Raw genomic sequence first — 120349 nt, 5'->3', positions numbered from 1 at the left:
AGCTGCCTGCGCTGCCAGCGCAGACACGGAGCAGCTCGTTGGGTGCTTGGATGCAGGGGAGGCATACCGGGGTAGTTAGGGTTGTCAGAGACTGTATTTGGGGTTGCTGCTATGGTGTTTGCAGCTGCCAAAGTATCCTTCATGGTCATCTGGCTAAACTCAAGCAGGTCCTGGTTGGTGGCTATCAGATAGCCTGTCCCAGTCAGGAGCTGTCCATGGGGCACGAAGCCCGTGATGCCCGCGAGGCTGGAAGGCACGCAGCAATGAGTGTGGGGCTGCTGTGGCTGGGTGGTTCTGCTGGTGGCATGGTACTGGAGGGTCAGCTGCAGGATGCTGATGGGGACATGGGGCTGTGAGTACTGAGCGGGGCGAGGAGCTGCTGGGTGCTGCTGTGTCCTGGGGCTTACCCTGGTCTGGGGAGGGCAGCTCAGCCAGCCCTCGACAAAGGGAGCTTAGCACCTCTTGGCACCCCTTCAGCTAGGACATGGCAGCAGAAAGGCAGGTGCTGTGGGGTGCAGGTGGTGAGGGAGAGGGGAATGGATGCTGGCCCACAGCCTTGTGAGCACCTCCAGAGGAGCTGGGAGCAGGTAAGGAGGTCATGCTGTATGCATGACCCCTCCTGAGCACTTCCCTGAAGCCAAACACAGCAACCCTTCACTAGCAAACCATGCAGGTCCCTGGCCTCATTACTGCACCAGCTGAAGTCCCTTCACAACCTCCCAGTGTCAGGTCACCTACCAAGGCCAGCCCCATGTCCCCCTGCCCTGTGTAGGACTCTGTGCAGGACTCTGAGCAGTCGCCATACCCAGCACCAGTGTTCCCCCAGCACCAGTGCCATCCCAGCACTGGTACCCACCTCACATGCCAGGAGATGCAGTGCAAGGCCAGGGACAGCTCTGGACCAGCAGCAAGATCCGTGGTCAGTCCTGCCCATCTCGTGCCAGCAGCAGTGTCCTCCATGACTGCTCCTTGCCAGCAGCTCTCAGCCACTGCTTGGTGAAGTTGGTCCTGGACTCCTTGCATGTCCCAGTGCAGGTCTTATCAAAGAAAGGGGGTGACAACCCAGCATGTGGGAAGCAGAGGAGCCCAGCTTCATGGTGTTGGGGTCTGCTTTGGTGTGGGGGTCTGTGGGGAAGGTAAATGCGTGGGGTGACAGCATGGTGGGGGTGGATTAAGGGTGCGGTGGGAGTCCAGATGCACATAACACCCCGAGGTACAAGTGCCAGCTGAGAGACAAAGACCTGATGGTGCCAGGTGCTAAGGGGTCCTGGTAGGTCCCCTTGGTCTTGAGGACCTAGCTCATCTTCAGGGTAAAGGCTGTGACCATGGCACCAGGAAGCCTGCCAGGGCTGCAGCAATGATGGCAGTTCTCAGAAGCTGCTGGGGGAGACTGGGAAGGGAGGAGGCACCTGAGCACCAGCAAACTGCCAAGCTGCCTTGCGGGCAGGCTGGGAGAGCTGAGATGGGAGTGTACATTTAGGCAGGACAGGCAGGGAGAGGTGGAACAGGGATGCACATAGAGTCAGGACAAGCAGGGAGGGGTGGGATGAGGATGCACAGGGAGTCAGGACAGGCAGGAAAAAGTGGGACAGGGGTGCACACAGGGCAGGACAGGCAGGGAGAGGTGAGACGGGGATTTACATGGAGTCAGGACGGGCAGGGAGAGTTGTATAAAGATGCACCTGGGTCAGGACAGGCAGCCCCAGGGTGAGCACAAGACCTTGGGGGTCTGCAGTCACAGCAACTGATGTCATGAACAGCTGCTAAGGACAGACCTACAAGCCATGCCAGCCAGCAAGACTCACAGCAGAGCAGAGGGTGTCTCGTAGAACAGACTCGGTGGCAGCCAGTATCAGGCCTGGCAGAGGAGCGTGACTGTCACGTCGCCACGACTGTGTGGCATCTGACAGAGAACAAAGAAGACGCTGCATTAACATGGCGGCTTTTCAAGGCACTAAGAGCTGAGCAAGCAGGAAACATCAGTGTGGTGGGAAATGGGCTCATGCTCTTCTGGGACCCTTCTTGTGCAAGGGCTGCAGGCAGCACCAAGCTTGAGGGCAGCACAGGGGCAAACATTTGCTCAAGTGAGCATGGGGCGCAGGCAGGAACACATGTGTCCCAAGGAAAGGCCCATGTATGGCGGGGAGGAATGCCCTGAGTCACAGGAGCTGCTTCCCAGGTCTCTGGTCCCTGGCTGATGTGACCTCGCTGGTGACAGGAGTCTAGGAGGGCTGAGGCTGGACCAGATGCTGGAGTGCAGCACAGTCCCCTTTCAGCTGGAGGAAGGACAGTCCTGCAGTTGTGGCACGTTCCCAGGACTCAGCACTGAAATCGGCATCTGCCATGCAGACTTCCTTCCTCGGCCCCTTTGGTGACTCCCTCTCTGCCTCAGTGCCTCCATTTGTACAATTAAACCCACAAGGTTTCCTCTGAATGAACTTCAGCGGCACATTACCCATGAGTGGCTTTCACAGCCCAGCCCAGAGCCCCTGTTTCCCCTTGCCGCGATGCTCATGGGGCAAGGGCGAGTCTCTGCACACCAGCAGCCACAGACAGTCCTTGGGCGATGGCGTGAGGGAGATTTAGGTGAGGTCTGGCAAGCCAGGTGCTGCTCCTGGAGAGCATCATGTAGGGGAGCATATGGGGGTGCAAGCACCGACTTCCAGATGCAGGCAGGAGGCCAGGAGCAGGCAGGAGCCCTTTCTCCAAGTTGTGGCCCTAGCAATGGGGTCTCCACTTTAAAAGAGGGGTGCAGACCCCTTTGCACCACAGATAGACCTTTGGGAACAGGAATCCCAACCGAAAGGAAGAAGCAAGGTGTAGCACTACTGCTGCTGGTCTTCAAGCATCCTGATTGCTGGCTTGCAGTAATGGCCGGAGGCAAGCAAGGTGTCCGTGGGTGGCTCCTCCATATGTGCCACAAGGCCGGGGGGAAGATGGGGAACAGAGCTCTGTGCAGGACTGGACTGAACGTGTTGCCAGGAAAGGGCTGCTCACTGGTGACAACCACAACATGCTTCGTTGTCATAACCCTGCATAATCACCAAAGACTGAAACGTCCAGTGATATCCTGTTCAGTTTCAGAAAGGGGAAATGCGTGAAATGAAACTTGGATAAAACGAAGCTAAAAGAAGCTACGTGGTCACACAGTGTCCAGCAAGCTTCCAAAGATTCAAGGCAGCCTTTCAGGGCTCCTAGTGTCAAAAGGTAAAGAGCAACCAGCAGGGCTAACCACCAGGGCCAGGGGTTGTTCGAAACAGAGAGGCTCCTTCAAAGATCTAAAGTCATGTCTAGATGAGAAAAATAGCATCAGGCAGCTAAGATGTAAAAGCTCAATAAGACGAACAAAAAAGAGAGCAAAGAACAGCCTGTAGAAGCATCCAGCAGCCCTTTTTGCAAACACTTACAGAGCTCCAAACCTGCCACAAAGTCTCGCAACAGAGGAGTGACGTCCTGTGGGGTGGCAAGATTGCTGCGAAACATGGCTCAGATGCCAGCACACTGCAAGGTTTGTGGCAAAACGGGACACATGCGCGGCAGCGTGCCTGGACCCTGGTGTGGCAGCAGGACACGGCTCCCTGCCTACTCCCTGCTGAAATACACCGTACCCATCCTCCCGGCTGTGCCGGATCTGCCAAGTGCACTCCATGACAGGGTGACACGGGGACCTGCCAAACCAAGAAGCCCAGGGACACCTGTCGTGTTATAAACCAACCAAAGCTCTCTCTGTGGCTTTGGGTTTGCCTTGTGCCACCAGAGCACATAGCTGCTGGACCCACGCGGGAAGGCGGCGCCGGCTTGCAGCACCCCTCCGTCCTCTGTGCAAGAGCCCGCGGCTGGATTTTTCCGATGTGGAGCAAGAGGAAGTGTGAAGAACGAGGGAGAGAGAGGGCTTCCTGGCAGCTGCTTGGGCCGTGCTTCCTCCATGGCTTTTGAGGTTTCGGATGGGGTAATGAAGGGCTTTTGGAGATGCGATGTGCTGTCAACATAGGAGCTGACAACCCTTGTGCTGGGAGTGGTGCACAGAAGGACGGGGGAAGTGATTTTTTTTTAGTCTTTTTTAATTTATGGAATTTCCCTACGCATTTTCCAAAGATCTGCCAGATGAAGACCTATTCCTACTCACACAGTTTGCTTTTGCAGCCCTTTAATTATTCCTTGAAAGGCCCAGAAGCACCAAGGGGCAGGCAGAGGTGATGTTTGCGTTGCTGCTGTTGCTGGAGGTGGAAGATCAGTTGCTTTCCCCAACCCCACAACACAAACCTCCCACCTGAGACGGAGCACAGCTACCTCCCATGCTGTGCCCTGCTGCAATGCCAGGGTCCTGGCTGTGCACCTGCAACGCCAGGGCACTTCTGCCAGGGCAGACATGTTTGAGTATGGTAAGGTCTCTATGGGTCAGCTTCATATCTGAGTAAAGGAAATAAAAAGGCAGGTTCGCGGGGGGGTCGGGAGGGGGCTAGGGGCTCTGTTGCAGGAAAAGATGAAACACAGGGAGAAAAGGCTGAGACTGCCTTTCTGAGCACAGGAGGGCACAAGGAAAGTGGCCGGGCAGGCTCCAGCTCTGTCCCTGAGAGGTAAAACATTGCTGGAGTGTCTACTCTCAATCACCATCACTGCAGAAAAAAAAAAATAAAACAATACTTCTACCACGTTTTGCTCAGGGTCACATTTTTGGGGTGTCTGGGGAGTGTGTACCTGGGGAGAGCCACCCCACACTGGTCTGCCTGATGCTGCTGAATGAAGGTGTTGCAGGGTGTGCAAATCAAGCGAAGGGTGTGCACCAGCAGAAAGCAGAGCCTGACCCCAGGCTTGGGAGTACTGGGCCTTCCTGAAGAGCACAGTAAAGAGGAAGGCCATAACAAGGGGCTCCAGCCCTGCTGTGAAGCCTCAGAAAAGACTTCAGGGCTTGTTTTTCTCCCAGCTGCATGTTTCAGCTGGGAAACAGGTCAAGCATATCCAGTAAGGGCTGCTGGGCAGCTGGGGAGGCTGGAGCACAAATTCATTGACCGCTGCACCAGACCACATCGGACGGTCAGGTCTGCTGCCGCGGCCAGTGCCACCAGCCTCCACCCACACATAGACTGGCAGCCCCTTTCCCGCCCACTGCCATGCTTGTGCTGCCTTCTCACCCCATCATGGTCATGCCTGCTCCCAGCGTGTGTCAGCAACACAACCTGCCATGGCACTTGGGCTCCAGGTCCCCAGGGCTCTTACCTGCTTGTTCCGGAGCATCTGTTCTCAGCCCAGTCTTGAGCACCCAGCCACTCCTGCCAAAACCTCAGCTTTCCTGCCTAAGGCAGGCACTGCTAGGTAATTAAGATCATCAGTGCTCTTCAGAAGTCCTTTTTAACACAGTCCTTATCAGAAAGTAACCAGGTGAGGGTTGTCCCCCGATGTCATCTCTGCTTGCTTACACCGTATGGAAGCTAGATCTTCCTGCAAAACCCCAGTCATGAACCAGCATAGCTCACAAGTCCTTCTGGGACCACCAAGGTCTGTGCTGGGAGGGGAGGCAATGCAGCCATTGTGACTAGTAGCTGATGCTGCCAGAAAATTTGAAACCTATGGTTCTCAGACCTAAGACATCAGAAAGCAGCAAGGTTGCAAAAGGGGCGTGAAGCTGCCCCGGTGCACAGCAGAGAAGAACAGAAGCGGTGCTGACGCTGATTCCTTCTCCAATGAGGAAGCCTCTTGCACCATGTGTGATTTCTCTGTTTCCTTTCTGTGTTTGTATCTCTTGCAATCAAACGGGTGCTGCGTGGCAGCCAGCGGTTCTGAGGACTCAGTCCTGCCCTGGGAGCATAACCAAACATGGTCCTGCGCTGGGCAGTTCTCCTGCTCCTCATAGCTCTGCTGGCAGCACAGGAGCAGGAAGACCCAGACCCCAACATCTCCGGCGAACCCCAGGAAACAGGTAAGAAGTGCTTGCTCCTCTCCCCACCAGAGAAGGTTTCGCTGCTCTCCTGCTGCAAGGTTGCTGTGTATCTTTACCACATGCAGAAGTAGCTGTATCAGAAAGGATTGGAGCTGATGTCCATGTCAGGGTCCAAGACACTTAGTCATCAGCTGAGTTTTGACGGAGTGAAGCTCTGTTTGGGGATGGAGGGCAGCAAACTCCCGCATGCTGGGAAAGCCTCTGCAGGGGCCATATCATTCCTCCATGGAGCACGAGGTGGCACAGTGTGCAGATGCCATGTCCTCACTGCAGTGGAGATGGGTGCTTGTGCCCAGCAAAGCCCAGGGGAGCAGTGAGCTGAGCCCCTGCATGTCCAGGAGACCCTGGGGGACAGGAGTTATGATGTGCTGGGTTTCCTCCTCAAAGGGCTTCCGTGGTGTTGGAAAGCCAGGGCACCCCCAGGGCTCTGCTGGGCTCTCCCCACACAGGCTGCATGCTTCCCACCCAGCAGAGTCAGTTGGTGGGTGTCTCCAGGCTCACATGTTATCTGACCTCCTGAGACACTGGCGAATCAGTCCAGCATGGCACTGTCTGGGGTTTGAGCCGGGGTCCAGGTACTGTGACCTTTCGTTGCTCTGCATCTGTCCGAATTGGAGTATTTCCCTAAACTAATCTTGCTGGAGCTAGGTGATGAAAATCACTACCCTAGCACCTACTTGTGTTGTCCCAGCCTGCTGCAGGGATGTGTCTGGGCTGACACAGGTTGGAGAAACCTGCTGATTTAGGACCTGGCTATGGCAGAGGCCAAGGATTGTGACCAGGATCTTCAGTTGATGATGTGAAGTGGTGGCAGGGTCTGTACTGTGTGATATGGGCCATAGCAGCCCATTCCCAGGGGAAATGTGTCCCTGTGGTTGCAGGAAGCATGGGGACAGCACACTGCCACTCAAAAAGCAAGGGCTAAGCCTGTGGCAGAAGATATCCTCCAGCCCAGAGTGGCTTGTCCTTGCCCAGAGATCCCCCCTGAAGCTGTCTTAACGGGCTGGCATGTGCAACTACGTCCAAGTATTGCAAGGTTCTCCAGCTTGTTTGCACATGCACACCAAGGCTCGGACCTGGCCATACCATGTGCGGTGGGACGCAGCGGGGTCCCAGCAGCCAGTCGACCCTTTGACTCTCTGCACACCTCGGTCACCCAGCTGTCCCTGGAAGGGCCTGGGGCTGCCTGCAACAGAGACGGCAGTGCTGAGTTTGCACCTTGGTGTTTGTGAAAAAAGGAACCAAGTCAAAAACATTCGGCAGCCGCACCCAGCAGTGCAGACAGCCCTGCCTGCATCTTCAGCACGTGGGCTTGTCCCATCCCAGGACCTGTGCTGAGGTCCCCACCAGACGGATTGAGGGCCTTCTCTCTCTGAGGGGCAGGACAAGGGGGATGGCCAGGACGGGGCAGGGGGGTCTCTCCCATCCCTGCTGGGGTAGAATAGGACTCCATGGGGCCGAGAGTGGCAGTGGGGCAGGGTAAAGCCATCGGGAAGAGATGAGGGACATGAGAACAGAAAGTGACCCAAGGGTGCCCATTCCTAGGCATCCCTGGGCATCTCCCATGACTCTGGCAGATGTGGGGTACAATCAGGGACGGGAAGCAGCCCAGTGGGGACAGGGGACAAGCTGCTCCCGCTGCAATTGCTGTTCCCTTCCAGGCACCCCCAAAGTCCCCCCCAGGGGGGACCAGGGTGCCAGGCAGTGAGGGGCTGTCCCCCTTCAACACAGCCCCCACACGCCAAAGTTCCTGGGCCAGCTTCCCCCCCTCACCCTGTCCCCCCACCCCAGCACTGAGCGCCAGCAGCACCGGTTCCTGAGAAGCCTCCGGCACGGCAATAATTCTGATGCAGGGCCGTGGTTCCACGGGCTGGCAATCACCGAGGAAAGGAGTCCGGATAGCAGAGCCATGTCCCAGCGCTGGGCGGGAGGTGAGGGCACACGCCGTGCCGCTGGGAGCCCCGGGCGAGAGCTGAGCAGCTGCAAGCAGAGGATGTGGTCGGTGCGTGGGGCACGGGTGTGAGGCAGCACTGCTGTTCCCCTCACCCCGTCACGGGGCCACCCTGCACGGAGCAGGGCGCATTGTCTCCGTGTCCTATTGTCACTTTATTGTCTTGCCGTGCTGTTCTTGCAGGGGTTTTTTTCTCCCCTGAGGTGCCTCGCCTGTACGAAAGCCTCATCCTCTCGCAGTCCCAGCGCACCTCAGAGGCAGGGGGAGAAGATTCTGGGGGATGCTTTCCCTGCAGAGGCAGAGTCTGTGATCCAGATGGGCCCTGGCCCCTCTCTCCTCAGCCTTGCTCGGCATTACGCAGTGACTCGGCAGCAGCTGCCGAGGAGCCCTAACTAGGAGCGTAGCTGCAGTGTCCGGTGGGTGGGAGGGTGCGAGGCGAAATAACGCCACACTCAGTCTGAAAGCTTTTGTGTTAGTGGTACTCGAATTTCAAACAGTGCCTAGAGTAAATCCTGCAGGGAACACAAACACCAAGAGATGCTGTGGAGGAGAACCCTGGGGCTGGACTCTCCCAGGGCTGTGAACTGTGTGGTCCACCACGCTTCCACTTCCTAATGGGAAGTGAGTACAGTAGAGTGCAAATAGAGTACAGATTCAGGAAACACATATTTCACCTCCTGTCCTCAAAATCCTGTCAGATGCCCTTTTGCATGGCAGAGCAGTACAGGTTACAGTGCTGCCATTTCCCTGCCCTTCAAGCAGTGCCTTGCTCAGTGACCTTAGCTTCACCACCTCCTTTCTCTGGCACTGCTCCCAAGCAGCCCCAAGGTCCCTCTGGCCCTTCCTCACCCTCACACTGCCCATCACTCTTAAAGACCCACTGGGCAGGTTTGGTTGCTAGCAGTGGGTACAGAGATGTTTTAGGACCTGTGCATGTCTTCTCAGTGGCTTGCAATAACACTTTCCACTGTGGAAACAGTGGTTGCTTTTCTTAGCTCCTCTCACCAAACGCAGCAAGACTCCAGTCTGCTTTGCTGTCACCTCCGTTAGCCGCTGAGCTGCCCTGGGAAAAGGGTTGAACTTTGTCTGCTGCTTCTTAGATTTCGCCTTGTCTTTTATTCTTCACATGTGAGATAACACAATGTAAGAAAGTACATCCTTTGCTGGTAAGCAAAGGGCTGAACCCAGGAGCCTGACCTGAATTATCATCACAGCTATTTCTCCTTTCTCCTGATGCTCCCTGACATCTACTTCTGGGGCATGCTGGGTCTTTGTTTTGCCTGCCTGACTCATAACTCCTTTGCAGCAGGGACAGGCAGTCTAGATATTTCTGTAAAATGCTTACTATATTCATGGGTATTAAACAACATTAACAAGGAGGGTATTCATTTAATAGCAGCAACTGAAGAAAACCAGAACAGTTAATCTCTGACTATATGAGGCAAGTAGACTACCCTTTTGTTACCACCCCTGCCTAGGCGTTCAGTATTCTCCATTTTGCAGTGAGCATACATTGCACGTTACAAGACGTGCCTGTTTGGTCACGTCTACATCATATTTTCCATGCTGAAATTTCACTTACAGCAGCCTTTTTCCCATAGTTGGGGGTGGAGGGCCTGTGGGTGGCTGTCTGCATACCACAGTGCAGGGTGAAAAACAGTGCCTTATGACTGTTTCTTTACTCTCCCGGATGCTGTTAGTCCCTGGCAGGCAAGAAGCTGGGTGGTTTTTTCCCTTTTCTCTCTGAGCACCCTCCCTTCTCCAGCAGTGCCCCGTCCCTCCATGCACAGGCGTGTGCATAGGTCCCTTCACACAGGTGGTGAGCTCCAGCCCCCAGAAACTGGGGCAGATCTGACACCCTCTGGCTCACGTGTGCAACCCAGCTTCACATGGCCACCACAGAAGCACGCAAACAGCCAGCCTTCATTAGAGGAAAGGCTCCTTCACTCCAAGGAGCTCTTGAACCACAGCAAATGTTGTGGAATGATTGGGGAAGGAGTGTAAGAAAGACAGTGAGGACAGAGATGTCCCCCCCAACCTGTGCATCCCTACTGCGCCCAGCAGTCATGGACTAGCTTCTCCCAGTGGGTCTCAAGCGGTAATCACATGCCTGCTAGGACTGAGCTTGTTGGAGCAGTGAAGTTGAATTGGGTTGTATTCAGTGATGTTCTTGAGACAGAAACAGACAATGTGTCTTCTCCTCCCCCTTCTGTGGCGAAGAAGAGACTTTAGGCTTTACCTTCAAGCAGTCATCACAAATGCCACCAGGAGGGGCTCTGAGTGGCTGTGGATGACTGAATGCAGATGGTGTTGGTGCTGTGACACCCTGCATGTCTTCAACTCCTCCGCAGCACCAAGGGTGCGGGTAGGAGCAAGCCCTGGAGAGGCTATGATGGCACAGGCGCTGCTGCCAGCATGCTCTGTGCACAGGAGGTAAATCAGCTTTGGCAGCCTCCCAGGTTGTCTCGCTGGTGTACACTACCCCTTTGAGAGGCAAGCAAGCCCATTTTGTCATACACATCCGCCTGTCAGACAGTGTTAATTCCCAGGCTAATTTCTGAGGCTGCTGCTCTCCTAACAGCAGCAGTCTCCAGGCCCTGGCTCCTCTGAGGATGGGGATGAGCTGTGGGCTCTGCCCATCTTTTCTGATCTCTCCCACCCAGACCTCAGGCTCTGCCTAGCGTGGTGCATGTCCAGCCTGGGTCTGGGTGCTGCATCAGACACTGCTGCCCCACGCATGAGTACAACAGAGTCATATTTGGCAGGCCGAAGCACACAGGGCATCCTGCAGGCAAGAAAAAGGGGGGTCAAATGACCTCCCCCTCCCCTCAGCTCAGAGGGCTTGGAAAGGACAGGACGAGTTGGAGAGGACAGGTATCCAGCTGGTGCTTGAAAAGGGCTCTGCGGGCACAGCCAGGTCCAAGAGGAATTGGTTGCGGAACTGCTCACCAGCACAGTCCTTGTGCCCAAAGCACAGACATGGCCACAGACACACTGACGCGTGGTCTTCGCAGAAGCACTGGAAACCATGCTGGATCGCAGCAGCATCTCACCACTCCTGCCTAGCAGATGCCAATGGGAGGTCTAAGGAAGCACTGGAGCAAAACTGTGCCTCTACCAGGACCTTTTCAGCTGAAAAAAGGGAAAGGGAAAAGACGCTGACGTCTGCGGCAAAGGATTAGGCCAATAAATGCCCAGGTTTAAGAGACGTGATTCACTGGGGTCCTGACAAAGGTGTCCAGCCTAGTCAGAAATGTGTGGCCGTTGTGCCAGCTCAGCTCAAGGGATCCCTTCACACCTGCTTCCAGCCTGGGAGCCTTACCCATCACCTATTTAGCTGCACTTTAGTGAACGACCCATAACCAAGGGAAAGGCACAACCAGTCCTAAGTGCTTGTCAACAATAATTAGTGTAATGCTGAATATGTCTAATTTCAGAGTGCAGACGCTTCACCTTTTAGGAAAAACAATCATAATCTTTAAACAAAGACTCATTCTCCTTTCTACTACATGAAGTCTGCACTGTATTACAGCTGTAAAGCAGCAGCCATGAGATGTGGCCTTTTTAAATGTTGTGTTACTGCTGGCCTCTGTAAGGAAGCACTGTACAAGGCCAAAAACCTCTAGAGAGGTTCCTTCATGGTTGTAATGGCAACCAATGCTTTGCTACATGAAGGGCACTGTAAGTTTTGGTGCAGGGCTCAGGGAGGGCTGGGAGCAAGGCAGAGCTCTGGCATACAGCTGCAAACACCCCTGCCAGCAGAGAATCAGTGTCTGCAGGAAGACGATGTTCCAGATATCTCTCGAAATCTGCACCTGTGTCAGCAAGTTGCACATGAACGAGAATTTCTCTTTCCCTCCTAGTTTCCTGCCTGGCAGGTTGGCACGTCCTGTGCTGCCGGCGGGTTTTGTGTCACTGAGGGCACTGCAACAGCTACCAGGAGCTATGGAAGGAAACAGTTCAGAAAGGAAAAGCCCAGACTGGGACAGTGCGGGAGAGGCCAGCCATGCCTGTGAGCACTCACAGCCCCCTCGGCTTCTGGGGCTGTCTCCACCAGAGGGGTTTCTTTCCCTCAAACTGCTTCTTGCTTGAGGTCAGGCCGCACAAACCTCTTTTCAAGCAACAATCTTTCGTTTTGCTGCTGTGACTCTAAGCTGGAAGAATCTCCATCAATGAATAAACTTTGTACAGGTGCCATTTGGGGCCCTGAAATGCAAGATGAAATGCTAAAAGTGCCTTCACAAGCAGCTCTCTCCTGCCTGAAATAATCGCTGCTCAATTTGCCAGTCTGGTGGGATTTGATTCCATTTGGCAGTGGCTTTATTGTGGCTGAGGTGGTGCAGCTGTTGTGCTCTGTTGGCCTGCTGCATGACAAGGGCAGAGCAGTCATGCTTTCATTGTGAGTCCTAATGACATTTAGGTGTGTTGGGAGGCAGAGTAAACTCACTGTGTCTGCCTGGAACCTTGGGACCACCCTGGCAAATTTTGGACAACATTTCAGTAGTTACAGCTGATTTTGTGGGACGAAGAGAGCTCACAGAGCGGTAACATTTCTTCTTGCGTAAAAACTGGTATCAGGTCAGCAGGGAGAGACCCAAATTAGTGCCATGCAGAGAGATAGCAGCACTCCTGTCTAGAAACTAATGGAAGATGAATATGAAGATTTACTTCCATCAGTTGCCCAATCTAGATGTTACAAAATGCAACTAAACATACAGCTGGTTAAACAGATGCCTGCAGTCCCTGTTGAGTCATTTCTGCTGACCCAGATGTGGGAGTGTTGCCCGTCCTGGGTGAGGATGGGAGGGATGAGGGACAGGAGGTACCCAGCTCTAGGAGCCAGTGGATATTTTGGGCAAGGGGTGCAGAGGGGAAAATAACAAGCACAACCTGCAGAGCAAAAGTGAATTGGCAACCTGAGCAGGCTTTTTGCTGCAGATGAATGTGCATGTGGTTGCGAGCAGGCAGTGCCAAGCAGGATGGCGGGAATGCAAGTTAGTGGTGCCTGTGGAGACTCACTGGGGCCGGTGCCCTCCCACAGCCTGTGTCTTCAGGGGAGAGAGCGCTGGACGGAGCAGCACCCACCGGGCTGCTGGACCCCGCTGGCTGGGACTCTTCCGCAGCACATGGGTGGGCAGCAGGGCCTGTGGGTAACCCTCCTGTGCTGCACCTGGGGCTGCAAGGAAGGAGATGCCCCTGGGGTCTGGGGCCTTGTCATGGCAGATGCTCATCTCTGCCACTCCTCCAAAGCGAGAGGGACCTCAACCCCAAGGATGCTGCTGGAGCCCGGTGATCCTCAGGGCTCTCCCTCCTGGCCTTTGCACACAGGGAGATGTCGGGCTCCCTCCGACTGGGACCTCCGGCTGCGGTTCACCCCGAAGCAGAGCAGCTACGCCCTGAACGACGTGGTGCAGCTGCGCTGTGCTGGGGAGTACGTGCCGTCGGTCGCCCAGATCAGATGCATTTCCAGCGGGACCCAGACCCTGTGGAACGGGACTGCCACCTGCAAGGGTAAGCACAGCCCTCCGTCACCCTGACCACAGGGTCCCAAGCTGGTGGCAGACCCCCTGTGACGTGGCCTTCCCTCAGCCCCATCTGGGTTACAGTCCAGGACCCAGGGATCTGGACGCCTCGGCTTTGCCCCTATCCCGGCAGTGCCGGGGCACGTTTTGTCTCAACACCTTGCCGCAGGCAGCTGGTGGGGTCTGTGCTCACGAGGAAGGGTTCAAAGGCAGGAACAAGGGTCCAGGCACTGGGGGCTACTGTAAGCCCCATGCCTTCAAACAGTGCCTGGGCGTATGGCCAAGGTGTGGGAGTGGGAGGATCTCTGTGTGAAGGCTGGGGAGGAGCCCAGTCCCTGGTCAGCCTTGCCCACATGGAGTCTGAGTGAGGAAGCCTACACAGCTGTAGGGATGCATGGGACTGCTCTCAGGGTGGTGTGCTGCCACCCTTAACTCTCCTCTAGGCTGCAGGAGAGGGATCTGGAGTTCAATGGAGCTCAACAGTGTCAAAATCAGGACAATAGACCCCACGGCAGGCCCCTTCCCACACTGCTTACACTTGCTTCTTCTCCTCTGTGCAGAGAGATGCCAGAAGCCCCACTGGGACTCGAGGCTTCACTTTACCCCAAAGCAGGAGTTTTATGGGCTCAATGAAGAGGTGACACTGAGCTGCTTTATGGAGGACACTCCTCCCCTTGCTGTGATCAGATGTACAAAAGAAACCTCTCAAGACTGGAAGGATGTTTGGGAGGTGAAGGACATTCAGGGAACATGGCATCCAGTGGCAGAGAGCCTGATGTGCCCCAAGGGTAAGTGAGGGAGCAGTAGATCTCCCCTGCTACATGCGCTTCTTCCCAAGGAGGGACCCTTAACATTCTGACGTGTCCATGAGACTCTTTGGCCACAGCTCAAAGAGGGCCTTCATTTAGGAGTAGTCTCTGAGATGCAGAGGGACAGTAGCCTTCAGTGTGTGATAGGTTTCTTCACTATCCCTCCTACTCCTCCCTATGTATATGCAGGCAACGGGGAAGCTGGAGGAGGCCAGATCCTGCCCCTCATTCCACCACTCTCCCAGTGTCCTATATCACTACCTGGCCCAGACACACACTCCTTTCCTGCACATGGGGGCCCTTGGGTTTTCTCCTGGTGTTAAATGCTGACACCACAGTCAGTCACGGCAAAGCCTCGGCCTCCTCCTGCCTGACCATTCCCTGCCCCGAGAAGGACTCTCACTTTCTTCCTGACAGAAAAGTGCACAAAGCCCCAGTGGGATGAGAGACTTCAGTTTTCATCAGACAGAAAAAAGTACCGACTGAATGAAGAACTGACGCTGGCTTGCCCTGGAGATCTCAAGCCATCCTTCCCCAAGGTCAAATGCGCAAAGAAATTTTTAAAAGTGAGTTTTGGAACACTAGTCTATGAAGATGCCTGGTGGGGCAGGAGCAGCAAAGGTGCCTGGATGCACATTGAGAGGGCCGTATGGTGCAACGGTAAGTGAGGTAGTAGCAGCTCTACCATGTTCCCTTTCTACCATCACCACTGATAAGCTGGTTGTGATGTTGCCTGGCTGATCGGCAGGCACGCCACAGTGCCTCCTTGATGCTGTGTTGCCCGTGTAAGCTGTTGAATCGGACAGCCCAGCTAGGAGACAAGAGACAAGTTGGTGCCAGCCAGGCAAGCATGCAACTCCTGCAGAGTTTCCTGAGCAGTACAGAAACAGACCCTCATCCCAACAAGCCCTGCCGCGAGGGTCATCTCCTGGTAGATGGATGTGTCGCCTTGACTCTCCCTCCAGGGACTGGAGGCATTGCTGGGGATTGCTGATACCCTACCACATACCCTTGCCCTCCCTCAAAACCTCCCACCCCAACTAACACCCACTTTCACCTCTGCCAGAAATGTGCCAAAGGCCTCGTTGGGGCCGAGGACTCAAGCTGTCACCAGTCCAGGAGAATTACAAGAAGAACGAAGAACTGACACTGAGCTGTCCCGAAGGTTTCCAGCCATCCTTCACCCATGTCAAATGTGCAGGGAGAGCTCAGCCATTGAATTATTATGGATCTTTAAACAGAGATGTGTGGCTGGGGAGGAAAAACAGTGATGCCTGGATCCAGATTGAGGGGAACATAGAGTGCATCGGTAAGCAAGGTGTCAGGAGGTGTCTCTTATGGACAAATATGTGGTCAAATACAGCCCCAGTCATCCATCTCTGAGCTTCTGCCATCACCACTGGGGCCAGGGATGCGCTTCTGATGCCTGATCAGGTGACTCAGATCTCCCTGTTTTTGATGTCCAAGACCATTCCCCCACTGAATGCTGGTCCATCCTTGCCCATCACCTGCCCGGGCAGGCTCCAGCCCTGGCTGACACTCACCCACAAGGAGACCCCCATCCCAACAAGCCTTGCTGGTGTGTCACCTCCCAGCAGATGGATGTGTCCCCTTGACTCTCCCTCCAGGGACTGAAGGCATTGCTGGGGATTGCTGACACCTCACCATATATCCTTGACCCTCCTCAAAACCTTCTATCCCAACTAATGCCCACTTTCACCCCTGCCAGAAACATGCCAAAGGCCTCGCTGGGGCCGAGGACTCCAGCTGTCACCAGACCAGGAGAATTACAAGAAGAACGAAGAAGTGATGCTGACTTGTCCTGCGGGTCTCCAGCCACCCTTCACCCATGTCAGATGCGCAGGAAAAGTCCTGTCAAATGTCTACAGGAAACCTACATACAGAGAAGTTTGGCATGGAAGGGACCACAGAGGCCGATGGATCAACATTCAGCTGACATCCAGCGTGGAGTGCGTCGGTAAGGGAGGCACCAGGAGCTCTCCTGGCTGCCCCGCTCTGCCCTTCCCGAGCAGGGCAAGGCAGGCTGGGTGTGCACAGGAGGTCTCAGGCTCTCTGCCTGCCTGGGGAAATGGTAGGTGCTGCTGATGGCAGTGCCAAGGCAGCCCCTGAGCCTGCCCTGAGCCCAGCCTGCCGTTCAGCAGCGGGTGGGAGGTTCTTGCCGAAGGTGTGGGTGATGAGACCCTCCCTTAGCCCTTCTGGCAAGAGCACATGCACAAAGGAGAGGGCCCCGGGGACAGTTCCATGCATGCCCAAAGGCTTCAGGGCCTCCAACCTCGTCCCCTTGGGTGCTTTGCTGACTTCATGTGGCAGGTTCCTAAGGCATGAAATAGCCCTGCCTTCTTAGATGATGCCACAAGGCACCAGGGTCAAATGCTGGCCCACGAGCCTCTGTGCAGGCTTTGTGCATAGTGTGAGCTGCTCATGGGTGCCCCAGTCCCTGCAGCCCCTGTTCCTCCTGGCCATTCCTGCAAGGCCAGGGCAAAGCAGCGTGGGGCCCATCTTGCCCCCATCCCCTTGCTGGGGATGTGGTGTATTTGGAGCTACTCTGGTTTCCTAGAGCTCCATCTCTCACTACACTGCCAGGGAAAAGGAGCCTTTCTCTTGGGGTCTATGCAGAGCAGGAAAGGAGTAGGACTTTCTAAGAGCTGCAGCTGTTGGAGTGTAGAGATGCTGGGACCCACAGACACCGGAGTTGTGACTCAGCAGGGAAAACCACCTTGAGCAACAGCAGTCCACATGTTCACCCGCATTCATTGCTGCCTGGACTCTTGCTGATCCTCTACCAGAGAGCTGGAGTGAGCCATTTCAGCCTCTTGCTTTCCCTCTGTCATGGATGGGTGGGGATCAGGGCTTTCTGGCGGCAGCACCGTGTAAAGGCTGGGAGAGGAAGGGAAGGAAGTAAACCTTTTGCAATGTTTCCTTCACAGAGGTCCTCCAGGTTGTCTCCCAGGCCTTGGAGATCTCCAGCACCAGCATCAAACTGAACTGGACCTGTAGGGTCCCTGAAGTCTGCCAGCGCATGCGGGCCACGTGCCGTCTGTCAGGGCCTTCCTCCCCTCCCTGTGATGCCGAGGAGGTGACGGGAGAGGAGGTGCTAAGTGGTCAGGAGGGGACATTTGCCTGTTCTGCTCTGCAGCCCTTCACTGACTACAGTGTCACCATCACTCTGCCGCCCAGCACGGTCCTTTTCACGTGGCTGGTCAGGACAGAGGAAACAGGTATGTGCGCAAGAGCGCAGGAGAGAAGGGACAGTCCTGAGCTGTGTCACAGGTAGGGAAGGTGGATGAAGGTGCCCTTTGCCCAGCAGCTCGGCCTGATGCCCTGCTCCCTGCAGTGATGGCCCTGGGTTTGGGGCTGCTCGGATCCTGTGGGGCTCTGGGGAAGGGGCCGTGCAGGGCCCCGCAGCACGGCACATCCCCTCCTCACTCTCCCCCTGCTCACCCCACCGTGCTGTAGGGGACAAGCCCAGCTTGGGGCTCCCTTTGCAGCCTGTACCTGGGCCAGGTGCTGCCTGCCCCCTGCTCTGGGCTCAGCCCCTCCTCACTGTGCCCACTCATGACCCGTCCTCCTGTACTTCCAGTGCCGGACAAACCCGAGCAGCTGTGGCTGGATCCCAGCACAGGGTCCCTCAGGTGGAAGGCGCTGCCCTCCTGCAAAGGGGAGATCGTCGGATACCAGGTACCAGGGCACCACGGGCTGCCCGTGCTCCGCCTCACCTTGCCAGGCACCTCCCTGCCTGGAGCTCTGTGCAGAGCGGGGAAGGGAAGTCCGTGATGACCCGACTTCCCAGTCACTCTGGGTGAATACCTGGCTGTGCTGAGCACGAGCGCTTTCTGCTGTACCCTCGACGCGCCTTGTGCTGTGGTGTTGCCCAGAGAGGTGGTGGGTGCTCCCTCCCCTCGGGGCTTCCTCCCCGGGTCCGCTCAGCCTGGGCTTTGGCAGACTTTGCGGCTCGGTGTGCAGCTCTTGGTGACGTGTCCGCTGGGGTGGCCTGCCCGCATTTCCTGTGTCTGTTGCGTGCTTCTTTCTGGTTCTGCCACAGGGAAGCCAGTGGTTTGAGTCGCCCTCTGAAAAACCCCTCTTCTTCATGGACAGTCACACCGTTCCTTGCAGTGTTCCTCGGTGTGTGGCTAGAAGCACCCCTGAGGCTGTTGCTGCGGGACTCTTCCCGCAGGGCGGCACTGCTTTCTAGTGCTGACCGGGGCTGAGACCCTTACCCATGTGCCCTCCGCCCTCTCTGAGGACAGAGTTCTCCATGGGGTGACAGGGACCCAGGTTCTTTGTGGCCCTCTCAGCTCTTGACTGCAGAAACCAGCAAACAGGCACCCTGCGGCACTGCTTCTGGCTCTGTTCCAGCTCATTCCCTGCTCCCAGCCACCTCTGTATGGGAAATGAACCCTTTGTTTTGGTTTTGGTTAGCTCCTGTTATGCATATTCCCAAGATGCCAATTCCATAAGGGCCCTGCCAGCAGCAAGGATCTCAGGAGAAATTCAGATGATGCACTGGCAAATGGGAAGCCTCCATCTCCATCCCTTGTGGGAAGTCTGTCCCCCCCTTTTCATGTAGACAAAGCCTTCAGAGTCCAAAGTCAGATGGGAAGGAAGAGCAGTTGGGGGTTCTTCTCGTGGGGGATGTCAGCCCAGTGCCCGCGCTGTTGCAGTGCCAGACCGGTGATCTGGCCTCGCGCTCGTGACACGTATACACACCTCTGCGGTCTCCCTCTCACCCACAGCTCTTCACAGAGGCTTGGTCCTTTGCTCACAGAGGCAGCCGCTCTGAAGTCTTGAGCGTTGGCTCCAAACTCCTCCTCTGCTCCTCTTGTCTGCTTTGAGGTCCACGCGCGGGGCCAAGGCTGCTGGTGGTTCCCCTGTGGGAGCCTTCCACCAGCGGGGCAGGCGCAGGGACGGGGAGGCTGGCGGGGCTGCTTGGCTCTGTCTGGGTGAGCTGTGGGCACGTTGCTGCCCTCCAGCTCTGCCTCCCGTCCCAGCTGAACATCACGACGAGGAGCGCGCGGGATGGCAGCGTCCTGGAGATGGAGCGGCTGCGGCTGAGCGGCTCCGTCACCGAGCACCGGCTGCCCGAGCACGGCCCCGGCAGCAGCTACGTGGTGACCATGCGGGGACTGACGGCTGCCGGGGCCGGGGCTGCGTCGCTCTGGGAGTTTCCGACCAACAGCTCCGGTAACGCTCGCCCCGTCCCGGTTGCTCCCGGGTGACCACGGCCGAGGCCGCTCTCTGTCCCTGTCCCTGCGGCCTCCTGCCCGCGCTGCCCGGGGCTGCCCCGCTGCCCGCGCAGCCCCCGCCATGCTGCCCGCCGACGCTCACCCCCCGGCTCTCCCCCTCCAGACACCCCGCTCCCTCTCGACCTGCGCTGCCGCAGCGCGCGGGACATCTCCCCGTCCCAAGGGACGGCCGTGCTCCCCCTCGTCCCCATCGCCCGTCCCCCCGAGGCGCCCAGGTGAGTGCAGCCCCCGCCAGCTCTTCTCCCCGCAGCCTTCCCCGGGGCAGCGCTCGCCCGCGGCCGCCTCCGCCCCGCTCTCCCCGTCCCCGTCCCCGTCCCTCCCACCGCGCTGCCTCCCTCGCAGGGAGCACCAGCTCGTCGTGGCCGCCACGCACAACGGCTCGGTGCTGGAAGGCGCCTGCTCGGGGGAGCCGCAGCCCTTCGACGCCCGCCGGCAGCCCCCCGCCTACGTGGCCGCCGTGCTCAACCTCACCGCGCCCGCGGACTTCGTGCTGGGCGACGGGACCCGCGGGCAGGGCTACCACAATGCGGCCCTGCGGCCGGGCTGCCGCTACACGGCCCTCCTGCGCCTCGCCCGCCGCTCGCAGCAGGTACGCTGGCGGGGGTCCTGCTCCCCGCGGACGGGACGCACGGGCTCCGCTCCCAGCCCCAGAGCCCGGAGCCCAGGTGCCTTGGCAGGACGGTGTCCCTGCTGTCCTCGGCCACAGCTGGGGTGTTCAGTGCCGTGGGTGGGAGGCTTTTGCCCCCAGGGTGGGCAGCGGGGCAGGAGGGTCCTGAGCTCTCCCTCCCATCTTCTCCAACAGGCAGAGAAGTTCACCTGCATCTGCTACAGCTTCTCTGTTGGTAAGTGGGCTCCTTGCTCCCTCTGCCTGAGGGTCTCTCCCGCACGATCCCTTTCCCCAGCCTGGCCGCTTCCCCTGGAGAGGAGCTGGCCAAGAACAGGAGCTGGGGCTGTCGTTGCCCTACTTCCATCCTGGTGGAAGTTCTCTGGATTTTCAGGCTATTTGTGGTGGTTGGGTTCTTGGCAACCTCTGGCCACTTGGCAGGAGTGGCACCTGTGGCAGCTGGATAGCCTGTGTCATCGCTGCCATCATCACATATTTCATCCTACTCCTAGTGCTCCCCTGGTGTGTGTTTCGTCCCCAAAATGCAAAAGCGTCACCAGGCAGTAGCCATGCCCGGGCAGTCAGAGAGACAGGGCCCGAGCTGCAAAGTATCACACCAAGCAAGCACCTACTCATTCTGTACCACCTTAGCTATTCTCCAACGCAAAGCCTGTGGAGGGAGATGAGGGAAGCTGCTTTCTGCCCTACGCCCCATGAGTCTGGGATTTGACAGTTGTGTTTGCTTATCTTAGAGGTCTTTTCCACCCTTAATAATTCCTTGATTCCATGATGCTATGACCTCCCGACGCCTGGTTCAGGCTGTGTGGGAGCCTGAGTCTGGTCTGTGCTGGTTACAGGGCAGGAGCCAGTGCCTCTGCTGGGCAGGGTGCCCGTGGTTATGGCGGTAGTGCTGGTCGTTTCACTGCTGGCACTAGGGATTTTGCTGCTCTTCTTGCTCTTCAGGTGAGTATGTGCCACGCCTCTCCTGCTCTCTGTGAGGCATCTTGCACTGCCAGGGAGTGTCCAAGTGGACGCTGGGATACAGCAAGGTGGGAGGCAGAGCTGTTACACAGGCAACTGCCTCTCCTCTGCCAATCTCTGCTGCTAGTCTACAGGCCCGACTTGCTGTTTTGCAGGAGAAAGTACAACAGTTCAAAAACTTCAGACAACAACAGCACTATCCCCCTGCGAAGATGTCAAGGAGGTGTAGTATGAGCAGAGGCCTTGCATGCCTTTTCTGGCTGAGCTGTCTGTTAAAAGGACAGACAGGGTGCTTAAAGGCTCTGCAAGGCTCTTACAGGAACAAGGGGATCAGAGCTGGCTGGCACGGGAGAAAGGAACGTCTCCCAGGAGAGCGGGACCTGAGTGCAGAGGGTCATTCTAGGGTCTGGTGGGGTTGTGACTGCCACAATGCCAGCTCAGTCACAGCTGCAGAGCTCCAGGGCCAGCCATCAGGTCCATGCTAAACTCCTGGCCTCATGGTGTCCGTAGGTGTGTGCAAGATGAAGACAGAGATCCCGGTGGAGGAACTGCTGGAGACTCTGAAGAGGCTGAAGAGGGCAGAAATAGAGGCAGAGCAGACAGAGGATGAATCAGTCGACAGGCGTGGCGCTGGGCGTCTGAGGGAGTATCAGGTCTGGTTTAGCTTTGCTTTCCTGCCTGGCTACACTGTCCACCCAGCCCTCACCCCTTCCTTGGGTGTGTGATGCAGTTGGCTTTAGCCAGCCCCAGAACGTGTGCCAATGGGCTTGTCTTCTTTCTCTGCAGCAACTGTCCTCCACTTTGTTGCATCCCTGTGATGCTGGGAAGGAGCTGTGTAATCAGAGCAAGAACCGCTACAAGAGCATCATCCCATGTAAGCAGAGCTCTCCAGGGGCTGGCACAGGTGTTTGGAGTTGGAAGGGCAGCACGGGGTGCTGGGCTGGTGTAGGTGCTCCTCCAGATATTCAGCAATTCTGAGCTCCTTGCCTCATCCTCTGTGGCCACTGAAACGCAGAGGGATTTTCCAAAATTGTCACGTTAGCCCAAGTATTTTATGCCGAGTTGGAGAATCCTCCCTGCAAGCTTAATCACTCATCATTGTATTCCTGTTCCCACTGTTAGTCGGTGCTGAACACTGCTGTTTCCCACCCAGAGGTGGCTACTTGTGGGAAAATAGAGGGAGTGATCCAATTTCTATGAAAACTTAAAGCTCCCCTGTGCCCCACGTGCTGTGGACAGTTGGTCATGGCGTTACCAGTCTTCCCCCAAAACACGTTGCTTTTTCTGCTGTGCCATGTCACCTTTCGTCCCATTAGCTGTTCTTTACCTCTGAACATGTCCTCAGGCCCAGAGTGCTGCTGAGGAGGAAGCGGACACTCCCAGACTTTCCTGAATTACATCCCCCTCCTTAAGCAGTCACTTCGTGGCTGCCCCAAAGAGACAGTCCACCGACTCCCACCTCCCTTCTCTTTCAGATGATCACTGCCGTGTGGTGCTGCAGCCCTCTGACACCGGGAATGGCTACATCAATGCCAGCTACGTGGATGTAGGTAGTGAGGGACTGCTGCCCTGACAGGGTGGAGGTGCCCGGGCAGGGTAGGAGTGGTCCCTGGCTGCGCTGGGTGAGGATAGCCCCGCTCACACGGGTGGCCCCAGGGCCCGCCGCTCGCTGCCCTCAAATGCTGGTGGATCTTGGGGTATTGCTTTCCTACTCTGGGTCTGTGTGCAGTGCTCATCCCCAACGAAAAGGGACCTGTGTGAGGGGACGGGAACAGAGATGCAGACCCCGGGTACCCCCTCTCCATGCTGGCCAAGCATGGTGCTGTGGGACATGCTGTGCCAAGGGCTCGGGGCTGTGGTGCCTGGGGGGATGGGTCATTTATTTCATTCCCTGTTAATTGTTTGACCCGTGTGATCGGAGCTGTTTGAACCTCTCCCCGACAGAGCTACCAGAGTCCACGCTTCTTCATTGCAGCTCAAGGTGGGTGCTCCCAGCCCTCGTGTGCAGGAGGTGTCAGTCTCTGCTCTGAGCACTCTGGGGAGTGGGGAACAGGGACAGCAGCTTAGGAGGTGTCAATGGCTCAGTCGAAGGCCATGTATCTCCTGGACCTCTGTCTTGGGTGGTGGTTATGGCTGCTGTAGGGCATGGCAGGCCTTGGTGACAGTCTGGCAGTAGCCAGCTGGACCTGGTCCCTGCACTGCCCAGGCTGAGGACGTGGTCCTTCCACCCACAAGCCTGGTTTTTTCCATTTGGCATCTGGTGTGACAGGGACAAACCTGCAAACGCCTGACACATCTGCACTCAGTGCACTCCAAGGCAAACTGCCTCCAACAGCGTAAAGCCAGATGAGTTAGCCTGCTCTGTGCAGCGTGCAGTGAGGAGGTCTCAGGCTCCTTCCAAAGCTGCAGAAACACTTTTCAGGAAATAGGAACCTAAATGTGGGAGCAGCTCATGGTCGTCTTAAGGGTCTGGATGGGGAAGTCCCTGAAGCAGCAGTGAATTCCTGATGTATCCTGGGCTCACCTGCCCTCCCTCTTCCTCGGCCCAATTTCTAACACGGGTGATGAATCCAAGATGCCCAGCACGCCCTGCCAGGCACTGCTGTGCCCAGGCTGTGCAGCGTTAGTCACTGGGCAGAGGGAAGCCTGGGGCTTCTTGTAGCCTGGGAGGATCTGAACCATGCCTGGCAGCAGCTGTGCCCTCACAGCTTGGACACTGGCACAGGGCTCTCCTCTTCCTCCCCAAGGACCCTTGCCTGGGACGGTAGTGGATTTCTGGCAGATGGTCTGGCAGGAGAAGACCTCGGTCATTGTGATGCTGACGGGCTTAGTGGAGCATAACAAGGTAGAGAAAACATCTCAGCCTGTGCTCAGCTCTGGCCTCACCAGAGTCCGGGCTTCCTTGCCAGCTTTGCTCTGCCTTGCTTTGCTTTGCTTTGCTCCCAGTGCAGATGTCAATGAGGGCAGAGAGCAGCTCCACACCTCTGCTGGCTTGCACCGCTTCCCTCATGAGTTTGCTACGGCTTAGTGGTCTCACCGCTGTTGACAGACAAAGTGCGAGCAGTATTGGCCAGAGCAGGAGCAGGTCTATGGCGACTTCACCGTGACACTGAACAACATCAGGACCACCACAGGCCTTGTCACACGTATCTTCTCCTTGCATAAGGTAAGCCTGGCATGTAGCTGAGATGGGGATGCAGGATGCTGCTGGGTTTCAGCCTCCGGTGGGAGCTGTTGGCCAAGAGACGCTGTGGGGAACCCTGCCTGTTCTCCAGCACCAGCAAGTCAGCATTGCTATCGCTGACAGCCATGCCAGGGCATCAACCCCAGGTTTCTGTGCCAGGCAAAGGCATTTGGTCAGCTCCAGTGGTTACTCCAGCTGAGTCTGGACTAATGATGCACACGGGCAGATCGTGCATCCTTGAGGGCTTGGATGAGGTGATCAGAAAGCATATAAAAGCAGTTAGAGAGTATAAAATGCCCTCTCTGTACATCCAGGATGATGGGACAGGTGCCTGCCTGTCACCTGGGCCAATCTGCAGAGCATCCACATTGAAGCTGCATGGTCATATACAGCTCCTAAACATGAACAGATAGTTTATGGTTTGAGATATCCTACATAACGATATTTCTGAAGATGTGTGCTTCTGCTGAAGTTATGCCTCAGATAATAAGCAGAAATTGAAGGAGCTGCAAGGAGGGGAAAACAGGTACAATATAAAGAAACTGCAGTTACGCATATTGTTGTCCTCTCTTGTCTTGCCCAGAGCAAAGTCTAGCTGAAAGGCAAAGCTCCAAGAGCACCTGATGGTGGGGACACAGCAGTTCATTAGTTCAGGCCAAGTGAATGTGATGTTTAGGGAAACTTACGTGATGGGCTGGTAACAAAAGTGACTACATTCACATCAGTGCATACTAGCCTTAGGAAATGCCTTACTTGGGGAAGCTAGGGCCTTTTGATGACTAGAGAAACACTCTACGCTGTGAATTTCATTTTCATTGCTCTGGGGCACAAGCTGCATTTACTGCACTGAGTTCACTGTTCTCAGTATGGAGAAGCAGAGAACAAAGTGAATTGTGTGGCTGTGTGCTGGATGAACTGTCCCTTTGCTATCTGATGAGGTATAGTGGAGCAGTCATTGTGGTGGGGGTGCTGGGGGGGAACCCTGTGTGCTGGTGCCCCCCAAAGCAGTTTTCTCCACTGCTCCCTGTTTGTTGGCATGCAATTACCTCACACAAGTCTCCAGGTTGGTTTCTGCTCCTGCTCCCAGCCATGTCTCCCTCTTCGCAGGCAGGCTGTGCTCTCCCGAGAGTGGTGGAGATGTTTCACTACCTGCTGTGGCCAGACCATGGGGTCCCGACAAACCCTGCCCAGCTCCTGGGCTTAGTGGAGTTGGTGAACAAGAGGGGGTCAGAAGCTCCTGCCGGACCCGTGCTGGTGCATTGCAGGTACTGGGCTGGGACCACCTGGGTGCTGGGACAAGGCTGGCCGGGGCAGCACTAACCACAAATTTTCTGTGTCCTCAGCGCGGGGATCGGGCGCACAGGCACCTTCATCGCCTTGGACTTCCTCCTGAAGATGGGGAAGGCTGCGGGGAAGGTGGATGTGTTTCACTGTGTGCAGAGGCTGCGGGAGCAGCGGGTCAGCATGGTGCAGACCGAGGTGAGGAGAGTTACCTGCTCCCTGCACACTGCCAGGCTGCAGATCTGCTTCCCACCCTTCTAAGGGATGTGGCAAAGCCATACTGGCAGTGCCGTTCATGGTCCAGCCACAGGGACTGGAGCTGCCAGGTGATGGAGACTGCAGGATCTTGTTTTCAATGTTGTGTCCAAACCTACTTGGGATCCATGTTCCCCTGAGACCCTCCAGGATGCCAGCAGCTTTCATATGCACCACTCATCATAGGCTTGTAGGCAAGGAGCATGAACAAAAGTCCGCATGTCCTTCAGGCAGTCAGGATGTCCACCCTCGTGGCATCTACTGGGCAGCAGTGTCCTGGCCAAGGGACTACGTCCCTATGGTCTGCTCAGAACTGGGACCCTTTAGAGAACTCTGGGTTGGGCAGGACCATCCAGCTGCTTGTAGGAGGACTATTTCACTAAGTTTCTGGGTTTTCTTCCCTAGAGCAGGGGTCTGGTCTGAGAGGGAGCATTAAACCACAGGAAGATGCAACAACCCACCACTGGGTTGTTGCAGTTGCTGGCTGTTTCTCAGAGCAGGGCTGCCTGCATGGAGTGGTGTTCTGGCCCCAGGACCCCATGGCAGGAAGGTGAAGGATGGACCTGGCTCATTCCTGGCACAGGTCGATGCCAGTGAGCTAATGATCTGGAGTCCCAGGGGTCCTCATGGAGCTGCTCCAGACTGTGCAGCTGACGTGTGTCCTCATGCAGGAGCAGTACGCCTTCCTGTACGAGGTGCTGCTCGAAGGTTTGCTCTGTGGCAGCACCGGGGTCCCAGTGGAAAGCGTCGCCAGCCATGTCCGCTGTCTTCGAGAAGCTGAGACCTCAAGGCACAACAACGTCCTTGAGAAGGAGTTCAAGGTACCTCCAGGATCTGGTGCTCTGGGTCTGGTGCTGCGGGGGGTTAGTCTGTGGTGCCTCCCCCCTACTGCTCTGCTTCCCAGCTTTGGGATGGAGATGGGGGAGCATTTCTCTGGGGTGGCTGAAGAAGGGGAGAAGCTGACAGGCGGGACTTGCTTGGCTGAATCATCCCTACAGGCCCTGCAGAAGTTTTCCGAGCTGTTCCAGCTCCTGCCTTGCAGAGAAGCAGAGAAACCCACCAACCAGCTCAAGAATCGCAAGCCAGGGATCCTGCCAGGTATTGCTGGGCAGCCCCTTGCTCTGCGACCCAGCGCCTGAGAGCAGCGTGAGGAGACCGTGCTGCCCTGCTGTTTCCCTCCCCAGAACCATGCCACTGGCAGGTTCTGCCCAACGTCCAGTCCCCATTTTCTGGCTGGTGAAAAATATGGATTAGACTGGTCCCTCCGTGGGGGCAAGACCCCATCTCTGCTTCCTTCTGGGCTTGCTGGAAGCATGCATTCATGGGGTAGACCTGGGATAAACATGTCCCTGGGTCTAATCTGCCCCAGAGAAGGAGCCCAGATGAGGCATCAGGGAGCAATGTGGAGGGTGGACCTGCTATACCTCTGCACCTCACTAAATGGGGTTTTTGGACATCCTGTGTCAGGCAGTCCTGAGCTGCCATGGCTGTGGGTCTGGTGGTATCTGTTCATCCAAGCCTCTCCAGCCCACACCGCAGGGAGCCACGGTGACCCCACCGCTCGCAGGGAAAGCCCCATGGCTCTGTGCAGGGAGAGGATGGCTCATCATTTCTCTCTCTGCTCCTTGCCTCCGCAGCGGATTGCTGCCGGCCCATCCTGATGTCCTCACTGAACACAGACGGCTCGCCAGGTTACATCAACGCTGTGTTCGCCAACGTAAGGCTCCGGCCCCAGAGACCTGCCCTGGGTACCACTGCTCGAGGCAGAGGTAGACCATACCACCCTGGTTTGAGGTGTCCCAGCCCCGGGGCTTCTTCACAGCGACTATGTCCCCGTGGCTGGGGTCCTGCTGCCAGGAGATGGCCCCCGCGATCAGCCGAAGCCCTGCCTGCACCGACATCTCGGCAGGCTGCTGCAGAGCCCCTGGGAGCGAAGCCCGGGTGTGATGAGCTGGGGGGGTCAGAGGGCTGGGGTACCCTGCGTGTCCCTGGGGTCTTCCCCTGGGTCTGCAGAGACCCTGCTGGAGGGAGGCAGAGAGCTGTTCCTGCTGTCGGAGGGGATCTCGGGGGTGGGCTGTGTGACCTCTTCCCCCAGCGCCCTGGTGTGTTTCGCAGACGTACACCAGCGAGGACAGACTGATTCTCACCCAGCTGCCTCTCCCCAACACACTGGTGGATTTCTGGGCTCTGGTCTGGGATTACACCTGCACATTTGTGGTTGTGCTGAACCAGCTGCAGGAACTGGACAAGGTCAGCAGCCCAGGCACAGCCCTCCGCTTGCCAGGCAGTGTGCTTTCCACCTTTGCTCCCACGCAGCTCTGATCACCACAGCCAGCTTGCTGCAGGAGCCCGCTGCGAGCCTGTGGGCTCCATCCAGGAGAGCTGTGAGGACAGTCCCAGCACCCATGGCACTACAGCGGTGGGGTGTCCCCAGTCTCACAGCAAGGGAGGATCCCTCACCTTTTGCTTACCCCTGTCCAGGTGTCCTCTCTGCAGGTGGATCATTTTGCTGGCTGCAGCACTGCAGGATGGTCCCCAGCAAATGGCTGGCAGAACCTCCACATGCACACTGCAGCTTATGGGCAAGGGGCTGGTGTGAGCACTTCCGTGCGAGGTGCTGAGCTCCTGCTGCTCCTGCAGGTCAGGGCTGTGTGTGATCACTCACGTTTCTCCCCCCCAGACATACATGGAGTTCTGGCCCACCCAGGGTGAAGCTGCCTACGGCCGTTTCCATGTCAACCTGATCTCAGAGGAGCCCGGAGCTGGCTTCACAGCCTGGAGACTTGCCCTCACCAATGGGCAGCAGGTGGGCTCTTTGCACAGAGATGGCAAAGTCCTCTGAGAACAGCCTTCACAAGACCTGGGAGGACCTGCTGGGCTCCAGAGTCAGCAGGCTTTGATTTGGGCTCAAAGTCACAGTGGGGGTGGCAGAGGCCACAAAGGTCAGAGGGGTCTGGTGGGCACTGGGCATTCACCCTGGGAGAGGGGTTAGTCCCAAGAGGGTGAGGCTGCAGGCAGAGGTATAAGGCAGAGGTACGTTTTGTACCTTTCTAGCTCAGAGGACGGCAGCCGTGGATAGAGTTTGTGCATCTCAGTGGTGGTTCATGGATAGGGACAGCTGTTACACAGGTAGCTGGGCGTAGGACTGGCATCAGTCTAAGCCACAGCTGGTGGTCCATCCATCTACTGGCCTCAGAGCACTCGACGGACAAGGGCAAAGACTGGGACTGGGCCAGCCCACTGTGGAGCTGCTCCCTTCATCCACTGTGCATGGCTGAACCAGGACTCACACATGCAGTCCCTCCCTTCCCTCCATGAAGCCCACAGGTTTGTTCTCTGCCCAACCCACTGTCTTTCTTCCCCACTAGCCCAAGAAGTCTGCACTGGACGTCCAGTTGTGGCAACTGAAGGACTGGCCCATGCAGCAGCGTCTTCCCCCGCACCCTTCCACCATCATCAGCCTGCTAGGGAAGGTGGAGACGCACCACCGGCAGAGCCGAGATGGTCATATCCTCGTCACATGCTGGTGAGTGATGTCTTTCGCAGGAGCAGCCGTGGCACAGAGCTGGCTCAGGCCAGGCCGCATCAGGGGACTTGGGTCACAGCAATGTCCTCAGCTAAGGTGAAGGGTGGGCACATGGCCGTGAATTTGGCTGTGTTCATGGAGGAAGGCTTCCCTGTGGAGGCCAGCTGGGTGCAGGATCTGCAGGCAAGATCATCCTGAGGGCCTGCATGTATAGTGGGACACCTCTGAGGCTCAGCTCTGCCAGGTGATCCCAGAACAAGTGACTCTCCCCTTGCTCTCCTCCACAGGGATGGTGCCAGCCGGACCGGGATCTTCTGTGCTGCTAGTTTACTGTGTGAGCAGATCCAAAGCGAGGGGGTGGTGGATGTATCCCAGGCTGTGAGGATGCTGAAGAGACGACGGAGACAGCTGATTAAAGATGTGGTAGGTTCTGTCTTCAAACCCAATCAGGGTGGCAACACCAGAGCAAGAGCCATAGCCTGGACTGTCCCAGCAGCTGCCCTAGAACCTATGTGCTCAGATCATCCTGGGGGCAGCCGGGCTAGACAAAACCTCTGAAAACCCTGTTTTCTGCCACTGAGACATACCCCCTCACTCAGGGGCGGGTTCTGCAGAACCGGATGGTTCACCCGGCCTGCTTAGCGGGGGGCTGCACAGGTGGGTGCTCAGATGCCTGTCCTGCACCCACCTCACCACCCAGTCTGAGTGCTAGAGGCCTTCGTAGGTTGAGCACCGTGGGTGCGAGTGAGCAGCAGACACTTCATGCCATGGATGCTGGCTCTGCTTCTGAGATCAGCTGGCTCCATCCTTGGGGCAGCCTAGCTCTCACCTAGTGGAGCACATGCCTGTGATCCCTCAGCAGGGGAAGGTGGGCTCCAATGGGGAGGAGGAGAGTGGGCGACTGGCTTGCTCAGAAAGTTGTTGGAAACGCAGGCTGGCCTTTCACTGCAGGTGTTGTTGTACCAGGTTCTCAGTACAGGTTCTCTCTGTCCACAGGAGCAGTATGGGCTCTGCTATGAACTAGCCCTCAGTTACCTGAATTCATTTGAAACCTATGGGAATTTCAAGTAGGAGCATGGCCATAGCCCGTCTCTGGCCGGGACTTTGACTCTCTTGACAGCCCTCCATCAATAACAGTGTAAATCAGAGGAGACAAGAGCGATGTGCATAGCCCCAAGATGCTTTACTCCCCAGAAAAGCCATCCCAAGGGTCCTCTGCAGGTGGAGAGCACAGGCTGGACTGTCTCCAGGTTGCGGTCAGGGGTTGCAGCAGGAACTTGCCCTTTGCCCAGAGTTTGCAGAGGAACTGATCTGGAATCACAGCCTGAGTATGGAGACCAGAGCAAAAGCACCAGGACTTGACCTGTCCGTGCCACAGATGAAGAGCACCACCTGTCCCATGCAGGTTCTGTTGTCCCTTCAGGCATCCCCAGGGAAAGTGTGGTGGCTCCATCAACAGCCAAACAGTGTTTTGCCAGGGGAGCATCAAACTGCTGTGAGATCCACAGGGCTCTGGAGCACAGGCTGTCTGTCCTGCTTTGGGAGAAGCACGAAGCCCAAGGCCAACAAGAGCCAAGGGAGGGTCAATCCACAGTCCTGTAGGGCTAGTTTGGTCCTTCCCACCCCATAAAATGCCTTCTTGTAGCTCCGTATTCCTGATGCTGACCCAGGTGCCACAACCCTGCCAGCTTCAGAGAGGCTCCCTCACCACAGAATCACAGAATCACAGAATGGTAGGGGTTGGAAGGGACCTCTGTGGGTCATCTAGCCCAACCCCCCTGCCGAAGCAGGGTCACCTACAGTAGGCTGCACAGGACCTTGTCCAGGCGGGTCTTGAATATCTCCAGAGAAGGAGACTCCACAACCTCCCTGGGCAGCCTGTTCCAGTGCTCCATCACCCTCAGAAGGAAGAAGTTCTTCCTCATGTTCAGGCGGAACTTCCTCTGCTTCGGTTTGTGCCCATTGCCCCTTGTCCTGTCACTGGGCACCACTGAAAAGAGCCTGGCCCATCCTCCTGACACCCACCCTTCAGATATTTGTAAGCATTTATTAGGTCCCCTCTCAGCTTTCTCTTCTTCAGGCTGAACAAGCCCAGCTCCCTCAGCCTCTCCTCGTAGGAGAGATGCTCCAGTCCCCTCACCATCCTCGTAGCCCTCTGCAGGACACTCTCCAGTAGCTCCTCATCTTTCTTGAAGTGGGGAGCCCAGAACTGGACCAGTACTCCAGATGGGGCCTCAGTAGGGCAGAGTAGAGGGGGAGGAGAACTTCCCTCAATCTGCTGGCCACACTCCTCCTAATGCATCCCAGGATCCCGTTAGGTTTCTTGGCAGCCAGGGCACACTGCTGGCTCATGGTCAACCTGCCGTCCACCAGGACACCAGCCTGTCTAGCTCCACCATATCAATCCCAGGTTATAGTGGCTCAACTCAGATATCCTGGATATGGTTCTGGCAGGGGCTGCTGCACTGTGGCAACTTGTTCTGCCTTTGCTGCCTGGGGGAAAGAGGCCTCAGAACTGGGACTGGCACTGTTCTGTGTCTCACCAATAAAGACCCTGTGCTGGCCATGGTGGTGGTGACCTCTGATCCTCACTTTTCTTCCGGGTGTGAGCTGGCGTGGGGGCTGCAAAGGAACTGAGAGCACACAGGTCCCTCAGTTCCGGCCACAGCATGGGCACAGAACACACTGCTGCCCAAGATATGCATTGAGGGAAATCACCATTCATTGATTCCCACCACACACCCCATCCAAAATCATGTGAGAGCGGCCCAGCATAGCCCTGGGGGTCGGGAAGGCTGTCAGGCACCACCTGGGCACAGGGAGTCATAGCACCCCTTCTCATGGCCCCCCTTCAACAAGGTGCCATCAGCTCCCCGCAGGGTGATGTGACCCCACAAGGACAATGAGGGGACTCAGGCAGGAGCAGCAGTGGGGCAGGCAGCCCCCTCCAAACCACCAGCCTTTATTGGTTGTCCAGACAGAGCAGGCAGAGTCATGACGGTAGCCCGGTCAGCCCCAGCAGAGCCCTGGGTTTGGCTGAGTATCAGTAGACAGAGTGGGGACAGAGGTGGGAAGCCAGGACATGACAAAAGCATGGACCATCCCTCAGCCTCAGCCTGTGTGAGTCAGGGACTGGGAAATCTTGTGTACAGTTTCTGCTTCCAGGAAAGCAAAAATGAAAGCAAAGTCTAAAAACAGGAACTACAGACAGTTGCATTCAAAGGCCTTAAAACAGCAGGTGAAAGCTGGGAGGTGAAGAGAGTGAGAAAAAAAAGCTCACAACCCTCCTTGGCCTCCTGTTTTCCTCTTGCTCTGCTGAATTGGATGTGACACCCAAAGCTGGTCACAGTCAAAGGAGAGCCAGGGGGGCCAGCAGCCATCAGCACAGAGCTGGGGTCGTCCTCCCCATCTTCTCCGCTCTCTCGCTGCTCTGAATGTCTTCTGTGGTCCTGGAGAGGGGCTGGAGTGACTGACCCCCAGCTTGCCCACCTTTACCTGTGGAGACCAACAGCACTGCGGGCAGAGGTTGCTGCGTGCCCTTGGCTGCTTGGCGAGCTCATACCTCCACAGCTGCCCACACACATGAGTGTCTGAGGCAGGCTGGAGCATGGGGCAGTGCCTGCTGCGGCCCAGTGCCTTCGTCCCACCCGTGCCCAAGCACCGGTGCCCAGGTGAGAGCAGCAGTCCCTCAACCTGACCCTCCTGAAACCCCTCCCAGAAGATCTCTCCCCTGAGGGGGGTGACACAGCCATGGGTCCCTCAAAGGGCTGAGCCATGAGCCACCCTTTGGCATGCAAGTCTTTGTTGGCCCCTTTCCCTGCTCCAGGCTGGGAGCACTGCCTGGAGCCACTCTCTGCTGCAGCGTGGGGCTGAGCAGGCAGAGCTGTCCTGAACATCCCCGGCACCATAGGGCTGGGGCAAAGGGGCAGACCTGTCGGTGAAGAGAGTGAGCAGATGTTTCTCCTGAGGGTCATGATGTCTGGGAGATCTCTGCTGTCCTCCCAGCTGCCACCCAGCCCTACGGCTCTTTCTGTGATGGTGGTCCAGGGAACTGCATTTTCCTACCTTTTCAGTTATCTTCCTTAGCCTTGCCGGGCATGGAATTCCTTTTCCTGGAAAAGCAAAGGGGAGTCATGAGTAAGAGACTGATGTTGCCCATGGCCCTGCTGAACCTGTCCCCTTCCTACTCACCTGGAAAGCACGAACCACAGGATCCCTGCAAACACGAGGAGCAGCACCAACAGCACAACCAGCCCAATCACAGTCCCACGCCACGAGCCTGGAGGCTGCCCTGCAACTAACACACAGCCAGGAGTGGGTGCTACCGCGCGGGCCGCTTTCTGGCAGTGGCCCCAAAGATGGCAAATGTGGTGTGCAAGTGTGTAGAAGGGTGTCTTGGCTTAGGTTTCTTCTGGGATGGAGGACAGCACCGTGAACGGCAAGCAAAAGGCTCCTACGCTCAGCCAGCTCCTCTCCAGGGGAAGCAGCAAGGCTGGGGAAAGGGATCATGCGGGAGAGACCCTCAGGCAGAGGGAGCGAGGAGCCCACTTACCAACAGAGAAGCTGTAGCAGATGCAGGTGAACTTCTCTGCCTGTTGGACAAGATGGAAGGGAGAGCTCAGGACCCTCCTGCCCCGCTGCCCACCCTGGGGGCAAAAGCCTCCCACCCACGGCACTGAACACCCCAGCTGTGGCCGAGGACAGCAGGGACACCGTCCTGCCAAGGCATCTGGGCTCCGGGCTCTGGGGCCGGGAGCGGAGCCCGTGCGTCCCGTCCGCGGGGAGCAGGACCCCCACCAGTGTACCTGCTGCGAGCGGCGGGCGAGGCGCAGGACGGCCGTGTAGTGGCAGCCCGGCCGCAGGGCCGCATTGTGGTAGCCCTGCCCGCGGGTCCCGTCGCCCAGCACGAAGTCCGTGGGCGCGGTGAGGTTGAGCACGGCGGCCACGTAGGCGGGGGGCTGCCGGCGGGCGTCGAAGGGCTGCGGCTCCCCCAAGCAGGCGCCTTCCAGCGCCGAGCCGTTGTGCGTCGCGGCCACGACGAGCTGGTGCTCCCTGCGAGGGAGGCAGCGCGGTGGGAGGGACGGGGACGGGGACGGGGAGAGCGGGGCGGAGGCGGCCGCGGGCGAGCGCTGCCCCGGGGAAGGCTGCGGGGAGAAGAGCTGGCGGGGGCTGCACTCACCTGGGCGCCTCGGGGGGACGGGCGATGGGGACGAGGGGGAGCACGGCCGTCCCTTGGGACGGGGAGATGTCCCGCGCGCTGCGGCAGCGCAGGTCGAGAGGGAGCGGGGTGTCTGGAGGGGGAGAGCCGGGGGGTGAGCGTCGGCGGGCAGCATGGCGGGGGCTGCGCGGGCAGCGGGGCAGCCCCGGGCAGCGCGGGCAGGAGGCCGCAGGGACAGGGACAGAGAGCGGCCTCGGCCGTGGTCACCCCGGTGGGACTGGGACGCGGCGAGCGTTACCGGAGCTGTTGGTCGGAAACTCCCAGAGCGACGCAGCCCCGGCCCCGGCAGCCGTCAGTCCCCGCATGGTCACCACGTAGCTGCTGCCGGGGCCGTGCTCGGGCAGCCGGTGCTCGGTGACGGAGCCGCTCAGCCGCAGCCGCTCCATCTCCAGGACGCTGCCATCCCGCGCGCTCCTCGTCGTGATGTTCAGCTGGGACGGGAGGCAGAGCTGGAGGGCAGCAACGTGCCCACAGCTCACCCAGACAGAGCCAAGCAGCCCCGCCAGCCTCCCCGTCCCTGCGCCTGCCCCGCTGGTGGAAGGCTCCCACAGGGGAACCACCAGCAGCCTTGGCCCCGCGCGTGGACCTCAAAGCAGACAAGAGGAGCAGAGGAGGAGTTTGGAGCCAACGCTCAAGACTTCAGAGCGGCTGCCTCTGTGAGCAAAGGACCAAGCCTCTGTGAAGAGCTGTGGGTGAGAGGGAGACCGCAGAGGTGTGTATACGTGTCACGAGTGCGAGGCCAGATCACCGGTCTGGCACTGCAACAGCGCGGGCACTGGGCTGACATCCCCCACGAGAAGAACCCCCAACTGCTCTTCCTTCCCATCTGACTTTGGACTCTGAAGGCTTTGTCTACATGAAAAGGGGGGGACAGACTTCCCACAAGGGATGGAGATGGAGGCTTCCCATTTGCCAGTGCATCATCTGAATTTCTCCTGAGATCCTTGCTGCTGGCAGGGCCCTTATGGAATTGGCATCTTGGGAATATGCATAACAGGAGCTAACCAAAACCAAAACAAAGGGTTCATTTCCCATACAGAGGTGGTTGGGAGCAGCGAATGAGCTGGAACAGAGCCAGAAGCAGTGCCGCAGGGCGCCTGTTTGCTGGTTTCTGCAGTCAAGAGCTGAGAGGGCCACAAAGAACCTGGGTCCCTGTCACCCCATGGAGAACTCTGTCCTCAGAGAGGGCGGAGGGCACATGGGTAAGGGTCTCAGCCCCGGTCAGCGCTAGAAAGCAGTGCCGCCCTGCGGGAAGAGTCCCGCAGCAACAGCCTCAGGGGTGCTTCTAGCCACACACCGAGGAACACTGCAAGGAACGGTGTGACTGTCCATGAAGAAGAGGGGTTTTTCAGAGGGCGACTCAAACCACTGGCTTCCCTGTGGCAGAACCAGAAAGAAGCACGCAACAGACACAGGAAACGCGGGCAGGCCACCCCAGCGGACACGTCACCAAGAGCTGCACACCGAGCCGCAAAGTCTGCCAAAGCCCAGGCTGAGCGGACCCGGGGAGGAAGCCCCGAGGGGAGGGAGCACCCACCACCTCTCTGGGCAACACCACAGCACAAGGCGCGTCGAGGGTACAGCAGAAAGCGCTCGTGCTCAGCACAGCCAGGTATTCACCCAGAGTGACTGGGAAGTCGGGTCATCACGGACTTCCCTTCCCCGCTCTGCACAGAGCTCCAGGCAGGGAGGTGCCTGGCAAGGTGAGGCGGAGCACGGGCAGCCCGTGGTGCCCTGGTACCTGGTATCCGACGATCTCCCCTTTGCAGGAGGGCAGCGCCTTCCACCTGAGGGACCCTGTGCTGGGATCCAGCCACAGCTGCTCGGGTTTGTCCGGCACTGGAAGTACAGGAGGACGGGTCATGAGTGGGCACAGTGAGGAGGGGCTGAGCCCAGAGCAGGGGGCAGGCAGCACCTGGCCCAGGTACAGGCTGCAAAGGGAGCCCCAAGCTGGGCTTGTCCCCTACAGCACGGTGGGGTGAGCAGGGGGAGAGTGAGGAGGGGATGTGCCGTGCTGCGGGGCCCTGCACGGCCCCTTCCCCAGAGCCCCACAGGATCCGAGCAGCCCCAAACCCAGGGCCATCACTGCAGGGAGCAGGACATCAGGCCGAGCTGCTGGGCAAAGGGCACCTTCATCCACCTTCCCTACCTGTGACACAGCTCAGGACTGTCCCTTCTCTCCTATGCTCTTGCGCACATACCTGTTTCCTCTGTCCTGACCAGCCACGTGAAAAGGACCGTGCTGGGCGGCAGAGTGATGGTGACACTGTAGTCAGTGAAGGGCTGCAGAGCAGAACAGGCAAATGTCCCCTCCTGACCACTTAGCACCTCCTCTCCCGTCACCTCCTCGGCATCACAGGGAGGGGAGGAAGGCCCTGACAGACGGCACGTGGCCCGCATGCGCTGGCAGACTTCAGGGACCCTACAGGTCCAGTTCAGTTTGATGCTGGTGCTGGAGATCTCCAAGGCCTGGGAGATAACCTGGAGGACCTCTGTGAAGGAAACATTGCAAAAGGTTTACTTCCTTCCCTTCCTCTCCCAGCCTTTACACGGTGCTGCCGCCAGAAAGCCCTGATCCCCACCCAACCATGACAGAGGGAAAGCAAGAGGCTGAAACGGGTCACTCCAGCTCTCTAGTAGGAGATCAGGAGGACTCCAGAGAGCAATGAATGCGGGTGAACATGTGGACTGCTGTTGCTCAAGGCAGTTTTCCCTGCTGAGTCACAACTCAGGTGTCTGTGGGTCCCAGCATCTCTACACTCCAACAGCTGCAGCTCTTAGAAAGTCCTACTCCTTTCCTGCTCTGCATAGACCCCAAGAGAAAGGCTCCTTTTCCCTGGCAGTGTAGTGAGAGATGGAGCTCTAGGAAACCAGAGTAGCCCTAAATGCACCACATGCCCAGCAAGGGGATGGGGGCAAGATGGGCCCCACGCTGCTTTGCCCTGGCCTTGCAGGAATGGCCAGGAGGAACAGGGGCTGCAGGGACTGGGGCACCCATGAGCAGCTCACACTATGCACAAAGCCTGCACAGAGGCTCGTGGGCCAGCATTTGACCCTGGTGCCTTGTGGCATCATCTAAGAAGGCAAGGCTATTTCATGCCTTAGGAACCTGCCACATGAAGTCAGCAAAGCACCCAAGGGGACCAGTTTGGAGGCCCTGAAGCCTTTGGGCATGCATGGAACTGTCCCCGGGGCCCTCTCCTTTGTGCATGTGCTCTTGCCAGAAGGACTAAGGGAGAGTCTCATCACCCACACCTTCGGCAAGAACCTCCCACCCGCTGCTGAACGGCAGGCTGGGCTCAGGGCAGGCTCAGGGGCTGCCTTGGCACTGCCATCAGCAGCACCTACCATTTCCCCAGGCAGGCAGAGAGCCTGAGACCTCCTGTGCACACCCAGCCTGCCTTGCCCTGCTCGGGAAGGGCAGAGCGGGGCAGCCAGGAGAGCTCCTGGTGCCTCCCTTACCGACGCACTCCACGCTGGACCGAATGCGGATCCAGCCACTGCTGCTGTCCCTTCCAAGCCAAACTTCTCTGTATACGGGTTTCCCATGACTAATAGACTGGACTTCTCTCGCACATTTTACATGGGTCAAGGACGGCTGGAGACCCTCAGGACAAGTCAGCATCACTTCTTCATTCTTCTTGTAATTCTCCTGGTCTGGTGCCAGTTGCAGCCTTGAGTCCCACCGAGGCCTTTGGCACATTTCTGGCAGAGGTGAAAGTGGGTGTTAGCTGGGGTGGGAGGTGGGAGGTGATGGGAGGCATGGGTGGGTGGTCGGAGAAAAGTCCCCAGCAATCCATCCAGCCACGAAAGGGAGAAGGAAGGTGACACATCCATCTGCCAGGACATGACCCCTTGGCAAGGCTTGTTGGAATGGGGCTCTCCCTGTGTGCATGAAGCGTGAATGATTACTCATTCATGAACCTCACCCCCCTACCCTTGTGTGCATTTGCCCTCCTTCACAGCCCATGGCATGGAGTTTGCCAGGACTATCCCCTGTGCACTAGGAGCCCCCCTCCAGCCTCTTCTGCAGACATGTCACCCACCCCAGCTCAGGCTGTCCTTGATGGACCACAGCACCACCAGCCCTGCTGGGATGCAGGTCTCTCCAGCCATGGCTCAGCCCTCCCACAGGGATCAAAGATGTCCCTGTTACACTTCTGGTGTCCTTGTGCCAGCTCAGTCAGTCCCTCGGCTGCTCTCCTCCTTCCCCACACCACCATGCAGTGGGACATCAGGCTGAGCAACACCTTCCCTGTTCACATCCTCTGCTTTACCACAGCCCCTGCCCCTTCTGCCCGCCACAAGCCCGGCTCCATCCTCCACATCCCCTCCTCACCACATTCACCATCCTATGGGCTTGAGAAGGCACAGCCTGTCCCAGCAGTTTGCTGAGAGCTGCAGGCGGGGGCTTTGTGGCAATGATTCCTACAGGCAAGGATACTGTCACGTAGGAAGGAGCACTTCCCTGTTCCAGCCTCTGCAAGGGGCTCTGGAAGGCCTCAAAGTGCTTAAAATACAATCTTCTTTTCCCAAAGTGGCAGAGAACTGATCTTGCAAGGTTCAGACCATCTTCTGAACACCCACGAAGAAGTATAGACATGCTGGTGAACAAGCCTCTTGCAGTCAGGCTTTGCTCTCAAACAGCCCTTATTACTGGAGGCGAGAGATGCCCAGCTGAAGTCAAGAGATGCCCAGCTGAGCACCACAAACAGCAGCTGCGTCCCACTGTTCCACTGGCCCAGCCACTCCCCACACCCAGGCCCATCCAGCTGGCAAAGCAGCAGCAAGGTCCCTGTTGCTCTGCTCTCAGCAGGCAGCATCCCTCGTGCACACCTGGGCGTAGGATGTGTATCTAAAGCCCTGCTCCCTGAAGGCCCTTCCCCTGACTCACAAAATCAAGTCTGATTGATGCCTGCAGCTTCAGGGAGCGACTGGCAAACTGGCTCAGTGCAGGGCATCATCCATCCCTGACCATGCAGCCCAACCCTGTCCTTCCCATCACACCCCCAGTGCACCCACACCACACCATGGGTCCGGTCCAGGGTCTCCCAGCAATGGCCGGCTCCCCCCTTGGCGCTGGCCCCAGCCCAGGGTTGCAGGCAGTAAAGACGCCCATCAAACCTGCAAGGGGAGGAGCAGCAACATCTTCTCTTGAGGAGAGGGGAGGAACTGCTTCTTACCTGTTTCCCAGGGCACTCCTTGGACCTTGGGATCAGGTTCTTCCTGGCCCTGTGCTGCCAGCAGAGATACGAGCACGAGGAGAAAGCTCAGAGTCAGCAACTGCGAGGCCATGCTACCATGAAGTCCCCAGGCAGGACTGAAATCTCAGCCCCACTCGCTGCCTCTGAGCCCGGGCATCTGTAACTGACTGCAAGACTTGCAACCACAGGAAGGAAACAGAAACATGGGGAAATCTCATGAGAGCTACATGCTTCCTCTCTGGGGAGGGAACCTCCCATCAGTGTCAGAGCTGCTGTCTTTTTTCCCCAGGGGCATCCAGGCACTGGTACTCAACAGAAGAACCCCTGTCACCAGGATCACAGGGTTTCCCCTCCAAAATCCTCCTAGTTACCATAGTGCATCCAAGAAACACTGCTCGTATGTCTGAGGCAATGTCCACGTGCTTTCCAACGCCACTGCATGGGTGTTACAGTTGTGATGAGTCACTGCACTTCCCCTGAGTGATCGCAGGAGACGGAAGACCTCTGAGCAAGCACATAAAGAGCTGGCAAGAAGCAAGGATAGGAATAGGGCAAGAACTGCAAAGAGTACCTCATGGCCTGGAACTGTCGTTGGCTCTGATGAGATACACTCAGCCCACACTCTCTCTTGTCCTTCCCTGCTCCTCCATCCCCAGCTGCCTTCTCATCCTCCCCTTCAGCCTGGCAACACTCTCATCTGCCTCGAAGCGTGCAGACCACCCTGCCCTCCAGTGCCAGCTGAGTGCCTGAGGAAACACTCAGAGCTACTAAAGCATCCCCCTTCCTCCTCAGCAGCTCCTGCTTTTCTCTTCCTCCAGAACCTCTCATGGGCCCACCTGGGATGTCTCAGATCACAGAGAGGGCTGGGTCACAAGCCCCAGGTCTGAGGAGGAGCCAGGACCATGCTTGTCCCTCAGCTTTGCCAATGACACATGCACAGGACATGCTCCTGCCCAGGATGAATGGGAGAGAGTACCACCACTCACAGAATCACACAGAATAACAGAATGTTAGGGGTTATAAGGGACCTCTGTGGGTCATCTAGTCCAGGGTCACCTACAGCAGGCTGCACAGGACCTTGTCCAGGCAGGTCTTGAATATCTCTAGAGAGGGAGAATCCACCACCTCCCTGGGCAGCCTGTTCCAGTGCTCCATCACCCTCAGAGTGAAGAAGTTCTTCCTCATGTTCAGGCGGAACTTCCTCTGCTTCAGTTTGTGCTCATTGCCCCTTGTCCTGTCACTGGGCACCACTGAAAAGAGTTTGGCCCCATCCTCCTGAATAGTTCCCACCACACATTCCATCCAAATGTACATCAGAGCTGCCCAGCACAGCCCTGAAGTCCTGGGGATGCTGTCAGCCACGGCTCTAGGCCACAGCAGCCCTGCTCATGGCCTCCCCTCAACAAGCTGCAGTCAACTCAGCACCCCACAGGGAACATGACACCACAAGGACAATGAGGGCCCAGGCAGGAGCTATGGCGGGGTGGGGAGCACCCTCCAAACCACGAGCCTCCGGTTGTGCAGACAGAGCAGGCAGAGAGGCTGGGGTCTGACTGGATATGGGGGTAGGGAGCAGGACAATCCAGGAGGTGGCAAGAGCACAAACCAACCCTCCGTTTACCCATACCCCAACCCTGCGCATTCCGCTTCCTCAACCAGTAGCAGCCAAATGCAGTTAAGGTCCCTCTTCTCCTCGCTGTCCAATACCCATCGGGAGTAGCTCCATCAGACATGCAGGTCACACCACCGAGAGCCCATGGGAAGGAGACGCTTTGGTCCCAAGGGGCAGTTGCAGGTACCACAATGATGATCAGACAGCTCTTATGAAAAATTGCTAGAACATGTATTTACTGGCACATGCAGGTCATCCAAAGCCAAAGAAAAGGCTGGAGAAGGGAGTGGTCAACTGCCCTCTCTTCCAGCAGTGTATTCCTCACCAAGGAGAGCCTTCAGGCTGTCCCTCAACCTCCGGGCTGCACCGGTCGCCAGCATCCCTCAGCATGGGAGAGGCAGTGGCTGCTGGGGGATGCACCAGGACAGCAGCAACAACCGAGACCGAATAGATCCCAGAGACTGCAGGGTGGGAGTTTCCCAAGGGGCCGGGGCCAACTACACAGCACAAAGTGGGAGACGAGCACCAGCACCCAGAGAGGAGGTCACAGACCAACACAGAGGTCCAGCCAGGCCTAGCTGAGATCATGCTACTCATAGGACAGGGAGGAGAGAAAGCAGCAACCCGAAGCATTGCGCTGGGAGCATGCAGCCTCTTAGACGTGCTTCCTCAGGGCTTCTGGGCACTGGAAAAGCCCAGTCCAAGTTCCTCCATGAAGATTCATAGGGGCAGGGTTTTTCACACATAAAGCAGAAGAACCACGACAAGGTGGGAGATCTTGTGGGGCAGGCAGCCCCTGCAAACCAGAACAATTTATTGGTTGTTTGGACACAGCGTGGTTGGACCAAACTCAAGCAGAGGCCAGGGTCTAGATGGATATGTGAATACGGAGCAGGGAAAGAGGGGCTGGGACCCAGAGAGCTGCTTTAGTCTCAAAGGACAGTTGCAGGCACCAGAATGCATGTGAGACGGCTTTGCCAGAGCAATGGAGGACTATCAGAACATGTCCTTACTGGCACAATCAGGTTGTCCCAGGCCTTCGGCTGCTCCTGTTCTGTGACAGAGAATGCTGGAGCTTGACGAGGGAGTAAATTTGAGGGGGAGCAATAACCCAGCAGAAGATATATGGGGTCCTGCTTCCAGTGGTGGAGGACCAAGCCTTGAGAAGTGGACATGGGAAGTACCATCAGCATTGAGTCCTGGACATCCACCTCATCTTCCTCTCTATCTCACTGCTCAGAGTGTCTCCTGAGGACTCCAGGACAGACAGGTGCTGGGGCAAGAGCTCTCCAGCCTGGCCACCTTTACCTGTGAAAACCAACATCACCGTGGGCAGAAGCTGCTGCCGGCCCTCAGCAGCATGCGGAGCTCACACTGTCGCAGCTGCCCCTCTCCACCCTCTCCCTGTTGTTGGTGGGAACAGGCAGGGCACTCCATCTCTCACCTGCATCTTCCTGTGCCAGACGGGTCTCCCTGATCACGCAGTAATTATCCAAGTTCTCGTAGGGCTGGAGCTCTGAGGGAACAACAGGACATCACCCAGAGCCAGCTGGGCTCCCTGCAGCCACCCCGGGATGCCAACAGGCTCCTGCAATAGACCTGCAGGCTATCCTGCAACAGACTTGCTCCCATCCCAGCTCCAGCCCCAGCTCTACAGCCGTCTTTGTGATGGGGACCCTACCTGTGTAATGGTCCTCCTCAGCTTTGCTGGGCAAGGCTTTCCTTCTCCTGGGAAGGCAAAGGGCAGTCCTGAGTGGGAGAGGGGCTGGTGTGTCCCAGGGCCCCGCTGAACGCGGCGGCAGAGGCATGGAGGGCTCTGCAGACCCTCCCTCCGGGCCTCTCACGAGCTGGCAGGCACTGCCCATCAACACCCCAGGGGACAGCAGCAGTGGCAGCAACATCAACAAGGAGGGGGAGGGGAGGGTGTCTCTTTGCACACACGATCCCTGCCCCAGGCCCAAGGAAGATGCTTATGAGCCCCAGCCAGGAGCCCTACAGCCAAGCTATGGTAGGACCAGCCAGCTACATCCCTTGTGCCTGGAGAACGGTGGGAGCAGCTGGGGAAATCCCCTCTCCACCCCCAGCCACCCCACAGCCCAGCATGGCCAGAGGCAGAGCAGCAATCCTCTTTCCTTCCTACTCACCTGGACAGCACAAACCACAGGATCCCTGCAAACAGGGGCACCAGCACCACCACCACCACCACCACCATCACTGCCGACCCAGGCCACGAGCCCAGAGGCTGCCCTGCAACTAACAGACAGCCAGGAGTGGGTGCCAAAGCCCGGACCATGCACCAGCGGTGGCCCCGACCTTGGCATTGGGTGTCTGCATGTCTGTAGACACATGTGTCTGGGTCCTGCTGTCCTGGATGCCGCAGGGACAGACAGACAGGCACAGCGTTCCTCTGCCCTCACATCTGATGAGTAGAGTAGGGCATGGCAGAGGGAGGTTCTGGAGCACAGGGACTTGCCCCATCTCCCATACACAACTAGAGGGTCTGGAAGCCTGCTCAACCAGCCTGCGCACAGCAGGAGAACACACAGACCCAGGTTCAGCTGCCCTAGTACTGTCTGACCTTGAGCCCTCCATGCGCCCTTCTGCAGGGGTGGGTATCATCATCTTCTTTAATGGGAGAGTAGAGGAGCCACCTCTGCTCTTGCATGCACAAACAGGGGCTGAAGCAACGCAGCGGCTCTGGAGACCAGGCAATTCACCCCCCCACAGCAGGACTCACCCAGCCCCATCCTCCCCACTGCTGAGTCAGGCTCACGGTGCCCACAGCCCCGGTCTCCGTCTTGGTGGGGACAGGGTGAGTGCACACACAGCTCTGGAAGCTGTTCCAGGCTTAGCGCTCGCTCACAGGGAGGCCACCTCAGCCAGACCCAGGGCAGAACATCCATTACCCGAGACGTAGGTTTGAAATTCCAGCAGTGACGCCTCCCCAGCACCAGCCGCCGTGAGGCCCTGCACTGTCACCGTGTATTTGCTTCCAGGTGTCTGAGGAGGCGGCGTGTACTGAGTGACAGACTGGTTCACCATCACCTGCTTGAATTCAAGGAAGCTGCCGTCGTGTGCTCTCCTTGTCGTGATGTTCAGCTAGAGGAAGGACAGGGAGCTGGTGGGGAGCAGCACCAACCTCCTGCTCCTGCTCAGCGCAGCACTGCAGAGAGGAGCTACTACTGCTGGCTGGTGACAGGAGAGGACCTGACCCCACCAGAAACACCAGCAGTGTAGAGCTGGTGGGCGCTGGACGAGGAGAGCTCACACTGCTCCCCAGGCTGCCTGCACAGAGCTCCAGTCAGCGATGTGCCTGGCAAGGGGTGAGAGGGAGCACGGGTACTGGTACCTGGTATCCGATGATCTCCCCTTTGCAGGAGGGCAGCGCCTTCCACCTGAGGGACCCCACGCTGGGATCCAGCCACAGCTTCTCAGGTTTGTCTGGCACTGGAAGCACAGGAGGACAGAGTCACACATGAGGGCTGTGAGCATTTGTCCCCTACAAAATCTGCACCTTCTGCAGCAGCAGCAACGGTGCGGTGAGGAAGGGGAGAGTGAGGAGGGGACATGTTGTGCTGCAGGGCCCTGCACAGTCCCTTCCCCAGTGCACCACAGGCTCCAACCAGCCCCAGTCCCAGGACCATCACTGCAGGGAGCGGACACTCAGGCTGAGCTGCTGGACAAAGGGCACCTTTACATTTTGTGTGCGTACCTGTTTCCTTTGTCCTGAGGAGACGTGTGTACAGGATTGTGCTGGGTGGCAGAGTGATGGTGACACTGTAGACAGTGAAAGGCTGCAGAGCAGAACAGGTGAATGTTCCCTCCTGGCCTTGTAGCATCTCCTCTGCCTTCATCTCCTTAGCTTCACAGGGAGGGGAGGAAAGCTCCTCCAGCCGGCACCTGGCCCAAATGTGATGACAGGTGTCAGGGAGCCTGCAGATCCAGTCCAGTTTGATGCTGGTGCTGGAAATCTCCAAGGTCTCGGAGACAACCTGGAGGACATCTGTGAAGGAAACATTGCAAGAGGGTGACTCCCTTCCCTTCCTCTCCGAGCCTGGGAGCTGAGCTCTGTCGTCCTCACTGTTCCCTCACTACCCTATGCCCAGCACAATGTGGACAAGGCCGTCGTGCCTTCTCCCAGGCTACACTCAGGCACTGCCTACTCCTTCCTCTGGCCCTGGACCATTTCCAGGGTTACTCTGGGTGCTGCAGTGGCTGTGGGAGGGTACGAGAAAGTACTTGTGTCTTCTCTGCAGCTGCCCTCCTCGGGCTAGCAGCTGGTCTGGTGACAGGTCCCTTTCACACCAGCAATGACTTAGTCAACAAATCCAGCAGCCAGAGCAGGACCCTGCCCTCCTGCTTCTTGGCTATCATGCTTTTCTCCAGGTAGACCCATCTGACTGGTCCGGGCATGCTGCCTGGTGCCCTCTGTGTAGCAGCGAGGACTTGTCCCCCTCGGTGCAGGGTGCCTCAGTTGCCAGCAATGCAGACACAAACCTGGGATGCACCCATGGTGGTTTTATCTGGAGCGAATGCCCACACCATACCCTGACCACCCCAAGCACAGGGCACTAGTGCTGTGGGACACATCCAGCACCGCTCTCCCTGCTTGGGGAGGAAAAACTGAGAGCACTGGAAGAGAGACTGGTTCGTTCACTTACCCACACAGGTCAAGTTCCCCTCCATAGGGTGCCAGTGGCCTGTGCCATTTCTCACAATCCAGCCGCTGCGAGGAACCATGGAGCCTTCCCTTGGGTTCAGCTTCACACATTTGATTTCCATGGGTGGAGGCCAGTGCCCCTCAGGGCATCTTATCTTCACCACATCGTTTGGGTTGAAGGTCCCCTGTTCTTGGTCAAAGATAAACCTGGAGTCCCACTCAGGCTTCTGGCACTTCTCTACACCAACGAGATGGGAAGGTGTTAGCAGGACCCCTGGGGCAAGCACAGGGCAGGCTCAGCGGCTGCCTCAACACTGCCTTCAGCAGCATCTACCATTTCCCCAGGCAGACAAAGAGCCTGAGACCTCCTGTGCACACCCAGCCTGCCTTGCCCTGCTCGGGAAGGGCAGAGCGGGGCAGCCAGGAGAGCTCCTGGTACCTCCCTTACCGACACACTCCATGTTGAACGTCGACTGAATGTTTATCCATTGCCCACTGCTGTCCTTTCCAAGCCAAGCTTCTCTGTATATAGGTTTCCCATAGATGATGGACAGGACTTTTCCTGCACATTTGACATGGGTGAAGGATGGCTGGAGACCCTCAGGACAGCTCAGCATCACCTCTTCATTCTTCTTGTAATTCTCCTGGACTGGCGACAGCCAGAGTCCTCGGCCCCAGCGAGGCCTTTGGCATGTTTCTGGCAGGGGTGAAAGTGGGCATTAGTTGGGGTAGAAGGTTTTGAGGAGGGTCAGAGATATGTGGTGAGGTGTCAGCAATCCCCAGCAATGCCTTCAGTCCCTGGAGGGAGAGGCAAGGGGACACATCCATCTGCTGGGAGGTGACACAGCAGCAAGGCTTGTTGGGATGGGGATCTCCTTGTGGGTGGATGTCAGCTAGGGCTGGAGCCTGCCCGGGCAGGTGATGGGCGAGGATGGACCAGCATTCAGTGGGGGAATGGTCTTGGATATCAAAAACAGGGAGATCTGAGTCACCTGATCAGGCATCAGAAGTGCATCCCTGGCCCCAGTGGTGATGGTGGAAGCTCAGAGATGGATGACTGGGGCCATATTTGACCACATATTTGTCCATAAGAGACACCTTCTGACACCTTGCTTACTGATGCACTCTATGTTCCCCTCAATCTGGATCCAGGCATCACTGTTTTTCCTCCCCAGCCACACATCTCTGTTTAGAGATCCATAATAATTCAATGGCTGAGCTCCCCCTGCACATTTGACATGGGTGAAGGATGGCTAGAAGCCACTGTTACAGCTCAGAGTCGTTACTTCATTCTTTTCGTAATCCCCACGGATTGGTACCATCTGGAGTCTTGGGTCCACCAAACATGCCCTTGGCATGTTTCAGTCAGAGGTAAAATGGGGTGAGGAGTATTTTTGGTGCATGACAAGAAAACTCTCGGGACAGCGCTCTCCTCAGCATGACTCTGACCACTGACCCTGACACACACAAGCATCTCTCTACTCCTGCCGTGTGCCTGGGCACTGTTCAGGTGCACAGGGCTTACCATGTCCCCTATCTCCAGGACTCCCAAGCCTCTCCTGAGTTCCACCCACTCGTGGGGTGCTTGACACCCTATTCTCCTGGCCCCCCTCATGCCCAGGTGAGCAGTGCAGCACTGACATCCTCCCCCACCAGAGCTCTCCCAAACCCCAGAGAAGCTTCCCAGGGGAACAAACAACACAGAGTCCCAAAGCCTTGAGACCAACCCCTCCAGCTATTCCTCCTGCTCCCAGCTTCACAACTGCAGCTCTCCACGTGGAGGCAGGAGATGCTGGCCAGGAAGGCTTCCTGCCTTTTAAACCCCTTCTCGGGAGCACAGACCCCACCAGCTGCCCACGGCAAGCTGCTGAGACAAAGCGACAGAGGGAAAGCCAAGACATCCAGGTCCCTGTGTCCTGGACTGTAACCCAGATGGGGCTAAGGGAAGGCCACATCACAGGGGGTCTGCCACCAGCTTGGGACCCTGTGGTCAGGGTGACGGAGGGCTGTGCTTTCCCTTGCAGGTGGCAGTCCCGTTCCACAGGGTCTGGGTCCCGCTGGAAATGCATCTGATCTGGGCGACCGACGGCACGTACTCCCCAGCACAGCGCAGCTGCACCACGTCGTTCAGGGCGTAGCTGCTCTGCTTCGGGGTGAACCGCAGCTGGGGGTCCCAGTCGGAGGGAGCCCGACATCTCCCTGTGTGCAAAGGCCAGGAGGGAGAGCCCTGAGTATCACTGGGCTCCAGCAGCGTCCCTGGGGTTGAGGTCCCTCTCGCTTTGGAGGAGTGGCAGAGATGAGCATCTGCCATGACAAGGCCCCAGACCCCAGGGGCATCTCCCTCCTTGCAGCCTCAGGTGCAGCACAGGAGGGTTACCCACAGGCCCTGCTGCCCACCCATGTGCTGTGGAGGGGTTCCAGCCAGCGGGGTCCAGCAGCCCGGTGGGTGCTGCTCTCTCCAGCGCTCTCTCCCCCGAAGACACGGGCTGTGGGAGTGCACTGGCCCAGTGAATCCCTGCTGCCATTGCAGATCTGCCCAACTGGGCACCGCAAAGCAGCTTCCAGCACCAACCGCCTGCCCTCAGACCTCCACAGCTATGTTTACAGCAGTGGCCACAAAGCTCACACCCTACTCCATGCACCCAGCCTTTCCTGTGCACTTCATCCAAAACAAACCTGCCTTGTCCTGCCCTGGTAGACATGTCACCCAGACTGGATCAGCCACTGCCAACTGAGTCCATGAGGAGGCATCGGGGTAGGAGGTGGCCTCCACTAAAATGGGATGGAACACCTCTCTTCAGCCACATACATCTCTGCAACTGCCCGCTTCCTGCCAGGCAGCACTCGTGGGTCTGCACTCCCTTACACTGGAACAGGGGCATTACCACACTTCCCTTATCTGGCAGCAGGTTTTCACGACATCTTCTCAGCCCTGCACCCTGGCCCTCCAGGACAAAGGACAGTGGCCACCATCCCGATCCTTTGAGATCAGGTGTGTTGTATGGATAGGAAACTTCTTGCACCACAGCTGGATCCCTGCTAGTGCACTCAGATCAGGCGCTTGTGACAGCCAAAAGCCTCGACAGGCCTGAAACCCTTGGCTCAGTCTGAGCCTCGTTAGGCATCCCCAGCACGCACCTTCCTCCCTCCTGTCATTAAACCCTCTATGAATCAGTGCACAAGCCCTCACGCACCTGCCCCAGGGTGACATCCAGGACCCTTCCCACCCCAGCAGAGTCAGGGCTACCTGCCCAGCACAAAGCACTGGGCAAGGGACACCAGCCAGTGGCGAAGAAATCCCTCTGCCAAGGGAAAATGAACCATGCTTAAAAGAGGAGATTTCCACTTGTGGGGAGGAACGGTTTTTTGCTGTTGGTACTTGTTGGGAAACAGGACCCAAAGGCTGGCTGTCCCCGAGATGCTCTACAATCTGAAAGGCTAGGCAGAAACACCCTTACAGAGAAGGAAAATGCAGCAAAAGCACAGCCTGGCTCAGCCAAGAGGCTGACAATGACCTTAAAATGCAAGAGGACAGAAGAACAAGCAGGTTACACTCCTAAGGGAGTAGAAATCCACAAAAAGAGCCAGCGAGGAAACAGCTGGCAAGGCCGGGGCACAGGAGGGGGTGTAGCAAGTGGGAGCAGCGGGAGCATGAGGCTGTCTCTTGCAGACCTCAGTCGGGAGAGGAAGATCAGCAAAACTGGGCTGTAGGCACTGTCAGCAAGTAACGCGAGCCTTTGTTTTCTAGGTCTAGTCTAGAACATGCGTGAGGGTCATTCAGATATTGACAGCTATTCCCTGAACAGCAATGACACAGGACATGGAGAGAAAGTGAAAACAGCACACTGCTATGGCAGACATGATTACTTGGTGGCAATTGAAGACCACCGACTGCAGCAAGAGGCCTTGCTGGGGCTTGGCTTGGCAGCAGGGCTTTCCCCTCTGTGCAGCTGGAGGCAAACTCTGCCCCTGCCTGCAGGTCTCCTGGGCTACGCACAATCCAGACTCCAACAGCCTCCTTCAGTGCTGCAGATGCCAGCAGCATGGCAGACGATAACAGCCAGAGCCAAGCAGGGAAGAACCATGAGTATCGACAGGGCTTGTCAGGGATGGGCTGTGGGTAACGGGAGAAAGGGGCAGGAGCTGCCGCTGACTCACGGGAAACAGGCTCCATCCTGCCCTGGACAGCTGAGGGCTGCCCTTTGCTGGTAGGGCAGCATCCCTACAGCTACCAGCAATGAGTAATATGATTCACGACCCATCCAATGACTTGGCAAGCCACTTCTGCTCCCATTTCCCTGCAGACAGAATGATTCACCCCTCAGGCACCCTAGCCCCTCGTGCGAAGAGCAGCTGCTCCTGCAGTGCCCCGTGGGCACGTCGACAGGTACCAGCAACCCCAGGGCACAGCTCACAGTCTCCACAGGAAAGCACAGAGTCTCCATAGGCAGAGCCCAGCAGACACCCAGGAGGGTGTCCCTAGTCCTCCTAGCACAGAGAAAGAAAGGAGCAATGCTGTTAAAGAACAATCCCACCAAACTACAGCTCCTCCAAACCCAAGCACCACAGGAGAGAGAGTGGGTGTCCCAGCTAACACAGGGATTCATCTCACAGCTTGCCATGTCTTTGCTAAACACCACTGACGCTGCCTTTCCCTGGGGTAGGGATGCCGCCTTAGGAAGGCCACCACTGCTCTGATTGCCCTGGCTTCGTCTGTCCACTATGCAACAAGAACGATCTAACTCCTGCTCCTAGGGACAGTACCCACTCCCTGGAGGGACGCTGCAGCTCCCGCCCTTATGGAAGCTTTCCCAGCACACCGAGGCTTGCTACCCTCCATCCCCAAACACTTCTTCGCCCCACCACAACCCACCAGATGCCCGAGCATCTCAGGACTGAAGCAGACACCATCTTCAGCCCTCCCTAACACAGCCACTGTGGGCAGAACCGGGTAAAGTCACATAACAAAGACAAAAGTAGACAAGCAGATAAGCCTTTTCCATAAGAGAGTGGCGCAAGCTGCTCTTACCTGATTCCTTGGTACCTCCTGGTTCTCCTCTTGGAACATCCTGGTTCTTTGGAGTAGGGTCCCTCTGTCCCTGTGCAAGCAGCAGAGGGGCAAGGATCAGGAGAAAGGCCACAGCCAGCCCTCGCAGGGCCATGCCGGCACAAAGTCCCTGGGCAGGACTCAATCTGAGCCGCTTGGGAAAGGTATCTGTATAACCCAGAGCAGGAGAGGTGCAGACACAGAAATGAAACAGCCACGTAGGGAAATCACATGCGGTTCAAGAAGCTTCCTCTTTAGAAAGAGAGCATCCCACCAGCTGCAGCGGCTCCAAGCTCAGTGGGGTCTCCTGGGTGCTTTGGCCCACCCTTTCCACTGGCTACCTCAGGCCCCTGTAACCATGCTCCCACAAACACCCACAAAACCTTCTCAAATCTGCCTCACTCCTCTCTCACTCCACGTCCATGTTGAGGAAAGCACCCCTGTTTCACCTGCCCCAGCCCACCCCTGGGGTTCTCTCATCATGCATCACTTTTGATTTGACATCTCTCCACTTACTGCCTTGAACTGACACAGCTGCAACAATTTTGCTGTGGAACCCCACCAACCTTACAGATCTGACACCAACAGACCTTACAGATCTGACAAGCTCCTGAACCAGCCAGATGTGGCTCATTTCCCTTTCCTGCTGCTGTGCTCAGAGCTACACTTTCTCAGTGTCTTCTAGGATGTGAAGTGCCTCGACATGGTCAGTGCACATAGCATTTCTGGCAAGAGGGTCTTCCTGGAGCTGGATGGAAAAGATTTACGCCTGTTCCTGGCTAGGTCAGGCAGGGTCTTTGGGTATGGGAGTGAATTCCCTGGGTGCTCCTCATTTTGGGCCATAACCCCAAGGCTGGCTCTCTCACACTCCCCCGGTCTCCTGCCCTTGAGAGTGCCACCACCAAGCTATTCTCTGAGTCTCTTTCTAGCTCACACATTGTTGCATGGCCTAAAGCTTCCAGGAGTCCTGGCTCCCTGTTCTGTTGCAGCTCTCCTGGGCAGGTCCTCTTTCAACTCTGTGGCTTATACGGCCTCTCTCTCTGTTCTCCTGCACAGAGGAGCATGATTGCTCTATGGTCCAACGCAACCTGTGTTTTGGGAAGGGGTGCTGTCGCCCAGGGTGCTCTTCGTCACCCGGCTGGGACTGGTTGGCCCAGAGCTCCATGACAGATCCTTTCCCTGGAACCACCATCCTCAGCACCATGGGACAGTGCTTGGTGTATCTATCTGCATTACCCCAGTAGAGCAGCGACACTGAGGGGTTGCTGGAAGCTAGGTCTCTCCTAGGATTCATTCAGGAACTTCAGATCATCAAGTCCCGCAGTCTCGCATACAGCTGTTGTGAGATTAATGAGGTAAAGTCTTCTAGCAAGCTTGCATCAAGAGGAGCATTAGCACTAAGTCATGTCCTCCCTGTTTTCTTGGCCTTTGCCTGGACTTTGGGAACCAGGCTTGCTTTGTTCCTGTGTGGTTAGCAAAAGTGTAAGCATCCAAGAGCATGGCCATAGCCAACACTGACTGGGTAATGTCCTCATAAAATCCCAGCATTAGATGTAGACACTCTCACTGCCTCTCTTTGCCATATGAAAGAAGCAAAAACAGTGAAAGACAACAGCCAAGATTCAAAAATACACATGTGGTGCAAGAGACTTCCTATTGCAGCTGAGGTATTTCTTTACTTTTCCCCTGTCTTGAAATGCACTGGGGCTTAACAATCTGTGTTTGGCCTCTTCTTCCTTAGAATTTTATCATTTTTTGAGATTCTTTGTTTTGGTGTATAGCATGCATTAGAGAAATGTTGAAGATATACTGAAAGCCAGCGCACTCAGTCCTATGCCTAGCTCTTACACAGCCTAATGTTAGAGCTGCTGGTGCAATTGCTGATGCCTTACTTCACTGGGAACCACACAGCAGAGTCCTAACGAGCGAAGGTTTCCAAGGGACTGTCAAGCCACACAGCAACTCATGAATCCAAGCTTGGCATGGTATGATCAACGGGAGGTGATGAGCTCCAGCTCTCTGGGACCACTCACTGTGTTTCCAAGAGCACATCGCGTGTGGGCTGCACATGCTCTGCGTATGCTGCTCTAGCCCTTGCAGCAGGACTAAGCCTCGCACAGCCGTCTCAACACATCTTAGATGCTTTCTAATACAGATTTCCTGCTACAGCATACAGCAGATATGTACATTTTTGCCTGTAATAAAGCCAGACAGCCACATACCTTCCTCTCATTTGGGCTGAGGCCCCAAGGCAGTTAATTTGATCATCATAAACATGATTGACGGGCTGTTTCCTGAAGGGCCGGTTAGATTGTCAATGAACTAACAGGACTCAGACTGAAGAGAGGAAAAACCCAAACCACCCACAATCAGTTTTGCTTCTGACAGGGAAGAACACTGAGGGCTCAAAGCCATCCGCAAAACAACAAGGAAAAGAGAAGTAGCTGTGGCTTTTGAGGGTCAGGGTTTGTGGAAAGCACTGGTAACATATTCACCACCGTCCCCTACAGCAAAGACTGTTCCTGCGTGAGACCTCACAGATAACAGAACTACATTTGAGGCTTATCCTGTCCCTACCCCACGCCTGTCCTTGAGGGAGCGCGATGTGGGATGTACCTGCAGATCATCAGACATGGCCATGGTGATGGGGGTGGGCTGAGGCCAGGCTGGGATGTCCTCCCATAGGTGGTGGGTCAGGATCAGGCCTCAGGAGGGTAACCCAGTCAGATTCAGCCCTGGGGTGGCCAGGCAGGCATCTGCTCCCTGCACAGCACCAGCATGTGGCCCCATGTGAGCTGGGGAGGCTGGCTCCCCACACGCTGCTGCTTCATCTCCAGCACGCAGCATCTGCCTCGGTCAGGGCTGCAGCCTGTGCTGATGGAGCCAGGAGGCTCTTCTGGCAGGGAGAGCTGGAAAATACCCACAGGATCCCAGTAGACCCCAGCCCTGAGCCCTGCTGTGGGGTCTTCCTCAGCCCTCCCAACCCCACCAGCCCTGAACCTTCTTTCACACAGGGGTCTTGCAGTGCCGTCAGTGGCACAAAGGCCAGTGCACCGTGCCTCTGTGAACTGCCTCTTGCCCCTGCCCCAAGGTGACAATAAAACCCACATATCCTGGTCCCCTGCAGCACATCTCCCACAGAGCTGGGGGGAGAACCCCAGACCTGTGGGCAGAAGGAGGGTAAGGGGAGCCCCAATAGTGCCAGGGTGCAGATGGACCCCTCCAGGGTGGCATCTGGGTCATGATGGGTCATCACAGCCTGCCTTGGGCCCAGCAACACATACGGGAGTTCTGCGGGGAGCTGTGCTGGGCTGGGAGAGGGGTGGCATTGGGGCATCACACTGTCACACAGCTGGTGGCACCAGCCAGGGCAGGGACTCCCTCTTGTGGCACCGGCCACCCAAGGCTGCCGTCCCTGCTCCCAAGGTGGCTTCTGGAGCCACCAGCTCTGCCCGTGTCTCACCCGGGATAGGAGGGGTGAGAGCGGAGAAGCGAGGGGGGACAGCCCGGCAGGGCGCAGGGGTCCCGGGAGGGCCCTGCTGGGCAGAGCGGTGGCAGGACATGTGGGCTGGGTGACCATCCCTCCTTCCCCTCTGCTCTGCTCCAGCAACTTCTTTCCAGGGGAGGGAGCAGGACCTGCTGCCCGCTCTCCACGGTGAGGACCTCCCCGCCTTCCTGAGTCCATCTGTGCACGTCCCCCTGCCGTGACCCCTCCTCAGCAGCATGGACCCGAGCCAAGCAAGGCTCTCTGCCCTGGCACTGCCACCTTGACACACGTCCCTCTGCAGTGCCAGCCAGCCCACAGCCCCCCACCCAGATGCCCAGGCCCGTCTGGCCCTGTGCTGCAGCCCACCTACCCCAAAAACACCCCTGCTCCCCTTCGGTCTCAGGCTGCAGCCCTCTCCCATCTGGCTGCGTGCTTACTGACCGCCCAGAAAGATGTTTTTAGCACACAAAATTGGGCAGGAGCAGTTCGCAGCTGGGAGCAGGGTGGAGTAAGGCTGGAGGGACGTGAGGATGCTGCGTTTTGGTTTGAGGAAGATGTGCTCATAAATGGGGTTTCCAGCTCTGACCTCCAAGCAGTCCCACATCTGGTCCAGCTGTTCCTGTTCCCATCCCCAGGACCACCTTCAGCACGTTCCCACCCCAGTTCTTGGGCAGGGAACCTGGCTAAGCCCAGGAAGTGGGACTTCTATGATTTGAAGCAACGTCTCAGGCCAGACTAGTTTCCCCTCAAACCCTGCTGAAGGTGCTGGTTTAAGGACAGGCTCTCTGCACCGGGGTAAATGCTTCCGACGTGCTCTTTCTGCCTCCATGTTTCACACCCACATTTCCCCATCTGCCCTCTGGCAGGGGTGAAATGTTGTGCCTGTGGTCTCTCTCGCTGCCTGAGTGAAGAAGGTCTCTGTCTCCTAGACAAACCCTTTGCCCTGCACCTCCTTCGTTGCACGAGCCTCTTGACATTGCTCCCGTTCAAATGCTCCACACCATGTGCTGGCCCCACACACCACAGCTCTCTTTTGTAGGCAGCTGATGGAATGCACGTGTTTGTTGGAGCCGTGAGTCTCTCCTTCCGAACATGGGTCTTAAATACAGGGCTTGGCATTTCCCCTTTTCAGCTCACAGCCTGTGCAGCTTCCAGAGGAAAGCACATCCTGAGGAACCGCCTATGCCACCCAGGGTAGCTGGGAACAGAGAACTGCCCAAAATATCCTGGGCCCAGAACCAACCAAAAAAATAGGGAAGAAAAAGCCAAGCAGCTGTTTCCCCAGTGAAGCGGAGCCGGTGGCCTGGTGAAGGGGGGGAAGGTGGCATAGTCAGTGGTGTCAGCTGGTCTTCTGGGGGCTGCACAGCCTGATAGTCCTGCCTGGCACTGCACCAACGATGCCTTGGAGGAGGCATCGCTGCTGCCAGGGGCACCCTGAGCTGGCACAGCTCCCACCTGACCCATCCCGGGATGCCTGTCCGTGTCCTCACCATGGGGTTGCCACCAGCAGAGTGCTGTGCTCCCCCGAAGCGTCTTCCCTCACACACGGGGCACTGGAAAGCTGAGTTCTAGGCTGGACCCCCTGCTTGTCCCTTTCCTCAGTGTGTGGCCTTGCCGAAGCCCCTGGGAGCCTGCTGGCTTCCCCCAGCCTGCAGCCTCTGACCAAGGCTTGTCGTGGCGGGATGCTGTTCCCCACTAAGGCTGGGCAGGCAAAGGAGGGAGGAGGGCACTGTGTCCTGGTAATTCAGAGCGAGTGGTGGGGATGGCACGGTGCCCAGAGCCCGCGGAGCAGCTGCCCTTTGTTGTTTAATTACGTGCAGAGCGTCACGTGCATTTCCAGCCCAGGATCAAGCCGAAGTAAAGACTCTGAGCAGACCTACAGCAGCAACACAGCTGACCTGGGGGCAAAAGAAAAGTCCTATCTCATGCGACAGCTTCCCATGGGGAACGCCCACTTATCCTGGCCCACTCCTCCTTGGCCAGCAGAAATCCCAGAGAGCCCAGGATCAAGAGACAAGCAGGCTGGGGAGGCAAGTTTCTAGGAGGCACACAGCAGGGGGAGAGGGTGGGTGCTGCTTCACCACTGACATGGAGGAAGTCAAGTCTCTGGAAGGCACTGGGAGGACAATACCACCCTCCCTCTGGTGAGACAATACCTGTGATGGTCCTCCTTTGTGAGAGTCCAGGCTACAGGGCATCCACACGGATGCTCCTGAATATCCCGTAAGAAAGGACTCGCCCTGTATCGTGGTGTGACTTACACCCCAGGCGCTGGACTGGTGGTGACGCACTTGGCTCACCTACAGCCCGCAGCATCGGGTCTCTCCTGGCTGTAGCTACCCCAGGAGACCAGTTTGCCCAGTGCTGGCGCAATCCGCCACTGCAGAACAAGGACTCAGCAGGGTGGGGTGACCAGCCACCCGTGACACAGGTGGACAGAAATTAGGCCATGGTAATCAAAGGTATTAATGTGTCGTGGTGGCATGCAGCTGCTGCCTGGGAACAGGGCTTCAGCATGCAGAGCGCAGCAGGATCAAAGCCCTGCCCTGTCCTTCTCAGGTCTACATTTTGCTGGAGCCTGAAGGGATCCCAGGTGAAGGTGACACTGCCACCACTTGTCCTGGCTCAAAGACCACTTGCTTCTGCTGCTGCTGGCCTGGAAGCATCAGCCTCACCTGTCTGCTGCTAACGTAGCTGAGTAGAGCCCACTCTTCTCCCTCATTTTTCACCCACTGTGGAGTACAAGCCTGCTGTGAGTGGACAGCCCTGCTCCCTCTCTCTGTTGTGTTGTAGAGGCGTCCCCACATCGCCACAGCTCCTTTCCTTGCCCTTGCCTTCAGGGCAGACCCTGCCACACCTTGCCTGTGCCAGACCCATCCATGTATGCTGGGGTGCGGGAAGGTTTTTCAGCCCAGCCTGTGAAGCATGCTGATGCGCTTCCTTGGAGGACAGAGTGCCTTGACCCACGGGAGAGGACAGGAGATGAGAAAGGCTGGCAACGCAGCTTGCAGAGCTCGCTAAATCTAATGAGATTTTCAACAGCCGGGAGAAGCAATAAATAGCTGTGAATGAACACATGCTGCATCAGCCTGCTCAGCCTGGGCAGGGGCTGACCAGGGCACGGGGGCAAGGGAAGGAGCTGGGATGTGCCACCCCCATCTTGCTGATGCATGGGGAGCTGATGGTCCACTTTCCAGCCCCTCTGACACCTGTACAGAGCATCAGTGTCCACGCACGGCTGCGGTATCTGTGACCTCCAGGTGAAAGGCTCCAGGGACATCCAGAACTCAGCACCATCACCCAGCTCCTCTGTGCCCTGGCACGGACAGGGGAAGCCAAAAGGGAAGGCAGCAGCCGTGGGAGGCCAGGCACTCGGCTCAGCTCTGCTCTCTGCCCGGAGGTGGCCTTGTCCATGTTTCTTCCTAGGAATGGCCTTAGCCTGAGACTTGCCTTGAACCTGTCCTATTTGGCACAAGCCAAAACCATGTCAGGGAACCAACCGAGCGGTGTGGACAATTACAGGGCTGCGCCGAGGTCGAGGAGTTACTCAGAGAGGTGTAGGCTGAATGATCGCTTGCTCCAGGGTGGGGAACCCCTTGCAGCACCTACCTCTTGCATGGGCATCTGGGAGGACAATCAGGGCTCTACAGTCTCTACTTGGGGGCAGATGGGACTGGGAGCATCTCTCTCATCCGTGCTGCTGTGGCCAGGGTGGGATGTCACCTTCCCAGACAGAAGCTCAGAGCTCACAGAGGAATGGTTCTCTGGCCTGATGCATTGCTTTCCTCCAGCAAGTTTTCCTTTTGTCTGCTATGGAATGGGTAAGGAAGCCAGGGCAAAGCTGAGGATGTTGGTTTGTTAATGCAGGGTGTCTTGGGTGGAATGTGCATGTGGGTTTGTTCTGTGGGGTCTCTGGCAGGCACCGTGCTGAGCTATGCACACCCTCACTGGTCTTCCCCTCCACTTTGCTGTGCTGCTTCCGAGTTCCTCCCTGCAGCAACGCCAAACTCTGCAGCTCAAAGAGCAGCGACAAACCGCAGGTGAAGGCTCTTCCCCGAAGCCATCGCCCAAGACCCACCAGGCACTCTCAGACCTGCTCCCCGCCCTGCTCTCCTGCAGCTGGCAGCTTGGGTCACAGGGCTGCTCCCACCAGCTCTGCCGAGGCCAGCCCTGGGCTGCGCTCTGATGTGGTCCCGCTCGGCCCACCGTGGTGGCCAGACCTGACTCTTGGCATCTCTGCTCCCGGCTTACGTCTGGCAGAACCACAAAGCACTTCAGGGACGCTGTGCTGTGGCTGGGGAGTATTACTAATAGCCTGGCAAGGGGCAGGAGATGGAGCAAGGCTGACACAGCCTCCTGGGATGAGTGTGGAGGTGCTGAGAGCCCCACTGCCCATGGCCAGGTCAAGAGGGCAAGGACTAGCCCTGTTACCTACTGGGCAGCCTTGGAGGAGGGAGGGCATGGCAGATACTGGCAGATAAGCTGTTCAGGCTGGTTCAGGAGCAGGGTGGGAGATGCTGGAGCATTGCCCCTACCCGCTTGGCACAACATGACCAGCTCCTGGTGACCAGCAAAGGTCTCTGCGGTGCTGGTTCACTGCGAGAATGTAGTTGCGCTCACATGGCTACATACCACCACACTGCGGGCTACAGGTGGTGCAGGCATGGGCAGAGCTGCCTGTCCCTCCTTTTCAGAGGCGGTGGCTGGTTTTGCTTTATAGGTGTCCTCAGTGTTTTCAAATTCACAGCCCAAGGTGCTTCCAGCTCGGCTGGATTCAGGCAGCGGCTGCTCAGCCCCCTGACACCCTGTTGTGCACCCTTGGCAGGGGCACTGGGGCTCGTTCGAGGAGAAGCAGAGCAGGACGCTGAAAACGCTGCCCACCACGAAGAGAGACGCGGATGCTGCCTCCGCAGATGTCGTGGCACCGGCACCCGGGTGTGAGGAGCATCGACAGGAGCTAGCAGGAGGCAGCGAGAAAATGCTGCCAGGTGCTGTGCTGACTCGGCTCGTAGAAAATTAATGACACAACAAATATTTGCAGCGCTCGTGCTGCAGACAGCCCTGCACTGGCCTTGCAGCTGGAGTGCCGGGGAGGGAACGGTGGGGCAGCAACGTGCCTGTACAGCGGGGCCCTTACCGGTCCCTGCTCGCAGCTGGACGTGGGCTGCTGTGTCTTGCTGCCATGGCGCTGGGTGAGGAGCACGAGCAGCCCTGCGCACTGATCTCAGCAGCACACAGCGTGCTGGGAAGTGTAGTTCTGCTGCGTCAGCTGTGCTGTGTGCTGTTGGACATCACCAGGCTGCACATGAAACACTGGAGATGGGGCCGCCTTCCCACATACTCTGGGCTCCTCGCATCGATCAGGCCTCCTAGCAGGTTGCGACAGACCCTGCTGTGAACCCCTCTCCTGCTTCCTATGGGGCAGAAGAGCGAGATGTTTGTCAGGGACCATCCCTCTTGTGAGCAGGGAGCTGTGGAACATACAGGACACGGGTAGGTGTAGAGATCTGCTGGGTGATGTGTGGTAACATGGGAAAAGAGCAGACGTTTTCAGGTGACAGTAGGAGGGAGGACATCTGGGAGTGAGAGACTGCACCCGCATTCTGGGAGAAAGCACCAAAGGGAGTCATCTAAGTCAGTCGATGCCCCTCGTCCTGCTTACTTCTGGGTCTGCACAGCCTCTCCAGGCTGGAAAACCCCCCTGAGATACAGCCTTGTGCCTGCTGTCGCACAGTTTCACACACTGACTCCCCGCAGTCATCCCTGGACGCCCCACAGCAGCAGCCATTGATTATCCTCAGTGTTTGCGAAGAAGAAGCCTCGGGTACTGACGGGCTACGCACATGGGTGCAGAGGAGAGGACAGTTCCAGGTTTGGCTCCGTGGCTCCAAGCAGGGCAAGCCTGCGGCGAGGGTGGGTTACTCTTGGCTGATCCCAACCAGAGCTGTGCTGCGGGGACCTGGTGCCGCAGGTGCTGCTCTGGGATAGAGGTGGGCGTGCTGCGAGCACCGGGCTCTCCACGTGGAAGCCCCCCTGCACCCCTCGCTGCCCTGCCAGCAGCCTGGCCACCCCATGGACGTGGCATGCCCTGTCCCTTGCAGGGCACCCGCAGCCCCTGCAGCTCGCAGCACCAGGCTCCCGGGGCTGTTTGCAGGCTCTTGCCCCTGCTCTGCCAGGGTGATGCACCATCCCCAGGAAGCAGGGAGAAGGTGTTTGTTAATCCCTGAGCCTTCTCCCCGAGAGAAGGGAGGGTGCAGAGCCCAGATGGAGAAGAGCAAAGAGGACAAAGCCCATCTCCTCTCCCCGTTCTGCAGCTCCAAGGAAGCAGAGCACAGCCAGGGAGACCTTCCTCCTGCTTTTCCTCACCAGGCCTTGAGGAGCTTAATTCGGGGTTTGCTGCAGGCTCAGCCCAGACTGGCTTTGCACCCAGCTGTCCGGAGTGTACTTGCCTGCACCATGGGAGGGGTTTGGGGCACTGGGGACCTTTAGCCGTGTCTCAGATCAACGCTGCTGTGCCAGGCAGGAACAGAGTGTGGTGGAAATGGCACAGTAGAGTTATCAGCGCTGATGAGAGAAGGGACTGTAAATCCTGCAGCAGCAATTTCCACAGTCAGGGCTGTCTCCAGGGCTTTAGTTTATCCGTTACAACTTAATTGGATGTAAACTCAGTCACTTGTAAGCAGCAGGAGCCCTGAACGGGCAGTGGTCCTGAGCTTCTCTCTGCTACATGCCTTGCCAGGACTCCCCATCTCTGCTGCGGTGCCTTGACCCTCGGGACCGCTGCCCACATGCACTCAAGGGAAAGGGAGAGGTAACATTTTCTATCCTTCTGGTCCCAGCTGAGCTGGCTTTGCTCCTGTGAGCTGGTCCCTGCACCACCATGGAGCTGGTCACTGGGCTGTGGGCGCAGCAGGGTGCTCTGGTTTCGGGTACCAGGGCTGAGCCCGGTCAGGCAGGGAAGGCACCGGCTGCCACCCGAGCAGCTGCAGCTGCAGCTGGCAGTCCTGGTGGCAGGGCAGAGCCCGCAGCCTCCCTTCCCCACACGCAGACGCCGGTCTCTCCTCTCCATGACCAGCACAGGAGGCCTGTGAAGCTGCTCCTGTCATTCTGTCGGGCTGTTGTCAGCGGGACAGACGTGAGGCCTTGGGAAGCCCAGGAATGCGGCCGGTTGCACTGCACGGCTCCCCACGGCTGCAGCAGCCTCCCTGGCACATGCCAGCAACCACCACGGCAGGCGGAGGTCTGGAGCAGTACTGGTGATGAAGAGGAGGGCTCAGACCCTGTGAGACAGACAGGGTGCTGCCTCCCTGCACACAGCATATTTTCCCTGCACAGGCGAACTGCCTTCTGTGGATCTGGAGGAGCAGAAATACCAGGCGTTTCCAGAGGGGACAGGGGACTGCTCCCACTGTGAAGAAGTCAGAGGCTCAGCTCACCTGCTCTAGCCCACGGGGTTTATTCTCCCTCCTGGTACAAGCAAGAAAACCCAGGGCTCCTCGTCCGTGATCTCTGCGTTTTGTTTGGTGGCACCTGGAGCTGAGCACTGTCCAAAAAATGCCACACCAGGAGATGCTCTGTGTGGCTGTACCACGCGGGGGAACAGCCGGAGCGAAGCAGTCGTGGGGTGGCTGTGGCGGCAGGGCTGGAAGGCGGCTGGGGCAGGGCTGAGCCAGTGCGGGCAGGTGGTTGCCAAGGACAGCAGCAGCAGCAGCAAAATGCGTGAGATGGAGCAAGGGCAGATGCAGCTGCAGGGAGTCCGTAGGAAGGAAGGACACGGCAGATCAGCCTCAGAGCAGGAGAAAGGCCTGGGGGGGAGCGGGAAACAGGAGGAAACTGGGGAGAAGCGGGAGAGCGCAGAAAAGAGAGAAACGCGAAGGGTTGCAAGAGGCTCTGGGCATACTGACGCTGAGAGGCTGCACGCTCCTGCTCCTCCAGAGGACAGACCCCACAGCCCTCGGGACACCGTCCAGGCAGGGGTGGGTGCATGGGGAGAATCAGAGCCCCACATCCACAGCATGCATCCCACCCAGCGATGGCTGTGAGGAGAGATCTGAGCCTGGCAGCAGCTGGGGGGAACTGGACCCATCGTACTCGGGGGGGGGGGGGGCTGGATGTGTGGGGAGATACATAATATCCATATATATCCACATATATCTACATATATCCGTGAATACTCTTGGCCCATCTGCTCAGGGACTGGGTGCTATGAGGAAAAAGAGAGCACCTGGCAGCTACAAGGAGCATCCAAGCAGGGTCCAGGGGAGAAAGAGCGTCAGGCATTTACAACATGCACCCAGGTGGGACCCAGGGCAGCAAGAGTCCCACATATGCAAGGATCATCCAGGCAGGGCCCTGGGAATAGAATCATAGAATCAGTAAGGTTGGAAAACACCTCTAAGACCATCAAGTCCCACCATCAACTCACCACCACCATGCCTGCTAAACCATATCCCGAAGTGCCACATCTACAAGGTTTTTTAAAAACCTCCAGGGATATTGATTCCACTACCTCCCTGGGCAGCCTGTTCCAATGCCTGACCACTCTTTCAGTAGGAAAATTTTTCCTAATATCCAATCTAAACCTCCCCTGACACAACTTGAGGATCCTGCAGAGGTCAATTGTATGAGGTTCAGTAAGGCCAACTGCTGGGTCCTGCACTTGGGTCACAACATCCCCATGCAACGCCACGGGCTTAGGGAAGAGTGGCTGGAAAGCTGCCCAGAGGAAAAAGACCTTGGGGTGTTGGTTGGCAGTTGGCTGAAGATGACCCAGCAGTGTGCCCAGGTGGCCAAGAAGGCCAATGGCATCCTGGCTTGTACCAGGAACAGCGTGGCCAGCAGGAGCAGGGAGGTGATCGTGCCCTTGTACTCGGCACTGGTGAGGCTGCATCTGGAGTACTGTGTTCGGTTTTGGGCCCCTCACTACAAGTAGGACACTGAGATGCTGGACCGTGTCCAGAGAAGGGCAACAAGGTTGGTGAGGGGTCTGGAGAACAAGTCTGATGAGGAGTGGCTGAGGGAGCTGGGGCTGTTTAGCCTGGAGAAGAGGAGGCTGAGGGGAGACCTTATTGTTCCCTACAACTACCTGAAAGGAGGCTGTAGCGAGGTGGGTGTTGGTCTCTTTTCCCAAGCAACTAGTGATAGGAGCAGAGGCAATGGCCTCAAGCTGCATCAGAGGAGGTTCAGATTGGATATTAGGAAAAATTTCTTTACTGAGAGAGTGGCCAGGCATTGGAACAGGCTGCCCAGGGAGGTGGTGGAGCCACCATCCCTGGAGGTGTTCAAAATCGTGCAGATGTGTCGCTTTGGGATATGGTTTAGCAGGCGTGGTGGTGCTGGGTTGATGGTTGGACTTGATGATCTTAGAGCTCTTTCCCACCCGGAGCGGTCCCCGGGCTCTCCGGGCAGGACGAGCGCACCACGCCCGCGGGGCCCGCCCAGCCCGCGCACCGTGCGGGACCCCCGCGCCGCCCGGCGCGGCCTCGGCGGCGGCTCCCAAGGAGTTAAGGGCTGTCCCCGCCCCGTCCCCGCCCCGCCGGTGCCAGCGCTCGGGCCGGCGGAGGCGCAGAGCCGGGCCGCGGCGGGGGGCTCCGGGGCCGCCGCCCCCCCCCGCGCCGCCGTTAGCGCCGGGCCGGGGCGGGGAGGGACGGAGAGAGGGAGGGAGGGCGGCGGGGCCGCCCGGGCCGGGGGCGCGAATGGCTCGGGGGGTGCTCGGCGGGACCGACATGGAGTGGGAGAGGCTGCCTCGGAGGCCCGGGGAAGGCGACGGGGAGGCGGCGGGGCCGTGGCCGGGCTGCGGGAGGCTGCGGCCCTCCTCGTACCGGGCGCTGCGCAGCGCCGTCTCCACCCTGGCCCGCGTCGACGACTTCTACTGCGAGAAGATCGGGGCCGGCTTCTTCTCCGAGGTCTTCAAGGTGCGCGGGGAGGGAGCGGGGGGGGTGGCGGGTCCCCCGCACGCAGCGCCGGCCGCGGCTGCGGGGGGGTGCGGGGGGGTGCGGGGAGCGCCGGCTCTGTTTACAGCCCGGGAGAGCCGAGCGGGGGTCGGAGCAGGGGAGGGGGGATGTCAGCGCACGGGTGGGGTGTCGGGCAGCTCAGCCCCGGGGACCCCCGTCAAAAGCGCGGAGCCCCGACCCCGCCAGGCACGGGGTGTGCCGGTGGCGGGGGGAGGGGGGATGCAGGCTGTGTTGCCCCCCGGGGTGATTTCCAGCGTTAGTGGGCCTGGGTCCAGCCTGTCCTGGGCAGGTGGGCGCGGGGGGCGTCCCACGGGAGCCTCCCGAAGGGGTCCGGCTCTGGGAGAGGGGTGTGATGCTGCGGAGCGGGCGAGGGTCCCCAGCTGGGACGCCGGAGCTGCCTTTGTCCTCCGGGACTGCCGGAGCGGGGATGCCGGTGGGTGGTCGTGCCCTGGTGAGGGGTTCGTGGGTGCTGGTGGGGAGCTCGGGGTCCCAGCGGTGTGGTGGGACCACGCCAGCCCACACGCTGCCGCCGGGGCCGAGGGGCTGTGCCCTGCCCCGCTGCCGCCACCGCCTCTCCCCGTCCGAGGGGTGATGCGTGCCCGTGTTGTTTCCACCGTGCCACAAGCCATCGGGCAAGGGCTGCCCCTAAGAGCAGCTTTGGGCCGGGCAGGAACCCACCACCACCACCACCTCCCACCACAGTGGCTGAGGTCTCGGGCAGCGCTGTGCCGTGTGCCCTGCGAAGGACCGCACTCCCACGTGCAGCACACCCGGGTGGCCGTGACCCAGCAGGACCCTGGGGTCCCTCTCCAGCCCTGCCACTGTTCCCCGCTCAGCAGAGACACCCCACGAGCCAGCTCCTCTGCAGCCACAAGAGTGGTGTCCTGCGAGGGGTCGTGGCGGGCGTGCAGAGAGGTCTCTCTCCTCCGTGCTCCCTCCTGCCCCTGCCGAGCCGTGGCCTCTCCGCTGGCCCGGTTCCTGCTATTGATCTCCGGCTCGGAGCGCGTGGCAGCGCCTCAGAGCAGCGGGAGGCATTTAATAATGTCAGGCGTGGGTACAGCTCTTCAATAATGGATGCTCTCGTGTCTCGGCCAGGCCACGATCTGTGCTTGCCTTGCTGTTCCTGTTTCCCTGGGCGCTGCCAGAGCCACAGAACGCTCCTTCTCCCGCCCGCGGTTCACGTCCTTGTGGGGCCACTCGCGCGCAGGGTTTGGGGCAGTGGTGGGGGTTGCGGGGCGGGAGCAGGATCAGGCATCCGGAGCCGACGCGTGTGCGTGCCGGAGAGGAGGCAGGGGCAGGAGGGGGCCAGATGGGGCTTTGTGCTCGTGCGGTGGGTTGCGTCCAAGATCTCAGCAGGATGGTGGGGCAGGCCCGGGATCTGAGCTGGGGTTTGGCTGCCTGAGCTCGTGAGGAGGATGGAGCTTGGCAGGGCAGCGCAGGACCCATTTTCCTCCCACCTCGCTTGTTCCTGCTGGTGCTTTCCGTGGCCGTGGGCACTCGCAGCTCCCTCCTCTGTGTGGCTGCTGGGTCTTGCCTGATTCCAGCCATGGTGGACGTGGGGGGCGGGGAGGGGACTGGGACATCTCTGTCCCCATGCACGTAGCTCAGCCCGGGTGTGCGGCCGAGCCAGGGCCGGGCAGGATGCTGGGATGCCATCGCGGGCATCTGACTGTGTTCCCAGCGTTAAAGCTGAAGGGCTCGGCGTGCCTGAGCCCTGGTGTCCCAAGCTCGCCCCTAGGTTGAGCCTTATCCCGCTCTGACCGTCTGTCGTGGAAAGGCTGTCCGGAGCAGACGGGAGACACCGGCGATGGAAAGCTGCCCTTATCCCTGGGGGTTGTTCTGCGGCGATCTCCAGCTGGTCGCTGTTGCCTTTCCCAGTGCGGTTTCAGAGGTGCCAGGCCCGCCCGTTTTCTCGGGCACACGGACACTGCAGTGATCCACCTCTCCATCTCCGATAGACTGAGCAGATTGAGCCGGGTGTGTTTGTGCCAGACATTTTCTCTAGCCCTTAAACCTCTGTTGCATCTCTTCCCCAAATCTTACTTGCCCGTGTGCGGTCTGCCGCAGACGCGGGGGCTGCGGGCAGCATCCCGGCTTTGCTCTCCTGAGGGCTGTATCTAGAGGTCTTCGCTCATCCAGCTCGGCACCTTATGCCCTGCTGTCGCACGTCCTCACAGAGATGCTTCTTCTTCCCAGGGCGCAGCCCTATGGTGTGCTCAGCCCAGCGCCCCGTTGCCACAGTGCCGGGGTGGGATTAGTGGCTCCCAGCGCAGACGGAGCTCAGGAGAGGGCTTCGGCACCACTGGCACCCGCCTGCCTCTGCTCGCTTCCCCGCCAACCGTGGAGATTGTGTATTTACCCCCAGTTTACCAGTGCAGCCGATGGCAGAACTCGCTCCCTCTTATCTGCTGCCCTTCATCAGTGGACCTTGCCTTGTTCTACAAAGGAGGGTGGAGCGGCGTGACACAGAAGGGGAGACTAAGACAGGCGGGGAGGAAGTGAATTTGCCGAGGTCAGCCAGCCACAGCACGGCCGGGAGCAGCCCCAGCCCCGCTGTCGCCGCTCACTCAGGAGCCCCAGCACCGGACACACGTTGTGCTGCCTACCCCAGGACCCGCCGGCAGCTCTCCTGCGCTGTCACGGGGCACTGCCCCGGCTCCCGGTGTGCCCGCTGCCGCACCCGGGAACGCAGGAGGTGAGGGCTGCTGATGCTCGAGTGTTCGCCAGGAGCAGGTGCTGCGTGCCTGGCCTCTTCCACTTCCCCGGAGGAAGCCTGTCTTGACCGATTCTGCCTTTTCCGCAGGTTTTCCAGTCCTACCCAGTAAAAGACCTGTTGCGCTGCTGGGATTCCCGTGAGCTCAGAAGCAGCTGTCGCGGGCGGCTCCGGCGACGTTGCCAGCTCCCTTACCTGCCCCCCTGTCTTACCCCCTGGGCTCCCCAGGGCAGGGGGTGCAGGATGATGTCCCTGTGCGGCTGTGCCTTGCCAGCACCAGGCTGGGGCAGGGGGATGTGCAAGCCTGTCCCCGGCGTGGGGTGCTGGGGGGCAGCTGCTGGGACCCCCGGGTGGGGGGTGCTTCACCCCATGTCTAGACGGGAGTGCTGGCTGCAGGGAGCGAGCAGGCCGGCTGCTCGCTCTGATTAGCATGCTCTTTAAATAAGACTCTTATTTCCGCTGTTGAAAGAGCTCAGATCCCTTGTGCCCAGGCTGGGGCCGCAGCCAGCCCCGTCCCATCCCCCACCCCACGCGCTGGCAGCAGATGGGACGGGGACCGACACGCCGTGGTACCCCCACGCAGCACCCGGTGGAGGGGCCATGCGGGGTGCTGGGGGGCACCAGCGAGGGCTTGCCTGGTCCCTGGGGGGCAGAGGGAGGGCTGACGTCTTGCGCTCCCCCCGCACCCCGGCTCGGCCGCCCGGCTGAGCTCAGCTCCGGGGAATGCGCTGGGATTCCTGGGCGCCATGCCAGAGCGCGGAGAGGCGAGGGGGGATGCCGTCGTCCTGCCCCAGAGAGGCTCTGCTGCCCGCTGCTTTCCTCGGGCGGCAGCAGGGAAGGAAACCCCCCTTAGCAAGAGGCTGCATCCCGCTTGGGGTCGTGGCTCGCTCCCTCCTCTGCTTCCAGAGGGCAGCCGGGGCGCTGGGATGGTGCTAGCACCTGGCTGGACCGGGTAAACTGGCCAACTGGTGTGTGAGGCTGTGGGAAGGCCAAGGGAGCACACCACCTTCCCTGCCAGCCTTCAGCTGCGGAAAGCGCCGCGGACAAGGCGGGACGGGGCCTCGCAAGCAAGCTCAGGGCGCTGGACGCCATCGAGGAGGTTGCACCCCGTGTGCGTGGGGCTTGGGCTATGCTGGGAGCCCTCCCTGGACCCTGGGGACGGAGTTTCAGAGCAGAGCACCAGGGCAGGGCTGTGATGGCCAGGGTCGCCTGGGGTCCCTGGGAAAAATCCTGTGGAAGGGGTTTTTCACCGGACCTTCCCTCCCTGAGGCTGCCTGTCCTGCGGCGTTAAGGCGTGAAGACACCGCGTGACTGCGCTCGGACCGGACCCAGCCTGTGGCAACGGCGGGAGGCTGGTTAACGAGGAATTAAGCGACGGGCTATGTGGGGCTGAGCCAGCGCCTGCCAGGGGCTGCTCCCTGATGCTGACGGGGACCCGGCCAGCCCCACGGAGCTTGGCCACCGCGTGCCGGTGCTGTGCGTGCCGCCCGGCGTTCCCATCCCGGCGCGGCCGAGACTGCCTGCGCCGTCGAGCCGGGTCCTGGCGCCTGGCAGCTGCCTGTGCCAGCCAAACCGACCGAGCCAGTCCTGCCACCCCACGCAGCGTGGGAAGGGAGAGCTGGGTTGGGAGCGCTGGGGGTTTGCTGGGCAGCACCCAGCACCAGGGACTTGGCAGAGGTGGGGGGGTACCGCTGGCCTGGTCCAGGCTCTGGCTCGCTTGGCCCCTGGCTCTGCGACGAGACCCTACTCACCCTGCTTTAGCCAGGTGGGTCCCCTCCTTAAAGCCTGCACAGCCGCCTGAGAGCCCTGTTTCTGTGTCTGGTGCTGCCTGCAGCTGCCTGGCGTGCGGGGACAGGGTGGAGGGAAGGCAGCGATGGTGAGGATGGGGTGGCGGTGCCCCCTGCCCTGCCTGCTGGTGCAGGTGACAGCCGCTGCAGGTGATGAGGAGGGGTGAGCAGGGTGGTGGTCACAGGGAGGACTTGGGGTGCCATTAGGTGGGGAGCCCTCGGTCCTCCCCACGGCAGGGACTGCACGGTTAACCTGGGACAAACTGAAGCAGAGGAAGTTCCATCTGAACATGAGGAAGAACTTCTTCACTCTGAGGGTGACGGAGCACTGGAACAGGCTGCCCAGGGAGGTTGTGGAGTCTCCTTCTCTGGAGATACTCAAGACCCGCCTGGACAAGGTCCTGTGCAGCCTGCTGTAGGTGACCCTGCTTCGGCAGGGGGGTTGGACTGGGTGACCCACAGAGGTCCCTTCCAACTCCGAACATTCTGTGATTTTGTGATTCTGTGGGACGGGCTGTCCCCGAGCCCAGGTGTTTTGTCTGGTGCTCAGCGAGGAGGAGGTGTGGGGGAACCCATCCTCCATTCTTCCCAAAGCGTGGTGGGGGGCCAGGCTGGGGACTCACGGTGGCAGGTGTCTGAGGTGTCCCCTGCTTGCTCATCCAGGGTCCGTCCCGATCTCTGCCGCCACGTGGCCCCTGCCCACGGGGCCAGGGGTCCCGGCTTGCTGGAGCTGGGTGGAGGTGACGCAGATGTAACCGGATCAGGGTGCCCACGGGCAGACGGCTGCTGAATTATTCAGAGCCTCTCCAGGAACTCGGTGAGCTGGTGGTGGCTCAGCAGGGTCCGGCCAGTGGTATTGCCTCTTGCTTCCCCTCTGCCTGGGGCTGGTTTGGCCCTGGTGCACCCAGACGTGTAGAGGGATCTTTATAAAGCACGAATTTCCTCCCAGGCTCTTTGGTGAGGGGGAGCTGCTGCCCATCGCCTGTGTACTGGGTGATGGGTGGGTCCCCATGTCAGCGTGCACCCCAGGACAGCTGCTCCCCGAAGCAGTGCCAGCCGTGGGGTGGGAAGAGAGCCCCAGAGGACCAGCGTGCCAGCCTGCCCCGGTTGTGGTGGGGACAGGGGCCAAGCTGCAAGCGGGACGGGGGCCACTGGGGACCCTGCCTCTAGCCAGCCCCCCATTTTTTGCCTGGGGAGGCCATCCCTGAGGTGAGGGGGGATGTGGGGCGGGCCAGGGGCTGGCATCGGCACAGCAGCCTCAACCAGCATCGACTAAAAAGGAGAAGAGCGGGGAGCTGACGGCAGCGCAGAGGAATGCCTGCGCCTCTGTGCACAGCTCCGTGTGTGCTGGGGGGCAGCTGGGATCCACCGGGTTGTCCCTCCCACCGGCAGCGGATCGGGGGGTCCCATCCCACCCACAGCGCCTGCTCGGGGAGAGACCCTCAGCGTCGGTTTGGCCCCCGCAGCGTGATCCCAGGGCAGGGGATCCCGCGCTCATTCCTTGCCCCGCACGTGCCGGGGGGCTGCCGGGGGACGGGGGGTGTCCGTGCTTGGCCATGCTCCCAGCTGCTGTTCCTGGCAGGGGTCCGGGCCCCCAGCTCGCATGACAGCGCCGGGCTGGGGACAGCTAAATATACAGCCCTGTCCGAGTGACGTGCCCCACCGGGCTGGGGTCATGCACCGGGGCAGTGTCAGCCACCCCCGGGGCTGGTATGGGGGTGATGTGCCCCCTCTGACATCTGCCCCGTGCTGGGGGGGGACCTGGCTGAGCGGTACTGACCCAAAAAAGCCTTCCTTGGCGTGTCCCGGTCCTGCGCCTGCCTGTCCCTGCAGCAGGGTTGGGGTCGCGGCTTGCAGGAGCTGCCGTTTCCTCTCGGGGAGGGCTGGGCAGTGTAGCGCGGTGGGGGGAGCATGACAGATGGGTGTCCCTGGGAGGATGGGGATGTGCGTCGTCGGCACCGGGGGTCCTTGGGGTGCTGCTGTGCCGGGAGAGCCCCCTCCTAGCCCTTGTGTTCCCTGGGCTGCACCATGCCTCGGGTGTGTGGGGTGCTCAGCTCCTACGTCTTGGGCTGGGGTGGGTACCAGGCGCAGGCTGGTGTCCGGGAGTGCTGCGGAGGGGCTCAGCCTCCCCTGCACCCCCCTCCAGGTGCGGCACCGCCAGTCGGGGCAGATCATGGTGCTGAAGATGAACAAGCTGACCAGCAACCGGGGCAACATGCTGCGGGAGGTGCAGCTGATGAACCGCCTCTCGCACCCCAACATCCTCAGGTAGGACCTGCTCCCCCGCTGCCATCCCTGTTGCCCGCCTTTTGCCTAACCTGGGGGGTCTGGACGAGCTCCTGGGGCTGGTCCGCGCTGCAGCCACCCTCAGGTCCCCTCTGTCTTGCAGGTTCATGGGAGTGTGCGTGCACCAGGGACAGCTGCACGCGCTGACGGAGGTGAGAGCTGGGCAACGGCCGTGAGTCTCGGGGTTCCTGCAGGCCTGGGGAGGGGACAGAGATGGCTGCGGGGACACTTTCTCGGCCCGTGGCACATGTGCAGGGCAAGGTCTCCTGGGCAGCTGTGCCATGGGGTGGCTGGGGGATGCATTGGGATGAGAGATGGCCATCCAGCGTTATGGGAGGGAGGGGGAGTGCAGTGGTGTGATGGCCCAGCTCTTCCCATCAGTACATCAACGGCGGGAACCTGGAGCAGCTGCTGGACAGCCCTGTGCCCCTCTCCTGGTCCACGCGTGTCAAGCTGGCCCTCGACATCGCCCGTGGCCTCCGCTACCTGCACTCCAAGGGCATCTTCCACCGTGACCTCACCTCCAAGGTACGGGATGCTCCAAGGCATCCCATTGCTCTCGTCCCATACCCACGTTGCTGGCCCAGGCGTGGCCGGCTGGGGAGCAGGAGGCTGCGCTGTGCCAGGCTGTCCTGGGAGCGGTGTCTGGTGAGGGAGTGCTGGTGCGGTCGGTGTGACAGGGGTCCTGCTGTGCCCCCAGAACTGCCTGGTGCGCTGCGAGGCCAGTGGCTACACGGCTGTAGTGGGTGACTTCGGCTTGGCGGAGAAGATCCCCACTTACAGGTGCGTGGGCAGCATCCACCCGTCCATCCCCATCCTTGGGACTGAGGGGTTTCCAGCCCACTTGGAGCATGAGCTGGGGTGGGGGCTGGACATTTGGGATGCAGCTAGAAGGGCAGGGATGGGGGACAGTGGGGACGGTCCCTGGCAATGGGGACTCATGGGGCAGATGGACACATTTGGGGCTGTCTAGGAGGGGATGGAGAAGGGGGTGGTGTGGGCAGGGAGAGATGAATTTGTGGGGTGCATGAAGTGGAGACATGGAGACGGTGTTTTGGGCTGCCCCAGAGAGAGGATGGGAGGTCGGGCAGGGACAGGGAGCTGCGGGCAGCCCGTGATGTCCCACCGTGTCCCCCAGCGAGGGCAGCGAGAAGGAGCCGCTGGCCGTGGTGGGCTCACCGTACTGGATGGCACCCGAGGTGCTGCGAGGAGAGATCTACAATGAGAAGGTGAGGTTCCATGGCTGCCGTGCGTGGGGCGTTATCCAGGCCTGCGCTGCCAGCGGTTTGCTGGACTTGCAGCCCTGCGGGCGTTCGGGCACGCGGAGGGAAGGAACGGGGCATCCCTCAGCTGGCGAGGTGGCAGGGCCCCCTGTGTGGCTCCGCAGGGAGGAGGGTGGCTGTGGGTTCACAGGACGGTGGACACGTTGCCTCAGGGCTGCCCCGTGACCCCTTGCTCTCTGCAGGCCGATGTGTTCGCCTACGGCATCATCCTGTGCGAGACCATCGCCCGCGTCCCCGCTGACCCTGACTACCTGCCCCGCACCGAGGTGACTCCCTGGGACGGGGACGGGGAGGGAGGGTGGCAGGCAGGAGCGCCGGGGCTGGGACCGCTTCACCGAATGAGGGGGACCATCCTGCTGTGCTGGGCAGAGCCCCCCGTGCAGGAGCTGCCCCGCGTCTCAGGGCACGGGTGCTGTGTCCCAGACGCTGCCCGGGGAGGGATGCTCTCTGCTGGTAACCTGTCCTCGGAGCCCACCGTCAGCATGGGTGGGAGAAGGGGACAGCTGGATTCAGGCAGAGAGCAGGAGGTATCTGTGTGCCAGCATCCTGCAGCCCTGCCCCGACTTGGAGTGACCCCAGGGTTCCCCCTTGCTATGGTCCACAGCCCGGGGTGGCACGCAGGAAGCGTGGGGATGGAGGGCCGTGTGGTGCCCCAGTGAACCCAACCTCACTCTTCCTCCTTTCCCTGGCGCAGGATTTTGGTCTGGACATCACCGCTTTCCGCACCATGGTGGGAATCGACTGCCCAGCGGCTTTCCTCCAGCTCGCTTTCCACTGCTGCAGTGTGAGCCTCCCCTCTCCGCTGCCCTGTCCTGCCAGGGCAGCCTTCCCTGCACCGGGGGAGAGGCAGGGAGCTGCCTTTGCTGGGCTGGGATCCCTGGGGCACTTGGGGGGGGCTGCAGACCTGACGGGGAACCCCTCCTGCCCGCAGATGGAGCCCACCTGCCGCCCCTCATTCCTGGAAATCACGCAGTGCCTGGAGGGCATCCTGCAGCACCAGCCGGGTGCCGATGGCGCCGGGGCCACCCTCTTCGGCGGTGGGGAGACCCTGCCCGTGCCTGGGACAGCGGCCACGCTCAACGGTACGTGGGTGCCCCGGGGACAGGCCGTAGTGGGGGTGCGAGGAGGGGGGATGTGGGGTGTCCCGTCCTACCCTGGCAGCTGCAGGGGAAGGAAACGAGGGTTGCGTGAGGTCTTCAGGATGGAGCCGGTCGCTGTTGCCTCCTTGGGATGCGCCCCTGGGTTGTTGGGTGCCTGGCACCCCGTGGCACCCCGTGGCAGCGGGCAGCTGGTGACCCGCTCCCGTGCCCGTGCCCAGGGGTAGCCGGGAGGGCGGCTGGCCGCGCCGAGCAGTCGCCTCTGTGCGAGCTGGGGACTCAGCACCTGCAGCCGGACCAGCGCCTGTCCCGCAGCCAGTCCGACGTGTTCCCCCCCAAATCGCGCGCCCTGCTGCGGTCGCCGGAGCCTTACGGCGGGACCAGGACCAAGGAGACGCCCGCCCGCATCAACCCCTTCTCCCAGCGAGAGGACCTGAAGGGGGGCAAGATCAAGCTCTTCGATACGCCAAGCAAGTCGGTCATCTCGCTCACCTTCGACCTGCCGCCCCCCGCCCTGCTCCAGCTCAGCACCCCCGTCACGCCGGACCCCACCGTGGAGGTGCAGTGTGATTTCTCAGCCCCCGCCGCCGCCCCCCGCAAGTGCCACTCGCTGCCCACCTCCCCCGAGCTGCCCCGCCGGGGGGGCCTGGCGCTGAGCGTGGGGTCCCCCCGTCCCGATGACGACCCCCAGCCCCCCAAACTCCTTCCTCCCCCGGCTTGGGGACAAGCCTCCCCCACGAGCCCTGGGGCAGAGGAGCGGATGGACTGCGGCCCCGACAGCCCCGAGCCGCCGCAGCCCCCCCAGCCACCCCCCAACAGCAACTTCATCCGCACGGCATCCTCAGGTGCCCAACCCTGGCAGCCGGAGCCACCAGCCCCCAACGGGCTCCTCTTCAACAACAACCACGTGGTGGTCAGCAAACCCCTGGCTTGGGGCAGCGGGCTGGAGCACGGCTTCTCCGAGCTCAGCATCCCCTGCACGGCGGCGCTGGAGCGGACGGAGCGCGCGGCCATGCTGCCTGGGCACGGCTCCGTCACCGTTCTGGAGCAGGACGAGGTGCTGCCCTGCCCTGGCTGCTGCCTGGGTCCCTTCAGCTTCAGTTTAGCTTCCATTTGCCGGCGGCCGGCACCCAGCCCGCCTCGCTACCAGAACCTCAACTGCGAGGCCAAGAGCTTCCTCTGCCACGACCGGGGCCACCACCAGAAAGTCCCGGGGCCGGTGCTGGCGGAGCCCAGCCTGAAGCTGCCGGAGGCACAATCCTAGTGCCGGGGACCCACGGGGAGCAGGGCTGCGTCCGGCCACCCCTCGGATGCCCTGCGGTCCCTCCTCACTCACTTTGCGCTTGGTGGCCATCGGTGGCCGCGGTGCCCCGGGCTGTGGCCATCACGGCGCTGTCCGGGCACTTGGGTGTCTGTCCCACTGGGATCGGCCTCGGGGAGCCCCGGGGGTGGGCTGGGTCCCTGCCAGGGACTGAAGTGCAATAAGACCCCTGCCCCGGGAACGCTCCAGCGCTGCCCTGGGCAGCAGGGCTGGTCCCCCACGGGGCCCCTGGGGCTCAAACCCTGGGTGCAGGAACCCCCCTTCCCAAGGGCTCACCCCTCTGCGGAGTCTCGCCGGGGGCGTGCAACGAGCCTGCTCCCCCAGGAGAACCAGGAGCCCCCTCGGCCCCCCCAGAGCCGGGGGTGAGCGGGTCTGGGCTGGGGACAGAGGGGTCAGTGTGTGTATGTCTGTGTTGGGGGACCCTGTGGGGCTGGTGGGTGTCTCCATGCTTCTCCGCAAGCGTGGGGAGCGCAGCCAGTCCCCGATGTGGGGAGAGGCGTGCAGGGGGCCGGGAGAGGGGCGATGCCCGTGGGGGGCAGTACATGGGGATGTTTGCCGGTGCTGGGGATGCCCCTGCCCGCCCAACGCCGAGGGCTGGGCGCTGAGCCGGCACAGCGCGCCGCATCGGCATGGCACACCACGTCCCCCCCGGCACACGGGGTCGGGAGCGGGGTGGTGGCAGAGGGGCCGGGGTGCCATCCTGGCACTGGGGAGAGGGCCTGGTGAGCAGCGCGGCCAGGCTGCCCGGCCCCTGGCAAGGGTGGGAGCCGGCTTTCCTCCCTCCTGCACAACACATTGGGGAATGCAGAACTCTTGTGTTTTTTATTATTAATATTAATAATAATAATAATTGCTAGTAATATATACCCAGCTTATTTAAGGTGTTCAATAAAAACTGAATGCTCCAGCAACTGAGGCTGCCCCTCCTGTCGCTTGGGTGTACGTCAGACGCGGAGGGGAGCCCGGCCCCAAAAGCTTGCATGGGCTCGCCCGGGTCTGCTGGGGAGGCCCTCAGTGACCACAAGCCAGGCTGGCTCAGCCTGAGATCTCAGTGTCCACAGAGTGGCCACTGCGGTTGAAATGGCTTTGGTCAAATTCCCATCTGTTATTTAGGTTCGCACGGTTTGTGCCCTGGAGTCTGTGTTTGTAGTGGTGGACAAGAAAGCAAAGAGCAGACAAGCTGTGTCTCTTTATTGCTACAAGGTGGGTTCAGCCAGCGAACAAGACGGAGGAATGGCACGTGCCGCCTCCAAAAAGCCTGCCTGTAACACCCTTTTGGTCTTCAAGCAAGCTAATTCACATAACGATTAATCAACTATATATGGCACACACAACCCCGTAATAGAATAAGAGCATCTTTGCCTGGCTGAACATGACTTCCTCTGCTCTCGCCTGGGCTGCAAGGTTACGTCGGGGCTATTTTGCTTAATCTTCGCATGTGCACGTGTAGTAACTATTTAAAGTCCTGATGACTTGTCTCGCAAAGCTTCAGGCTGCTGCAAGTGCCGGAGTTGCTTTTGGTTTTGAAAGGTGCCATCACATCATGCCATCCTAAAGGTCATCGCTCCACTTTCTAATTAGCGAAAAAAAATCTCAGCCACCAGCACAAGCGCCGGCCAGTTCAGGCGCAGCTTCCATCTCTGGGTGGTGAGGCTTTGCCGGGGCCGTTGCTTGATGGATTGCCCAAAAGCTGTGGCCAAGCTGCTCGTGGGAAAGGGCCAGGCAGAAAGTCCCTGCTGCAGGGAGGGGACCTGGCTGGGTGTGGGGCCGTGCCGACCCACACTCCCGCGTCCTTGCGTGCCACCACCGCAGCTCGCTCCATGGTGGAGATGTTGCGTGGCCGCGGCGCTGAGCATCAGGGCTTGCTCCGCACTGCGGCTGAGTCCGGGCTGCCCATCGCACGTCGGACCCCACGCTCGGGAAGACCCAGCGTACCCCGTGCAGGTGTGGGGATGGGCTGTGGGGCCTGAACCGCTCTGCTGAAGCGCATCAGCTCTGGGGAAATCACATGCGTGATGCCCGAGCATCACTGGGCATCGCTGGGAAGTACCTGGGCAGGTGGGTTTCTCGCGTGGATGTGACACCCTGGGCGGGGGTGCAGCAAGGCTGAAGCGGAGGCAGTGCGGGGTGCAGGCGCTGCAAGGGAAGGCAGAAGGTGAGGGTGAGGTGCCGCCTGGCCTCCGCTGCAGGCAGCGGGGATGGGAACGCAGGCTGCAAAGGGGTTTCCCCCATCTTGCCCCTTTCTTGCACCACAGCCTGGAGGAAGGGGGGGGTCTCTTGAGCTGCCACAGACCGGGGGCTCCCATGGCAGCGAAGGGATGGAGCCAGGCTCCATCCAGCACAGGGAGGTGCCTGCATCCCTCTACGTTTCCAAGGGAGAGGGTCAGCATGCCCCACGCAGCGTCCCAGGCTCCCCGCTTTCCTCCACGCACACCCCACCTGCCCCGCACACCCCGGGCTCGGCAGGGCCTGGCACGGGCACACTCACCGCAGCGGTGCCGGGGCCGGCGGCCATCAGGCGAGGTAAGGGGCGCTCGGCCCCGCCGCCTTCTCGCAGATCCAGAAGTGGAGGTCGTCGGGACCGGCGCACAGGGCGGGTTTGATGTTCCCGCGGCTGATTATGGCACAGGACCCGTTCGACTTCGACTGCCACGGCCTGGACGGGGCAACGACAGATAAGGGGGCTGCCACCGCCCTATCCACCACCCTCCGCCGCGGCAGCCGGGGCTGGTGGTGACTGCCTCTCACATGCTCTCATGGCAGGTGTTGGATGCTGCAGGTAAAGGGGGGAGTCCACCAGTCCTCCTCTACTCATTTCACAAGCTGAAACCTCAGCCGACGCATCCCTGCCGTTCCTCGGGCAGGCTGAGAAACCCCTCTGCAAGAGGCTTGCATCACTCATGACTGCCCTTAGCCTCCCCGCTGCTTGAATCTCGGGCTCGCTGCTGGAGCTGGTCACATCCCTGCAGCGCCCGGCCGTGGGGAGAGCCTGGTCCTACCCGAGGGCGCGTGGGTGGCCGGGGGCTGCGGTGGGGTGCAAGCCCCCCGCGGCGGGGCTGAGGATGGAGGGGCAGGCAGCGGGCAGGGGCTGGGTACCCAGCAGCCGTCCAGACGGGTCTGTTCCTCCCCACTGCTCTCAGACACCGCAAGAGGAAGCAGTGGCGAGCCGGGCAAGGGGTGCACGTGGTGGGGAGGAGCCCGGGACCCTCTGCGGGGCGGGAAGGCTTGATTTCCCCTCGAGGAGGGACCGGGGAGGCACATGGGTGACAGAGGTGACGCTCGAACACTTTGTCTAGACCCCAGATAAGACCTGCGGTTTCTTTTGTCCCCTCTCGCTGCTCCTGCTTGCGCAAGCCTTGCACGTGACCCCCCCACCCCTGCAAGTCTTGGCTTTCCACTTGCACAGCCTCTAAGCATCTCTTCTGCACACACCTCCCCTTGCCCTCAGCTGCTTTGATGTCCTTTGTTGCCCAGTGCTGGTGCCCAGGGCTGGGTACTGGTGGGGTTTTAAATGGTTCCTAAAGTCATGCTGGAGGAGAGGGGTTTCAGCAAGACACCGTGCTGACAGGTACCTTTCATAAAGGGAGCCGTCCACCCAGAACCAGGCATCCGAGACCCCCTCGCCCTCCGGGTCCTCTTCCTCCAGCCCGCCGTAGTCATACCAGGGGAAGCTGCTCTTCTGCAGCCCGATCCAGTATGAGATGTCTGCATTCTTTAGAAAGGTCTGAGGAAGGAGAAAAAGGGCCTTTTAGTGGCTTTTTCGTGGCACCTATGTGCTGCAGTGTTTGCAGGGAGTGCCCATCTCCCCAAGCAGCCCCTGGGGCTGGAGCTCCTTGGGGCAGGACAGCTGAGCAGCCCCAGTGTCCTGCTCCAGCCCAAGCAGCATCCAGGGGTGCCAGAACCTCTCTGCCCCATGTCCACAACCAGCCACGTGCCCCAGAAGTCAGCCTTGAACCCTCCAATGTTGTGGCAGGCCAGAGAGGTGCTGGCCCACTGGGGGACCCCAGGGCTGGAATGCTCCAGCTCCCACCCTCAGCCCTCCCAGCACCCTACCGGCACAGTCCAGCGACTCCAGGATTTGGTGACCAAGAGCTGAGAATATTTCTTCTCGCACTCATCTCTGCTGTCCTCCCATGTCTTCTTCTCCGACGAGATGAAGAGGCACTTGCCCCTGTACAGCAGCCAGCCCGAGGGGCAGCAGTCTGGGGGCAGGGGCACAGCTCAGGAACTCATCCAGCCTTGGAAGCCTGGAGGGGGTCCAGCCTGGACGGGGAACAGCCCCTGCATCTCCCCAGCAGACACTGCAGTCTCAGCCTCTGGTCCAGGCACAGCTTCAACCTTCGGACCGCTCCATCCCCACCGTGTGGCCAAAAAGCCAGTGCCAGTGCCTCAGCGCTGCATCTGCTGAGGGATGCCAGTCCCCTGGGGCACCCCATCCCTGCTCCATCATGGCCCTACCTATAGCCGTGCAGGAGCGCAGGATGGCCACAGTGCTCTCGCTGTTGTTGAGCTTCCCCTGCACCTCCTGCATCTCCTTCTCTGTCTTCCCCAGGACCTCCAGGACGTGCTCCAGGTTGGCGGTCAGGCTCTCCAGCTCCAGCCGGCTGCTGTTGCCGTCCCACCATGCTCTCTGCAGCTCCGCTCTGGCCCACGCCAGCTCCACCCGTGTCTGCTGCAGGCTCTGCTCCCGCGCGCTCAGCTCCTGCGAGAGGCGGCCCTGCTCGGCCGCGTGCTCACGGGACGTGTCCCGCAGGCTGCGGGTGACCTGCCAGTCTGGGGACAGGGCGCGTCAGCTAGGGCACTGGGACGGGGCAGCCCGGGTGGCATGACATGGCACCCCACTCAAGGGTTGGGGTGTCCACACTGCGTGGGGAAGGACGGGACAGACACGGCAGCAAAGCGGACATTCAGGGGCTGGGCAGAACCTGGCAGGGGAGAGCAGGGCAAGGCGGGACAGGGTGCAGGAGCAGACGGAGCAGGGCAGAGGCAGGGAGGGCACAGCGATACAAGGCTGGGCAAGGCTGGAAGAGAAAGGAAAGGAGCGGAACCAGAGAACGAGGTGGGGAAGACAGGTGATGGGAGACAAGGGAGGCACCCGTGGCGTGCGAGGGATGCAGGCCAGCTTGTGGTGGACAGGGCAGAAGGACCCAGCCACTAGCAGTGTGCGCAGGCATGCCTCTGTTCACCCCCGTGTTCTCTCAGAGCATCCACCCTAGCCCAGCTGCCACACTCCCCCCCGTGCCGCCCAGCCACCCCCAGCCCCAGCAGTGCCCACCCCACAGACTCACAGCAAGCCCCCAGGGCCACGGTGGCCACCAGCAGCAGCAGGCAGATTGTCAGCAGCCCCACAGTGATGCACCACCGCCGGGACCAGCGCCCTGCAAGACGCAGCCAACCACGGGCATCACTGGTGAGCTGGGAAACCCCTCGCAGCCCCCAGACCGCATCGTGATGGCACAGGTGGCACCGTGTGGGTGCTTCCTCTTCAAGAACAAGAGCCAGAGCACCCCGAAACAACACCCACTACCCGCACCAGGACCTCCCCCAGTCTCCTGGGCTCCAGATGGGCACTCACCTGGGCTGGGCTGGGCCCCATCTCCGTCCCCATCCTGCCCCGCCGGCGCTGGCTGCACGTTCTCGTAGGGGCTCTCGGCCTCATCCATGCCAAGGGCTGTTGGAGGAAGGCAAGGGAGAGTGGCTGAGTCTGTGGGGCTGGGCATGGCGGAGGTGGCGTGGGGTGTCCCGTGGGCTCTCACCTGCCTCCAGTGCCTGGCTGGCCGTGCTCCGGCCCCCCATCACCTTGGCAAACCTCAGGTCAGCATAAAGCACGCTCTGGGCCATGTGGACAAGCCCTGGGGAAGTCCTGAGCCTTGCTGGTTCCCACCCTGCCCTGGAGATTCCTTTCTGGGTTGGTCCCACTCCCCAGGAATTGTGCCGTCTCTCAGGGGTGCAAAGGAGAAGTGTGGCCGGTGTCTGCAGAAGCAGAAGTTTTCTCTGAGCTGTAGCAGATGGGACCAGCGAGGCACGGCTGCAGGGACCAGCACCCTTTCATTGGTCCCAGCATCACTGGCCCGTCCCCTCCCACGCCCCAAAAGTGCTCACGGTCACACGGCAGAGCCAGACCAGCACAGCCTGAGGTCAGAGCAGCAGCAGAGCAAGGATGGACCCAGTTCCCTGGGCAGGGAGAGCTGGGGGAGAGCAGGGCCAGCCTGGACACAGGAGCACATTGCGCTGGGGACAGCCCTGTGGAGGGCTGGAGGTATTCACGGATGGAGATTTCCCCTCCTGTCCTCTGGGAATGGAAATTTCCCCATGATGCAGCTTGTGCCACTGCTTCTCATCCTCTTCCCGTTGCCCTCCTAGATGACCCCAGCTTTGCCATCACTCAGACCTCCCCCCAGAGAGTTGCACAGAGCAATGGTGTCATTGCTTCTTCACCTTCCCTTCCCCAGACCACAGCCCGAGCACTCACAGCACCTCCTCCTTCGTCCCGACCTCCAGCCCCTCTGAATCTCAGAGGCCTCTGCTAAACTGCACCCAGGGAAAGGTGTGATTCGGAGAGGGGCACTGAATTGGGACCGGCTGGGCACAGCTGCACACAGCCAGTTCCTGGAGCAGGACTGGAGGTGTGCAGGGGTGCTGATGGAGCACAGCGTTGTGAGGCCAGTCACTATAATCTCTGCAACAGCAGGGAAGTCCTTCGTCACTGGAGAAAGGTGAAAACCATGGCCGAGTCAGAGGGGGCAAGAAGGAATTCTGGAAAGCTAAAGGCTGAGCAGATTCCACCTAATCCCCAGGAACGAGATGGGCCACGTCCTCCTGGGCATGCAGTGGTCCAGGTCCAGGTGGTGGCTGGGGGATCCCGGCGGGATTTACCAGGGGGAAGTGGCACCCGTCCCACCTGCCTGTCTGCTTTTGCGGGAGCACTGGGCTGGGCACAAGGGAAATGCGATGGGCACCATTTATCAAGGCCCCTTGAGGTCTCAGACATGGTCCCCTGTGGTGCCCATGCTGACAGAGGGGGGCAATGTGGCCAGGAGAAGGGGAGAAGAGCAAGACCTCGTGCTGCAGTGCGGAAACCCCTTTTAGGCATTAAGGCAAACGTTTCTGCGCAGCAGCAATGCTCAAACCCCGGAGCAGAGCACAGAGGGGAACCTCCGTTCGATGCGGTCAGCCCCAAAGCCACATTCTCCACGTGGAAGCCGGCGCCGCTTTCCCCTGCCCCAGGGATTTGGGTCGATTCTCGGTAGGACGGGCCCCGCAGCTCTGGCCAGTGCCCCAACCCCAAGCTGCATTGCCCCACCGCCATCCCAGGGGACCTGAGCAGTTTTGGGGTGTGGAAGAGGACCGGACGGCGGCGCTGGGGCCAATGGCAGGGCGCGTGTCCCCGTGGCCATGCTTTCCTGCTCCCGCCTGCCACACCTCACAGCACACTTCTGCTTCTGCAGAAACCAGACGCACTTCTCCTTTGCAGGGCAGAGAGAGGGGGCGAGCGTGGCGGAGCAGCAGCCATCAAGGCCATTGGGGCAGCTCAGAGCATGGCCCAAAGCGTGGTCTACGCCGACCTGAAGTTTGCCACGGCCCCGCCGCTCACTGACCCCACCAGCCCCGCGGTCCCCGACGAGGACGAGAGCCCCTACGAGAACGTGCCGCTGGGGCCGGTGCCCGCGGCGCCCAGCCCAGGTGAGAGCCCAGCCGTGGCCGATGCCGCGGGGATGCCCTGGCGTGGGGTGGGCGGTGGCGGTGGGACCACCGGGTGATGCCCGTGGGCACCGGTCTCTTGCAGGGCGCTGGCCCCAGCGTTGGCGCGTCCCCACGCGGCTGCTGGCAGCCAGCCTGCTGCTGCTGCTGCTGGTGGTGGCCACCGTGGCCCTGGGGGCTTGCTGTGAGTCGGGGTGAGGGTCGTGGGGTGGAGGGCAGCCGGGGAGGTGGGTGCTGGGAGCGGGTTTGGGGCTGGGTGAGGGCTGGGCTGCCGGGGGGTGGTCAGGGCTGGGGGGTGCCTGGGGCTGGTGGTCCGGGGCTGGTTGCTGCCTCTTGCTTGGCCACCCGGAGCTGCCCTTGGTCTGCCTGCACTGCCTTGCCACTGCCTCTCGCTGCAATCCGCTCTCCTCCCACCGCCTTCGCTTTCCCTTCCCTTGACTCTCTATTTCTTCACCCTCCCCCTGCCCCCACCTCGTCCTCCCCTCACCCTTCCCCGCCTTCCCCCGGCCTTCCCCTTGCCTCCCCCTTCCCTCCCCCTGCCTCCTTCTTGTTCATGGCATCATAGAATGCTGTGGGTTGGAAGGGACCTTGAGAGGTCATCTAGCCCAGCCCCCTTCCCTTCCCACTGCCTCCGACCGCATTTCCATTGCCTCCCCTTTACCTTCCTATCGCCTCCCTTTGCCTTCCCTCTCCCAGCCATCGCCTTCCGTTGCCTCCTGTGACATCCCTGGGGCTGCCTTCTCATCCCCATGACCTTGCCCTGCCCACTCCAAGCAGGGTCAGTGCCGCGTCCCACTGCCCAGGCTGCCCTGTCCCCGTGTCCCAGCTGACGCGCCCTGTCCCCAGACTGGCAGGTCACCCGCAGTCTGCGGGACACGACCCGTGAGCACGCGGCCGAGCAGGGCCGCCTCTCGCAGGAGCTGAGCGCGCGGGAGCAGAGCCTGCAGCAGACACGGGTGGAGCTGGCGTGGGCCAGAGCGGAGCTGCAGAAAGCCTGGCAGGACGGCAACAGCAGCCGGCTGGAGCTGGAGAGCCTGACCACCAACCTGGAGCACGTCCTGGAGGTCCTGGGGAAGACGGAGAAGGAGATGCAGGAGGTGCAGGAGAAGCTCAACAACAGCGAGAGCACTGTGGCCATCCTGCGCTCCTGCGTGAATACAGGTAGGGTCGTGGCGGGGTGGGGAGACGGGCAGTGATGCTGCCCAGGAGATGCGGGGCTGATCCCCGCCAGGCTGGGCTCCCCGAGCATCCGTGGCAGGGCGAGCGCCTGAGCCGTGCCCCTGCCCTCAGAATGCTGCCCCCCGCGCTGGGTGCTCTACAGGGGCAAGTGCCTCTTCATCTCAGCGGAGGAGAACTCGTGGTGGGACAGCCAGGAGGACTGCAGAAGGAAATCTGCTCAGCTTCTGGTGCAGGGCACCTGGCTATTTTGGACACTGCCGGTACGGAGCAGGGGGTCTGTGGCACCCCAGGAGGGTGGCGGCAGTGGTGGGGTTGGGCAGAGCCCTGTGGGACCAACAGCAGTGGCACCTGTGGAGGTTCTGGGGTGGCATCACAGGCCTGGGGTGCCCATCCCGACGGTCTGTGTGGAGGAGCATGGCCGGCCCTGGGACTGCTGGGCAGCAGACGGGCACTGGGCATGGGGCAGGCGTTCGACAGCTTCTCTCCCCCCAGCACTTTGTACAGACGCGTGGTGCCACGTACTGGATTGGAGCACAGCTTTCTTCTAACACAAGGAGATCTAGTGTATGGCAGGACGGCAGGTTGGTCTACTCATAAGTGCAGTGGTCCCTGGCACAAGCACTTGCCCTTTAGCCAGTCTGGGTAAGCGCTGCTTCACCCCTGTGAGACCTCCCCCAGCAAAGGGGGTGAAGCTTCAGTAAGCAGTGCCTCAAGGGAGGGGGCCTGGGCAGAGCCCGGCAGCGGGGTGCATCGCTGGATCTCCAAGCGGCAGAGCAGGAGCCCGGGGCGGGGAATGTGACCCTTCCTCAGACTGGTCCCAGGGCTGGGCACCCTGCTCACCCCAGCACAACTGGGATCTGTGGGAAGAGGTGCCCATGGTGAGGATGCTGTCACTGCCCCTCTGACACGTGCCCTCTCTTCTAGGTACTATGCTCCAGAGTGCAGGCTATTACAGGATGGGAAATTAAAAAATGCAAAATGTATGCAAAGTTACCAGTGGATCTGTGAGCAGCCCCCGAAGCTGAGCAGCGCATCCAAAACCCTCCTTCCTCTCCTGGTCAAAGCCTGACTGTGCTGCAACCGCTCTCCATCGCAGGACTTGGGGACAGGAGCTGGGGGGTGCACCAAAAGACCCTCTCCCCTGTGCACGCATTGCCTCAACCACGTTGCAAAGTGCTGGGAAAGGGTGTCTGCATTTTAAAGCAAGACTCATGGAAAACAAAGCTTGTTCCCCTCTCTCACACTCACGCATACACTTGTACCACCTTGCACCGTGCCTCTGCGCGTCCCCGCATGCCCTGGCCAGCGCAGCTTGCAGCGACATGGGACTCCGGTGTGGAGCCCAGCTCCCCCGTGGTGTGGTCCACCCCAAGGCTGCTGGTGGTGTGCTGGTGGAGGACTTGCTATTTGCATCTTTTTGGAGCTGGGGGATGACAGCGCCATTGGTGTCCCCGAACTGCCCTCTTCGGGGAGTCCTGTGGACCTACTGTCTGTCGCTTCCCTCAGCATCGACAGCTCTCATCCTGCCCTTTCTCCTATTCCCATCACCTACCCAGGGCTTTGGGCTGGGCCTCGACTGGGGAGGGTGCAGGCAGCAGTGCCATCAGCATGATGAACTGCTGGGAAGCCCTGAGACCATGTGGGAGATGGGGGAGTATTGGGGAGCCCTGAGACCATGGGGGATGAACGAGGGATCCCTGACAACACAGGGGGAAAAGGGGTGCAATGAAGAGCCCTGAGACTATGGAGGGTCAATGAAGGAGCCGTGAGACCATGGGGGAAATCGGGGTGCAATGAAGATCCCCCAGATCATGGAAGGCAAATGAGGGATCCCTGAGGCCATGAGAGGAAATGGGGGTGCAGCAGGGAGCCCTAAGACAGTGAGAGAGAGGGGGGAGCACTGGGGAGGCTTGGGAACATGGAGAAAAGGGGAGACCCTGCCACCATGGGGGAAAGGTCCCTAAGACTGTTCTGGGACCTCAGCTGCCAGGAGGGCAATGAGGGAGCCCTGTCTCTGACCTGGCTGGGGTGGGTGGGGGAGACCAGGGGCAGAGCTGACACTCCCTGTCCCACTCAGTATTTCTGCAGAGAGGGGAAAGAGGAGGCGACCACTTTGCTAAGCTGGGGCAGCTCCTGGGTGAGAAGGTGTGGAAGGAGGCTGGTGGAGCCAGCCCACAGCATGGCAAGGCTGGGAAGCCGGGACAGGATTGCAGGAGGTCCCCTGCAAGCTCAGCTATCGTGCAAAACAAGGGCTTGCTCTGTCTGGCTTGTCCTGGGGAGCCCAGATGTGATGTCCCTGGTGCCCACAGAGGAACAGGCTCCCTGCCCCTGGAGCCCTGATCTCCAGCCACTGCTGCACACAGTGTCATTGGGCTCTGCCACCGCAAGGACACACCGCTGACTGCTGTCCAGCCTCTGGTTCATGGGTCCCCCAGGCCTGTTCAGCATGGCTGCTTCCTTGGCGCGTGGGGTGTCTCCTTCCTTCCCAGCTGCAGGACTCACCTTTTCACCACCCAACATCAGCAGGCTCCTGTCACCCAGTTTCCCCAGGCCCGTCTGAACACCAGTATACCCACAGCTGCCCAGTTTGGTATTGCCCCTCATCTGGCTGAGGCCATCCCCGTATTATCATCCAGGGCATCGGTGAAGGCTTCAAGGAGCACCAGCCCCAAGATCGGCCCTGCAGAGATGTCACCAGCTGGACAAAGGCATTGCTGAGATCCCCCTGCAGCCTTCACACCATCCAGGTTTCGACCTACCTTTCTCTCCTCTGCCTCCAGCCACATCTCCCCACTCTGCCAGAGAGGAGACCACGGGAAACTATGTCCCAGACCTCAAAGGATAGTGATCAACCACCTCCATTGCTCTCCCCTCGTCCAGTGTTCCCACAACAGCAGGCAGGTAGGACAGGCATCACTTGCCCTTCATAAATCCACCTGGCTTTCCCCATCCTCCAGCAAGTCCTTCCTGGGCCTGGATCATCACACGCCCAAGAGGACATGCTCCATCTTCTTGCTGGGATCAAGGCTCTTTTCCAACTGGGAGAACAAAGCTCAGCTCTGGGACAGGCTGTGGGCGAGGGCAGGTGATGGAGGGAGGAGAAAGGACAGGACAGGAGCCAGCAGCAGCCAGCGGCAGGGGTGAATGGCAACCAGTAAAACCAATGGACTCCCCGAGGGGCAGAGTTTGGGGACACCAGTGGCACCATCATACCCAATTTCACAATGTGCAAAAGGCATCTCCCAAAACAGCCTCAGCGGAAGGCAGCAGAGGTGAGCAGGGTCAGCATCCCCTCCCTGGGTCAGGGGAACTGGGGCTGGAGGGCAGAGACTGGGGTTGTAAGCATAGGCAGGAGTGTGGAACACACTGATAGTCTCTTTTCCAGAAGTCTTGTTTTAAAATGCAGGCATCTTTTTTCCCAACCTATATCCCTGGAGCTTTGCAATGCAACCAAGGCAACAGTGTGCAGGGATGTAGCTGTGCAGGAGAATCATAGAATGTTTTGGGTTGGAAGGGACCTTTAAAGGCCATCTAGTCCAACCCCTCTGCAGTGAGCAGGGACATCTTCAACTCGATCAGGAGGTTGTTCAGAGCCCTGTCCAACCTGGCCTGGAATGTTTCTAGGGATGTGTCGTCGACCACCTCTCTGGGCAACCTGTGCCAGTGTTTCACCACCTTCATCTTAAAAAATTTCTTCCTTATACCCAGCCTAAATCTACACTATTCTAGTTTAAAATCATTACCCCTTGTCCTGTCACTACAGGCCCTGGTAAAACATCTCTCTCCATCTTTTCTGTAAGTGCCCTTTAGATATGGAAAGGCCACAAAAAGGTCTCCCCACAGCCTTCTCTTCTCCAGGCTGAACAGCCCCAGCTCTCTCAGCCTTTCCTCACAGGAGAGGTGCTCCAGCCCTCTCATCATCTTTGTGGTCTCCTTTGGACCCGCTCCAGCAGCTCCATGTCTGTCCTGTGCTGAGGGCTCCAGAGCTGGACACAGGACTCCAGGAGGGCTCTCACCAGAGTGGAGCAGAGGGGCAGAATCCCCTCCCTCGACCTGCTTCCCGCGCTGCTCTTGATGCAGCCCAGCACACAGTTGGCTTTCTGGGCTGCGAGCGCACACTGCCAGGTCATGTCCAGCTTTTCATCCCCTAGGAGAAGAAGTGTGTCTTGCTGTGCACCCCCAGCTCCTCTCCCTCAGCCCTGCGATGGAGATGGGGTCTCAGAGTTCACCCCCTGGAGAGGAAAGAGGGTCTCGGATGGGCTGCTCAAATTTGGGGACTTCTTACAGGTCCATCGAAGGTTCTTAGAGCGGTAGGAGTTGTTTATCTTGCTATAGGATGTTCTTGCAGAGGGGGAACTAACTGTTCCTAGAAGAGAAAAAGCATGTGAGAGGAGCCACCACCATGTTCCCAGCCTGCTGCCGGCCCTGTGATACCCCCGAGACAGCTGCAGACCCAGAGTCCCTTAGCCTGGGGAAGAAGGCCAGAGCACTGCCCATGCTGGACCATTGGTCCCACAGCTGGGACAGATGCCCAGGCAGTGCCTAGCACTTCTACCCGTGGCTGGTGAAGGTGGGAGAGGTGCAGGTGGACAAGATGGAACAGCTTACTCTTTATACAGCTTCTCTTATAGCCCTTCAGGTTTATCATGACGATTTGGCAATCTCTCTCTGGTAGGTACGTGGCACCACGCGTCTGTACAAAGTGCTGGGGGGAGAGAAGCTGTCGAACGCCTGCCCCATGCCCAGTGCCCGTCTGCTGCCCAGCAGTCCCAGGGCCGGCCATGCTCCTCCACACAGACCGTCGGGATGGGCACCCCAGGCCTGTGATGCCACCCCAGAACCTCCACAGGTGCCACTGCTGTTGGTCCCACAGGGCTTTGCCCAACTCCACCGCTGCCGCCACCCTCCTGGGGTGCCACAGACCCCCTGCTCCGTACCGGCAGTGTCCAAAATAGCCAGGTGCCCTGCACCAGAAGCTGAGCAGATTTCCTTCTGCAGTCCTCCCGGCTGTCCCACCACGAGTTCTCCTCCGCTGAGATGAAGAGGCACTTGCCCCTGTAGAGCACCCAGCGCGGGGGGCAGCATTCTGAGGGCAGGGGCACGGCTCAGGCGCTCGCCCTGCCACGGATGCTCGGGGAGCCCAGCCTGGCGGGGATCAGCCCCGCATCTCCTGGGCAGCATCACTGCCCGTCTCCCCACCCCGCCACGACCCTACCTGTATTCACGCAGGAGCGCAGGATGGCCACAGTGCTCTCGCTGTTGTTGAGCTTCTCCTGCACCTCCTGCATCTCCTTCTCCGTCTTCCCCAGGACCTCCAGGACGTGCTCCAGGTTGGTGGTCAGGCTCTCCAGCTCCAGCCGGCTGCTGTTGCCGTCCTGCCAGGCTTTCTGCAGCTCCGCTCTGGCCCACGCCAGCTCCACCCGTGTCTGCTGCAGACTTTGCTCCAGCTGGGACACGGGGATGGGGCAGCATGAGCGGCGAGATGCACACTGACCCTGCTTGGAGCTGGGGGTGGGCAGGGCAAGGTCATGGGGATGAGAAGGCAGCCCCAGGGATGTCACGGGAGGCAACGGAAGGCGATGGCTGGGAGAGGGAAGGCAAAGGGAGGCGATAGGAAGGTAAAGGGGAGGCAATGGAAATGCGGTCGGAGGCAGTGGGAAGGGAAGGGGGCTGGGCTAGATGACCTCTCAAGGTCCCTTCCAACCCACAGCATTCTATGATGCCATGAACAAGAAGGAGGCAGGGGGAGGGAAGGGGGATGCAAGGAGCAGGCAAGGGGAAGGCAAGGGGGAGGCAAGGGGGAGGGAAGGGGAAGGCGGGGAAGGGTGAGGGGAGGACGAGGTGGGGGCAGGGGGAGGGTGAAGAAATAGAGAGTCAAGGGAAGGGAAAGCGAAGGCGGTGGGAGGAGAGCGGATTGCAGCGAGAGGCAGTGGCAAGGCAGTGCAGGCAGACCAAGGGCAGCTCCGGGTGGCCAAGCAAGAGGCAGCAACCAGCCCCGGACCGCCAGCCCCAGGCACCCCCCAGCCCTGACCACCCCCCGGCAGCCCAGCCCTCACCCAGCCCCAAACCCGCTCCCAGCACCCACCTCCCCGGCTGCCCTCCAACCCATGACCCTCACCCCGACTCACAGCAAGCCCCCAGGGCCACGGTGGCCACCACCAGCAGCAGCAGCAGCAGGCTGGCTGCCAGCAGCCGCGTGGGGACGAGCCAACGCTGGGGCCAGCGCCCTGCAAGAGACCAGTGCCCACGGGCATCACCCGGTGGTCCCACCGCCACCGCCCACCCCACGCCAGGGCATCCCCGCGGCATCGGCCACGGCTGGGCTCTCACCTGGGCTGGGCGCCGCGGGCACCGGCCCCAGCGGCACGTTCTCGTAGGGGCTCTCGTCCTCGTCGGGGACTGCGGGGCAGGCGGGGTCGGTGAGCGGCGGGGCCGTGGCAAACTTCAGGTCGGCGTAGACCACGCTTTGGGCCATGAAGGTGGGTGCTGTCCCGGGCGATGGCAGTCTGGGAAATCATTGCTGTCCTGCTCGGCTGCAGTCGGGTGGGAGGCTGTGGCCAAGACCACATGGGGTGGAACCACTTCTTCGTGTGCAGAAAAGCAGAAGTAGCTTCTTTATTTGCAAAAACAGGTTTTATTTCTGAGGCTGCTCTCGCTTCGGGGGTGGGGGTAGATGAACTCCATCCCAGGCAGGATGCTGTGCATCCACCTCCCCAGGCTGCGAGCAGACCCAAGAGCCCATGTGTACAGGCCACAGCTGGCCATGCAGCCACACGCTTCACTTTCCCCACCCCAGCCCCTGCCAGGGAGACAGGATGAAGTGACTGTGGGGGTTGGTCCTCCGTGTGTGCCGGGAGGGACTCCCAGGGATGTCCATGTCAGAGCTGCACGCTGCACGCTGCTGGCACAACCTGGGTGGGCTATATCAAAACCATAACAGACCCCAGGACCAAACCCTTTCAAGCCAGTCTCCAGCAGGCCCATAAGGCTCTCGCACATCACCCAGCCTCAGAGCAAAGTGGGGGTGCTTGCTGTGACCTCCTCAGACTGGGCAGGTGTGGAATTACTAGTAAAATTAAGGTTTTACATTTGAAAATTAAGGTTTATATGAAAAACGTAGCAGTTTTCACCCATTGAGGAAAAACATGAAATCCAAAGGAGCTCTGAGGATGGGACACAGCTGCAGCAGGCATGCGAGGAATCCACTAACACAGCAACTCCCTGCAATGTACCATAGAGGGTGGAACGGAGTGGAGACTCCGTGGCCCTGCTCCGTGATGATGAAGCAGGAAGAAATGGTTCTCTAGAACTGATAGCAGCTCCTCTAGCCCCCTGAGCCAACACGTTTTCGAAACCTTGGCAAAGTGCTACCCTCTCGTGAACTTTTCTCATTTTAATATCATTTTAATACCAAAACACACCTCCATCCCGAAGGCTACCCACCTCCGAGGTGCGACCACCCCTCCTCGAGTCTGCGCTCTCGATTTTTCGTAAACTATACCTTTAAACGTAAAGAGAGAAAATTCTACACCAATCATGATAAAAAGTATGTATGACTACAGTCACTCGAACTCCACCTTAAAGGTAGAGAGGATATAAAAATAGCCAAGGAAATAGGGGATTTTTGGAGGAGAAGATCTTGGGAGGAAAAGAAGATAACACCGTGAACAAGTCAAGGGAAACTCCACCTCAGACTGCCTCCGACAGCCGGGGTTGGCCGACGGGCTGAGCCTTGTTTCTCCCCCCCTTGGGATGCCTTGGGTGAGACTCAAACTAAGCGCTTTTCTCGGGAATAGTTACTCCCTAATGTTTATAGCCAGGCTGTATTATTTATAACCTTTTCATGCGTTTTGTATTTGCACGTGCTTTCTTGCAGACAGTCACTATCGCCGGCAATTCAAAAAACCTCTCTACCTGTTGCACAAATAAAACTGCACTGTTTCAGTAGCCAGTTGTCACAGTTTCTCACTGAACGCGACCAAGCATGGCCGTGCCAGTTCATGCGCACGACTGGACTGAAGGTGCAGACCGCTATTAGTGTATCCAGAGTTGTGGTGGTTTAATATACATATTAAATGCGACTGGACTGGTAGTGGCAAAGTGGACATCACTCAGAATTTAAACCTAGCCGCACCTAGCCTCTCACTCTGGTGAAGAGCGTTAGAAAGCAAGGGGGTTTATTTTCTGCCAAATTAACGCGACAGCAGGCACCACGAGATAAGCCACTGCTCAGCCCATGCCCTCCATGGGACACGGGAGACAAAGGCTCACCTCTCAGCTGGCTTCCCCAAGAAGCAGGAACCCTGGGCAACCGCTACCACTGATCAGAAAGCCCAGAGCTTTGAGGTCACCTGCTGCAGCCTGTACAGGAGCTGCTCCACACTGCCACCAGACCGTGAGGACGCTCAAGTCGGTGCTGGCCCCCGACCACTACCTTTAGTGCCACAGCAGCTGCAATCTCACACCAGGCAGCGATGTGACTGAGTCAGTGAGCTGCAGAATGCACCTCCATCCCACCACCTTCACCCCGCAGAGCCAGACACAACATCCAAGTTTATTGAGTTTATTGGCAGAGTGCAGAGATCCAGAGGGATAAAGAGGTCTGGGTGAGGAGGCAGTGGCGCCCAGGGATGCCCATGCGCTGGGGTTGGGATGGGCTGGGGCAGGGCACAAGCTGGTGGGACAGCCAGGATGGAGGTCCCCACGGTCACCAGGGCCCCACGCAGGTGTAGGTGGTGTTTCTCCAGAGGAAGGCGGGGGTCGAGGACCGGAGCCACTGCAGGGTGGCTGCGCTCTGCTCGCAGACCCAGCCGAGGGCTTCCCCGCACAGACCACCCGACAGCCCCGAGCCTGACACCCTGCCGCAGGCCAGGAAGGAGCTGGTGGAGCGCTGGATTGGGAAGAGCCTGCAGGGAGAGAGCGGCATGAGATGGGGTGGGCAGGAAGGGCTGGAGTCGTCCCATCAGCAGCTCCTCCAGCCAGGGACCAAAGGCTGCACAGAGATGCTGTGAGGGCGAAGCATGGAGCACTGTCCCCTGTCACCCTCCTCCCAATTAGGACACATGCTGTGATCCTCCCTGACCCTACCCTCTTTGACATGCATCCCCCAGCCCCATCGTGCTGGCAGCACCCCCAGATCCCTCCTGGCAGAGCTCAGCACCAGCTGCACCAAGCAAAGCCTGGGAACCAGCTTTTGGGGAGCCCTCCCAGTCCCTCACCCAGCCAGGGTGCGGGCACCAGGGCTGGGACGCTGCAATCTTCCCTTCCCCTAAGACGCCCCAGTGCAGCCCTGGGAAGACAAGAGGTGTCCAAAACATGGAGCACATCCCCACATACCAGTAGGCTGCCTGTCCCCCTGTCACCTCCCCAAGCCCTGGCTGGGGACAAGCTGACAGCCTCACCCCTTCAGTGCAGTGCCATCCAGCCACTTCCAGTTCGACCTGGAGCCATCCCTCTTCAGCCCCACGTGGAAGACCCCCATGTTGGCTGTGCGCGCCAGGAAAGCCTAGCGCAGAAGAGGACTCGCATGAGCTCCCTGAGGGGACGCCCAGCCCCAGCCAGGCAATTAGTGATGGGGACTGTGAAGAATGAGCACAGCATCACCAGCTCCCTGCCTGGAGGCTTGGCTGGGCTTTGGGTAGGTGGGCCAGAGCCAGGGAGCTGAGACAATGTTGGTGATGGCTGGATGACTGCTGAGGGACCTCGAGGTGGTCAACAACGCAGCCCAGTGCCCGCGGGGAGGTGGACAGGCCAGGCTGGGTGCACTCACCAGAGTGGTGTTGGCTCGGATGGTGACCAGCTGTGCCCCTCTGGAGCAGCAGTCCTCTCTGCTCTGCTCCCAGCTCTTTTTGGCAGAGGAGAAGTAGTAGCACTGCCCCGCATCCCAGAGCCAGCCGGCCGGGCAGAACTGGCATTGCCCTGCACACCAGAAATGCAGCCTGTGGGAGCAGCCAGGACAGGGCAGCTGGCAGGGGCCACCACCAGCCCCCAGCCCAGGGGACAGGAGGGTGACAAGGGTGCCAAAAGACCCAGGGTACTCCTGTGGCTGTCCCACAGAGCGGTCCCTCCGCTTGACCTTGCTCCGGAGCCCAGCTCTCTCACCCCAGCTCCCCAGCGGGAGCCTCAGGGGACATGGACTGGTTACACACAGGTGCTGGCATCGGGCAGGTGGGTCAAGGAGGGGAGCTCCAGGTTTGGGGATGTAATACAAACATCATTTGCAAAACTCTGGGAATCGAGTCAAGATTTCATCTTCACAAGAGACTGGTTGAGAGGGAGGGTCTGATGCCATCTGGCACATGGATGCTCGTGGCGGCCATGAGCCTGGTGCTGGTGGCATGCCCAGGAGATGCTGGGCCGCACTGGGGTCATGTCTTCCGAAGGGGTCGCAGCAGTGCAGCCTGTTCCGGAGCACGGGGAGCGCCGTGACCCAGGGAACAGGCAGGAAGGGTGAAGGCAGGCTTGGGAGGGGCACGTTCTGGGGTAGAGACAGATCCTGCCTCTTGAAAGGAACAGCCAGGCCCTCTCCAAACCTCGCCCAGGAGCCCGCCGGGCTCTCTTACCTCGCAGTGTCTGTTGCCCATAGCAGGGGCTCTGCTCCGTGCTCCTGGAACCATGGGTGCAGCTCGCCTGTTGTCCTAAATCTACAGGAGAAGAGCACAAATTGTCCCCTGCAGCCCTGGGCTCCTGCTCCCAGCAGTACCCGTTGCCTTCTCCCATGGGACAGCCCCGTGGCTGTGGCTGAGGCCATCCCCCACCTCAGGTGACCTGCCAGCCAAGACCACCAAGGTCCCTGTGGCTTTTTGTTGTGCTTGGGAGCCCATGACACAACCGGCTTTCGGGGAAAGTGCTTCTGCCTTTCAGTTTCAGTGTCACCACTCTCCCTCCTGTCTTCGTTTTGTTGCCATGCGATGGAGCGGGGTGCCCCGGCGCCGTCCCCAAGACCACGCTGTGCACCCACCGTCCTCTCCCAGATAGCCAGGTGAGGTCCTGCCTCACCAGTTTTCCTGCTCGCCCCTGAATCTAAAACGCTCTCAGGCATCATCATCTGTGGGCAAGCTGCAGCTCTGTCTGCTGGGGCCCACGGTGCCAACCCCGACCCCAAGACCCCGGCCAGCGAGGTCCAGGAGCAAGGAGGTACTCACAGTGGAAGCTCAGGCTGGCGAGGATGATCTGTGCCAGCAGGAGCAGCAGGGAGAGGAGAGCCAGGCTGAGGGCTGCCCAGCACCACGGCAGCCGCACCGACCGCTGAGGAGCTGCGAAACGGAGTTAAACCTGAGCCCGGAGGGCTTGGTGGGAGCAGTGGGGACCCCCGACCCCCCGCCAGCCGGGAAAGGTCTATGAACCCTGGGCAGGCTCTCAGGAGGCGGTGGGGGAGCCCAGGAAAACTGAGGGAGAACCCGTTTGCAGCACCTTCACCCTCCTGGAAGCTGTCTCCCTGCAGACAGCGCCCAGCATTGCGGGGGGGGGGAGGTCAGAGCGGGGGGTGCCTGTGTGCGCTGTGGCACAGGGGTGCAGCGGGGATCCCCCACCCTCGAGCCCCTGCTGCCCCCCACGCCGAGAGCAGGCAACTGGCAGCAGGGATGGAGAGGAGCTGTCTGGGAGAGGATGCCCGAAAGGAGGGAGCAGGGGGAGCAGGGCTGGGGGAAAGGCCCCGCAGAGCTCAAGGGGCTGCAGGACGGCAGGGGACCCCCCGGGAGAGCCGGGGTGCCAGGGGCAGGGAGCAGCGTGCCATTTACCTGGTGCGGGGGGCAAGCGCAGATCGGCGTACGTGACCCCCTCTTCCATGCCTCCCTCGGTCTCTCGCTCTGCGCCCCACGGGGGAAGCGGCAGCCCCCTCCTAGCCCCCTTGGGCAGCCGCTGGTGATGCGAAATGGAAAGTGTCACTTCCTGGCCAGGTCCCCAGAGGCACCACCTGGGCCACAGCCCCGGGGGTCTCGGTGCTGCCAGCAACCGGGGCGAGGGGGAACCCCCAAGAGGGAACCCCACGACCCTGGCTTCGGGGCAGCGAGCGGTGGGGATGGCTGCCAGACCAGACGTGGGGCCAGGGCCACGCTGAGGATGCTTCCCCGGCCCCGAGCCCTGGGTGCACAGCAGACCTGCCCTAGGGACAGGGCGGGCGCCTGCGCATCCCTGGGGAGCGGGACACGGGGCCCCGTCCGCGTCCCCAGGCTCCGGGCTCTCGAAGCAGCGAGGCCACGCGGTGTTTGCTCAGATGTGGTTTCTGCTGCCTTTTTTGCATGGGGCTGCAGCTGCACCTCAGCCTTGGAAAGTGAGGGGGCTGGGGTGCTCCTTCTTCCCCCGAGCGCTGCCGTGATGGTCGGCCCCACTGTGCCCTCCGCAGTGGGGGGCAGAGGCCCCCAGCCCTGCCAGCCATGGTCCTGCCCCGGGGTCCCTGTCACACTGCGTACCCCAAACCCTACAGCCGGGCAGGGCAGGGCAGGCAGGGCAGGACAGTACAGGCAGGCAGGGCAGTGCAGGCAGGCAGTGCAGGCAGGGCAGGCAGAGTGGGCAGCGCAGGCAGGCAGGACAGTGCAGGCAGGGCGGGCAGGGCAGGGCAGGGCAGGCAGGCAGCACAGTGCAGGCAGGGCGGGCAGGGCAGGGCAGGGCAGGGCAGGCAGGCAGCACAGTGCAGGCAGGGCGGGCAGGGGATGCCTGCGGGCGCACAACGACCCCGGCCGCGCTGCCGGCCGACGGGGAGGGCAGGCGCGGCCGGGACTACGTTTCCCAGCGGCTCCTCCCGGGGCCGCACATGCTCGGTTGCGGCTCCCGGCGACTCCCGGCAGCTCCCGGCGCGGCGCCCGGTGCAGCGCGGGGGTGCTCGGTGCCGATCCCGGCGGCGCCCGGTGCGGATCGCGGGGCAGCTCCCGGTGCGGATCCCGGCGGCCCCCGGTGCGGATCCCGGGGCAGCTCCCGGTGCGGATCCCGGTGCGGATCCCGGCGGCGGACCCCCTCCCGGTGCGCCGCCGGGAGCGCAGGGCCGAGCCCCGGGGCTGAGCCCTTGCCCGTCCCGGCCTCCCCGGCGCCCCGGGGCCGAGGTTCTCGCCGGCAGCATGCCCCGGGGGCGAGCCTGGACGCAGGCGGAGGTCAGCAGCCTGCTGGCGCTGGTGGGGGGCTCGGGGGAGGCCGCCCTGCTGATGGCGTCCACGTCGCGACCCAACGAGGCACTGTGGCGGGAGATCTCCAGCGGGCTGGCCGCGGCGGGCTACGGGCGCAGCGTGGCCCAGTGCCGATCCAAGTGGAAGGCGCTGAAGCAGGCGTTCCACTCGGAGCGGGAGACGCGCCGGAGGGCAGGACACCACTCTCCGCGCCTGCCCCCGCACTACCGAGCCATGAAGAGCATCTGGAAGGCGGCCGGGCGGCCCGTCTTCGGCGAGCGGAGGATGCCAGGTGGGAGACGAGGACTCGGCGAGGTGGCTGGGTGTGGGATGCTGGGGGAGCGCTGGTGCCGCACGGCTGGGGTCCCTTGGTGATCTCTTTCTCTTCCTCTAGACCTGATGAAGCTGCCCTCCAGGAAGCGAAGGTCAGCCCTCACCACCCGTTCTCCGTCCTCGCCAGAGCCACCAGGTACTTGCAAGCTCCGGCAGGCACAGCGGGGCTTGTCCCAGCTATGGAGTGGCTGGGACCCCTCGCCTCCCGGTTGCTGAAGCTCTCTTCTGCACCCCCTCACCCTCCTTCTGCAGAGCACAGCGTTGGTGGTGATGCCGCGGACGTGCTGCTGTCCCCGCTGCTGCAGTGTGCGAAGGACGAGCCAGAGAGCCGTAAGTACTGGTCTGCCCCGCTGCACCGGGCTGCACGGCCACGGCTCCAGCCCACGCCCCGCCAGCATGATGGGAATGGGGAGTTTAGAAGGGTCAGGGGACCCGTCGCGAGTCCCTCAGCAGGGATGCTCGCTGATGGGAGTGCGGGAACTTCTCTCTCCGGACGTTTTGGCTCCAAACCAGGTCCAGAGCGTGCGGGGATGAGGACGGCTGGGATGGGGCAGGAGGGCTCCCTGGCTCTGACCCAGCCTGAGGGCATGGCAAGGCTGCTGGCTGCCCCAGGGCAGGTCATGGGGCTCAAGGTCCCTTGGGGACAGTGGCTCCGATCCGTCCCAGGGAGCTCTCGCGGCTGTGCGGCACTGCAGGGCATGTGACTCCCCTTCCCTCGGCAGATCCTGCCTCCCCTCTTCCCCGGTAACACCATAAAGCTTCAGAGGAGTTAGGACTGGGTGTGAGGGCCAGAGGTGCTGGCAGCTCCCCTGCCCCCGCAGCCCACCCCGGGCTCCGATCCTGCTCCCCCCCTCACTGTGCGCACACTCAGGGGCTTGGCGCCGAGGTGACGCAGGATACGATTTGCGTGGGCGCCCCGGCCAGCATCCCACACTGGGTAATTACCTTCTGTCTCCCTAAATTCCCCCTGCAGTTTCAAGTGGATGTGGGATTCTCCTTCACTTCCAGTCCTAATCTGTTGTGTAGCGTTGCTGCGTGCTGCTACGCCGCTGCTGCCTTCCAGCCCAGAGGTGGCTGCATTGCAGTGGTGGGTGAGTGACTCCTGCTTTTGTATCTAGCTCGTGAAACGCTTTGGGGCCCTGCAGGGTGCTGTGGAGCTGTGGCTAGGGCATGTCGGGCTGCGGGGCTGGCCGGGGAAAGCCGGGCAGACCCCGGGCTGGTGGTGATCCCCCGGCAGGTCCCGTCAGACCACGCATCTCTCCTCTCTGCTCTCTCCCAGCAGGCGGTGGGGATCACGTCGTTGGAGTGCCGCCCGCTCCCCCCGCCGTGCCACGTAAGGCTTTCCTTGCCCTGCTTGGCCCGGTAAACCCCCTCAGACCCGCGAGCAGGGTCTGATACGGTTCTCATTGCAGACGCCGGTCGCTGCATCCCTCCCCTTCCCCTCCTGGGTGAGTACCGTGCCCAGGCCACTGTGCTTGCGCACCCCGGGGCAGGAGGCAGCCACAGCTCACGGGCTGTGTCTGCTCTCCTTCCAGGCTGTCACACTGCCCTGAAGCAGGAAGGAGCTGAGCAGAAGGCTGGTAAGGGTCCGCAGCTCTGGGCAAATCCCCCTGCTCCAGAGGGGCAGCTCTGCCCCGTCCTGCCCGTGGGGATGGAGGGCAGGGGCTCCTGCAGGCAGCACCCGCCCGGGGCTCCGCGGTGGGGTCTGGCTGAGCACGGGGCTTGCATGGCTCCAGCACCCAGGTTGCTCCATCCATGCCAAACCGTCGTGGCAGGTTTTCCTGGTGAGGCATCCCCAGGGATGGGAAGAGGAAACCAAGTGCTGCCTGTGGCTGCCGCAGCCCCGGGCTCCCCCGGGACGGCTGCGATGAGCGAGCAGCCAGCAGCCGGTGAAGAGACATCGGACGCAAGCCTGCACGGTGGGTCCTTCCTGTGGCATCCCAAGAGCCTCACAGGGGGCTCTCAGAGCCGTGGTGAGGGTTTGCTGCCGCTGACCCCCCTCTCACTGCAGGCTCCGGTGTGGCAGGCTTGCTCCAGAGCGTCCAGCAGCTACTGGTGCAGATCCTGCAGACGTCGCGGCAACAGCAAGCGCTGCTGGAGAGCCTGGCCAGCGACACCGTCTCCCACCTCCACCTCCTCTCCCACAGCCTGGTGCAGGTGGGTGAGACCCTGCACCAGCTCCTGCTGCGGCCGCAGACCCACCCCGGCCCCCTCGGCCACTATGTCCCCCACGTGACCCTTTTCGAGGGTGGCCCTGGGGTGCCCTGTTCCCCCGGCTCTCCCCACGCCTTGCCGGATCAGAAAGAGGAGCCTCGCGTGTCCCCTGATGCCGGCTGCACCCCTCCGTGAGTGCCACCATCCCCGGCCACAGGGGCCACGGCTTCGCTACGCAGCCGCGGCACAAATCTTCATTGCAGAGGCCCCAGATATTTTAGAAGTTTATAGAAGAGACACATTTTAATAAAATTAAAAATAGCTTTTTTACCAATGACGACAATAGACCAATTCTTTCCCCCTCTCTGGGGGATGTTCCCCTTCTTACTTTCGAGATGAGCAGAAGGGGAACTCGGCTATTTACAGCCTCCGAGAAACTCCCAGGCTGCAGACCATGGGGCAGGTGTAATTTCTCTGCCCCTACCTGGTCCCCCATGGCTGGCAGTTGTGCCTGGGACCAGCAGAGCCCCAGCCTGGAGCACGTATTGCTGTGGTGTGGAGGGGAGCAGGGCTGCCACTGGAGCTGGGGAGAGCAGAGAGCCCAACTGGGACACGGGATGCGTCCTTCTGCAAGGGAACGGGCCAGGATGGGCGATGCTGGGCAGCACTGGGGATGGGGAGGCAGCGCATGCTGCGGCCGTGGTCCCTCGGTCACCAGGTCCTTGGGGGGTCCCTTCCCGTGGGCGAGCTGGGGGCTTGCAGCGTGCTGCGGTGAGCCCTGTCCTGCTCCCGGTGATCAGGACGTGGGTCACCAATCAGGTAGCAGTGGCTGCAGACCCGCCATGTCTCATCGTGCTTGGCAAAGCGGTCACTGGCTTTTGCCCAGACCTCCACCTCCAGGATGCCCATGTCCTCCATGGCGATGGGGTGGACCTGGCAGCAGCCTACAGGTTCTCCTGGCGACGTCCTGGGAGAGGATGTAGCTGATGCTGCGGGTGTAGAGTGGGCAGATGTCAAGAGTTTAGTCCTGCTGTGCCATGTGCCGCTTGCTGGAGGTTTGGCAGATGACCTGCTGCTTCTGCCAGGAGAAGAGGGACCCCAGATAGAGGCTGGTCTGTCCCATGTCAAGCCCATCCAGGACGGTGGGCAAGCAGTCCATGCTGAAGCAGTCGTCATCCATCTCGAGGATGTAGCAGGGCCGGCGCTGCTGAGATGCCGTGCATGACCTTCAGGGTGAGGTTGCAGGACATATCCCTGAAGCTCCCCAGTAAGTTGTCCTTGAACTCCTGCCCTTCTCGCTGCACACCCTGGCCCACCACTGCCTCAGATGCCTGCCTCACCAGGAGCACCATCTGCCAGGGGCTGGCCAGGGCACCCCACGTCCTCCAGATGACGAGCTGAGCCTTCACATGGCCCATCACGGACGTCACCAGGATGAGCAGCACACACCAGCCGCCTGGAGCACCCCACGTGTGGCCAAGCTGTGGAGAGGCGCCGGGAAGCGACACAGCCGAGGAGGGCAGGTGCTACAGCACCAGCGAACGGCAACGTCGCAGCCCAGCCAGCGTCTGGCGGGGGAGAAGCGTGGGCGAGCAGCGGTGGGACAGCCTGTTACCTCTCACGGCACCATCCCTCGCCCCACGCCAGATGGGTCGGAGAGCAGGGCCGTGCTGCGGAGGCACTCTGGCCCCGCGATGCGACGCAGCAGGCAGGGAGCGGGGGGCCCGGTGGGGACGGTGCTCCCATGGCTGCACACAAACCCTCCTCTGTGCTCCAGAGCGCGGGGCAGGGAGCGTCTGGCTGCCGGCCAGCAGCTCTGTCCCCAAGCCTCACGGTGGTGGGACCACCGCCCGCCAGCAGCCCTGCCCTGGCTTCCCTCCCCGGGGGCTGCGCGGGGCAGGCGAAGGTGGGGGGAAGGTGGGGTCCCCCTTCCTGACCCCCGCTGCTTGCAGCCAGCGAGGCTGCAGTGGGAGGGCACCTGTGGTTGCCCATGCTCCCCACCATGCTGCCGTGCTCCCCACCGCCCTGCCATGATCCCCATCATCCCATCGAGCTCCCCATCATCCCATAACGCTCCCCACCACCCTGCAATACCAGGAGCTGGGGGGCGTAGACTAAGCGTGCAACGGGGCACACTGAGGGTGCAGTGGGTGTGCGCGGGGGGGTGCAGTGAGGCTGTGCAGGGGGGCGGCAGTGGGGGTGCAGTGGGTGTGCAGAGGGGGTGCAGTGAGGCTGTGCAGGGGGGCGGCAGTGGGGGTGCAGTGGGGGTGCAGTGAGGCTGCACGGGGTGCAGGGGAGCGGCAGTGGGGGTGCAGTGGGGGTGCGCGGGGGGGTGCAGTGAGGCTGTGCAGGGGGGCGGCAGTGGGGGTGCAGTGGGGGTGCAGTGAGGCTGCACAGGGGGTGCAGGGGGGCGGCAGTGGGGGCGCAGTGCGAAGCCGTGGGGGTGCAGGCGGACAGCAGTGCAGCGCACATCCCCGGCCATGCGAGCCGAGCCGGAGTAGAGTGACACCTCGGTAGCCAATAGGAGATCAGAGAGGCGAAGTGAGGGCGGGGATCAGATTAAGAACCGCCTCACCTCCAGGGGCGTGGCCGAGGGGCGCTCTACCCAATCGCAGAGGCTGCGGCGGAGCAAATACGGCGCGGCCAATCATGCAGCGGGGAGGGACGGGGTGAGGGGGGCTTCGTGTGACGTCACGGGAGGGGGATCTCCGGCAGGGCGGTCCTGTCCCGGGGGCTCCTGATGCGGGGTCTCGACCCCCGGCCCGGCCCGGCCCGGCCCGGCTCAGGGGGCGGGCAGAGCAGCAGGGGGGACCCCAGCCCCTTCCCGGCGAGTCCCCGGCCCCGGGGGGGCCCAGACCACCACGGGGCCGCTTCAGCTCGCAGCCTGCGGGGGCAGCTGGGGCTGACACCGAGGGGTGCGGGTGGGGAAGGGTCTGGCGTGTGACCCCCGGGCGGCTGGAGCAGACCCCTGCGGCAGTGAGGGTCTGGGGGAGGATTTTTTTCCCCAAATTTATCCCACTCTGGAACAAGTTAAAGCTGCACCACTGTCCCGATCCCCTCCTTCCTGCACGGCCCGCCCAAGCCCAGGGTGTGTGTACGATGCCTGGAGGAACTGAAATCATAAAATGTTTTTTGCCGGTGGAGCCTGGTCCCGTCCCACAAAGCAGAGGCACCGGTAATGCAACCCAAATGACTGCCCCGAGACCAGCTCTGGGCTGTGTCCTGTGGTTGCCTGCTCCTGCCGCTCAGCGCTGCGGCTTCCCCACTGCACCAGCCCCTCCTTTTCGCTTTCCTGCCCCAAACGGTGCTCCAAGCCCTGGGGCAACCTGGTGAGGGGCACACAGATCCTCTGGCCACAGCTCACCCGGCAGCCCAGTCTGTTTGGCTGCCCTGCTAAAGCCCCCAGCCATGGTGAAAGCACTTGGTGTTGGCATTAGTAACAGTCCCCTGTCTCTCAAGCCTTGCAAAATCCTGCTCGCCCACTCCAAATCCTGAAGGAGAGGTTTACCACGGGGTAAATTTGGGCGCAGCGTGACTCCTGCCGGCACCCCGTGCACCGCTTGCACCTCCTCATGCCTCTCCCTGTGCAAGTGGCCGGCGTTTGCACCTCGGTGCTTCGTCCCAGGCTGCAGAATGCCCGACCTGCTGCCAGAGATGGGTCTGCAGCCTCTGCCAGCGGGGTGTTGGAGGGGTGGACACCTCTGGGCACGGAGGCACCCCGTCAGCCCTCAGGCACTTCTCTGTTGCACTTTCTTTTAAAACCACAATGTTTTTCAATGGAAATGGAGTCGCTTTCAACAGCAATCCTTAACTGGTTGTAGGTGGGCCAGAAGGCAACGACAGAGTGTTTGGGTTCATGGTCACACCCTGAAAGGCCTCACACACTGCAAAGCAGCATCCAGCATCTCCCCCACCAACCACCCACCCAGCTGGGATACAGCAAGAGACAGATAAGGAGACGTATAACTCCAAAATCCATAACTGAGTGAAGTGGGAGAGGGTGTCTGAGGACAAGGAGAGGAATCTGCTTTGAAGTGTATCTGGATGTTTATCTTGATGTCAAAAGCCCTAGTTCACTTTTTAATGAAGCGGCTCCCTACTTTGAAGTGGATCCTCCTTGCGCGGCGCATGGCTGTGGCTGAGGGAGCTCCTGCACAGACTTCACCCTCATCAGACATTAATTTTTCTCATGTAATTTGCCTGAAAAAACTCCAGATTGAAGCAGAGGGGATGAGACAGAAGAGAAGGCTCAGCAATGACAGCAGCCTTCAAACCTGAGGACAGGGTCAGGTGGATTTCTGAACGCAGCCCTGAACCAGAGCACAGCTGGGATCAGAGACAGAATTTCAGTTGAAGGCAGGGTGCAGGGAGATGCTCGGTGTCTGGGACCACTTGGCACCTCCCCGCAGCGGGTGCTGCACCCCAGTCCTCAGGGTGTACTAATGCTTATGGGGTCCCTCGAGAGGAGCTGGGTGTTTCTCTAGGTCCCCCCTCAAACAAGGAGGAAGCCTCCAGCTCAGAATATCCATCATCCCTACAGGAAATGCTTTCATTAGTTAATTAGAACAACAACCCTCATGGGCTCGTCTGGGATTTGTAGCTGTGCTGGCAGGAGATTTGCTGACTGCAGGCGAGCCCTGGGGCAAAGCTTCTGGGGAGGACATGGTGCCCGGGACCCACGGGTCCTCACCTCCCCTCCTGCTGAGCTGGGAGCCTCTGAATCATACTTGTTCCAAAACCATTTAATTTTAGCCATAATACTCCTCCTCAGAATGTGGAGCCCTGGGTTTTAGCCCTGGAGATGGTGAAGCGTCTTTATATAAAGTAAGAATAAACTATAATATTCCCCTCGGTGTAGGCACCGCTCACCCAACAGGAAGATTCTATGTGATTTCTTTAACGCAGTCTCCATCGAGATCACTGTTCATACACAACAACATATTGCTCAGCACTGGGTTCTCTCAAGGGAAATCTTAGCAGTGGTATTTGAGTGAGGGGGGGTGATTTTTATGAGAAAACTTTAATCTGCAAGCCATAAAGGGAACAGTGGCTTTGCATCCCATGGAAAATGTTCTCAGCCTCCGCTAACATGTTTTTATCTTCCTCTGCAGGCTCGCTTCTTAAGATAAAATTATCCAGGATTGCATTCCGTGTAACAGTTTGATTCCTGTTGGTGCGAGGCTGATATCTCACGAGAGTAACTGCCTTAATTTCCTACCACTTGACAGTGAGTGCAGCTGCACTTTGTACTCGTAGATTTTGTTCTCACAGTCGCAGCCCGTGGGAGATCCTTCCCCCGCTCGCCGGCTGCGACACTCCGAGGCGGCTCATTCAGCAGCATCCCTCTGTGTTGATATATGGGCCCTGCATGTCCGCTCTGGGGCTAGAAACACTTGCCTGACTTGTCCTAACACAAAAGGTAAAGACATGCAGGGCACACAGGTCGTACCCCAAGACCCACCAGAAGGAGGCAGGCCCAGCTCGCAGCACTCTGGTGCACCCCTGGACACCCCCAGTTCTCATTGCTACAGCAATGCCTCCAAGTTGCCAATGCAAAATTATTCGCAGGTTTATGCTGTTGCCAAGATCTTCCCCAAAGCCTTCTGGGGGGTTGTTTTGCGCTGGTTTTCCACATAACTTCATCTGCTTTCCCATGCTCTTCATTTTGACACAGCTGCCCTCCTTGAGGAATGACCTTTCCCACCCGTTCGTCTGCTCTGCTCCGCTCCTCAGCTACGTTGGCCCTGCAAATCTTGTTAAAGGACACGTTCATTTACTGGAAGTCTCCAGCCTGCTGGTCTGAGCAATTCTCATGCTGTCTGCAGGTGCTCTGCCCTCCTGGATGCTATATTAATTTCTTTTAGCAAGCTCCCTGATTTCTATGTAGTTCCCTTGATGAAGTCAAGCACGACTCGAGTGGCTTTTCCACTCTGCAGAGCAGCTCTTCAACAGACATCTTCTAAATTGCCAGGGATTAAGTCCCAAATCCAGCCCCACTGCGGGCCCCTCCCCCCCACTCAGCCTCTCCAAGAAACTCAGTCACCAGTGGCTAAAAATCGTGGTGCTTTGCATCACCACCACATTTGCCTGGTCTCCCACGTCACGGTGCTCCCCTTCCCTGCCCACTGCTCCCGTCCAGCTATGCAACTGTGGCAGCTGCTGTTTGTCCCTTGACACAGCCCCCTGGGGATGCTCTGGTCCTTGTGGGTACAGCTAAGCCATTAGCCCCTCATCTCCACTGCCCCGCACCCATACCCTCAGGCAAAACTGGGCATGTCCTGCCACCCTGCTGCTTTCTCACACCTCCAGGTGTTGTGGCACAGGGTATTGCTGTGGCAACACTGGTTCCTCATGCCCTGGGTCCATCTCCGAGCCCCTTGTCCCTACTATGGGCTGGCTTTGTCATGCTCAGCTCTGTTGCACTTGCATGGGACAGGTACCCCCCGCATGGTGCTGGCCCAGGACAGGGACTTGGAGAGGTCCACCATGGCAGGAGCAATGCAGGAGCATGCACTGTGGCTGGGCTTGCTTCGTCTGGAGCTGTATGTCCTGCTTGTGGTTGTGTGGGTGCTACCTGGCCCTTGCCCTGTGCCCTGCAGACTGGAGCTGAAGCTTTGCGGGGTCCCTGTGATTCGAAGATCCGGTAGGAAAAACCTACCAGTACCATGTATTCTGTTGGGCAGGTATTCTTCACTGCGGCGCCGGGCACACGGGGGATTTTCCCTCTAAACATGCGCGCCAGACACCCTGTTACTTCAGGTTAAATACAATCACACATGTAAATATTCATTATATTTCTAAGAACTACTTAGGGTAGTTAGAGAACTAATGAGCATATGTAAATATCTTTCACGCATGTCTGTTAGCATCTTTGGGTGGTCTTCGGGGGTCCCAAGATGAGGGCCCATCCTCCTCATCATGGTGTTCACTGATTGACCTCTGTTTCTGTGCAAACTCAGTTCCAAGATCACGTATATCGTGTCCTTCAGGTTGTTTGGCTCTGGTCTTGTTGCTCTCTTGGTGCCTCCTTATCTCTGTAGCTGGGCGCATTTGCCCTCCCAAGGCCGAGCTGTCTGGAGTGGAATTATTTAGGAGTCTCTTTTATCCCACAATTATCCCAATTATTTGCTGAGAACCAAGACCACTTTTATTTCACTTAATTATTTTGTCTAACGACTAAGTGATAGCTGGTGCCCATGTCCTTCCACTACATTCCTTAATGAGAAAACAGGGATTAGTGTAACAGTTACATCATCAGAGTACTATGCATGCAGGAACACAAGTTACAGTACTAAAGACTACTAAAAACTAGAAAATATTAAGGCTTTTTTGTTACAGTTTCACGTTTCTTACAATCCCCTCTATCAGCTGGCACGGGATGAGGGCTGAGGATGGCAGTGGGGAGGGTGGGACACAGGTCTAGGGGATGGGGAAGAAAGAGGAGTGAGGAAGCAGAGTCTGCGTGGGTTGCTCCAGAGGAAACAGGGTCCCTTTGCATGCCCTGAGCCGCTCCCCGGAGGCTGGCCATGCCGGGGCCGCTGTCTGCAGGGCTGAGGGATGGCCAGGGACCGAGCAGGGCAGGCGGCTCCAGCACCTGTGATCTGTGTGACCGTGCCAGCAGTGGGTGACGGATGTGTCTGCGTGGGGAGGGCGGTCGAGGCTGGCTACTCTGATGAGGAAATCATCGAGTGGCCGTAGGGCACGCTGGGCAAATTGCAGCAGAGAGCAGACAGGCCGTGCTACCAGCCTTTCATCATCCCTGGAGCGGCACGGTGACAGGCGTGCCCGGCCAGGGAGCAAGCTCTGGCTGCACCTACGGCAGCATTTACGTTGGCTGCGGTGGAAGGGTTTTGTCTCCCTGGGGCCTGGCAGCAGAGCCAGCAGGAGCGGGATGAGGACCTCCAAGGGCAGCAGTGGGGGATCTGCTGCCTTCAGCCCCGGGGTTTTATGAGGATGCAGGGAGCAAATGCCAAGGTGGGGACACAGCAAGGTTGCATATCCCTCCCTACACACCCGTCCCTGAACCCTGCAGAGATCACACCATGCTCAGGGACCCCAGGCGACCAAGCTGATGGCACCAACAGCCACCCTGCTGCCCACACCTCACAACCCCCGGGGCCAGCACGGGGCACGGCACCCTCCTGCACCCAGAGAGACCCCAAAGGCTGGGACCTCTCTCCAGCCCCCAGTCGCTGCTGCCCGCTTGGGTGTGCGTGGGCAAGGAGAGGAGGAGGGATGACGGGTCCTGCCTGCACACACACAGCCCGCCGCAGAGCTCGATAATTCAGGCCTGACACATTAAAGTTGCATGGCGTGCAAACGCCGTCTGCAACGACAGACTGCGTCAGGGCTGTTGTCTGGCGAGCCTGGCCCGGCAGACATGGGCCGGCAATGGCGGGAGGGCCCGGCAGCCCCGCAGGGAGGGCAGGCTGCAGGCAGCGGGCAGAGCATCCCTGCGGTGGGAGTGAGGGGTGGGAGGAGGTGGTGGGAGAAAGCACAGTCCCAGCCTCTGGCATATGCATTTCCACGGAGCATGTGTCAGAGCAGGGAGAGCCGGCCCGACGGCACTGACAGCCCAGCAGGGAGGACGGGGCTGGGACGCAGGAGGCTGAGCCAGGGCGATGCTCTCTCCAGGGCCACCCTCTTCTCCTGCATCACCTCCGTCCCATGCAGCCTCCCCACGAAGGCCGTGCTGCCCCAGGCACCCAGCCAAAGCCTTTCCCAGCTGTGTCTTACCCCGCATCTCTGCAGCCACCTGCCCTGGTGGGGCTCGAACCCCTGCACCCTCCTCAGCAGCGAGGAAGGCAAGCTGTTCACCGACTGTTCGGGGAGTCGGTTGCCATGGGGATGTCAGATGTACCTGGTTGTCATAGGGACACTGTTGCCATGGTTATGCGGTTGCTGTGCCTGGCAGAGGCAGGGATGGAGCATCAGGAAGTCTGTTTACACTGGGAGGGGTGGGAGTCAGAGAGACCTCAACCCTCTGAGCAGGGGGGAAGGCAGAATCCAGCCTTCGCTCCAAGCACAGGCCCAAGGGGCCGAGGCTGGAGACCATGGGCATCACAATGGCAAAGCTCATCCAGCCCGGTAGGGATGGGCAGGCCAGTGCTCCTGATCCCACAATGAAGGGGAGGTGGCTGAGGGGATGGGGAGTCTCCCACAGGGTGTCCCAGCAAGCTCCCAGTCAAGCTTGGTGGGAGAGATGGTGCTGCAGACCCTGTGCTGGGTGTCCCACCAGGAAAGAGAGGCTTCAACATGCTCGGTGCCAGGAGCACTGACCACAAACCTTTCAATCCTGCAAGACTACATGTCCTGTACTTGCACTGCACGGCAATGTCCCCAGAGCTGTGCCCCCACTGTGGGCAGGTGGATGGGTTTCTGTCCTGCTGGGGCTGGGGGGTGAAGAGTGGAGGGGGATTCCCAGCTCTCAGTCGGCAGCCTGTGGGCCCCAGGGGATGAGCTGGGCTGGCAGAGAGTGCCTGGATCCCCTCCAGCGCTGCTTGGCTCAGCTCCCTCCCCAGCAGCCCAGTCGGATGCTTTGGCTTGTCCTTGAGATGAAAAATGCAGTCGCAGGTTTAATTAAAATGAGAAGCAGCACTGAGCCACTCCGGCATCCCGGAGAAGCGGAGTCCAGCATTGGACTCCTCCAGCCTTTCCTGGACAGCTCTGCCGTCTAAAACCCCTGCCCACCTTTACCAGGACCCCTCGAGGGTCCAGACCTGCACGGCATCTGCCGTGGGGCACGCTGAGGGGCTGTGCAGCTGTTTGCAAGGGGAATGTGCATCCCACCACACGCTCACTGGGCTCCGTTATTGTAGGGTCTACACAAACTTGTCAAGCAGCGGGTTTGCAGTCCAGCCCTGCAGCATCGAGCCGGGGGACGAGAGAGGGGCAAGGATGCTGCATGCAGCGCTGACATCTCAATGAAATTGGGGTGCATTTGTGCAGGACCACCCGCCAGGCTGGTGCGCACGCCGGGGCAGCAAGAGCCCCGTGCTCAGTGTGCACCGAACTACAGCTCATCGCTGATGCGAAAGCTAAAGGTGAGCTCCTCATTCTCTGGGGGCTGCTACTGCCAGGGGGATGCGATTGGGCTTGGTGAAGTGAGTCATGTTTTTAATTAAAAAATTAATTCTTAATCAGCCACCAGGCTGGACCAGACAGGGCATTTTTGTGTGGCAGAGAAAGGGCTGGAGGGTGAGCTCTCGGGAGGAGGAGGGTGGCAGGTGCCCCAGCCCCCTTGCACAGTGACCGGGGCTCCTGGCCGGCTGCCCCGGGCTGCCCAGCACACCTCCACACCAGGCTGGCTCCTCGCGGCCATCACCCCCCTCAAGGCCCAGAGATGCTGGCAGCAAAGGCCTGAACCCACCGCCAGCTCCCCTCTCCTTCTGCTCTGCCCACTCCATTGCCGCCATCCCCTCCAGCTACCCCTGCAGCCCCCTGAGCCCACCCTGCTCCAGCCAGCTGGGGCTCAGCTAGCAAGCAGCAGGTTTAATTAGATTGCAAACCTATTACAGAGCTGCCTGCCCACCCGCAGTCGCTAATCCTATTAGGCATCCAGTAAATCTGCCTGTGCCGGGCTCTGCCCGTGGGGTACGGGGAGGGGGGCTGCTGGCGGGTGGGCTCTGCTGAGTCAGGATGTGACTGCTGGGGTGCAGAGCTTTGGCTGGGGACTCACCCCTGAAGACTCCTGCGGGGCTGGGAAGAGCCCAGGGGGCTGGAGCAGTCCCCAGAGGTGTGAGAAGCGGCAGTAGGCCTCCCCTCCACTCTCTGGTCCATCTTGCCCCCTGTGAGCTGCAGGAGCAGGGTGGGAATGCCGTGTCCTTGAGCCACACAGGCAGCCCGGGTGTTTGTCACCACACCGCGGTCAACACTGGCTCCAGCGGGTGTTGAGCCCATGGGTCTTTCCACAGGGCAGCACGAGGAACAGGGGCTGAGACAGGGTTGTCCCAGCCAGATGGAGGGGTACAGTCCACGCAATGCCCCCCCTCCACTGATGCTCAGTGCCCTACAGAAGCAGGGCGGTTGCTCACGGCTGGTGGCAGCAACAGGGACACAAGGTCACGGCTCCACTGCTTCTGGGTGGGTGCACCAACGTGTGGGGTGCCAAGAGGGGCTGCTCCAGGCAGTGGGGTGACACCAACGGGCTGTGGGCTCCTGGGGATGTGCTCCTTTCAGGCAGCGCGCTCCAACACCCGTGCATTGCCACAGCAGGCAGCACCGGCACCAATCCCCATAGAATGGCAGGTGCTGGAAGGGACCTTAAACATCATCTGGTTCCCAGCAGCAGTCTCCTCCAGGGCTAGGGGCTCCCCGCAGTCCTGCCAGTTTGGGGGGGACCCCAGCTGCCCTGGCACAGCACAGCTGCCCGTGGGTCAGGCATTACAGCCCTCCTGTGAGAGCACAGGGCCACAGCAAAGTCACCTCAGCTCTGCAGTCCACCCTGCAGCAAACTGAAAGGCCCCTGGCCCCCCAGCTTTTGCTGGCCACCTCGCTGTATGCCAGAGCTGCATCAGCCCCACCGCAGCCCACTGTAGAGCAGCAGCTCTTGCGCCTGAGCAAGAGACAGAGACGGTTGCCATTCCTCCCTCCGCATCTGGCCACATCCCCTGGGCACCTCCGTGGGCTGGCAAAGAGAGGAGCGTGGCTGCAGCTCCAGATTCCCCCAGCTCTGCACCAGACTGAGCAGCAGCAACTCCCAGAGACAAGTTCAGTCAGGCTGTAATTGCAAGAACAGGGTGGCACGGGCAGCTGTGCGCCCACCCAAAGGAGTCCTGGTGCGACCGGCGACCGGCAGCCGGCAAAGACAGCGGGTGCGGGGCCCCGCAGATCTGCTATCCATGCTGGAGGAGTCCGAGCTGCCGTTAGCATCAGCTGGTACAAATGCTGTTGATGGAGGCCACGGCTGGGTCGACAAGCCCCAGCTCCTCCTGTTCATTGATGCAGAGCTGGTACCCGCAGCCCTTGCGCCGGGGCAGCGGCCCCAGGCGCCGGCTGGACTTGGCGCGGGGCGGCAGCAAGAAGCCGACGCTGCCGGCGATGAGCAGGTGCCAGATGCTGTGGATGTAGAAGTAGTTCTCCTCCGTCTCCACGAAGGCGTAGAGCAGCACAGCGGCTGCCGCGATCAGCGCTCCCGGGCACAGGTAGAACGCCCAGCGCTTCCACGTCGGTGGGTAGCAGTGGCGGCGCCGGATGGTGCGAGCCGTCTGCGGTGGGGAAAGAGGGGGTTGGAAGAGGCAGCCCTGGCAGGGACGGGCACGGTCCCTGTGCCGCGGTGCTGCATGCCCAGGAGCAAGGGAGCGGGGTTCGTGGGGAAGGGTGAAGGCAGCAGAAGGGAGATGCTGGCAGGGGAGCAGGGCTACGTGGCTGGGTAGGATGCTGACTGCAGCTGGGACTGGGACGTAAGAGGACAGGGACAGCATCTCCTTACCCAGGCGATGGCCATGATCCCTAAGGCGAAGAGGCTGGGCCCCAGCAGATTCCAGAGCCCGTGGCGGTCCATCTGCAAAGCCATGGAGAGCAGCATGGCCCCCAGCAGGTACAGCACCTGTGGGGCAGCGGGGCATCCGTCAGGACGGGTCCCCTCCGTGCCCGCCCCACGGGCCCCCTTCCCGCACTCGCCTGCTTGACCATGGGCTGGAGCCGGGCCATGGCGATGACAGTGACCCAGACGGACATGAGGGAGCCCAGGAAGTCGCAGAACTGCAGGACGTCGTACTCCATGATGCAGAACACCACGATGCCCGGCTGGTCACAGGCATGGTAAAACTGGGGTAGGGGGGAAAGGATGCGAGAGCTACCCCACACAGTCCCAGCCCCTCGCCTCATCCCCCAGCCGTCCCCACCCCATGCTCACAGTGGAGAAGAACATGGTGAAGATGTAGACGGCAGCTTCCAGGAGGTAGTGGCTGCGGACAGCAATGGCCACGGGAGGCACGAACATGACATTGCTGAGGCACAGCAGCAGTGTGGAGAGGAGCTGGAAGCCGTAGGAGAAAGCCTCGGCATTGTCTGTGCAGCCCCAGCCGTTCCAGCCTGTGGACGGGGAGAGCTGCTGTCACCCCTGCAGCACTCGCAGGGGCAGGGGAGGAAGCCCCTTCCCAGCGCCCTGTGGAGAGCTGCCACAGGGGGACTAGTGGGGTGCACAACCCCTGGGGAGGAGGGGAGGATGCCGGGGGGGTTTTCTGGGCACAGTGGGCACCGTGGGTCCCCGGGGCATGTCTCACCAGCTTTGCACTCGCAGGCAGCGTACAGGTAGTTGTTGGTGCGCAGCAGCTTGCACTGGCCGTAGATGCCGCAGTCGTTGATGCAGGGCGAGAGGTAGGCGCGCAGGTACACCTCGGCCGTCACATTGGTGCAGGGCTCGAACCTGTGGCACGGGAGAAGGGGGTCAGCCCTCGTCCTGCGCCCCTCGGGCAGCTCCTGCCAGAGGCACTCATCACACCCAGACTTGGACGGTGATGGGAGACCCAGGGACAGGGCGAGCGCGGAAATGAGCTGCTCTGGTGCTACAAGTGGCAGCTGAGAGATGGTCCCCAAGGATCCCGTGTGCTGCAATTGTCCGTGCCAGGCTGGGCGAGCAGGAGAAACGCGGCTGTGCTTAGATCAGCTTTGCCACATTCAGCCGACTCCTGTTTTGTTTGGATTTTGCCGTGCAAACGCCGTGCCCTGAAGTGCCTGCGTGTGACCGCGTCGGGGAAGGACCGACTGCAGCTGGCAATGCCGGGTGGAGGAGGTCAGAGCAGGCACAGCACCCGCCCTGTCCCACGCCACCCACGCACAGGGCCCTGCGCACAGCCAGCCCCTCGGCAGCAGCGCAGACGGCCCCGCGTCCCAACAGCACGCACCAGCGGCTCCCTGCACACACGGGCAGCCCAACACGCACACAGCACCATCCGCTGTCCCCGCGTGTGCTCACACGGCCAAATCTGCGCCCACGCGTGCGCAGAACACGCGCCGCCCTGCCTGGCTGCACAAACCCGGGCACACGCGCGGTGCTCTCTGCGTCCGTGCGACACACGTGCGTGCAGCACCATCCCCACGGACGCACCCAGCACCCACAGCTGTCTGCCTGCACGCACCGAACGCGCACGCGGCACCGCCTGCACGGCACAGAGCCCCGCGTGGACTCTTGCACGTACAGACGCGCGCACGCGACAGCCCTTCTGCTCCGCAGGGCCCTCAGGCAGGGCCGGGAGCAAAGCTGCGGGCACAGGACCTGTCCCTGGAGATGCTGAGCAGAGCAGGGGCACAGCAGCCTGACCGGAGCTGCCGCCTCATACGCACAGCCAAGCCCTGTCCTTGCAGTGACAGCCCGGTCCCCTCCCAGGCACGGGTACAGATGGGCAGGCACCAACAGAAGCACGGCGTTCGCAAGCTGACAGGCGCTTCCCAGGCGAGAGGCAGAGGGAAGAGCCGCAGGGACCCACAGACGGTCAGGCAGGCTCAAGGCAGAGCTATCCGTGCCCACGCAGGCACTCGCACCACGACACAGCCCACAAAGCCACGCGCGCGCACGTGAGCGGTGACACGAGGCGCAGGGGGCCAGGCACACCCACGGACCTGCAGTGCACGTGGGTGCCGGCCGCGGTGGTGACATCCCCGGGGCTCTTACCCATGCTCCGTGGCACAGAGCGAGCGCAGGCTGAGGTACCAGCTGCCCGTCTGGGGGTAGGGGATCCGCAGGCGGCTGAGGCTGGCCGTGGCGTTAACGGAGAGCAGGAATCCTGCCAGGGACTCTGTGGGCAGGGAGGGCTCTGCGTGAGCAGGGCAGGGGGGAGACCCTTCCCCTGGGCAGTCTGGGACAAGGACAGAGCACCCTGTGCCAGGCTCCATGGGTAGATGCACCTATGGTCTCTGCCATCTCCCACCCAGCCCCTCACTGGACACACGGCGGGTACGATCCCCATGGCCACGGCAGGATGGACGTGCACAGCCCAGCCTACCTGTCTCGCAGGTGACCGATGCGTTGTCACCAGATGTCAGCGGGACTTCGTGATTCAGACACCCGAACACTGTCACGTTCTCGCCACACAGGGAGCTCTGACAGCAGAGGAGGAGATGGACCTAAGCCAGTGCTGGGGATGTCCCCTGCTCTGACAGCACCCAGATCACAGCACACCACCTGGCACTGCCCTATACCACTGCCCATCACCCAGCGTCACCCCAAATCCAGGCCATCACCCTGTCCTTGGAACACCCTAATCTGTGCTCCATCACTCAACAACACCCCAAATCCAGGCCATCACCCTGCCCTTGGAACACCCTAATCTGTGCTCCATCACCCAAGAGCTCCCAAACCATGACCCATGACCCAAGAGCACCCCAAATGCTGTCCCTCACCCTGACACCACCCACCTCCCAGCCCATCCCCTCCGGGCTGCCCTGCCCCATCCAGGGCACAGTGTGTGCACCTTACCACATTGAGCCGCAGCTCCAGGTTGAGCACCCCACCGCTATCCAGCACCGGCAGGAGGTTGATGACGAAGACAGCGGGGCGGTCGGGTGGTACTGACACGTTGGGCCCAAAGAAGATGTAGAAGTGGACGGAGAAGGTGTCCAGTTCATTGCGCAGTGTGGGGCGGACTGGCCAGCACCGCTCGCCAGCAGGTGAGGCGGTGGGGACAGGGACCGGGTGCTTCGTGCCATTGGGGCTGGCGGGCGGAGGGCTGTCCCCCAGCGCCAGCCCACCCGCAGAGCCGAAGGAGTGGGGCATGTTCATGGAGGCACTGGAGGGCAGGAAGGGTGGCCGGGCCAAGCTGGGTCGTGAGCAATCTGGGGGCAGAGTCATCAGCCTGGGCACCGCACAGCCCCTCCAGCCCCCTTTTAGCCCTCACCTGCCCTGCTTGCCCACCGCTCATCTCCATCTGCAGGCCATCCCCAACACCTCCTGGCATCCCCACCCCAGCAGAGCTGGGTACCGCTCTGCGCCCAGCTGGGGCCAGATCCTGCAGGCATCCTTTACCCCTCCACCAGCCACCCAAGCAGAGTCAATACCATGCCCCCCACCCATATCTCTTCATGCTCACCTGTGAGCTCCACGGTGACCTGGAAGGAGACAGTGCCTGGCACCCCGGGGTGTTTCTCCACCAGCACATAGTACCAGTGCTGCCAGAAGGGCAGGTCCAGTGCGAGCTGGCAGGGAGCGTGCTCCCGGCAGTCCAGCGCTGTGGAGTTGTGCAAAGGGGGAGCCTTGGCCCGCACACGCAGCCAGAGCGGGCAGCCCTCGGCCCCGTGGCACCGCAGCACCTCCACCAGCACTCGTGATGTGTAGCTGGGCACAAACACCCTGCGGGACAGTGGTGTCAGATCTTGCCCCTCAGCGGGACCAATGGGGCTGGGAGGCAAGCCAGAGGGATGGGGCACCCTAAGCTCCCCGCCCTGGGGGTGCCCCTCCTTAGGAGACCCTCTTGTACTCACTTGTAGAGGCAGGAGCGGTTGTGGGGGCCCATGCTCTGCTCGGTGACATATCCAGGGTACAGCACAGCAATGTTCACCAGGCGCTGCACAATGAGCTGTGGCTGGAAGAGATACTGGCACTCCTCGTAGAGCCCCTGCACCAGCAGGACAGTCAGCACGGGCCAGGGGGCAATGGACACTGTCCCTTCTTGGGACATCTGCCCCGGGCGCTGCCAGCCCGGGACAGTCGGACTCCAGCAGAGTCCTGCAGTGACCCCTGCCACCCAACGGTCCCTCCCAAGCCCTTCACCTTGACGGAGATCTTGCCCTCATCTTTGGGCAGGTGGGCAGCCAGGAACCAGTCCCCGGGCAGGGGGCTGGTGACGTTGAACACCCCCGTGGTGCGGTTGGGCAGGGTCCAGGTGAGGGTCAGTGCAAAGGAGCCAGGGACAGCCGTGTCCCTGGGGAAGTGCGTGTGCAGCGGGTTAATGACGGAGGGAGCCCCTGAGCGGAAATACCTGCAGGAGAGACAGCAGTTAGCAGGGCGCAGGCTGGGCATCGTGGCAGGCCCTACACGTGGCGGTCTGTCCTCCACGCTGTTAGGAAGCTCAGAGGCATCTTGGGAAGCCATCTGTAGACTGGGACCTTGCTGGAGGCTGTGGGCTTCCCTGGGTGGGTGTTGAAGCAAAACTGTTCATGTATGAGATGCACAGAAGAGTGGAGCCTGCAACGGTCCTGGAAAGATGAATCATGGGGAGTGAGCGTGCATGTCTGTGTGTACGTACAGGCACGTGTACACGCATCTGTGCACACACGTGTGCCCATGTATGCATGTGTGTGTATGTATGTGTGCCTGCAGGTACATATATGCACATGTGCACGTGCAAGCAAGCAGCAGACAAGAGCAGGCAGCCTCCAGAGTAAGTCCGGGCAGCAGGCAGCAGGGGCAGGCAGAGGCAGGCAGGAAGGGAACAGGCAGGGCAGGTTGCTTACTCACACGGTGATGCTACGGTCTGGGCATTGATCCCCAAAGGTGCCACCCTGCTCTTTGAAGGTGATGAGGTTCCAGACGGCTATGACTGTGTCCTCAGGGATGTGGAAGTGGAAGAGCTCAATGCTGGCAAAAGAGCGGAAGGGGCTGAGCTTGCGTGGTGTGCGGGTGAAGTAGTCGGTGACGAAGAGCCCATCTGCAGAGGAGACCCAAGGCGCTTTCAGTGGAGCTGGGGATCGGGGGGTTGCAGCACCCCTCCCAGGCCAGGCCTATCTGCCCAGGCCCTGAACGTGCCCCAAAATGGGCAGCCCACAGGCAGGAGGGGCTGGGGCCATGCCATCTCAGTGTGTCCCCAGGGCTGATGTCAGCTGTGCCCAGCTGCGACTCCCAGCCCTGGCCCAGTCTGCACCGTGCCTTGTTCAACTTTGCCTTGAGCCCAGTTCCACGAGCTCCTCTGGAGCCTGGGGAGCCCTCAGCCCTGGCTGCTCAGGCTCTGCCCAGGTGTAGCCCATCTCTTTCAATTAATCTTCCTCTTCAGTGAGGACCTGCTCCCCGCATTTTACCAGCTGTGACATGGCTCCAGCCCTGCCCCGGTAGGTCAGCTCCCACAGGGACACACAGATACCCCCCATCTCTGCCTGCCGAGGAGGCTCAGCTCGGAGCCCCTCATAAATCGCAGAGTCCCCCCACCCCAGAGCCCCGAGAAGAGGGAGCGAGCAGTGCAGCTCCTGCACAGCCCCCCAGCTCTCCCATGGTTTGTGGAGAAGGAATGGTGCACATATGTGTGCGCATATGCACTCGTGGGTGCTGTCTGTGTGCACAGCAAAGTGGAGGCGTGCACACCCACATGCGTAGGAGCGCGTGGCTGTGCACAGCCCCATGCCTGCAAGACGCTTCCTTGCAAGCCCACGGCACTCACTGGGGCCACTGCTCCCCGTCCAACTGTCTGACAGTTTGATTTCCAGGGATTTCCACAACACCCAGCAGCAGAGGGGCAGACACTTCCTTTGCACAGTAGAGACAAGGGAGACCTAGACTCCAGACAGCAGCAGTAACCTCATCCTACCATCGCCATAATTCCCCAGTGCCAGCCTGGAAGACCCATACATTATTCCCCAGAGATGCACCAAGGAAGAGATGTACCTCCACACACGCTGCCGGCAAGGGGGACACCAGCAGAGGATGGTCTGGGACCAGGACTGTGCCCAGGAGGACACGTCCAGTGGGAAGTGCGATAGCTGAGAAGAAGGGCTGGTTTGCACAGCTTGCGCCTGGCCGGGGGTGCGCGCATGTGCTTGTGTGCACGTGTGTTTTTGCTGCGTGTGTGTGCAGCCCCAGCTGGCTGTACACTGACATGCATCTGCTCCCTTGCCTGGAACAAAGGCAGCTCCCCCTCCCCTTCACTGACAGCCAACACAAGCCAGACATGAAATACCTGCCTCAGTGCAAGAGCATCTGATCCCGATTTCCCCGTCACGAACCACCAAGCCACACCACAGCTCACCTCCCCACGTGGGGACAGTGACCTGGCAGGGGACCCCAGGGAGCAGAGCGTGTTGAACGCAACTCCAGAAGGTGGCAATGGGGGGAAGCGTTCGGAGCTTCCCAGTCCCAGCACGGTTCCCCACGCCCGGTCACACAGGGCAAGGTGGGGGCAGCTGGCTGTGGGCAGAGGGTCAGGCTGAAGCCCCGTGGTGGTGTGGCCAGAGCACGAAGGGGTTGCTGGAGGATGGAGCGGGATGTCCAACCCACGGAGTGGGGGCGGGGGGGCGGGGGGAGGTGAGGAAAGCAAGTGCCCCTCTGCCCCGAGCCAGCTGCCGGAGCCGCGGGACCCCCCATCGCCGGGGACCACAGCTCCCGCGGTCAGTACCGCGGACAGCTCCGGGGATCAGCACCGCGGACAGCTCCGGGGGTCAGCACCGCGGACAGCTCCGGGGGTCAGAACCGCGGACAGCTCCGGCGGCCGCCCCACCGCGGCCCCACGGCGACCCCCGGCACCGGCAGCCCCCGGGGGATGCCCCCGGGTACCCCTCCGCATCCCCGCCGCCGAGCCAGCTCCCCGCGCCCCACAGCACGCTCATCGCCTCACACTGTCCCACCGGTGCGTGTCCCGTGTCCCACCCCCTCCCGGGACCCGCACATCCCCCTCTCTGCAGGCTGTCCGCCCCCGCTGCCCCACTGCACGCACGCAGCCCCCCGGGCCCACTGCCCGTGCACATATCGCGTGTGTGTCCCCCTCCGCACCACGGTGTTCCACTGCGTGTGCACTTCCCGCGTCCTCCCCGCACGCACGGCCCTGCGCCCCGCTGCGTGGGTCCCCCAGACCCCACGGCGCGCTTACCGTCCCGCCCCACCGCACGCACCTCCTTGCGCCCCACCGCACAGGCAGCTGGTACCCCCCTGTACACGCACCCCCGCGCCCCGCTACGCAAACGCCCCCCCCCTCCCGTCGCACAGGCGATCCCCGCGTCCCGTCGCACCCACCTCGCCCCCGGCCCCACGCGCACCCCCGGCCCCCACCGCGCGCGCACCCCGCACCCCACCGGGCACCCCTCTGCGCCCTGTTGCGTGCGTTGCCCCGAGCCCCGGCGCACGCGCGCCCCGTCCCTCGCCGCACAGCCCCACCGCGTCCCGCCACGTCCCCGCACCCCCGCGGTGGGGGCACGCGGAGCCCCCCCCCCCCCCCGCCCCGCGCCCCCTCCTCCCCCCCCCCCCCCCCCGGCACTCACCGGCGGGCGGCGGCAGCAGCAGGAGCGGCAGGAGCAGCGCGGGGAGGCGGAGGGGGGGGGCGAGGGGCCGCCGCTGCCCGCCGCCCCCGCCGCCCCGCCGCCCCATGCCGCCACGCCGCCTGCCGTGGGGCGCGCGACGACAGCAACCCCGCCGCGCGACCGCCTCCATGACGTCACTTGGGCCGCCCACCGGGCCGCCCCCCTCCCCCCGGCCCCCCCCCCCCACCTCCCGGCGACCGATCGCCCCCACGCGCGTCACTCGCCGGAGGCAGCGCCCCTCCCCCCACCCGCAGGAGCCCGTCCCCGCACGGGGTGGCCCCGCCGCTGCTCGGGGCACCGAGGGACAGGGACACGGGGGGGGGACGGGGCCACGGGGCTGGGGGCGGGAGCACGGGAACGTGGGGCTGGGGACAGGGACCTGGGGCTGGGGACGGGGACCGCGAGTTGCAGACAGGGGCACGGGGCTGGGGTCAGGGACGGGACGTGGGGCTGGGGACGTGGGGCTGGGGACGTGGGGCTGGGGACGGGGGCCTGGAGCTGGGCATGGGGACATGGGTAGGGATGGGGTCACAGGCTGGGGACAGGAACATGGGTCTGGGGACATGGATACAGGCTGGGTGCAGGGACAATGACTGGGGACAGGGACGTGGGGCTGGGGACGGGGATGTGGAGCTAGGGATGGGGGCACAGGGCTGGGGACAGGCATGTGGGGCTGGGGACGGGGGCCTCGAATTGCGGACAGGGGCATGGGGCTGGGGACAGGGCTGGGGACATGGGGCTGGGG

General features: G+C 60.4%; 10 protein-coding genes across 10 annotated transcripts; 4 read left to right on the top strand and 6 right to left on the bottom strand.

Moving 5' to 3' along the window:
• The first annotated feature begins 5789 nt into the window (after window positions 1-5789).
• Window positions 5790-31828, top strand: LOC142358924 (receptor-type tyrosine-protein phosphatase kappa-like). Its single transcript, XM_075411633.1, has 30 exons — window positions 5790-5917; window positions 13218-13400; window positions 13972-14199; window positions 14638-14880; window positions 15287-15529; window positions 15950-16198; window positions 17169-17459; window positions 17822-17919; window positions 19230-19422; window positions 19588-19699; window positions 19827-20073; window positions 20287-20326; window positions 20946-21051; window positions 21225-21292; window positions 21580-21722; window positions 21856-21943; window positions 22545-22615; window positions 23014-23050; window positions 23817-23914; window positions 24119-24235; window positions 25361-25518; window positions 25597-25732; window positions 26461-26610; window positions 26788-26887; window positions 27427-27506; window positions 27905-28039; window positions 28470-28595; window positions 29158-29315; window positions 29603-29738; window positions 30312-31828. Exons 1-30 carry the CDS (start codon window positions 5815-5817, stop codon window positions 30384-30386), a joined length of 4212 nt encoding a protein of 1403 aa, XP_075267748.1. The 5' UTR covers window positions 5790-5814; the 3' UTR covers window positions 30387-31828.
• Window positions 31829-32277: 449 nt separating this feature from the next.
• Window positions 32278-39879, bottom strand: LOC104336835 (receptor-type tyrosine-protein phosphatase U-like). Its single transcript, XM_075411105.1, has 11 exons — window positions 39717-39879; window positions 37996-38238; window positions 36735-37025; window positions 36275-36372; window positions 34772-34964; window positions 34495-34606; window positions 34121-34367; window positions 33868-33907; window positions 33507-33612; window positions 33381-33427; window positions 32278-32810 (listed from the first exon to the last, which is right to left on the bottom strand). The coding sequence occupies exons 1-10, from the start codon at window positions 39826-39828 to the stop codon at window positions 33385-33387; spliced, it is 1485 nt and encodes a 494-aa protein (XP_075267220.1). The 5' UTR covers window positions 39829-39879; the 3' UTR covers window positions 32278-32810; window positions 33381-33384.
• A 2491-nt stretch (window positions 39880-42370) lies between these two features.
• Window positions 42371-51171, bottom strand: LOC104336836 (uncharacterized). Its single transcript, XM_075446862.1, has 12 exons — window positions 51039-51171; window positions 46458-46706; window positions 45062-45352; window positions 44699-44796; window positions 44256-44448; window positions 44087-44146; window positions 43928-44027; window positions 43647-43870; window positions 43494-43602; window positions 43031-43077; window positions 42723-42865; window positions 42371-42508 (listed from the first exon to the last, which is right to left on the bottom strand). Exons 1-12 carry the CDS (start codon window positions 51169-51171, stop codon window positions 42371-42373), a joined length of 1785 nt encoding a protein of 594 aa, XP_075302977.1.
• Window positions 51172-64238: 13067 nt separating this feature from the next.
• On the top strand, window positions 64239-75885 carry TESK1 (testis associated actin remodelling kinase 1). The gene is made up of 10 exons (XM_075410606.1): window positions 64239-64457; window positions 71143-71264; window positions 71386-71434; window positions 71664-71810; window positions 71983-72065; window positions 72421-72511; window positions 72748-72831; window positions 73260-73349; window positions 73497-73647; window positions 73884-75885. The coding sequence occupies exons 1-10, from the start codon at window positions 64239-64241 to the stop codon at window positions 74924-74926; spliced, it is 2079 nt and encodes a 692-aa protein (XP_075266721.1). The 3' UTR covers window positions 74927-75885.
• A 1612-nt stretch (window positions 75886-77497) lies between these two features.
• CD72 (CD72 molecule) lies at window positions 77498-80824 on the bottom strand. The gene is made up of 7 exons (XM_075446861.1): window positions 80740-80824; window positions 80559-80654; window positions 80272-80361; window positions 79442-79756; window positions 79037-79185; window positions 78556-78707; window positions 77498-77639 (listed from the first exon to the last, which is right to left on the bottom strand). Exons 1-7 carry the CDS (start codon window positions 80822-80824, stop codon window positions 77498-77500), a joined length of 1029 nt encoding a protein of 342 aa, XP_075302976.1.
• A 1666-nt stretch (window positions 80825-82490) lies between these two features.
• On the top strand, window positions 82491-85037 carry LOC142358912 (B-cell differentiation antigen CD72-like). Its single transcript, XM_075411552.1, has 6 exons — window positions 82491-82666; window positions 82770-82868; window positions 83531-83845; window positions 83975-84123; window positions 84356-84444; window positions 84788-85037. Exons 1-6 carry the CDS (start codon window positions 82522-82524, stop codon window positions 84930-84932), a joined length of 942 nt encoding a protein of 313 aa, XP_075267667.1. The 5' UTR covers window positions 82491-82521; the 3' UTR covers window positions 84933-85037.
• Window positions 85038-85604: 567 nt separating this feature from the next.
• Window positions 85605-90338, bottom strand: LOC142365738 (uncharacterized). The gene is made up of 11 exons (XM_075446859.1): window positions 90194-90338; window positions 89982-90090; window positions 89079-89368; window positions 88801-88949; window positions 88472-88568; window positions 88093-88229; window positions 86851-86901; window positions 86623-86658; window positions 86225-86419; window positions 85883-85886; window positions 85605-85735 (listed from the first exon to the last, which is right to left on the bottom strand). The coding sequence occupies exons 1-11, from the start codon at window positions 90336-90338 to the stop codon at window positions 85605-85607; spliced, it is 1344 nt and encodes a 447-aa protein (XP_075302974.1).
• A 2232-nt stretch (window positions 90339-92570) lies between these two features.
• Window positions 92571-95650, bottom strand: LOC104336818 (killer cell lectin-like receptor subfamily G member 1). The gene is made up of 6 exons (XM_009942684.2): window positions 95602-95650; window positions 95008-95118; window positions 94426-94506; window positions 93633-93781; window positions 93265-93368; window positions 92571-92769 (listed from the first exon to the last, which is right to left on the bottom strand). Exons 1-6 carry the CDS (start codon window positions 95648-95650, stop codon window positions 92571-92573), a joined length of 693 nt encoding a protein of 230 aa, XP_009940986.2.
• An 85-nt stretch (window positions 95651-95735) lies between these two features.
• On the top strand, window positions 95736-99738 carry LOC142365737 (uncharacterized). Its single transcript, XM_075446858.1, has 9 exons — window positions 95736-95876; window positions 96649-97252; window positions 97355-97429; window positions 97546-97623; window positions 98576-98626; window positions 98706-98741; window positions 98829-98873; window positions 99069-99212; window positions 99305-99738. The coding sequence occupies exons 1-9, from the start codon at window positions 95736-95738 to the stop codon at window positions 99640-99642; spliced, it is 1512 nt and encodes a 503-aa protein (XP_075302973.1). The 3' UTR covers window positions 99643-99738.
• A 6833-nt stretch (window positions 99739-106571) lies between these two features.
• Window positions 106572-115993, bottom strand: TMEM8B (transmembrane protein 8B). The gene is made up of 10 exons (XM_075411593.1): window positions 115867-115993; window positions 115476-115735; window positions 114866-115221; window positions 114393-114489; window positions 114062-114185; window positions 112674-112816; window positions 112304-112482; window positions 112069-112215; window positions 111878-111994; window positions 106572-111653 (listed from the first exon to the last, which is right to left on the bottom strand). Exons 1-10 carry the CDS (start codon window positions 115896-115898, stop codon window positions 111318-111320), a joined length of 1791 nt encoding a protein of 596 aa, XP_075267708.1. The 5' UTR covers window positions 115899-115993; the 3' UTR covers window positions 106572-111317.
• Between the last annotated feature and the right edge of the window lie 4356 nt (window positions 115994-120349).

This window comes from Opisthocomus hoazin, chromosome Z (genome assembly GCF_030867145.1).
Source record: "Opisthocomus hoazin isolate bOpiHoa1 chromosome Z, bOpiHoa1.hap1, whole genome shotgun sequence".
In the NCBI taxonomy this organism is placed as follows: domain Eukaryota; kingdom Metazoa; phylum Chordata; class Aves; order Opisthocomiformes; family Opisthocomidae; genus Opisthocomus; species Opisthocomus hoazin.
Note: the sequence above shows the minus strand (reverse complement) of the source record. Positions and strands in the feature narration are given on the sequence as shown.

Coding starts and splice junctions, on each gene's coding strand:
- LOC142358924 (XM_075411633.1), top strand. CDS start 5,815: ATGGTCCTGCGCTGGGCAGTTCTCCTGCTCCTCATAGCTCTGCTGGCA. Junction 19,423..19,587: donor GTTTCCGACCAACAGCTCCG/GTAACGCTCGCC, acceptor CTCCCCCTCCAG/ACACCCCGCTCCCTCTCGAC. Junction 29,739..30,311: donor GACAGCTGATTAAAGATGTG/GTAGGTTCTGTC, acceptor CTCTGTCCACAG/GAGCAGTATGGGCTCTGCTA.
- LOC104336835 (XM_075411105.1), bottom strand. CDS start 39,828: ATGGCCTCGCAGTTGCTGACTCTGAGCTTTCTCCTCGTGCTCGTATCT. Junction 34,965..36,274: donor GGGAGATCGTCGGATACCAG/GTACCAGGGCAC, acceptor CTCCCGTCCCAG/CTGAACATCACGACGAGGAG. Junction 33,908..34,120: donor TCGCCCGCCGCTCGCAGCAG/GTACACTGGTGG, acceptor CTTGTCCAACAG/GCAGAGAAGTTCACCTGCAT.
- LOC104336836 (XM_075446862.1), bottom strand. CDS start 51,171: ATGGCCCTGCGAGGGCTGGCTGTGGCCTTTCTCCTGATCCTTGCCCCT. Junction 44,797..45,061: donor CCTCAGGACAAAGGAAACAG/GTACGCACACAA, acceptor CTGTGCTTCCAG/TGCCAGACAAACCTGAGAAG. Junction 42,866..43,030: donor TGAGGAGGACCATTACACAG/GTAGGGTCCCCA, acceptor TTGTTCCCTCAG/AGCTCCAGCCCTACGAGAAC.
- TESK1 (XM_075410606.1), top strand. CDS start 64,239: ATGGCTCGGGGGGTGCTCGGCGGGACCGACATGGAGTGGGAGAGGCTG. Junction 64,458..71,142: donor TCTTCTCCGAGGTCTTCAAG/GTGCGCGGGGAG, acceptor ACCCCCCTCCAG/GTGCGGCACCGCCAGTCGGG. Junction 71,435..71,663: donor AGCTGCACGCGCTGACGGAG/GTGAGAGCTGGG, acceptor TCTTCCCATCAG/TACATCAACGGCGGGAACCT.
- CD72 (XM_075446861.1), bottom strand. CDS start 80,824: ATGGCCCAGAGCGTGCTTTATGCTGACCTGAGGTTTGCCAAGGTGATG. Junction 80,655..80,739: donor CAGCCAGGCACTGGAGGCAG/GTGAGAGCCCAC, acceptor TTCCTCCAACAG/CCCTTGGCATGGATGAGGCC. Junction 79,186..79,441: donor GCGCTCCTGCACGGCTATAG/GTAGGGCCATGA, acceptor CCCTGCCCCCAG/ACTGCTGCCCCTCGGGCTGG.
- LOC142358912 (XM_075411552.1), top strand. CDS start 82,522: ATGGCCCAAAGCGTGGTCTACGCCGACCTGAAGTTTGCCACGGCCCCG. Junction 83,846..83,974: donor GCGCTCCTGCGTGAATACAG/GTAGGGTCGTGG, acceptor CCCTGCCCTCAG/AATGCTGCCCCCCGCGCTGG. Junction 84,124..84,355: donor GGCTATTTTGGACACTGCCG/GTACGGAGCAGG, acceptor CTCTCCCCCCAG/CACTTTGTACAGACGCGTGG.
- LOC142365738 (XM_075446859.1), bottom strand. CDS start 90,338: ATGGCCCAAAGCGTGGTCTACGCCGACCTGAAGTTTGCCACGGCCCCG. Junction 88,950..89,078: donor GCGCTCCTGCGTGAATACAG/GTAGGGTCGTGG, acceptor CCCTGCCCTCAG/AATGCTGCCCCCCGCGCTGG. Junction 88,230..88,471: donor TAAGAGAAGCTGTATAAAGA/GTAAGCTGTTCC, acceptor TTTCTCTTCTAG/GAACAGTTAGTTCCCCCTCT.
- LOC104336818 (XM_009942684.2), bottom strand. CDS start 95,650: ATGGAAGAGGGGGTCACGTACGCCGATCTGCGCTTGCCCCCCGCACCA. Junction 95,119..95,601: donor GCGCTTGCCCCCCGCACCAG/GTAAATGGCACG, acceptor TCCGTTTCGCAG/CTCCTCAGCGGTCGGTGCGG. Junction 93,369..93,632: donor TCCGAGCCAACACCACTCTG/GTGAGTGCACCC, acceptor CTTCTGCGCTAG/GCTTTCCTGGCGCGCACAGC.
- LOC142365737 (XM_075446858.1), top strand. CDS start 95,736: ATGGAAAGTGTCACTTCCTGGCCAGGTCCCCAGAGGCACCACCTGGGC. Junction 98,742..98,828: donor CCCTCCCCTTCCCCTCCTGG/GTGAGTACCGTG, acceptor CTCTCCTTCCAG/GCTGTCACACTGCCCTGAAG. Junction 99,213..99,304: donor ATCGGACGCAAGCCTGCACG/GTGGGTCCTTCC, acceptor CTCTCACTGCAG/GCTCCGGTGTGGCAGGCTTG.
- TMEM8B (XM_075411593.1), bottom strand. CDS start 115,898: ATGGGCCCCCACAACCGCTCCTGCCTCTACAA. Junction 115,736..115,866: donor AACCGCTCCTGCCTCTACAA/GTGAGTACAAGA, acceptor ACTGTCCCGCAG/GGTGTTTGTGCCCAGCTACA. Junction 112,483..112,673: donor TGCCTGCGAGTGCAAAGCTG/GTGAGACATGCC, acceptor CCCCGTCCACAG/GCTGGAACGGCTGGGGCTGC.